Source organism: Rhododendron vialii, chromosome 8a (genome assembly GCF_030253575.1).
Source record: "Rhododendron vialii isolate Sample 1 chromosome 8a, ASM3025357v1".
NCBI lineage: Eukaryota > Viridiplantae > Streptophyta > Magnoliopsida > Ericales > Ericaceae > Rhododendron > Rhododendron vialii.
This window is the reverse complement of record NC_080564.1, coordinates 33,280,493-33,421,349: the sequence shown is the minus strand read 5'-3', so window position 1 is coordinate 33,421,349 and position 140,857 is coordinate 33,280,493. Positions and strand designations below refer to the sequence as shown.

The 140,857-nt window shown below is 38.4% G+C and overlaps 15 protein-coding genes, 2 non-coding genes and 2 pseudogenes across 17 annotated transcripts; 11 read left to right on the top strand and 8 right to left on the bottom strand.

Annotated features, from left to right (window-relative positions):
* The first annotated feature begins 10,751 nt into the window (after positions 1–10,751).
* LOC131299259 (GATA transcription factor 12-like) lies at positions 10,752–12,833 on the top strand. Its single transcript, XM_058324903.1, has 2 exons — positions 10,752–11,214; positions 11,837–12,833. The coding sequence occupies exons 1-2, from the start codon at positions 10,912–10,914 to the stop codon at positions 12,491–12,493; spliced, it is 960 nt and encodes a 319-aa protein (XP_058180886.1). The 5' UTR covers positions 10,752–10,911; the 3' UTR covers positions 12,494–12,833.
* Positions 12,834–25,010: 12,177 nt separating this feature from the next.
* Positions 25,011–29,205, top strand: LOC131299257 (nuclear pore complex protein NUP35). Its single transcript, XM_058324900.1, has 4 exons — positions 25,011–25,133; positions 25,241–25,856; positions 27,179–27,290; positions 28,594–29,205. Exons 2-4 carry the CDS (start codon positions 25,252–25,254, stop codon positions 28,897–28,899), a joined length of 1,023 nt encoding a protein of 340 aa, XP_058180883.1. The 5' UTR covers positions 25,011–25,133; positions 25,241–25,251; the 3' UTR covers positions 28,900–29,205.
* A 1,333-nt stretch (positions 29,206–30,538) lies between these two features.
* On the top strand, positions 30,539–31,862 carry LOC131299270 (early nodulin-like protein 7). The gene is made up of 2 exons (XM_058324915.1): positions 30,539–30,851; positions 31,368–31,862. The coding sequence occupies exons 1-2, from the start codon at positions 30,659–30,661 to the stop codon at positions 31,748–31,750; spliced, it is 576 nt and encodes a 191-aa protein (XP_058180898.1). The 5' UTR covers positions 30,539–30,658; the 3' UTR covers positions 31,751–31,862.
* Positions 31,863–34,911: 3,049 nt separating this feature from the next.
* Positions 34,912–35,921, bottom strand: LOC131299266 (dehydration-responsive element-binding protein 3-like). Its single transcript, XM_058324912.1, has one exon. It carries the CDS (start codon positions 35,740–35,742, stop codon positions 35,101–35,103), a length of 642 nt encoding a protein of 213 aa, XP_058180895.1. The 5' UTR covers positions 35,743–35,921; the 3' UTR covers positions 34,912–35,100.
* Positions 35,922–44,069: 8,148 nt separating this feature from the next.
* LOC131299268 (dehydration-responsive element-binding protein 3-like) lies at positions 44,070–44,732 on the top strand (annotated as a pseudogene).
* Positions 44,733–45,778: 1,046 nt separating this feature from the next.
* On the bottom strand, positions 45,779–46,192 carry LOC131298793 (uncharacterized). Its single transcript, XM_058324263.1, has one exon. The coding sequence runs from the start codon at positions 46,190–46,192 to the stop codon at positions 45,779–45,781; it is 414 nt and encodes a 137-aa protein (XP_058180246.1).
* Positions 46,193–48,510: 2,318 nt separating this feature from the next.
* LOC131299278 (non-specific lipid transfer protein GPI-anchored 5-like) lies at positions 48,511–59,080 on the bottom strand. The gene is made up of 5 exons (XM_058324922.1): positions 57,287–59,080; positions 56,637–57,177; positions 56,255–56,559; positions 49,818–49,930; positions 48,511–49,060 (listed from the first exon to the last, which is right to left on the bottom strand). Exons 3-5 carry the CDS (start codon positions 56,469–56,471, stop codon positions 48,962–48,964), a joined length of 429 nt encoding a protein of 142 aa, XP_058180905.1. The 5' UTR covers positions 56,472–56,559; positions 56,637–57,177; positions 57,287–59,080; the 3' UTR covers positions 48,511–48,961.
* Positions 59,081–65,405: 6,325 nt separating this feature from the next.
* LOC131299283 (hydroxyisourate hydrolase-like) lies at positions 65,406–69,845 on the top strand (annotated as a pseudogene).
* A 1,148-nt stretch (positions 69,846–70,993) lies between these two features.
* Positions 70,994–77,377, bottom strand: LOC131299233 (protein MODIFIED TRANSPORT TO THE VACUOLE 1). Its single transcript, XM_058324866.1, has 5 exons — positions 76,872–77,377; positions 74,936–75,685; positions 74,526–74,681; positions 72,315–73,286; positions 70,994–71,697 (listed from the first exon to the last, which is right to left on the bottom strand). The coding sequence occupies exons 1-5, from the start codon at positions 77,076–77,078 to the stop codon at positions 71,656–71,658; spliced, it is 2,127 nt and encodes a 708-aa protein (XP_058180849.1). The 5' UTR covers positions 77,079–77,377; the 3' UTR covers positions 70,994–71,655.
* Positions 77,378–78,513: 1,136 nt separating this feature from the next.
* LOC131299220 (tRNase Z TRZ3, mitochondrial) lies at positions 78,514–85,417 on the bottom strand. The gene is made up of 12 exons (XM_058324838.1): positions 84,975–85,417; positions 83,974–84,063; positions 83,456–83,500; positions 83,266–83,320; positions 83,094–83,137; positions 82,577–82,999; positions 82,239–82,507; positions 82,001–82,148; positions 81,855–81,905; positions 80,825–81,201; positions 79,966–80,611; positions 78,514–78,862 (listed from the first exon to the last, which is right to left on the bottom strand). Exons 1-12 carry the CDS (start codon positions 85,359–85,361, stop codon positions 78,542–78,544), a joined length of 2,856 nt encoding a protein of 951 aa, XP_058180821.1. The 5' UTR covers positions 85,362–85,417; the 3' UTR covers positions 78,514–78,541.
* Positions 85,418–86,765: 1,348 nt separating this feature from the next.
* TRNAN-GUU (transfer RNA asparagine (anticodon GUU)) lies at positions 86,766–86,839 on the top strand. Its single transcript has one exon. It is a non-coding gene; the product is annotated as a tRNA-Asn (tRNA).
* Positions 86,840–87,142: 303 nt separating this feature from the next.
* LOC131299219 (photosynthetic NDH subunit of subcomplex B 3, chloroplastic) lies at positions 87,143–88,808 on the top strand. The gene is made up of 6 exons (XM_058324836.1): positions 87,143–87,464; positions 87,558–87,668; positions 87,928–87,984; positions 88,193–88,255; positions 88,450–88,512; positions 88,607–88,808. Exons 1-6 carry the CDS (start codon positions 87,231–87,233, stop codon positions 88,682–88,684), a joined length of 606 nt encoding a protein of 201 aa, XP_058180819.1. The 5' UTR covers positions 87,143–87,230; the 3' UTR covers positions 88,685–88,808.
* A 1,114-nt stretch (positions 88,809–89,922) lies between these two features.
* LOC131299218 (aquaporin TIP2-1) lies at positions 89,923–91,903 on the bottom strand. The gene is made up of 3 exons (XM_058324835.1): positions 91,549–91,903; positions 90,671–90,921; positions 89,923–90,579 (listed from the first exon to the last, which is right to left on the bottom strand). Exons 1-3 carry the CDS (start codon positions 91,673–91,675, stop codon positions 90,211–90,213), a joined length of 747 nt encoding a protein of 248 aa, XP_058180818.1. The 5' UTR covers positions 91,676–91,903; the 3' UTR covers positions 89,923–90,210.
* A 4,110-nt stretch (positions 91,904–96,013) lies between these two features.
* On the bottom strand, positions 96,014–100,146 carry LOC131298954 (protein JINGUBANG-like). Its single transcript, XM_058324461.1, has 3 exons — positions 99,580–100,146; positions 97,823–98,166; positions 96,014–96,686 (listed from the first exon to the last, which is right to left on the bottom strand). Exons 1-3 carry the CDS (start codon positions 100,135–100,137, stop codon positions 96,305–96,307), a joined length of 1,284 nt encoding a protein of 427 aa, XP_058180444.1. The 5' UTR covers positions 100,138–100,146; the 3' UTR covers positions 96,014–96,304.
* Positions 100,147–101,808: 1,662 nt separating this feature from the next.
* On the top strand, positions 101,809–106,033 carry LOC131298953 (uncharacterized). The gene is made up of 4 exons (XM_058324460.1): positions 101,809–102,192; positions 104,037–104,481; positions 104,636–104,751; positions 105,332–106,033. Exons 1-4 carry the CDS (start codon positions 101,841–101,843, stop codon positions 105,751–105,753), a joined length of 1,335 nt encoding a protein of 444 aa, XP_058180443.1. The 5' UTR covers positions 101,809–101,840; the 3' UTR covers positions 105,754–106,033.
* A 1,059-nt stretch (positions 106,034–107,092) lies between these two features.
* On the bottom strand, positions 107,093–111,262 carry LOC131298952 (auxin-responsive protein IAA27-like). Its single transcript, XM_058324458.1, has 5 exons — positions 110,472–111,262; positions 109,089–109,312; positions 108,199–108,340; positions 107,540–107,601; positions 107,093–107,378 (listed from the first exon to the last, which is right to left on the bottom strand). The coding sequence occupies exons 1-5, from the start codon at positions 110,957–110,959 to the stop codon at positions 107,341–107,343; spliced, it is 954 nt and encodes a 317-aa protein (XP_058180441.1). The 5' UTR covers positions 110,960–111,262; the 3' UTR covers positions 107,093–107,340.
* Positions 111,263–123,089: 11,827 nt separating this feature from the next.
* Positions 123,090–123,171, top strand: TRNAS-CGA (transfer RNA serine (anticodon CGA)). Its single transcript has one exon. It is a non-coding gene; the product is annotated as a tRNA-Ser (tRNA).
* Positions 123,172–125,191: 2,020 nt separating this feature from the next.
* LOC131298951 (peroxisome biogenesis protein 2) lies at positions 125,192–131,183 on the top strand. Its single transcript, XM_058324457.1, has 8 exons — positions 125,192–125,476; positions 127,302–127,415; positions 127,513–127,666; positions 128,600–128,736; positions 128,831–128,931; positions 129,441–129,558; positions 129,990–130,156; positions 130,780–131,183. Exons 1-8 carry the CDS (start codon positions 125,345–125,347, stop codon positions 130,907–130,909), a joined length of 1,053 nt encoding a protein of 350 aa, XP_058180440.1. The 5' UTR covers positions 125,192–125,344; the 3' UTR covers positions 130,910–131,183.
* A 3,903-nt stretch (positions 131,184–135,086) lies between these two features.
* Positions 135,087–139,590, top strand: LOC131298950 (transcription factor bHLH68-like). The gene is made up of 8 exons (XM_058324456.1): positions 135,087–135,522; positions 135,730–136,114; positions 136,700–136,774; positions 137,176–137,241; positions 137,431–137,496; positions 138,075–138,131; positions 138,278–138,322; positions 139,116–139,590. Exons 1-8 carry the CDS (start codon positions 135,344–135,346, stop codon positions 139,245–139,247), a joined length of 1,005 nt encoding a protein of 334 aa, XP_058180439.1. The 5' UTR covers positions 135,087–135,343; the 3' UTR covers positions 139,248–139,590.
* Positions 139,591–140,857: the final 1,267 nt, after the last annotated feature.

Sequence of the window (140,857 nt, the reverse complement as noted above, 5' to 3'; positions counted from 1 at the left end):
ACGCTTGGGGTGTTTCAACCTTATTGGAAGGCGAGGTTCGAGGCTAAGCAGCTCGGCTCGCCAAAAATTTAGTTGGCTCGAGCTCAGCTCGAGCTCGTGACGAGCTGCAGAACTCGAGCTCGAGCTCGGCTCGTTCGGCTCGTTTATGAAACAAATATATATAAATAAATATAAATATGTAAAAAAAAAATATATATATATATATATATATATATATATTTAAATATAAATATATATAATATAATTGAGCTCGCGAGCCAATTCGAGCCGAGTTCCAACTAGCTCGAGCTCGGCTCGTTTACGAAACGAGCCTAGGACTCGAGCTCGAGCTCGTTCGTTTGTGTCTCGAACCGAGCCGAGTCGAGCCGTTGTCGAGCCGAGCTTTGAGCCGCTCGCGAGCGGCTCGGATCGTTTGCACCCCTACGTGTTACTAAGGTGTGAGAATAGTCTGGGTCGGCACGGCACGAACACTAAGATGGGTTGGACTGGACTATCGTTTTGGAGCCCACAAAACGGGCACCGTTAGACACGGGCACGACACGAAACACAGTACAGGCACGGGTAAGGGCACAACACAAATGTGATATTTTAAATTTTCTCAAGAATACAAATAGTGTAAGAAACATCCCAAAAGAATTTATGCCAATTTTATTTACTATACGCTTCACTATTTTACGACAATGGCAATGTCTTTGAATACAGTAAAAAAAGGGGCTTGATCTGCTCATTTTTTTGTTAGTTTTTTTCCCCCTACGCGGGCGCACATACAACTTCCATTTCAAATAACTTCCGGAGCCGCAGCTTCGATGGAAGGCCTTTTGGAGTTTCAGGGTGGTCATGAATGTGCACAGTTGTGTCGGTGAGTTAATATTTCATCTCCTTTATTTTCTTCCTTTACTTTGAGTAAAAATGCAGTGATCACATATGTACGCGCTGAATGCGGTTATTTTCCAGTTCCGACATTGCTTCGTAACTCGTAAGTCGACTCTGCGGCTGCCATGGATGCCGCGTACACAAGAATTTCGCACTCTTCCTTACTCTGCACGCTCATATCATCTTATTCGAGAAGGTTTGTTTTTACCTCGATTAAGTTATGACTTTTTCTTTTTCTTTGGTAAGTAAAGATTTATTTCACCAAAACAAGCACGAAACTTGCAACGAATCAACAGGGGCATCCCCCAGGTAACCAATACAACCAATACATCAAAGGTCCAAACAAAGACCAACACCCCAAAGCCAAAACTGAAAATGACCTATCGACAGTTGTTAATAGCAAAAATGCTAGAATCTAAAAGCCACTTATCGCACAACTTCCTGCTTTGAGCCAAAAGCTTAACAGAGGACCAAGAGCTAACCTTAGCTCGAACAGAATTGAAAATATCTAGAGCAACCGCACCTTCATTCCGATTAAGTTATGACTTATATATGCGAGCCATGAGCTAATTTCTGCCTTGTGTTGTCCTTGGAAGTTGCGGATTCTCAAACATTATCTATCTACGTTCTGATCTTTATCGAATTCATGGTATTCTTTGCTATGTGTTGTCTTTTGGGATATTGGTCACGAGGATGGCTCTGACTTGCATTTCTAATATCCTTCTTCTTCTTCTACTATTATGTTGCTGTTGAGAAACTGATCTATTGTTCTGTAGGTGGTAAGTTACTGAAGGAATTCTCTGGATCTGGATTTGTTATACGGTCAGCTGGTATAATTGCAACTTCTGCAAATAATTTGTTAAGACCTCTCCGAGGCAAGGAATACGAGGTGGTGGATTGTTGTAGAAATCTTGCTTGAGTTATCGATATACTGTAGAGTGTAGTCCCAAATATATTTCGCGAAGGCTCCTCAATTTTTTTCTAAATGTAAGAGCAGAGTTGGTGTATACATGGGTGGCCAGATTCTAGGTCCTAAGCTAGTCCATAACCTTCCGTGTACACTTTCTGAGCCAAATCGATGTTATCTTTTGCTGTGACGGCTGCTTTTGTGATCTAGTACAATATTTCAGCAATACTCCTGCATAAGCAGCTGTTGGAACCCGCCGAAAACTTTACGCAGGGGTTGATATATACTGTTACTGTGTGCTGTCGTACCTATTTTTAATTGCATGCCCCGGCCCTGACCTTGTGTATGAGGCCTTTGGTTTCCAAAATAGTGTAACAATAAAGGCTGAGTTAGATTATTTGATAGAGCTGGGGAAGCGAACATGTAAGGTATTCTCCCTGATTTATGGAGGGTTGTAGGTAGGTGATATGTTGTTTGATACGCTATTGACCTCTATCGATTCACAATATTCGGAGATACATACGTGAGTGAGGGACCTTTTCACCCCAAAAAATAAAAAGAAAATCAGTGAAACAAAAGCTCGATACCATCACGGGTTCAGTCAATGTACACGTACTAAAATGACTGTTGCTTAGAATGCCAATTGAGAACGAACTTCTTTGTTACCATGTTCGAGTGTCATCAATTTAAGATTCTTCTTGTTCTCTATGTGTTTTTATGAAGGCTTATGAGTCAGATTCATTTTGATATATTCATATACAGTTGATAACTTGATATATGTAGGCTTTTGATCCCTCTTGTCCTCCTATTTTTCTCATCTCTGTCTCCATGTTGGTCTTTCTTTATCTCTTTCTAAAATTTTGTTATCCCTTCTCCTCTCCGTTATCTTTTAGCTGTCTTAACTTATAATTCAATGGCAGTTAGAACAAGAACACAATTATTACTGTAACGTGGAAAGAAAGCTTTTGATGTCACCTGTTTTTGAAGCCGTGTCACTAAAGTGATTTCCGTTTCTGTCGTAATCAAGTTTTACATCAGATTTTACTGTAACGTGATTAACCTCTTAGGGTGAAATACAACGGTAGATGAAAACTGGAACAGACCGGCTGCAACAATTAAACAAGCGGGACAGACCGGCAGCAACAAATAAACAAGCGAGACTATTGACCGTAACCTAGGGAAGAAATCGATAATTTGCCGCATAAAAATGCCAAACTTAATACTGTCGAAAACAAGCATGTCATGGACTAATTATGACGATCATACAAACTAATACTGATTATTGAATAACTATATGCCAGGCATTGATCAAACTCCTCATCGTGATATTGGAACACTGTCATAATAATACCTCCAATGTAGATTAACCAAATGGTTTTGGATTGACTTATTGGTTTGTCTCTATTTAAATTTTTTTTACATTTGTTAATTTTGCGTCAAATTTTTATTGATTATTGATTCTTTTCGGCGAGAGAAATCGGAAAAGTAAAAAATTACGATCAAAATTTAAAATTTCTTTAAATAAAAACAAAAATAAGTCAAAAAGACTTTTTGACTTATTTTTATACGTGACTTTTTTTCTTTATTCAAAAAATTATGAGTTTCGATAATAATTTTTAACTTTTTTGATTTCTTTCGTCAAGACGAATCAATAAACCACAAAAAATTGATGCAAAACTAACAAATGCAAAAAAAAAATGTTGAATAAAGACAAAAGTCATTTTGACTTATTGGTCCAAAACCAAGAAAGAGAAGGAACAAAGAATAATAACTTATATTTGGGAAACTTTTTTTTTTATCGGCAAACGATGAAATTTTATTAAAAACGGAAATAGGGGAAAGAGAATCGAACTAAAAGTTGAAAATACATCTCAAGGGCATAGCCTAAACATCCAAGGATCTACAAGGGTTCACAAAAGATAAGACAATAAAACTTAACCCAACACCCAAAATAAACAAATAAAAGCCTTAACACCCAAACCAGGCCCAAACCTGGGCTGGCCACCCAAGCCAATCCTCTAAACATACCCTAACCACACCCGCAACCACCGCCGTACAACCACCGGAACCCAGTTCAATTATATTTGGGAAACTACCAGTTCAATTATCAATTCCTGCCCAAAAAAGATGATAAGATGATTGTTAACAGAGAGAGAACTCAATCGAACAAAAGGAGAGATCTTGGGTGTTTATTCAACTGTTCGTAGAGTTGCGGCCGCCGGCCACCGAGTCTGATTTGTTCACTCTCAATATTTAACCATTAATCCAAAATTCTTAAGTTTATTAATTTTTCAGTTTTAGAGAGAGAGAGAGAGAGAGAGAGAGAGAGAGAGAGAGAGAGAGAGAACACATGGAAAGGGGCTACCAAGTCTGATTTTGTTCACTCTCATTTAACCATTAGTCCAAAATTCTTAAGTTTATTAATTTTTTAGTTTTAGAGGACTGAGAATGGCTGCTTTAGAAATTTTTAACATGGTGTTAAAAAATTAGCCTAATTCTACAATCTCTATTACCGTTCATATACACACAAAATCTCATATACTAGAGTGTGAATAACGTGACCAAAAAAATACATAAGATATTGCAATTGTTCTAGGCAAATTTTCTTATTTTGAGCCAAGTAAGATTAAATCGGTGCATAAATATACTTGTACTTCTGTGTAGGAAATTGAGGGGTGAATAGGTTTGCACAGATCTTTTTGAACATATGCTCATGTTTTTAGAGAAAGAGAGTCCATTATCGTTCAGAGATAAGCTAGAGCATGATACGATTACCAACCCATTTGGACATTAATTTTTTCCCACAAGTTTAGCATTTGTTTGCATGTTTCTTTATGGATGTTGGTGGGCGTGAATCAAAATGTATAGTGATTTCACAAATATGTCGATTTATATATTTTATATGAATCAGTTGCAGGGCCACCCCTGAAAAAAATCCCACAAATTATATATTAAAAAAAAAAACTAGAGCCTCATTCATACAGAAGAAGAAAATTATACAGTTCAAATTACGTAAACTTGTAGATCGGTTATGTTCCGTTCCGCTAAAGTTCTTATTTTTTAATTAAGTACTTATTTTTTATTTTACCAGACAGATCATTCTCTCACAATACATTATCGTTAATTCAGAAAACAAATACATTTTCCTTAGCGTGATATTGGAACACTGTCATAATAATACCTCCAATGTAGATTAACCAATTGGCTTTGGATTGACTTATTGGTTTGTCTCTATTTAATTTTTTTTTTACATTTGTTAATTTTGGATCAAATTTTTATGGATTATTGATTCTTTTCGGCGAGAGAAATCAGAAAAGTAAAATATTACAATCAAAATTTGAAATTTATTTGAATATACGTGACTTTTGTCTTTATTCAAAAAATTATGAGTTTCAATAATAATTTTCTACTTTTCTGATTTCTCTCGTCGAGACGAATCAGTAAACCACAAAAAAATTGATGCAAAACTAACAAATGCAAAAAAACAAAATTGAATAAAGACAAAAATCATTTTGACTTTTGGTCCAAAACCAAGACAGGGAAGGAACAAAGAATAATAACTTATCTTTGGGAAACTACCAGTTCAATTATCAATTCCTGCCCAAAAAAGATGATAAGATGATTGTTAACAGAGAGAGAACTCAATCGAACAAAAGGAGAGATCTTGGGTGTTTATTCAACTGTTCGTAGAGTTGCGGCCGCCGGTCACCGAGTCTGATTTTGTTCACTCTCAATATTTAACCATTAATCCAAAATTCTTAAGTTTATTATAATTTTTTGGTTTTAGAGAGAGAGAACAAATGGAAAGTGGCCACCGAGTCTGATTTTGTTCACTCTCATTTAACGATTAGTCCAAAATTCTCAAGTTTATTAATTTTTTTAGAAATTTTTAACTTGGTGTTCAAAAACTAGCCTAACTCTACAATCTCTGTTAACCATTCATACACACACAAAATCTCATATACTAGAGTGTGAATAACGTGACCAAAAAAATACATAAGATATTGCAATTGTTCTCGGCAAATTTTCTTATTTTGAGCCAAGTAAGATTAAATCGGCGCATAAATACACTTGTACTTCTATGTAGAAAATTGAGAGGTGAATAGATTCGCACAGATCTTTTTGAACATATGCACATATTTTTAGAGAAATAGAGTCCATTATCGTTCAGAGAGAAGCTAGAGCATGATACGATTACCAACCCATTTGGACATTAATTTTTTTCCACAAGTTTAGCATTTGTTTGCATGTTTCTTTACGGATGTTGGTGGGCGTGAATCAAAATGTATAGTACGTGATTTCACAAACATATCAATTTATATATTTTGTATGAATCACTTGCAGGGCCACCCCGGTATCGGAATCCTAGTTCCGCCCCTGGGAAAAATCCCGCAAATTATATATTAAAAAAAAAAAACTAGAGCCTCATTCATGCAGAAGAAGAAAAATATATAGTTCAAATTACGTAAACTTGCAGATCGATTATGTTCCGTTCCGCTATATAAAATTTTTATTTTTTAAATACTTATTTTTTGCTTTACGAAACAGTTCATTCTTTGATAATACATCATTTTTAATTCAAAAAAGAAATATGTACTTTCCTTAGTGAAACGGAGCCTACTTGGATGAAGAATTCTGCGGACTCTGAGAGAGCAATCAATCATGGAAGGGGCTTTGGAGGAGATAGAAGTTGCATAGGGGAAATGGGTTTTGGGCCTCCTCCCCTCACTCTAAGCCACCCATCAAGGCAACATGCACGTGCAGTGTTCTCCCATCCACGGTAATGAAATCTCCTCCTACACGTGCGACCACGTTGGGCTTAGTAGACATGTAATGGTTGACGCACGTGTGGGAAGCATCAAGGAAAGGCGAGAGGGTGGTAGCGTAAGGAGACAGAGAGAGTGAGACTCAGGCGATTCCATTCTCCAGCTAATATCAGTTGAATGGGGAGAGCCTTTGACCACAGCCCTGAGGCTTAGTTCGGTTGGTTAATGGATTTGTTTCTCATAGTTCTATTGACCGGAATTTGATTCTTGGGTCAGAAGGTAAGAAAATAATCTCTTGTGAATTTTCTAATTTTGGTATAGATTGTCTCGTCTGGCTTAGGCCGAACGGCAGAGGAGATTGATGAAGGAGCGCGTAAGTTGACCCGGACACTCCTGACTGTCGAAAAAAAAAAAACTACTATATAAATATCTATATATGCACTGTGTATGATAAAGTGTAGGAGTATAAGAATAATGACTTGAAAATATGAATACCATAATTTAGGCTCACATGATGGCTGACAATACCCCCACACCTTTGTCACGTGCTGAGTTGGACCCCATATGAACTCTGTACATGAAGCATCCGACTACAAAAAGGAAAAAAAAGAAAAAAAAGAAAGAAAGAAAGTTGGAGTACTAAATGAAGAAAAATAATCATCCAACTTTCTCTTTTTCCCTATCTACCTTTTTCTCTTTTTTTGGTTATATATAGTTTCATCAAATAGAGAAAAATAACTAATTAAAACCAAAACTAAAGTGGAATTTGAACTAACGTAACTTTTTCTACTAACGTAACTTTTTCTTGAACAATCCCTCGTTATGTTGTTAGTAAACCCTTTTAAGCTTTGACCATAATATCGGATTTGTTTTTTCGTCGAGATGAATAAAAAAGTGAAAAAAAAGGTAAAAAAAAACAAAATAGTACCTAAAAATTGTGTATTTTAAATGAATTTTTCTTAGTCTTCAGTGTTGTTCTCGATGAATGTGTAACCTAAAAATCATTTCAAAACTAGGAAAATTTCTTGGACGAAAAAATTAAGAGAAAAGAAAAAAATTGGAAGATAGAGGTTTAAGTTATCAGTAAGAATATTGATGTTGCTTCATCAATTTAAACAATCTTTTAACGTCTAACTTTACCCATTCTTGAAGATATATAATTGGTATGGAAAATTGTCCAAGTGATCACTCGGGCTACGTGAAAGCAAACTTAAGAACAAATGTTACCTAATTTCTTTTGCTTTATGTATAATATATGAACCGCATATGCTTACTTTTGTTAAGGTTGACATGTAAAATAATACTGTAAACTACTACGGCTCCGTTTCTCTTAAGTTCTTATTTTTTAAATATTTATTTTTCATTTTACGAGACAGATCATTCTCCCACAATACATCACATTTAATCTACGTAAAATAGAAATAAAAAATCACATATAATTGAATTTTTCTTCAATATATTGTTTGTACTTGGCCATTTGGAGCCAATCTAAATAAAAGTCTGGTTAACTTCGTGAGTAGGGATAGCAAAGTGAACCGAACCGATGGGTACCCGAACCGTAACAGAAATTTTCCCCCGAACCATAACCGAAAAATTTCCTGTGGGTATGGGTATGGTTGAGGCCTTGGATAACCGAACGGGTATCGGTTCGGGTATGGTTTAGCAGATCCCCGAACCAATCCCCAAACCAAACCGAACCTATATATATATATATATATATAGGAGTCCAGTGGTCGAAGTGCATACGTACAAACATACGTACTCCTCTCTCTCTCTCTCTCTCTGTCTCTCTGTTACTCCCTCTTTCTTCTCTCATCGATCAGAACCCACCCAAAAAACTTGAAATCGTTCAAAATTTTCAGATTCGCCCATAGCAGTTGTCATTTGGTTCGGGTACCCGAATGGTTCGGGGATTACCCGAACCCCAAATGGTTCTGTTATGGTTTCGTGTTGCTCTCCCCGAACGGGTATCGGGGCGGATATGGGTAGGCGTTTGGTTTCGGGGATTGGGTACGGAATTCTTCATATCCACCCCGAATGCCCCGATTGCCATCCCTATTCGTGAGCAATATATTATATCATATAGCTCAACAAATTTAATAAATCCAACCCAATAAACTTTAAAACTTAAGGTATATAGCTAAATTATATACTCCCTCCATCCCAAATTAGATGACAATTTTTTATATTTGTGCTAATTTCAATTTTTTATATCTTTCAATATGAAACTCAAAAAATATGCAATATAGATTTTGTTTGATAGTTTTCGACTAGTTCTATTATACAAAATTTTCAAACTCGTGAAAAACATTATACGTTGAAAGATATAAGCAATGAAAAATAGAACAAATTTTAAAAATTATCATTTTTTTTGAGACGGAGAGAGTAGTTTACTAGAAATATCACCAACTTTGAGTATATATTATGTATAATGTTTTTATGTTATTACAACTCTATATGCTTTTGTCACCGTTAAACTTAAATTCTAGAGCCACCCGCCCCCGCCCCGCCCCAGCATCCAATCTTCAATTTGTTATCATATGCATTATAGCATAACAACACTTTAATAATTTGATTTAGTAAATTTCAACTTGATAACATATCATTATGATGAAACTCGCGCAACAAGACCGAAAAAAGAAAAAAGAAAAAGCAATTCCAATATTCTAAAAGGGTTGAAAGTGAAAATCTCTAAAGAGGACACGTGGGCAAGATCGGGACCGTTAGTTTGATAAGGTTTAGCTGTAACCATCGTGCTTAAACGTGGGTTAAGGAATATAATCAACAGTACGATAAGGTGGTGGAAAAGAACTAATCATTGCATTAAACTACGGGAAAACTGTCAGTAAGAAAAAATTCATATTCCAATAATAAAAAAATAATGTAAGCCCAAGTCCCGAGGGATAAAAAATAATCCGGGAGTGGGATAGAGATAGCACCGGAATCGGGATGTAATTAAACTTGGATAAACTAATTTAATTACCTGCTACTTTAATTACCTGAAAATTTAACCTGCTACTTCTATTTTTTATCGGTGGGATTTCATTATCTAATTGTAACATTTGGCATTGGGCCTGTTTGGTTCCCACTGATTGACATCATTTTAGTTTTCATGAATAAATAAGGAGTAATAAGTAAATTAGTTGTTACGAATTATTTATTTGTTTATTACTTGCTTATTTTTTACTAAAAGATTAAGAAACGATTAAACATTCGCTAAGTAAATATATATAGTCAACTTGTTGGTTTATTGGTTGTTACTATTACATCTTCCAAACCCCGCAAATTCTATCCTAGCTAATTAATTAGCTTGAGAAGTGTGAGTAAGTTAGCTCGATAAGAAATGAGTATTATAAATTTGTAGCGAGATTTTTAAACTCAGTTAAAATAACTTGACTAGCTTAAAGTGTGAATGTTATCGGCTTGATTCGATCTTTTAGGTCAATTTCAATCAAGGCTGCATTGAGATGATATCGAACATATATGAGCATAGCAAGTAAAAGGGTCAATCTATCAACACCCCGGTGGACTGTCAATGAGCTATAAAAAAGATAGAACAAACACGTACATCAATGCACTTTTTACACTTTTTAGTATACTTCCACACATTTTAATGTACTTTGCATGCAAGTGGGGCGCTAAAGCAATTAGCACGACTTTTTGCCCCCATGCATGAGGTGTAGGGTTCGAGTCCCACCTTCTTTCCTCCCTTCTCTTGATACTAACTTCTAACCTTTAGCCCCTACTGATTTATTACAATGTTGGAAAAAAAAAACACTTATCATAACTTTTAATACAATTTTTTGAATCTTAAAAGCAATTCATTGGGCGGTTTATAACATTTTTTTTTATAAAACTTTTAACATTCTCACCTGATCATTTTTCCCTATTTCCTAACAATTTTACAAAATCATTCAAAATCCATTTTAATTAGTGGACCAGAAGTTTTAGGTTAACTATTTACCACAAAATATAAAAATTACTCCCAAAACCGAACAAGGTAAAAAATAATCATGTGCTCCCCGTAATTTAACAACTTTATAAAACTTTCACATACCCCCTGCAACTATTACTAATTAACTAATTTATTTATCTTTCGTCAGGTAAATAAAAAAAGATGCTCCATATTTTCACATATTTCCATTTCTACCCCTCCTCTCACTCATAAAAAACCCAACCCCACACCCCCCACACCTTTCATCTCTGCCCGCCTGTCGCCTTCAAACACAATCCAACCCCCCACCCTTTTTCCTCTCTCTCTCTCTCTCTCTCTCTCTCTCTCTCCTCCTTTTTCTCTCTCTAAATTCCAAACCAAACCGTTACTCTTCCCGTGCCCCCAAACCAAACCAGAACCAACACGAGAGTATGGAAGTGCCCGAGTACTTCACCGACGCCTATTTCTCGGCGGGAAACTGCTACTACGACAAGAAACCGGCCGAGAATGTTGCCATCAACCACCACTTCACCGTCGACGACCTGCTCGATTTCTCGAAAGCCGACGAGGTCATGGCGACCGAGGGTGTGTTCGACAATGTGAAGGTGATCAATTCGGCTGAGTCTTCGGGTGTTACGGTCGTTGACAGCTGTAATTCGTCTGTTTCCGGAGGGGATGCTCAGTTTTCCGGTGGTTTTGCCGACGGCCATTTCTCCGGCGAGCTCTGCGTTCCGGTAATTTTATGTGCATTTAATTGTTAATTTGCTTGAAAGGTCGGTGGTAGTAAGTTAGGTATATAAGCTCATGACTATATTTGGCTTGATTATCGGGAATGAAGAACTTAATTACGGGTAATTTTCTACTTGATTATCTAATTTAGTTTCTTTATGTAAATAATTTGAGAGGAAAATTTACAACGAGTTGTGAATTTTGTTGTCCTTTCTGTTTATTTTGTTACTTTAATTTTGCATGGAATTTCGCAAAGACCAAACGTTTCAAACTTTAGAGTCACATAATAGCTATAGCTCGTTTAATTTGTTTCTTCAATTTTGCCTAAAATTTACTCTCGAGAGGTCCTGAGGTTAAATTTCAAAGAAATATTTCAAATTTCAGGGCACATGAATTTGGAAATGCTCATAAATTGACATGAACGCCTAATTATTCAAATACTTTTGCACGAACAATGTGACTTTTCGCGACGAAACCATTTCATGTTGATAAATGGTTTGTTTAATTCCATTTGCATCAATTTCTAGTCCAATTTGAAGTATTTTATCCAACCTGCATCGGACTTAAGAAATTTTGAAAAATGCACTGAGTTAGTAATTGACTTTTTTTGTTTAAATTTTTGAACAGTACGACGACTTGGCCGAGCTCGAATGGCTCTCGAACTTCGTGGAGGACTCCTTCTCAAGCGACGAATTCCAAAACCACCTCCACCTAATCTCCCCCGCAAACAACCCTCCCCACATCGCCACCTCATCCTCCCACATCCCCCCACGCGCCCACGCGCCGCCCATATTCCCCTCCGACGTCTCCGTCCCCGGCAAAGCCCGCAGCAAGCGCTCGCGCGCCGCCCCCTGCGACTGGTCCTCCCGCCTCCTCCTCCTCTCCTCCCCAGCCTCCCCGGAACTGATTAAAACGACGGCGCCGTCGAAGAAGAGGGACGTGAACGAGCCCGTGGGCCGGAAGTGCCTGCACTGCGGGTCGGAGAAGACGCCGCAGTGGAGGACCGGGCCCATGGGGCCGAAGACGCTGTGCAACGCGTGCGGCGTCAGGTTCAAGTCGGGCCGGTTGGTTGCCGAGTACCGGCCCGCCGCGAGCCCGACGTTCGTGTCGGCGAAGCACTCGAACTCGCACAGGAAGGTGCTGGAGCTGAGGAGGCAGAAGGAGTTCCAGATGCAGCAGCAGCAGCAGTTCGTGAGTCAAAGCTCGATTTTCAGCGCATCCAACGGCGGCGATCGTTACTTGATTCATCACCGCGGTGGTCCCGATTACGGGCACATGATTTAGTGCGTGCTGGAGTAGCGTAATAGGGTGGGGAACTCTTTTGACATCGATGATTCGAGATAGCGTGCTAATTTCCAGTTGTCATTTTTGGATAGCTTGATCGCTTTTTCCAGGGAAAAAAGAAATCAAGAATTTAGGAGGGAAAAAGAAAAGAAAAGTAAAAGGAGGGAGAAGATGGTCAATTCGTTGTAGACTCTAAAAAATGTTACACTATCTAGTTTTTTCCCTTTTTTTTTTTTTTTTTTTTCCTTCCTTGTTTTGGAATTTTGCCGAATTAGGCAAATTGAGAAGCAATTTCTGTTTCATGATCACATTTACATTTACATTTATTTCGTGTTACAAATTGAAGACTCATGTTGCTGGTACTCTCTTCCATTTAGAAGGTCATAAAATAGAAAATTCAAAAAAATATTTAGAATTTTCAAATTAACTTCATTGATAAATGGTACTACACCAAATTAACTACATATATATGTCCGGTAAAAATTTGAGTTCAACATGGCATGGTGCTCGAAGCCCGAGGCTTAAGAATTTTGCTTCTTAGTACGGTTTCAAGATCAAAACTTTTCAGGCGCTGTCAATTTTTTTGGAATTAGTCAATATGACATTTTTGCTCCAAATTTGATTGGATCCCACTAGTGAACGTGGAATTAATCCTTTAGAATCAGTTGAGGTATACTACGTAAATTAGACCGAACGTCTGACCCGAGTAACCAAAAAAAACACTACTATGGGAAATACATGGAGTTCTTATTACCCTTGCGAAAAAAGAAGCATTACGTACGCTACACATTTAGACTACATACGAATGGAGTAGCTAATTTTGCTTGGGAAGAGAGTAAAGGTGAGTAAATAACTGGTGGAAAAGTAGGTTGCAATTATGCATAGAGTGGGGTGCACCGCCACTTTGAGAAAATTTTCAGTGTCGAGTGAGTACCACGTCACCCGGTTGACGTAGTGTTCGAGCAGACACATTCAAGCCGTCCAAAAGTGTCTTGGACGGTTTAGATTGAAACACTCTCTCCTCTCACCCCCACACTCTCTACTCTCTCTCTCTCTCTCTCTTTTCTCTCCAAATCCGAGCCGTCCAAAATTGAAATCGACGGCCCGAATACCCCGAGCGGACACCACATGATACCCGCTGGGCAGTGAAAAATTTCTCCACCACTTTTTATCAAAACCAGTGGACCATATGGGAATGGAATTGAGTCTCCCCTGTTCCCTTGTTGTCCTTCAAAAATAAAAGGTTGACATTTGCACATGGAGAGCTCATGGGGCTCAGCACAAGTATCCATCCATGCTGTTTCCCTTCTGATTTTCTGGAGATATTTTTACCCTTTTCTTTTTTTTTTTTTCCGACCTGCATTAAATTATAGAATCAAATTGCCAACTTCCATGTCATTACCCCTAATTCAGTCAACTCTTATAAGAACCAAAACTTTTTATTTTTTATATTTTTTTGGGATAATAAGTATTTTTTTTCCGCACCGATTAAGAAGATATACATAGGTCTCATTTGGTGCATCTTATGCGATGATTATGGTGCAAAGAGTACTTAATTAATAGGTAATTTTGATTATACAAATGAGAGCAACACAATGTAAATTTGATTGACAAGAGTGATTGATAAGAAGTTGGTTCAACAACTTTTATTTTTTTTTCCTTGGGGCCAAGCTGGTGGGTTGATAAGTGAGATTACTATGTGTTAGTATTGAGCGTCTATTCTTTACGTAAACTCGAATCCCAAATTTTCTCCTTATTTTGAAATTAAGGTCTGTGAGTCAATGACTATGAGCTCAGGTAAAGCTCGTTCGAGGACTTGGAGTGAAGGATATGCCTCTTTTACTTTTTAGATGTGTTTAATCTGGTTTTAGCTTGCTAGAAGCTAGCTGCACAAATTCGCGCATAAATCTTATATAGCATAGATTTCTTTCCGACCTTCTACCAAAAATACCAATATTATGCTATTTTAAAGAACTCTGGAAAATGTTGGTGATATGATTTCAATGCAAAATTAGTAGAAAGATTTAAAAAAACAAAGAATAAGAATTTTGGCATGCAGATCATCGAACTTTGTATAATTTGGAAAATCACCGTGGCCAATAGATGATCACATTCAAGAATTTTTTTTGTTTTTATTTTACTTTTGTACTACTCCTTCTTTTGTTAAATATAGATTGCTTAAAGAAACCAATTAATAGTGACATACAAACACACTGCTTCTTTTCTTCTTCTTCTTTTTTTTAACCTTTACTTAAGTAAGCAATTTGGGTGGACTTTTAATTTGCAAATGCACTTTTCTTGGTATTGAAAAAGGACTTTAATTTGGAGTGATTCATACATATACCACCAATCAATTACTACTACTCCCGCAAATAAAAAATTGTCATCACACAATGTGAGTTAATTCTTCGATCTCTACCAATCATTCAACAAAGTGAATGATAATATTATTGTTATGTGATTTGTCACTACATAAATAAATGGTAAGGAGCGGGCAACTTCATGTGATTATTTGAGAATGCTGAATAATTATTCTATACGCCAATTATTTGCTACGCCCATTTAATCATTTCTTCTTCTTGAAAAATTATTCAATGCCCTTGAAGTATCGTCACATGGTACCCCAAGTCTCTTCTTAACCACACATTTTTGTGAGGCCTGAGACTAAGTATAAGAATCCCTCAACAATGTATGATAAGAAGAGGCTTAGGGCACCACGCGAAAGATATTTAGGATGCCGTCATGTAGTGCCGGAAGGGCAGTGAATAATGTCTCCTTCTTCCCAATAGGAAGGAGCAAGAAATGAAGGGATCGGGGTGGAAGAATTAAAGGGGATTGCCGGATTGATGAAACCGTGGAGTGTACGTAGAATCTGCATGAAAGTGCGGTTAAAATTATTAGTACTCCAAACGTGGGAAGAAATCGAGAAACCTAGAAAGAAAAAAAACCCAGTAGAAATTGAAGGATTTCTATCCAATGCATAGGTTGCTGAATTGTATTGGAATAAATAGTAATTAAGTTAGGCAAAATTAATACAGTACCGGGGCGACATGACTGTCCACCTGATCCTAGACATTTGCTCCCCCACTGGGCCCCTCCTCCACTATTCAAGAGGCTCCATTACAACAATAATTTTAACACCCATTTACATACTTACACTCACAATAAAGGTGAAGCCCGCACACACTAAATGAATGTGTAAGTGGGTGTGGTAGTAGAAGGACTCATAGGTACCTGTATGTAGATGGTTAATTTCTTTAGGGCTTGTTTGTTTGGGGGCTCAAAATTTATGTGCATGGTCTTTAATAATTTTTTTTCTATTTTTCTATTTATCTTTTTTCACTTATTACTTTTAGAAATCTCTTTCAAAACCCAAATCGAACAAGGCCTTAATTGCTTAACTGCCTTACATGTAAGTACGTTCATTATATATTGACAAAATAATTTTTTTTTCCACTAATTAAAAAGCACGCACCCAAAACATCGAGAGAAAACTTTGATCAGTACAAATTAAGGTTATTCATAACGCTTCTCTCATATGAGGTGAGATCTACACATACACTTGTCACATATCATATGAGACGACGTTACAAATAACCGTTACATGCATCCAAAAAAATTCCTAAAAATGTTATTCTAGTACCAGGATTAATGCAAAACGGCCATAATGCATTTTTTTAACAGAAAAAAAAGATTTTATTAATCTTTGTAGATACAAAGATTAAAAGGACTGATAGCACAAAGGCATCACAAGAACATAAATATTTTCAACTAAGTCTGCAATTTTAGTGACTCACGACTTACTGTGCACCGTTACACCTTCAAAAAAGTTGTTAATTTTTCGAGTATATTTTCCGTTCCACTTTTATCCTCTGAGCTTAAGCATTTGAGAATTCGAATAATGCTGAAAATTCTATTTATGTCCGTAATAAAATAAACAAATTAGAATCTGCGCGCTAGCTATCAAACAAATATGTTCTTAAATTCTTTCCAGTGCATGCAGCACTATATTGAGTTGAGAGTGTCATTGGTGCTAGCTAGCACAAATTATTCTGTACTCGTTTTACTCCAAAGGCATCCATACAAGGTGTGTTAATGCTTTTGTCACATCAATTCTTATCTTGATTGAACCAAAATAAAAAATGGTGCAATGGATAAATCATTACGATATTCATAGGGTCACACACCCAGGGGTTGCTTTAGTAATTCGGGCGGATGATCAATCTTTGGAAGTATTTCTCAAGGTATGGGCCGGATTCGATTCCCATAGGATGAGTACCTTGAAGTAAGTGGAAAGCCGTGACTCATTTGGCCGCGCTACCTCCTTCTGAGTTTAGAGTTGTGCAATCGGGTCTATTTAGTGGCCTGACTGTAGGGTTGTTCCTTCGTTACCCCCAAAAAAATCCATAGGGTGTTTGGGTGGGATAAAGAATCAATACAATCAGTTAATTATCCATCAAATTCATCAGTAATAGTAGTATTTTTATCAAAAATTAAAATATCGTAGTTTGTCTATATGACTATTTAAAAGAATTGTGAACTCAAAAAAACATCAGTTTGCGACTCTGTATTTAACATTTCCCAATTATTAATAGAAGAGAAAAAAATTGAAATCATAAATAAGTTGGAGAATTTTATATCTCAATATATATTCGGTATACTTAGAGCATCTACATCAGCCTTTTTAAATTTAGACCAAATTAAATCTTCAAAGCCATTTTCTACTTTATCTAGTTATTTTTTAAAATTTTCACTGCATTAGACTCTCTATTATAGCTCTATTATTTTGATTTTTTTTTTCTGTTAATGTTCTATTTAAGTATTTTTGGCTTTATTTTAAAAAAAAGTAATGGTTGTGAAATGAGGGAAAGTGAACATACAATTAATAATTAAATAAGATTAATGAAGGAATAATGCCTCTTCTCTTTCGAGGAGGTATTGTAACAAACAAAAATTGCTGAAACACTTTAGGAAGGCTTAGGAATGGCTGATTTTAGGATTTTACTCTGTAATTTGTTATAGGATGAGGCCGATCAAAAAAATTATATATAGGATGAGATTTGGAGAACGGGATGTGCATGTGAAAGCTACACAATATATGGACATAGTAATTACAAATAACCGTGAATTAGAAAAAATTTCCTTCTCAATCTACTTCTCGGAAATTTTCATTATAAGAATAAGTTTCAAATATGGTCCATCTAATTGCCAAGTTCATAAAATAGTCCAATACAACAAATGTTACAAATCTTTTTAATTCCGTTAGATGTATTCAGGGATAGCATCAGAGATATTAAGAATGTATAATCATACAGAATTCCAACTCGAATTTAATTTTTTGAACGTCCACTCACTCAAAAGTGAAACCTCTATCACACTTGTTTCCTTAACTGACCTAGAAAAATAGAAAAATAAAATAGTTCCAAGATTACATATAATCAAATAAGGAGTAGAGCTTAAAACTCTATTTACCTAAAAGGCTCCAATAAAATATCTACATCCTTCAATCCCAGACAGAGATCATGAAACTCCAAATCATCTAAACTAATAGTTCAAGTTGTATTGAACAACAATTTTATTCTCTTACCTATTAGTTAAAAAAAAAAGAATATGACGCGAAGAATTACTATTGGCCGCAAAAAATTACTCCTGCCGCGAAGAATTACTTTTGGCCGCGAAAAATTACTTTGGGCGCTACGAATTACTCTTGGCCGTTAATAATTGCACTTGGCCGCATCGAATTTGTGGCCAAGTGCAATTCGATGCGGCCAAGTGCAATTCGTAGCGGCTAAGTGCAATTCGTAACGGCCAAATGCAATTTGATGCGGCCAAGTGTAACTCGTAGCGGCCAAGTGCAATTTGATGCGGCCAAGTGCATGCAATTTAATGCGCCCAAGTGCAATTCGATGCGGCCAAAAGTATCTCGATGTGGCCAAGTGCAATTCGATACGGCCAAAAGTAATTCTTGACTAGTAGTAATTCTTCGCAGCCACGAGAAATTCAATGCAACTAAGAGTAATTCTTTGCAGTCAAGAATAATTCATCACGGCCAGGAGTAATTCTTTTGCTGCTAGGAGTAATTTTATGTGGCCAATAGTAATTCTTTGTTTTAATCTCAACCATTGGCTTCAATGGTTGAACTGGAGTGTCTTTTTTTGTATCTCCGGAATGCTCCCGATATATATATATATCGGACACCCAAAAAAACACCTAAAAAAATACCTCATAGTTTCCGATCAAATTTTAATGATCCGAGCCGCTCAATGTGATCAGAATGTGATTTTAAGGGTACTCGTGAAAAATCAGCAAAAAAATGACCGGGAAGGGCTTGATCTGAACAGTTTCGAACAGTTTTTTATTGAACGGTTCAAATAAAAACTGCTCAAATTTAGCCTTTCCCGGTCATTTTTTTGCTAATTTCTCGCGAGCACCCTTAAAATCACATTCTGCACACATTGAACGGTTCGGATCATAAAAATTTGATCGGAAACTATGAGATTGAAATTTGGGGTGTTTTTTTTAGGTGTTTTTTTAGGGTGTCCCTTGAACCATCCCGTATATACGGGTTCCGGTGAGGGATCCCGCATTTTTTTAAAATGCGGGACTCCCCTTCCCGATTGAATTTCGATGATCCGAGCCGCTCAAAGTGATCAGAACGTGATTTTAAGGGTCCTCGCGAGAAATCAGCAAAAAAAATGACCGGGAAGGGCTTCATCCAAGCAGTTTTCATCGAACGGTTCAAAAAAAACTGCTCGGATGAAGCCCTTCCCAGTCATTTTTTTCGCTGATTTCTCGCGAGGACCCTTAAAATCACGTTCTGCACACATTGAACGGTTCGGATTTTCAAAATTTGATCGGAAAATGAAAGTTCCGCATTTTAACAAAGTGAGGGATCCCTTACTTGATAATTTGTGTGTGTGTATATATATATATATTCTTCAAATTAGCATAGAAGAAGTTAGAAAGACCCATAACAACAACGAAGATAAAAAAAACATCCAACAAAAAGTTGAATGAAGCCCTGAAACTCTTCCACCAAAGCAAGAAGCAGCAAACACCCAAAACCATGAGACCTAATTATAACAGAAGCTTTCAAAAGCGGACACCAACACCACCTTAAACACAAGAGAAGTAGTACGAGTAAATTGGCCCGGACTTCCTTGACCGTCGACCAACATAGATATATGAACATATGTACACCTATACATACTCTAGTTACACAAGCAATTAAGCATGTATATCAGTACTTGGAAGTACAATGTATGTGTGCATATTAGACATGTGTACATGTGAGGTAAGGGGATTGGGGCCCCATGGCCCAAGGGGCTAAACGTAGAGACATGCATGTGGAGGAAAGATAGTAGCACATGCAGCACTACGTGGCCGGCATTGCCTGACTGTTAATTAAGTATCCATGCATGCACGTAGGAGCATGTGGTTTGATCAGGATAATATATCAAAAAAAACTCTGAGAATGGCTGGTTGTCCATTGTCTAAGGATCTCTCTCTCCATGTTAGTATTTGGCAATTAATAACAAGATTCAAATATTATTCTTGTCTCTCCTCCCCCTCTCATCAACATATCCAAACACCCCTCTTCCCGCACATCATGTTGGACACAAAGCTACACGATTTAGGTGACATTCATTTTTTAAGACCCGGAATCGATCGATTCCACCAATCACAACCTTTGATCGATATCGTATAAGCTAGAACATCGATCGTAAATTGGAACCCCCGGTACAGTTATCTCACACAAGTTTTTGCTTGAGAGGAGGGTGGACCAAATTATTTTGCGATCAGTGGAAGTCGGACTAGAACTTTGTCATTGTGTGGCGTACCAATCACAACCTTTTTGGTTTCGAGAAATTGTAGGATCGGATTTTGATAGTTTTAGCTTTTAAAAAGTTATTGTGAGTGTTTGTAAAAAACTTTTATCAACGTATTTTGGGAATTCTTAAAACTTGAAAAGGGGTCCAAATATGATTCTAAAGAAGCTGAGTTTGAGGTGCTTTTCGGATTAGATTTTAAGTTCTCAGTATTCTAAAAGTTTCAATTTTAGTTTTTGTGGTAAACAAAACCAGCTTTTAATTCCGCTTAATTTTAATTGTGGCAAAGAAGTTTATCAGGTTCTAGTATTCTACTATACAAAATAGAATATATATAATCTAAAGCTGAATTTGAAGGTAAAATCTAAAATCTTTTCCAAGAGCTATTACACGGAATCAGGAATCCTGTAGTGCAAAACTTTTCTATGGTATACCAAAATTTATACGTATATGGTGTTCTTAAAGTGAGTTGTGGTAAGTATATATTCTAGATATAGTAGTAAGTATTTCAGATATTAAATACTTACCACCTGCACTGGAATTTTTATGGAATATTTACCATTGTATTTGAAATACTTACCACTGTATATCACTTTTGGGATACCGTACACCAAAACATTTTGGCATACCATAGACGGATTCTGTAGTGCACCCCTCACTTCTGCCATTCTTATCACTTGACCTAATCTTTAGAATTATTGTACATTGTATATGCATTAATGGAGGGGAAAATATTCTTTGTCATCTCAGACATTTTCGAGGTAGGCCATTAATTCCATTGTTGGATATGCAGGTGGGTGGGTCTTAATCGGTTGGTGATCATCATGGTGGATAAAGTTAGCACTTGCTTGGCTAAATGGGAATTAAGTTGGGTACGTCGTGGTGGTACTTTCCTTTCTTGATGATAATCATATGGTTCCAACCATAAATACAAAATAAATAAGAAAATGCAACAGTGCCCTACGTTCTGAATTGAATGAAAATCCAAGGGGTTGCCTGGCGCTCAAGATTTGGGATTTTGGAATTCATTTCCCCTTAAAAGTGTTGGGTTCGAAACCTTTTAGGTTCATCAACCTTTATCAGGATAGTCCATCCATGGTTTTGACCTGACTTCAATGGACTCCAGGCCCGTTATATATCCAATTAGAGTAAATCTTGTTTTTAGCTAGGTTGCATTCTATGCTATTCCATGGTTAATCTTTTCAAAATTGAGAAAATAAGAAGAGAAACCGAGGATAGGTTCAGTTGGGTTAGTGGACGGGTAAGATTGAGTCTTTAGGGATTAGTCAATGTGCGCGTATATTGACATGAAATTAACCCTGAGTTATAAGGAAATGTTAGAAGTGAATGAACCACTTACTAGTTTTTCCTTCTTTTTTTTGTTGGAAATGTTTTCAACTCTACATGAGTGTGTCCCATGATACGAGCCTTCACAATGAAACTAAACCTAACGATGTTATACCTTTTTTTTTTTTTGAACGTATCGATGATTCGATATTATACCAAAAAATTAAAATTTATTCACTAGCTACTCGAGTATGAGATCAACACACATTATTGAGTGTGCTGGGTGTTTGGTCATGTACGCATCCATAAAATAAGTGCGCAGTGTGTATTTTAAATGATAACAAGTGATTGTAGAGAACCACCGCGTTGTGTTTTAGGGCTCTCTCTACTACGGAATGATGTGAGATCCGCTCCAAAATGTGTGATCCAATGTATAGTAAAAAAGAATTTTGAGACACTATGTGGCGGTGCTCCAAAAGAACTGAACAGTCACTCGTGTGGGTGGTGCATGTATGGCGTACGTGCCTCATCTTCTTTGATTCTCCACGATCACTTAATGATTTTTTTCACATGAATTAGAGTAGTATAAGTAATTACCACTTGCTAGTGGTTTATTTGTGGTGGCAAAAGGGATTAATTTATGAGATGTCAAAGAGTTCTTATCAAATCAAAAAATGTTAAAAGAGTTGCCCACTTGTTGATTATTAAACGATGGATACGTACGAGACAGGTGAGGAAAAAAGGAAGAAGGAACACACTAGCTATGCACACAGAAACATGTTTAATTACGTGCATTACCTTTTACCAGCTTTCCCATAATTAATCAAAATCAACTAAACACATTGACTAATTACACATCAGTCACAGCTAGCTAGTACTACTAACCAAAACAAATATTGTTTGAAACATTTTCCGAGAGAGAGAGAGAGAGAGACCAATATAAAATAAGTGCAAACAAACCCCCCACCTCCAAGACATTTGGTCAAGCAGGCACGAGAAAGCAACAAGTGTTTGTCTTCTATGGAATCGCATGTTCTCAAATTTTTTAAAGAGACTCGATATCCCGAAACTTGGGACTGTTGGAGGGTTTGTTTGTTCGTTAACTTTAGAGTCTCAGAAGTAGTCGAGGTGCGCACAAGCTGACCCAGATATCTAATTATAAAGAAAGCATAAAATTAAGAGTATAGTGCATATACAAGAGGTTATAACTGTTTCACACATTAGTTTGGGCACATGCCTACAGCTAGCCCGTTGGGGTTAATACGTTCGTAAGCTCCACTTCATCTCTTTGTTTAATCTTCTACAACAAATTTGGCTGTCGGGGCTTTCGATGTATTAAGAGCCTGTTCCAGAATACCTTCTTAAAAAATAAATACTTATTTTACATTTTTAATCTAAAAAATAATGTAAATGAAAAATAATTTTTTGATTTTTTTTGCCCCGTACTCCCTCCGTCCCTAAATAAGTGTCTGGCACGCAAAACTAGGCGTTAAAAATGAAGCATTTGTTTCGTTAAAAAAATCAATTTTTTTTCACAAATCAATAGATGGCAATGAGTTCTATTATATTGTGAAAAAAAATTAAAATTTTTAATAAAAAATATGCATGTTTTGTAAAGCCTAGTTTTGCGCGCCGGACACTTATTTAGGGACGGAGGGAGTATTAAAGATCTCAATGAGATCTTTCAAACAAGATCCATATTGCATATTTTTAAATTTCAATAAGCATCATTTTTGAGCTTGAAATTGCCTTCTTAAAAAATAAGTACTTATTTCACGTTCCGAAACGGGGCCTAAGATCGACAGGAGAATAACGCAATGGCGCAAGCTGAGCACGTACGTGTTATTCTACCAATGTAACGTGCTCGGATTCGAGCCAGGTGAACCCCCTTCCCCACCGCCAATATCTCTAAAAGAAGTTGACCTATGAAAAATGTTACTGATGGTGTATGTTATGGAGTAAAACGTACATATTTTTTTTTCGCTCTTTTGCTTTTGTAGTTTTTTTGGGTTCTAAAATGGAAAGGATTTTGTAGTAACACATACGGGGCCACAAAAGTAGAGTGGTAGGTCGGGTAAACATCTTGTACTCTCATGCATTTAACTGGGATTCAACCTTCACTAAATACAATCGGGACCGACATTAAGCTTAAGCTTAAGGTGCGATTGCTTTAAATCCCGAATATCTACGAATTTTAAGGTACCTCCTAAAATGGTATCCTATATAATATCCCAACAAAATAAGATTCCATTTTTAATCTTCGCTTGAGCTTCCCGAAAAATCAGGGCCGGCCTTGACACTACAACACTAATCACTTTTGTCGAGAAAAAAATATGTGGCGCCACAAAAGTAAAGGTCCATCTCACCAAACCTGATGACCAGTGGGCCTAAAACAAACAATACTACGTGTATAAGGTTTGGGCCTTTGTTCTGAATTCAATTCCATTCATATGGGTTAAAAGCGGCCCATAACTAACCTCTCTTGAATCTTCAGGTTTATGATGAAATATATTATTTTAACAAGGAAGATAAAAAAAATATTTGTGATGTGGCGCAAAATGATTCATTCGGCTGTGTCATGGTCAAAACCTCATGTGTGCTATCGGCTTTCGGAGGGACATTTCTTATGAGACTATGTTTTGATTGTAATTAGACACCCCCCAACCCAACTCAACTCGAGGATTGTGCAAAATTTACCTTTTTAAAAATTAGTTGAAGTGTAAGTAAATTGGTCTAAAAACTAGTTGAAGTGTAAGTAAATTGGTCTGATCGCCTGAGTTATAAAAAAAAAACACAAGATATGATCAAAATGTACTAAAGATTGAATCGGATGCTCTTTTGGATAATTAATCTCTTGTAGGATGGCGGAAATGCGAATCACCCTCTCCACATTCTGATTGATAAATGCAGGTACCTCATCAGCACACTTGAGCAAACTTCGACATACTACTAGGAAGCAAAAACAAGTGCTCAAAGATATTGACAAAAGACACAGAAGCAGACATTGCAGATCTTACATGATATGTTTCTATTTTTAGTTGTGTTTTATCTTTATTAGATAATATGGACTTGAATGGGGTGAAGTAACACAAGATGTAAAAACTATTACTTCCTCTACTTACGAAATGATGTGTAATTTTTAAAATTTCTTTGCACCACGTTAAAGAACTCATAAAGTACTTTAATTTAGTGTAAAGAAACTTTAAAAATGATCTTCAAAAGTATTTTATTTTTTTATCCAAAAATTGCCCGGATTTTTAAAGGGCGGACAATTTGGGATGGAAAGAGTAATTTTCATTTAAAATAGACTTCAATTACCAAAATAAAAGAAGAGAAGTTTCACGGACGTACGACGAAGGAGGTCAAATGAGTCATTTCTATTAACTTCAGTACAGTACAATAATGGTGCTCGATGTTAGTTTTAGGGTTTTCCAGTCGGTGCGATCTGCTGCTCAACTTTGGGGGGAAGTGAAAGTCATTCAAATCCTCCCAAATTCAAAATCCTCTTCAAAATCACGATACAGGTCTCTCTCTCTCTCTCTCCGGAGTTGAAATATCAGCTGCTTGAGCTGCGTATTCTTCACGCATGATCGTATATCTCTCTTCAATATCTTGAGTTATTTACTTGCAGCACATACGAATATGAGCACCACCGTACACAGAACCTCTAAATCCGGTAATAGGCAATCCCTGTTCTTCCACGATTTAGCTTCACCCGTTTCCAACCGCAGGGGAGTATCAGGAAGTGGCAAATTCACAACCCCCGGCCAGGCGGCCGCCGTCTCCGCCCTATGGCGCGAGAATTTCGCCACCTCAGACCTCCCCCCTCCTCCCGTATTCACCCTTGAGGACCGCTCAGACCTCTCCCCTGAATCCGGGATCCCCGACTACCCTATTATCTCTCCCGAACCCAGGTCCGACCCAAGGACCCCGTTCCAGAGTTCCTCGGGCCGGGGGTTTTCGACTCCGAGTAAAAGCAAGGGTGAGGCCAGCACTAGTTATAATAATAATCAGCAGAGTCCTGTGGGGGGTTTGAGTTGGTGGTTGTCGCCGGCAAAGAGTGGCGGTGGAGGTGGTGGGGAACAGCAGGGGGATGACAAGGGGAAGGGTTCGCCGGTAGAAGGTGTGGTGCAGCCGGGTGCTTTGATTACAGTTCCGCCACCGAGGGAGGTTGCGAGGCCAGAGATGCACAGGAATGCGGTGGCATTTGGAAACCTCGACGAGGAAGAATGGATCACTGTTTATGGGTATTGTTTAAACTTACTCCTTTGTTGCATTTTTGCATGTATTTGTGAACTGCTTTTGGTATATTGGACTTTAGTGTGTGTAGTTTGTGAAGTGATGCTTTGTTTTGGTGATGATCATGAGAAGTTGTTGCACAATTATAGTGCATGATGCTAGATTATGACGTTTATGCCAGGTGGCTTATGCAAAATATGACTGTTGGATACGGAATTAGGACATTGTTGTAGTTATAATCTGTAGAGGTTCTTTTGTTGTGGATAGCAAGCACTTATGTAATTTTTTTTGTGCAATTTCGTTTAGGATTTGAAAATCGTATTTTGCACCTTTTTTCATATTAGCAAAGTAACTATAGGCTTAGAAATGAAATGGTAATAATATGGAGGCGTTCATTCCCCTTAGGATACTTGAAAGTGTCATCTTTGTTTTTGCAACTCTGAGCGTTAAAATTTTGGTGCATTGGCATTTGCAAATGGTGCCCATGAAGTTTCTTTAGTGTTGGAAACTAGCTGTCTTATATCTCTTGGTGCTTTTGGGAGGAACATGAAGTTGGTTGGATATGGGACGGTTTCTGTTGTCAAACTTGGTGTTTGTTGCAAGTAGAGCTGTAGCTAAGTGGACGGCACATGTACTCCCATGCATTTGACAAGGTTTCAAACCTCAATAAGTACAACTAACAATGCTAACTTTCACCAAGCAAAAAAAAGCAAAAAAAAAAAAAAAACCCAAATGAACTCAGTGTTTGTTCTCCCAGGTTGTTGGTTTTATGGGTTCGAGTTGAGGAATTTTTGGCAGCTTTTATCCCTATATTGAACAACGAGGAACACAATTTTGTACTGCTTCTTGATTGATGGGAACACTTCTTTCGTGGACAATAAGGATAAGATAGTATCAGTGACTTTTATTCTGACAATTGTATTGTTAGTGTATGTGTTGCATCTGTCCTTTGCTTTTGTTAGTAGAGGAGAGAACCAAAAGAAAATATTTCTTCTAAAATTTGACACAGATGCGAGTGATTGAGTTTATGAAGGAAAATATGCAAAGTACTTGATGTGTTGTTCATATCAATTACTGAAGAGACTAGGCAATAACAGATGATATGATGACAATGTGCTGTTCTTTACTTTGTTTTCTTGGGCGAGTCAGGTGTCTTATGGATTTTTCGCACATTAGGAAGGGAACATAGAGTTTCTAGGATCTTTGCTGTGCATTCCACTTCAGGCATACATCCTTATTCTAGGTATCGTTAGGATTTGGATATGCATTTACTAGTATTATGCAGTTTTTTCATTCTATACCTTTGATATTCTTTATTCTGTTTGCCCAGATTTTCCCCAGGGGACACGAATTTAGTTTTGCGGGAGTTTGAGAAATGCGGTGTGGTCTTGAAACATGTTCCTGGGCCTCGAGAAGCTAATTGGATGCACATTCTGTATCAGGTTTAGCCCATTTCCCTTGATTTCAAATCTGAGCTGTGTACATTTTTTTTATGCTTTCTTTTTCCTTCAGCATTGATTTTTCAAAATTTTGTTATATAGTTGCGTTCTTTCTGGGCTTATGTCATTCTCATTTTCGAAAGAAAAAACCTTGCTACTCATGCAGCATATGTTATGACGGAACAAAGTCAAGAATCAATAAACAGATCAACACACTAGTCGGCAGTCGCGGACTGTGTCCGATAACTATTATAATTCTATAAACCCTAAATAACCTTTTATATAAATAAATGAACCCAACAGTATTGAACCAGGTGAATTAAATCCAATGTCAAAAAAAATGGGCCAGACATAGTCCCTCAGGTCAATGATGGGCAGTACTGTCCAAACACGAGTTCCGCGTTTTGTTGAGTAGTATAGAGTACAGTTTGTACGCAATAGCTGGTATACTAAGACGTCAAGGAAAACCAAAACTGGGCTTAATTAAGCATTGTTGGTAGTTGTGATCTTGACCATGTCATGTGGATGGACGGCCTAAGTTTCCCATGCGTGCCCACTGACCAGGCATATGCTTTCCCCTCAAGTAGTCATTATCAAGAACTTCATTTGAACTGGCTGCAGTTGGCAAAATTTTTGCCCCTTCCCTGCCAATAGAGGTTGTGGATTGCAGGTTTAGATGATCATTGATAACACATTCAGAGTGGATCTTTTGGGTTGATGGTGGGCACTAAGAGGAAGATCACCTGCCGATCAAAAAAGAAGAAGAAGAGAGAGATCACCTATGGTGGCACTAATAGGGGTTGATGGTGGGCACTAATAGGGGATGCGAATACAATTGTACTGTAGTGCAATATGTGATGAGATTGAAATTGTGGGAAAATATGCAGCTTTTCCAACAAATTATGGACAAAAAATGCTAGAGACACACATAAGGTTACCTAATTACATGGGACCAGTAGCTACAGGGAAATACGAACCAAGTGTAGGAAACACTGGGCATTTGGACCAGGCATATTAGCATATGTCAGGAGAGGAGGAGACCCAAAGATATCAAGCTCAGCTGCCCATCGGACTACAACAGCTAAGAGCAGGAACCATGATTAGCTTAATGCCTTTCTTAGACTTCTACTGGGTACTGGGAAAACTAGATTGATCAGCAGCCGTAGTTGCAGTGTAAAAGGCATTAGTTGGGATTGGTGTACTTAGTTTTTTGATAAGTGGTGTGCCCTTACATGAATTCAATTTGTTGTACATCACTGTTTAAGCAGTAAGTGCCTAAGTTTTTTTGCATGTTTTTTTGTTGCAGAATCGGTCTGATGCACAGAAAGCTCTAAGCAAGAATGGAATGCAGATAAATGGAGTTCTCATCGTTGGGGTGAAGCCAGTTGATCCATCACAACGCCAATTTCTGAATGAAAGGCTGAAAAATCAAGGCTTCATGCCTATGCCCCCTCCACTGGGTAAAACCTCAGAGCCAAACACCTTGAGAGCATCTCCTCATCCTTACTATTATCAAAATGGAAGTAATACTCCCCGGCAGTCAGCTGGTACCATTGCCACCCCTGCAAAATCTGTGGTGTCCAAAATTATGGACTTGATGTTTGGTGTCTAGTTCATCTTTTTCTCCTGTCAATTTCGTCCTGGGTGCTTTCCTTTTCATGTTGATCTTACTTCTGTAGCACTATACTTCTGTTCAAGGCTGTCCAATTTGCAACTCCTACCGGCAAAGCGACAACGAATGTTCAATACACTTGAGGTTTTCAGTGAATTGTTTCTTTTACGGATTCCCCTTGGAAAAAATTATTCACCTCTGACTGAGAAGTTTGATGTTGGGGTTGTGTCCTAAATTTTGTTAAGAGTTATTTAAATTTTGTGACAGTTATTTCTTTATAGAAAACATTCGAGCTGGTTTATTGCCTGTGGAAAAGCTTCAGTGTTTTTTTGTTGTCTTATTGGTCAATAGTGTACTTTTTCTTATTTTCATTCTTCTCATTTATCCTGTGTTATTTATCTTCTTTTGGAGGCTAATATACTTTCTTTTGCATCTCCAGCACATGGCTTCAAATTGGAGTTGCCAAATTTTTTTTGAAGGCTTCAAATTCTCTCTCCAACCTTTATGTCAAATTTTATTATTCTTTTATAACATCAGGTCACCTTTTTTGAACAATTTCAAATTTAGCATGAGGTGAGCTTGTCTTCAAATTTGGCATTAGGGAGCCTCCCTTCAAATCCCAACCCAGGGGTGTGTTGTGTAGTATGTTGTGCAATCTCATCCGTTCAAAAGTATTTTAGATGGTCCAGATGCAAATGAAATTTTTTTAGGGAAAAGTTAAACTCTTCTCCGGTAAGGTTTTATTTAAATCTAAATCATTAATTGTCAGAAATGAACGGTTTGGATGTTACACAACACATTATGCAGCTCACATTGCACAACATGCCCCGGGTCCTTCAAATCCACGTGGCTTTGAGATAGAGAAAGGCAGGAGGGTTGGGTCGCTTGTGTTGTCTATAAAAGAGCTGTTATTAGCTCCACGTCACTTTTAACATCTTCGGTTAGGTTAGAAATGGCGAAGTAAAAAAGTCTTTACAAGGAAATTGCTTGGTTCTGAGGCTTTATATTTTCTCGCTCTTTCAATGATTGTTGTGAAAATAAGAAAATTGCTTGGTTCACTACGCAAAATTCAGATGAAGGAAAAAATTTCATGCATGCTCATTTTTCCCTTCATCGAGATTATCTTTTTTTTTTTTAGAAGCACAAACATACTACATTTATAAGAAAAACAAAGTACAAAGGACACTATCTTTCCGAAAATACAAAGAAAACAACATAAAAACGAAACAAAATACAAAAGCCGCAAAAAACAGTTACAGTAGTTGGAAACCCATGAGTCTACCAAAAATTGGGTTTTAGAAGAACTAGATCTGCATAACAATACGACTTTTACGTAGTTTTCATTCATAACCTATCTAACTTTTACGTAATTTCATTCAATTATTATAGACTAAAGGAAAAATGGTGTGTTCATCAAATAGAAAGTGTGATTGCCGAGATGGACGGCACGGAGTGGGCCTTGCACTACGGGTACCCGGTTCCCCTATAAAATTTCGAAAAAATAACCACCACTTTCCTTTGATCACAGGCGGAGCGTAACTGCCTCGCACGTGAGAGTAACTGCCACATTCACCACGTTCGTTCATAAACGATAACCGTTTATTTCCCTCCAAAACCACAAATCCCCTGTTTTTAAACCTCTTTCCCATCACCATTCGAAGTCGCACAAATTATTGCCAGCAGTTTCCACAGCCGATTCCTCCTGCTACTGTACTGACCTTTGTATTTGAAGAGAAAAATACTACCGAAGAAGACAAAGATGGCTTCTGCCCCATCCCTCTTCTGCTGCATGTTTTTTATCGTATCCATAGCCGCCACGAACTCCCCTGTTGAAGCTTCCAAGGAATTCAAAGTCGGTGGCTCCGAGGGTTGGCGAACCCCCGATGCGAATGAATCCGCAATTTACGATCAGTGGGCCGCGAGGAAACGATTTCGAGTCGGTGATTCTCTCCGTGAGTCTCTTATTGCTCTCAAATCTTGTGTCCTTTCTTTTCTTTTAAATTTATGATGATTTTTTCAAGTGAAAAACTACTTGATAAATTCCGACGTACCCAAAAAAAAAAACTACTTGATGAAACTTCATAAGTGAACTCATGTTCTAGACCGTATTTCTAGTAGTAATTTTTTGTGAAAGCCACAAGGGTTTTTGGTTGTAAAAATATTTGTTGGGGATTACATGTTATTTGTGCAGCGACATTCGAAACTGCTTCGTACTCCGAAGTTTTTCTCCACATATTGTTCAGGCGTGCGTAGCCAAGGATTCATTAACAGTGGGGGTCAAGTTTCCAATTGGCCTACTAATCTTGAAACTGATCCCACCGTCCACTAGAGGAGACAAAGTCACGTATGAACTTGCATAACACAAGAACTGATAGCACGCGGTCGAGAGTAGTACTGTATTTACTAGCCATATCCCTAAATCCTTACATTAATACTCCATATTTTGCTTTCTTTCTTCTTCCACGCAGGTTTTGAATACAAGAACGATTCAGTTCTTGTGGTTGACAAATTTGGCTACTACCACTGCAACACAAGCAATCCAATCTCCACCTTCAACCATGGAAACACTACCGTTGTCAATCTCGACAAGCCGGGCCCCATCTACTTCATAAGCGGGGACCCAAACCACTGCAAAGACGGCCAGCGGCTCGTCATCGAAGTGATGAGTTTGCACCAAGTAGCCCACTCTCCTCCATCCATTGCCAATCCACCGGATTCAGCCATGTCGCCTTCGTCTCTTTCGGGTTCCGGTGTCTCTGATTCGGTCACTCTGGTTTCAGTCTCGGTGGCTGTTATTGCCACTTCTGTTACTTTGTTTTCCGCACCATTTCCATTTGTTGGCTATGTGTGATGAGTTCTTGGTATGGTTTTCTGTGTTTTTTGAGTTTTTGCATTTGAGTACTTAATTATTGATGACTATTTGTTGAAGATTCATTGTTATATTTTGTTGGGAGTTTATATAGTAGAACCATTATTCTGTTTTTTTTTTTTTTACCCTTTTTCTTTTTCGTGGGTGTCGCCAATCTTAAATGGATCGTTGAATCTTTAGCATCGTTGAAGCGCTTTTAAAGTGAAGATTGTTTCATTAGGCTGGTCCAATCACTTAGTATTTGCGTTGGTGTGACTGGTTCTGCGCTTTTCTCTAACTTAAATCATGTGAGTGGTTCTTACAGTGAAGTCCATCACTTTATGTGATTGAAATAAAACGCTTTCTCTAATTTAAATGTGATTGGGGTATATGGTAAGACCCGTTCTTTTGTGACGACGCTTATATGTAATTGCTCTCTGAACAAGCAAAATATTTTTCTTTCCAAAATTTAGAGGGATCACATAAATTAGTCTTGTATGGAGAATACAAGTTCAGACCTTGTCAAAGACTTGTTTCACCGCATGGCCTTGAAGCGTTCTCTCTTCCTAGCTAGTCGTTGTGCCCGGGCTGTGAGGGCTCTCAGAAGCGGGTTATCGCGAATTATATCATGCATGGTTTACCAAGTCTAGTAATAATTTTTTTTTTGTTTTAAAAATCAGAGTAAAAAACATTATCTCCAAAGTTATCTCTTTTCCAGTTTCCTTGAGTAACCCAACTAAAAAGTTAATCTCTTTTGCTTGAGTTACCCAACTGAACAAAAATCTTGGCCTAAGTTTTCACAAATGTCGTTTGTTGTCTGACAAGAAAGCCCTCTATCTCTCACCCAAGCAACCGTTTGAGACGTTCTGCTTAAGCCACATAGACAAGACAACTAACGACATATTAAAGCAATATTAATCACAAGGAATTAAGCAAAGAAAAGAACGAGGCCTTGTCCTTTTTTTTCAGTTAATGATTTTTACGTCTTACCAAACGATTTATCTCTGGTGACTCCGTCCGGTGTATTTATAGGTGTGCTAAATATGTTGGAACTTTGACGTGTAGGACGCCTTGATGTGCTCAATTGAATTTTTTTCACTGTGGTCTATATCAATTAGTTTTTAGAGTATGTTGATTAGATCATTTAGTAAAAAAAATTAAGTTGATCGGATATCATTAGTTCCTTGGTCGGACAACATCACTTCTACAAAAACGGTTTGTCATTATAATTATAAAAAATGTACTATGCAACAAATCTATCTCACTTATGAAGATACCAATGTCCAATAAACTTAATTTTAGTATACATGTGTTTTTCGCCACCTTTACAAAATGAACGCTTTGGATCATGATGACAAAATTTCAATTGAGTACACCGAGGCGCCCTACACCCCAATAATGCATTGCCGCACTACAGTATCCCCTGGTCCGACGCTCCTCTTTATTTAGCTGTGATGCATAAGGTTGAATTGAAGCACTATTGCAATTTGTACCTGTCATTCCCTTACGATTTCGATGGCTTGTTGTGAGTTATTTAACAATTTACCTCAAATAACTGATTGGGTCTTTTTTCCCTCCTTAAATAAATTGTTTCCCTCGGGAATAAAAATCCATTAATTTTTCGATAACCTAATATATTGTGAAAAAAGAGTAACTAGGCACATTAATTGGTTTAATCTTTGAAGGTGGATTTGGCCATGGCAAAAATCCTCGCAAATCCTTTTCACTATGTGAAAATAAACTCATACTTTGAAGCCTCTCAACGGCATTGTTTTCTACTTGTTTTTTTCTTTCTTTGTTTGCTATTGCATCATTAACGGCTATATCAAAGGGCGTACGTCCTTATTGCAGTTTTGATGCTTTGCCAAATTTGGTCAATTTCGTCACACAATCAATGCATTAATCAAGCTTTCAAACCACGTGAAGGTGTATCTCTCACATAATTGGACATGGTCAACAAAGGAGACGATGATTTTCGAGGAACATGAAGTAGCGAGCTTGATTTCTAAGGCTAGACACATAACGTGCGTACTCGTGCATGAGCGAGAGCGGGAGTGTGAAAGCTTCTTTCAAAAAACATCTCAAACTACTAAAATTCGCGAGAGAAGATTGATGGCGCCAGCACAAAACGAGAAATGAGATCGAGAACGGAGGCTTTTTTGAAAGATTATGTGACTAAGTTGTCTCCGAAAAATTCATTATCTTGATATACTGAATGCATAACGACAGATACCTAGTATCACATTCCGCAATATACCATCATATAAGCTTCTTTTTCTCTTTCTTTTTAATGGGTACCATCGTATAAGCCTATTGAATTCCCATAAGTAGATAGCGGGATTGAACCGCCAAGATTAATCGAGGGGCGTGAAAGCTGGTCCGAACACCTGAATTGTAAAATATAAAATATACAAGAATAATGAATACCTTCATAGAATAGAAGTTAATGAATGTTTTTGGATGGACTTCATTTGGCTTTATTTTATGAACTGTGATCATAGACTACCACCATTGCATCATTAGTAATTTAATTGGTAGGTAAGAAATTATTCAAACGATCATTATCGACTATACAGATATAAATTACGGATTGAACAGAACCGTTGTTTAATCAATATCCTCATATATCCCTGTCATTATAGTATTATTTGTAAATTTAGAGAGAGAGAGAGAGAGAGAGAGAGAGAGAGAGAGAGAGAGAGAGAGAGAGAGAGAGAGAGAGAGAGAGGGAGGGAATATAACTAAAGTGTTGATATAAAATTGAGGCATGCCTTGCATACCATTTTTTTTTTATAACCGAGCAACAGTCCTACAGCCGAGCTACAACTAGACCCGATTGTGTAACTCAAACCTCGGGTGAAACTAGTGCGGCCACACCAATCACGGCCCCCACTTACTATCAGGGTACCGCATATCATCTTTGTATAACTAACTACACAAAAGTACAATTGTGGAAACAAAACTTATGCATATAGATTTGGTTGGAGAAGCAATCAAGAGCAAGTCCAGTGGTCCGAAAATGAATTCGAGCAATTGCAAAAAAAAAAAAGCAACGAAATTTGCAAAAATAGTGCCCCAATGGCCTGCCATTTTTTGCTTTGGCCATTTATTTTGCCATTTTCTCCCGAGAATGGCTTTGCTATTTGTGCAGCATCATCAAATCCTATAACCAATTCCAAATGGCATTGCGCAAGCACACCATCGACGAAAATTTTCTTGAAAAGTGACACAAAGGAAATTTCACAACAAAAATGGCATTGCACGAGCAATTTCATTTCTAGGCAAAAGTCACTATTTATTTTCGAAAAAATGACACTAGCGCAAGTTATTTTGGGAAAACTATTGGACTTGATCTAAAGATCCCACGTTAAACTCTCAAAGCTCACTGGAATTGTACTTTCCGCCGCCGCCGCCGCTGCAGTCTGATTATTATAATACCCCCAAAACTCGAAATCATGCACCCTCCCCGGAGGATACAGCCGCCAATCGACAGAATCAGCCAGTGCTAACTCAGCCCTTGACTCGGCCGAGTCAAAACTCCCTTCCAAACTCGGCAACTCAATTATCTCACCCAGTTCATCAGACGCCGTCGCGATTTCTAACGACGAGGAATCGAGCGTGCTCAAATGCTCCATTGCAGCCGCCTTAGCTGCCGCAGCTTGTATGTCCGGCGGCGAGAGCGAAGCCGGACGGGGCAGCGACTTGCTGAGTTCAGGAAAATTGAGAACGGCCGAGTTACCCTTGATGCTCAGCTCGGCCACGTCGTGCGCTCGAGCGGCCATTTCTGGAGTGGGATAAGTACCGAGCCATATGCGTGATTTCTTTCGAGGCTGTCGAATTTCGGACACCCATTTGCCCCAACTGCGCTTACGCACTCCTCTGTAAACAGGGTGTTTGTAACTACTAGTAGTACTACTTCCTCTGGAGACCGAGTTTGATATGGAGTGAGTCGACCCAGTTGAAGATGAAGATGCTAAACTTGGTGATTCAGCCATTATAAGTAAACAAAAAGGACTCTTTTTTGTGTAATTGGAAGTTGAAACCCAACTAGTGATTTAGCTAATTGTATATTGGAGCAATGGTGCAAAACAGAGAGGGGTTGTGTTTGGCCAAAGAGAGGGGCGTGATTATGAAGCTTAAATGGGGAAAAGAAAAGCCAAGAAAGTGACAAAAAGAAGTACCCGTTGGAGAGAGAGAGAAATAAGGTAGAGAGAAGAAATAGCGACAACCTACCAAAAAGCTTTCACTAACCATATCACGAAATTTTGAGGTGAGAGAAGCACATTGCAACAATAACATGAGAATGCTAGAAACTTGTCTCGAATTAAAGTAATTCGTTAACCTTTTGCTAGAGTGTAATCATGGGTTCGGATTCTCTTCAGTTTCAAGTTTTGGAAAGAATTGAACAATTCAAATCTAGACCATAGTAATTGGCATAAATTATACTCTAATTAATGGTTCAGATTTTATCTATTTGTACCAGTAAGAATTTTAAGCAAATCCAAACTAAGAAGGCTGTCTTGTCCGGTTCAAATTAAGGACGAGAGAGGATCTAATTCTTGTGATCATTGCGTGATGAGTTGGTCTCTTTGATAGAGGTATGCTATTGTTTTTTTTTTTTTTTTAAGGGAAGTAGGCTGTTGTTGATTGGGTTTTTTTTGAGAAGAGTTGTCTAAGAGAAGCCTGGAACGGGGATGGTATTGTGTACTATATGAGCAGTCCGTTCGGCAACCTAACCGTCCAAATCTCATCTCTACCATATAGCATCCGAGTCATTAATTGCCATGATAAAATCTGGACCGTTGAATTGTTGAACGGACGATTCGGACTTAAAAAGAATAGTCAGTATTGTTTCTTCTTTGGTGGAAGGTTCATTGTCATCAACAGATGGCACCCGTATCGCAACTACTTTTCCAATGTGCCAAGGCGTGTTTCATGATGTGCCTCTTATTCATTGAACAAAGAACAAGTACTACTTCCAATGAGATGGTATGTCTCTATCTAGACTTATAAATTTTTTCACTTCAAAACAAGAAACTGAAATCAAAATGTGGAGCATGCTTGCTTTCTTGTCTGATACAAGAAAGCAATGCATTATATAATCGGACTGGTACGGCAAAACAATACTACTTAACTTTAAGTCTTTAATCTTCAAATGCAGCAGATTAGGGTCAGGTTACCGCAGAAAACACTATCCTAGGTGTTTACGCTAGTTATTAATTTATGCAGAATAATTTTTTGATTTTGTATTTATTCATTTTTATTTTTTGTATTTGTTGGTTTTACGTCAAACTTTTATGTAGTAAATGCAAAAAAAAAAAAAAATTGAATAAAGACTAAATAAAAAAATAGTGGTGCATAAGTTAATCACTAGTGTGAATGGAACCGAGAGTGGTGTAATTAATTGAAAACATTGAATTCAGTCCACTCCATTTCTTCACCTTTCACGTGCAAACTAGTTACTACTTACAATACTACTCCTGTGTCCAACCAAATTTAATACCTCTAGGAAGATCCGGAAAGATACTCATCAACATACACAGCGAAATTAAGTAGACGTCTTTCCTGTTCGGTTTAAGTTTTGAAGAAGATTTTTTAGAGTAATGAGTGGAGAGATAGAAATAGAGAAAATTTATTAGAAACTGTACCTAAGAGTTATGAGACCCCAAAACAAACAATGTCGGTTCTGGCTGGTTAGCTTTTGTTTGCTGGACCTTGTGCAATTTTAATTTCTTTGCTTACTTTTACTTACATGGCAGCATAGGCGTGCAGGGGCGGAAAAATTATCCGGTTGGTACTCTGTTTTATAAGAGATGAGAGCTAGTTTATTAATTTGACCTTCAAAATGTGACTCATCAGGTTTTCGCTCCAAAAAATGTCAAAACTCCCGGAATTCAATACCAATGCTCTGTTTGGAACATAGAGAAAATGTGGAAAAGAAAAGGAAAATTAAAATTTTCCATCTAGGTTGTTAATTTGGTTCCTGGTTTAGGGGGGAAAGGAAAAAAATACGGTGGAATTGTGAAAGTAAAAGTCTAGAAACGAGAAAAGTCAGGGAAGAAAATGGTTTGAGCTAGAAGCAATATTGGCTTCGATCGATCTTCTTATTTTCTTTGATTTTCGTCATACATTTTATTGTTGGTTCTAGAAGTCAAACATTTATTTATTTTGGAACCAAACAAGAGAAAGAAACACACTTTCTTCTTAGTTTCCCTCGTAGACATTTTCTTTTCTTTTCCTTTTCGTTCCTCAAGTAATTTCTTTTCTAGAATTTTGTGAAGAGTCTCGTGTTGGAGTGAAATCCTGAATCCATTGCCTCTCTAGAAAGATGATTCAATTCCTCTCATGCAAACAAACACCCGAGCGATCCTGAGAGGCTGAGGTAGCGCATAGCAGCAAATGCATCTACGCACTAGCAAATGCATCTATGCACCAGTAAAAGAAAAATGCTGAATGCAACACACATTGAGCAGTCAGTATATGGTTCAAAGTGTGTTGGCATCGGCAAAAAGCCAAAAATGCATAGGTATATGTGAAAGTGCATGGAGATGTATGAAATCTGGAACGGCTTTCAGAAAAGCCGAAGACAAACTAGGAAACATAACCAAGACAGTAACTAGTTGATCAAACTCTCACGACAGCATCCAAACCCATAAGTGTCAAGAGTTGAACAAACGAGAATGCCTTAACGGATGGCTATTCTAAGCTAAGGCAGTGTCGCAAGAAATCGAATTGACAGAAAATTCTCAAAATTCAAATGATTGGGGATTTCCCAGTGGAATACTAATGTAAAATACACAAACGAATCATATGATACAAAGATCTTTGGCCCCGCAAACATCCAATTTACTGGAAATAACACTCTTCTGGGAGCCAAAAAATAAAAACAAAATGGAATACTCCTATACTCTTTATTAGAGAGAGAGAGAGAGAGAGAGAGAGAGAGAGAGAGAGAGAGAGAGAGAGAGAACACTCGTCTGAGAAAAAAAATCAATCCCCACAACAATATCTTATGCACACAGCGGAAGAGATACATAGACTGCGTGGGCAGGGACAAATCCAACTGCAAAGTGGTATGCAATTTCAAGCACCAAGAAAATGAAAATAGAATGGGAAACCGTTGTTAATTGGTTCTTTTCCTCTTTTCAGGACACTGCAAATTCATTTACAAGAGACGGAAACTTCGGGGCGGTTTGATAAAACTAAAAATTGAAACTAAAAGTTGAAAAATTAAGTACTAAAAGCTGAATGTTGAATTTTTTTATGCTAAAAAACTGTTTGATAAATATATTAATTATTAAATACTGAATTAAAAAAGTGATGAATTAGTTTCAGTTCTGACTCTCTCTTAATTTTACTAATAAATGGTCACAATGTATTTGTGGTAATGGTGGGGTGGTAATTGTGGTGGTGGTGGAGTACTGGTGAGGGTGGGGATGGAGTGGGAATTATGGTGGTGGTGGTTGTGGTGTAATGGTTACGGTGGAGCGATGGTGGTGTAATGTGGCAGTAGAGTGATAGTGGTGCAATGTTGACATTGACCGGGGGGGGGGGGGGGGGGGGGGGTTGTGTGTGTGTTGGTTGAAGTGGTTTAATGCAAATAGACAAGAATTCAGCTAGGATTAAATAGCTTAAAAGAGTTTTTTTTTAATAACTTTTTAGCTTACATTTTAAGAAACATCAAATTTGTTAAGCAATGTAAAATGTGGTTATCAAACCTACTTAATCACTTATTATTTAATTGATTCAATTTTAGGTGCTGAATTTAGGTTATTAAACAATCCTTTCCTCTAAACTCTGAAGATTAGGAAAAAAAAAACCTTTCCTTGGTGCATGATTACAAATTCAAAAATTGACACAACAATATACTAACCAACTATTACTTTCCAATGCCTTTCAGTAAAGAAGGATGTATGTCGTAAAAAAAATTCACACTATCATTTACCACACGAGAACAATCCTGGAAGGATATTATCTTTCTGGATCTCTCTAAGTTCTCTAGTACTAGAATTATCTAGATAAGTATTTGTATAGAATTCTAGATTAGAATAGTTGAAAAGCTTCTAGAGAGTGTCTAGACTTATCCCTTGGTGTATAAAAGGGTGAGGGAAATGACAGGTCGGTCCCATTTTGGGTGTGGTTCCGTGCAAATTTTTTTATGTCAATATTATCCTATCAAGATCCTTTTTAATGATGCTTTTACTATTTTGTCCTTGTCACGTTTACACTTTCAGAATTCACACTCCTTTGCAAGAATTTACATCTCTTTACAGAATTCGCACCTCTTTGCATTTTCACACCCTCAAAATTCACTTCCTTGAAAAAAGACACATTCGCACCCAAATAAAGAATTCGCATGTTCAAAAAAGACACGATTCACACCCAAATAAAGAATTCACACCTTCAAAAAAGACAAAATTAGAATCCTATCTACAGTACATTTCACATTTCCAAATTAAGAATTCACCCATACAATTCATTGCCCTGAACTCACTGTAGGGAAAAAAAAATAAGAAGAAGAAGAAGAGGAACCTAAACAAATACAACAATTCACACCTGGAGGTAAGGGGAAAAAAAAAGGCACTATCATCATATTTTTTCCCCTTTTCCTTCCGGCTTTACAAAGAATACATATATACACATATAGATATACACAACCATTAACAGATCCACGCTGAACAAATCCACGTCGGACAAATCAGATCACTTATTTACGGTCGGACAAATCCACGCCGAACTTTGCCTTGAGGGCACTGCAGAGGGCGGTGGTGCGGAGGTCACAGGGCGGTGGTGCGGAGGTCACAGGTACAGAGGACTTGCCGGAGCCAATCTGACAGGTTTGAGTCTGACATCAGAAGTTGTTGGGCAGATCCAGAAGTTGTGCGGCTTTATGAGTTGGGTGAAGTCGACGATGAATGGGGGTATTTTGGCTGGCGACAGCCTCTGTGACTGAGAGATGCGAGGGAATGGGTTTCCATGCGGTGCTCCGGCAGGATGCAACGAGGACTTCGTAAGCGGTTTCTCGGAGCTCCGAGTGGGAGAAGGGGAGGACGAGCTGGGTGGTAAAGGGGTTGGGGAGGTGGTCGTCGTCGGAAGGTGGAGCAGAAATTGGGGATGAAGATAACCGAAGATCTAGCGTCTCGCTAGGACGCTGGGCATGCAGGGTATTTAGGGCAGATCACTTAAAACGGGGCTTGTGCGGAATGGACTTGACATGAGATAGGCTTGGACAAGCAGACATTGACAAAAGAGGGCCGGCCAGTAAGAACCCCAAAAAGGGTGAGGGTCTCATTTGCCCAAACAATTTGAAAGCTTTGTGTTGTTCACTTCACTATCCTACTCAAAAAATATTTCTTAACTCAATTCTTATGGGAAATGATATTGGCACTCCAAAAATTGATGCAGACACTCCAAAAAACAAAGTGGCTTTGAAATTACACTGATTTTGGAGTACCTCTTTTTTTCTGGAGAGAAGTGAGAAAATTGAAATCAGATAGGACTTAAAAGTGCGTAAGTTGAATAGTCCATGATTATCTCTAGCAATATATATTTTTCGTATATGCATTGAGGTGGCGGTATCTGGGTAAAACATGAGTGGCGTGTTCGAGTTTAAACTCTGAAACAATTATTTGTGCTCATTATTAATATTGGAGAGTGAATCGTCATTAGCACTCTTGTGTAGTCACTGTAGTGATTAGTTTAAAGCTTGTTAGGCTTGCATATATTTTTGTAAGGCATGAACACATATCTTGCATAGATTTCATTTCATGTGTGCATTGAGGTGGTGGTCTTTGCATAAATCCTCGGTGGATTTTAGAGTCTAAAATGCAAGATAGATTTTGTTCATTATTTTTGGAGTATAAAACTTTTAAAAAAAGGTTTTTACTTTATGCAGTAGCAATTTTATTTTATGGGATACACTTAGTATTGTGAACATCTCATGGGTGACACTTCTTTATATGGATTCAACGAAAATGCTAAGTGGTGTCGTGGCATAGCTGGCTAGCATTTAAAATCGTCATTTGTGTAAACCTATCACGTTTCTTCAGCCAAGTTTTAATCTAGTGCCAATTTGCTACTGAGATGTATTGTTGATAAATCGTGGATTCCCGAGACTCAGGATACCATAAGACTCAAGTATTTAGCTTTCTTATAGCATTAATGATGATTGCAATAGAGGAAAACAAATATACGATGCATTATTTTGAGTTATCTGCGTGTAAGATATTTATTCGATTTTTGTAGCACAAATCTAGTGAGACTTGCTGGGGATATCTTATCAGCACCCTATGTTGTTTTGAATTCGTTCACATGATAATCAGCATCGATTGTGGGGGCATTTGTTGTTGTCATTATTTGTGTGTTATTCAGATTGTTATCATTGATGTTATGCTGGTGAAGGGTTTTGATAGATACACATAGTACTCTAGAAAAAAGAAAGAAAAAAAAAAGAGAGGAGAAAAGCTACATAGCCCCATTGTCATGCTAAAGTGATTTGATTTGTCAATTGAGATGCTTAAAATCTTTTTTGAATGAATGCGTATATTTGTGGGGGCTAATATACACAAACATGCATGTTCTTTAATTTCTTATGTCTCACGATCATGAATAGATATGTGAAGGTTTTATTTCTGCAAAGATTAAGACGAGGTGTAAATTTGCACATGATATGTGAATGTTGTTGGAGACAAATTTAATTTAGGGCTGTGGGATACAACAGGTAAGTGACCCCTGTGGGATACAGCAGGCTGTTAATTTAGGGCTGTTAATTTAGGGCTGTGGGATACAACAGAGCCACACTTTGGGATACAGCACCTTGCCTCCCCTGTTTTACACCAACTCTCCCTCCAATGACCCCTTTACTTTCAGTTTCAGGCTGACCACCACGAGTCTTTGTGGGTGTGTAAATTTTGGGGGGAGAGACAAGGCTGGTAATGATCACAGCATGCCCTCCGGGTTTTTTTTCCATGTATTGACATATTAATCTCATCTTGATAAATGATGATAACTCAAATATGTACATTTGAACAGCCCTTCAACTAAGAATTGCTCTGCGCTGCTGCCTCTGTTTGTTATATTCCTGTTTCTTTGTTTTTTTTTCTGCTGTTTAAGTTCTGCGTTTGAAATGATGTTGCTCATGTAATATTCAATCCTCCTTAGTATTTGATATGATGTTGTAATTCTGTATTTGGTTCTATTTGCAGACCATGTAGGTTTGCTTTTAGCAAAAAGCACCAGTGCAGGATATCTTATGCGTGATGATGGGCTCATACTTACTTGTGGCCATTCTTCAACTCGTGGCCGACGCTTTTACATAGCTGGTGTACCTTAGCCTGAGCTTTATTGGCCGGGTTACTCTGTTGAAGCCTGCTTCAAAGGACAAAAGTTTGTGGAAGCTAAAGTGCTTGCTGTTGACCTTCGGCGCGATCTTGCCCTTTTGCAGATTCCCCAATCAGTGCTTGGCTCTGATGGCTCTCAAAACCATGTTGGAAAGAATTTAGAACGAGAGCTTATGATTGGGGAGCCGTTATACCTCATGGGGCATCCCCACGGCCTCCATGCACACATTTCGGGATTTTTTCTGGTTATCGTTCGCCCAAAGAGTTTTCTGATCCAATGCAGGCGGGGCTCTCTCTAGCGTCACCTCCGAACTTCCTAGATGATTTCAAATACCTGGAGATAGATATCGAAGCACCTGCTGGTTTTTCAGGAGGTCCAGTATGTACTTGTGATGGATATCTTGCAGGTATATTGGTTGCGGGCCTGGATAGCTCGAGCTGTGTTAACTGTGTAGGAGCTGTTTCTTGCTTAGTTGTACCTGCAACACATCTCCAGCAGATGCTGTTTTTGGAGGAGAAGTCCAAGACCGATAGTGCCATTATGCCGAGCTTTTATTAAAGTATAATCTGATTTTCCTATGCTACTCTCCTCTTAGTTGTGTAGTTGGTAAATTTAACTTATGAATTTGTAAGTCAGTTTCAATACTCATGTTGTTCAGCAGCATTGAGCCATGATTACACTCTAGCAGAAGGTTAACGAATTAATATAATTAAAGACAAGAATCTTGCATTCTCCTGTTATTGTTGCAATGTGCTGCTCCCACCTCAAAATTTTGTGATGTGGTTAATGAAACCTATTTGGTAGGTTATAGTGGTCTCTCTCTCTCGCCAACGGGTACTTCTTTTTTGTCACTTTCTTGGCTTTTCTTTCCCCATTTAAGCTTCATAATCACTCTTTGGCCAAGCACAACCCCTCTGTTTTGCACCATTGCTCCTATATACAATAAGCTAAATCACTAGTCATTTCTTTGTCATTACTGATAATGGCTGAATAGCCAAGTTTAGCATCTTCATCTTCAACTGGATCGACTCAGTCCATATCGAACTCGGTCTCAAGAGAAAGTAGTACTGCTAGTACATACAAACACCCTGTTCACAGAGGAGTGCGTAAGTGTAGTTAGGGCAAATGGGTGTCCGAAATTTGACAGCCTCGAAAGAAATCGCGCATCTGGCTCGGTACTTTTCCCACTCCGAAAATGGCCGCTCGAGCGCACGATGTGGCCGGGCTGAGCATCAAGGATAACTCGGCCCTTCTCAATTTTCCTGAACTTTGCGAGTCGCTGCCCCTGTCCGACTTCGCTCTCACCGCCGGACATACAGGCTGCGGCAGCTAAGGCGGCTGCAATGGAGCATTTGAGCACGCTCGATTCCTCGTCGTTAGAAGTCGCGATGGCGTCTGATGAACTGCGTGCGATACTTGAGTTGCCGAGTTTGGAAGGGAGTTTTGACTCGGCCGAGTCAAGGGCTGAGTTAGCACCGGCTGACTCTGGTGATTGGCGGCTGTATCCTCCGTGGAGGGTGCATGATTTCGAATTTTGGGGGTATTATACGAATCAGACTGCGGCGGCGGAAAGTACAATTCCGGTGAGCTTTGAGAGTTTAACATGGGATCTTTAGAGCAAGGATCCAATGGTTTTCCCAAAATGACTTGCGCGTTGTCATTTTCTCAAAAATATAAAGTAACATTTTGCTTAAAGATATTGCATGTGCAATGCCATTTTCTTGTAACTAATGAGATGTCGACGTGCTACGCACTTCGGTTCGACTTATTGCTCACTGTATTGATTAAGAAATTATAGTCATATTTGATAGCCAAGCAGACATAATATGTAGCATTACTCTCTTTTGTTCTAATCGGATCAACTCTATTAAAATGCATCACTTTCATTCCTTTCACATAGATCATTTGCCCGCATACGGATCCTCAAATCTTCCTTCACTTCTTTCTACAGACAAGAAGTTTCCCTTCCATTTTTTTTCTTTCCTGTTCATAACAACGGATGTATTGTTCAAATGCAAAACATTAAACTCATTGCAAATTACTCTTAAAGCTTAACCCTGCCATCTAATTAAACCTATTCTAAAGACCAAACACTTACGAGAGTTGTGCAGCTATCAAGTTATTAAATGTTGTGCACTCTTTACAATGCCCAACATGCTGGCATGTTTTGATGATACCATTAGTACCATGGGAAGATTTGTTCAATATTTTTTGGACCAAGTATGAGAACATGAATCTTTTTAGTGCACATACACATATCGAAAGTGAAGATGATGGCTCTGCCAACATCTTGAGAGTGAGCATTTAGAAAATCAAGCCAATATTGCCCTTTGAATCTTCCTTTATTGCAATTAATTGGTCATGTCCTTGTTCCAAAAGTGAGAAGGAGCTTGTTGACGCCGTATTCCACCAAATAGTTATTAAAATTGCATGGAAGGTACTGCAAACAAATGCAATGAGGTGTGAGGTTAATGGACAATAGGATGAGACAGTTGAGTTTCGTTATAGGAATTTTTAACTAACCATTTTGTAGAAGTCATATGACACCGATTGCTTACTAAATCGGAGGTGAGATTCAAGCTCCCTTAGCATTTTTGGGTTACTGGATGTTCAAATTTATGTACTTTCCAACCCTTGGTTGGATTTCCTCATCCCTTTTTTTTTTGGGTAAACTAGGTGCATTATATAAAATTAGGAAACATACAAGAGTCTTGGGTATGAAACCCCACAAGCGTCGCGTAGTTGCGAATTAATACAAGTTGGAGCAATATCTAAAATACGAAAATCTAAAATAGGATTACAAGCCATGTTAGCTAAAGCATCAACACATTTGTTTCCTTCTCGATATATATGATCAATCTTCTCCACTCCTAGCTTCCTCATCAAGAATCTGCAATCATGAACAATATTACTTAGGAAATGTCGGGGTTGATCAACTCCCATGATCAATTGGACAGCAGCAAGGGCATCCATTTCAACATAAATTGGAGTAATTTTCCTGTCCAATGCTAGTTGTAATCCATCACGAAGGGCCCATAACTCAGCCTCCATACTCTGCATTGGTCTCATTGTTCTGCGAAAACCTATGATCCAGTTTCCATGCATGTCCTTGATCAAACCCACCACCAGATGCTACGCTTACATATTTCTTGCATGAGCCATCAGTATTTAACTTAAAATAACTGGCAAGAGGAGGACACCATTTGATTAAAACTGTATCCTTTGAACGTGGAACCAAATCAGGGATAGCAATAAAATTCCATTCGGTAGCTTGGGATAGACTGGATTGGACAGTAGCAAGGATGGCATCACGGATAGGGGTTCCAGTAGGTTGGAAGAGAGTTTTGTTCCTAAGGTTCCAAATGTTCCAACAAACAAAAGGAAAAATGATGTTTCCTCATCCCTTTTCTCGTTAATGAAATGTTACTTTTGTTGATAAAAGAAATGTACCCTTAACATACATTGGTTATGATAGGGAAGGAAAAATATGGAACTGATAGAAAGTGTCAAAAAGATGTGATAACTTTCACAAGAAAATGGAGTTTTCCTATATTTTTAGCAATAAAGTGAAAGCTATGTAAGAAAATTCACTTTCTAACTTTGTACTATTTTTATGCCAATCAACCACTAAAAAAATGTCATGTTTTTTTTTCCATCTTTCTTGGATTTTAGATCATTTTCACTCTTATGGAAAAAATAGATCAATATTATATATAAAATGGAAAATCACATTTAGCTTAATTTTTCTATTCAATATCCTTTTAGTCGTAACTTTTAGTCGTAGTACGACTAAAAGGAATGATAACGTTTCCATTTTTGAAATCCCCATGCTAAGTAATTAAGTAAAAAAATTGAATTTGAAATCCGATTACTTTTTCCATAGCTCAAATTCTATGTAAACATGCATGTTCTCCATTAGATCACCACCATCCCAATCCAACAGAACTGTGCGCCCCCCAATATAAATCCTCAACCACGTAATTTTTATGTGAACATGCATGTTCTCCATTAGATCACCACCATTCAATCGATCGCTGGGCTACTGAGGAAGGCGAACAAGTTGGAGATAGAGCTTGAAAAAATCACTGCAAGAGAGAGGAAGATATAGATATGTCTTGCTTCAAGTTGGATTATTTTTGCAGGTGTTGTGTTTGGGAGCAAAATCTGCTCATTTTGAACAAAGACTAAGACTATGTTCATTTCGGATTGGCTAGGTGTAAGTGGTTGCGGTATGTGCAGGTGTGTGTGGTTGTGGTATGTGTCTGCTCTTTTCAGATTGATCCCCCAATATGGGATAAAATATAATGTGTCTATAATGTAGTAATGCAAATAGTGTAGTAGTTAATGGGAAATTATTGTTAAGTCCTGTTCAATATGTTTTCCATTCACCTGCCATTCATTTCCCATTCAAAGGAAGAAGAAATTGGGGTTGTCATGACCAAAATATGGTATGTACCAGGCATTTAACACAAAAAATGGCCACTCTCATGAGCCAGAAATTGCAATTACCAACTATTCAGGCACAGATTGTTGCACTGACATCCAAAACAAAAGGCCATTTGCAAACCAAATATAAGCTATTACTACCCTTAACAAGAAACCACTATCATTTGAATTCATTACAAATGCTCAATGCCTTACCAACTACCAAATGTTTTCAACCACAAGTCAACATCCAAAACAAATTTCAACTACCTAATACTACCATGAAGAACACAGATTACAACTTCAACATTAGGACCGCTTTAGCTTTTATAAAATACTGTGTCTTTACATGATATTTACCCAAAAACTGCCACATTTGTTATTCACTTCCCCTTTGTAGCATTGTTAGAAGAAGCAGCTCTCTTGAACTTGACAGATATATATTACTTCCCCTCCACATCATTGCATGCATCTTGTTGGTTGAGTTATTGACAGATACCTACACATGAAGCAATAAGTCTTAAAATCCCACTTTTATAAAGGGCAATTTAAAGTCACAAACTGATGGAAAGAGATGTGGTCAAACTTACACAATGTCTAACCTTTGGCTAGGTATCACCTGCCATGTTTGTTCTCACACTACCACCAAGTACCAACATGACCCTGAAATTTATGGCACAAAGGTGTTAAAAAGCAATCTACCAAAGTAACATACAACAACAAAGGTTTAATTAAACAATACTTACATTTAATGCACCTTGTGAACCATGGAAGCAATTGACACCTGAGATTCACTCAAACTCTTCTGAATGAGACTTGGGACGCATGAACCGGCTTTTTCAATTCAGTTCCTATTGAGGAAGATCTGCCATTGGTATCTGCTCAAGCAGTAGCAACACTGGTTAACACACATTGAAATTGCAAAATTAGGTGTTGAACATGTGAACTCAACTGTTGAATGTTAGACAGAACAAAAAAAAAAAATTAAAAATTACTGTTGGGACATTGAACGCATTTGTCGGTAAAATTGAATGGTGCACTCGCTGGACCACTTCTTGGGACATGTTCTGCAGCACTTGCTGGGACATTTTCTTTATCACTCTCGTTGAACCCTCCCCTCATTTGATCCCTTCTTACATCCTCTCTTGTTATGTCCTGTTTTCCCACAAAAGGAGCTGGTCATCGTGACTCATTTCCTGCTCAATTTAGTAGGTTCAGTTGTGCCCTCCTCCTCTGGCTCCCGTCTCATCACCTTCTTAGGTCTACCGGCTCAACTTAGCAGGTTCAGTTTAACCTAGCTCCTAATGTTATTCTTGTAATCACTTGAGGTATGTAATCAAACAAATTCTTTTCTCTTTGCAAAAGTATCAGTTAGTTCTCGTCATCACTTAAGCATCTGGGTAGTTGCCCAAATTTGTCCTAAATCAAATGCCAACGTGTCAGTTTGTTTCAACTCGAAGCACCTCTAGTATCCTCTAAGCTTACTGCTAAATGCTCGATAGCCACCAGTTTGTGGCCTTGGACGATGGGTGGACCACGGGGAGTGTCCTGGAAATCGTAATTTCATTAGTACTTATAAAAGAAACAAAGAGCCAAAAGACATGTTAAAAGAAATAGGAAAAATGAACTAAAACCATGGAGCTGTTGTTAGACATATCAGATCATTCGGATCCCAGTCTTAATTATTCACGTAAAAATAGCGAGGAGGAATACACCTTCAATTGATTTTTCATGAACAACTAAAAAACCATGGAACTGCTGCTATATTATCAAATGATTCGGACCCCAGTACTATTGATGTATTGATAGATTTTAAATATTCGGGGGTATACCCCTTCAGAAGTTTAGAGTGACATTTTGCCGATAAAAAAAAAAAGGTTTCGAGTGACATCGATAAGACTTGAATTTGGAGATTTGGAGACTTCCAAATTGACAGCAAACTTACCAAAGATGCACCAAAAATGGGTCAGCTTTCTCCTCACACCTAGGACTACTTCAATAACAATTAGACCAAACAACTGTCATGTCCCACCGAGTTTTTTCTTCTTTTATTATTATTTAGTTTTATTTTTCTATTTTTTGGGGAGGAAATTTCAAATTAGATTACCAAACAAAGAGAACAAGTTCAAAAAACCAATGGCATACCCTCCCACACCTCAACCTCATCAAGCTAGTATCCAACTGTCGCTTCACTGAACTTCTTCACTGAAATCTGTATTTGCAGTATCTAATCATAAGCGAATGATGGTTCAAATAGCCAGTGCAAGAACAATGCAGAATCAAACAGTAATTGGTGTTCAAATACCTCATTAACAATGTTTGCCCCCATTAGAACACAACAATTAATTCCAAGCTGTAGGGCCCAACTTAATATGCCGCCAAACATAAGGATTGAAGAGACATTCATTGCTCTCGAACCTGCAGCTATTACAGAATAGGAGAGGGTCGTCGTTAGCTCCATTGGAGATAAGAAAATGTGGTGGAGAAAATTGCGAGAGTACCCCAATAATTCTATAGTTGGAAGTCTCATTTAGAAGCAAACATGAAAAAAGAGCACTGATACATGACATCAAATCTTGTAAAAGAAAAGAAAACTCTACCAACAACTACTCTCCTAGTAAATGCAATGCATGCTATCATCTTTTAATTGGATTCCCCATTAGATATGAGTGAAAGTTCCATTGCAGTACAAATAGAATGACACTCCATGTAGTCAGCTACCTTCCATGAGGTTTCAACCCCATCAAGCCCACCCTTTTCTCCCTTTCAACTAATGTTTATACTTATACCACGTCTCAAATTATTTCATCGACACAAGGTTTCATCCATCCACTTATGTGTTTATGGAAAATAGGACAGCTCGAAATACTTCCTTTAGTGATTAATCCAAAAAAGCAAACGTCCATTACAGTATATCAACATAACCAAGTGCATTCCACCAGTCCAGGGTTCAGCATAATCTAGAATTTCTGAGTGGAAAACAATACAGGACAGCTCAAAGTAGTCTTAACACTTAAATGAAAACAAAGTAGTCTTAACACTTAAATCAAATTCCTTTCCTAGTTCTAGAAAGGACTCTTAACTGTGAATATAGAAGGAGCGAAAAAGAGCTGAGGCCAATAGCACCTGGGGTTTCGCGGAGACCACAATAATGCAACTGACAAAATCTTACATACTAAATTACTAATAAAACAAAAGTAATCCCAGGTTTGTTCAAATAACTTGTTTATGGTGTGACTTTTTCAGTAATCGCTAATCAACGAAAAACATACCATGCTTCCTTCCCTATCCTATGACTTCGTAGATGGATGTGGAGATCAAAAATGTTCTTAGAAAATAAGATCTCTACATTTTTAGAAAATTCCCAGACACTGGCCCCGAAAATCTTGTTTTCAACAAAAGATTCTCAACGGGCGTGATTTTGAAATGTTATCAATTTTCAAATAGAAATCATGTTTAAAACATTAATAAACAGAAATGCGGCTATATGTTTCTTTGGGTATCTACCTGTAATTTTTGGCCCTGCAGCATCTTAGCTTCAAAGGATTCCATACATTTAAGAATAGGCACGTCTCATTCGAAATCATGTTTCTTTGCACAATGATATTGTTTCAAAGGCTTTTCAGGTAAATCACTCTAATATATGAAGCTAACAGTGTAATTATTGTTGTTCTCAGTTAAAGCAATTGGCTACTCTTTGCCCGTGATTTTGTTGCTAATTTTGAATTACAAGTATTGGGTACGTGATGATTTGATTGGAAAGAAGCTTGAAAAAAACACTTTTGGATGAGAAACCTCTAACGTTAAATTAGAAACACAATTGTGTTGAATCAAAAGGTAGGACTGAACAAGTATGCTAACACAAAATTTATAACCCGACACCATATGAGAAGGCTACATCTAGAAACTCTTCCATCACAGGCATTGCACATGAATTCATAAGGTTCAAAGCCTAAAGTAACAAAAATTGCAATAATATGAGATAATTAAATACAGATCCACCCAATAGAATGATACTGGTCAAAGTCCTTGAAGTCATTGCGTCGATCGAAGAGTCTATTTAAGTTCCTAGGCGTCTTTTAAGTTCTGAAGAGTCTTTCTAATTTGTAGAAAGTCAAGTTATATATCTATTTGTTCCAAGTTATCTATTTCAAGAGTCAAGTCAAACACATAATTCAATCAGTCTATGGTCAAGCCTTTTTTAATTTGTGTCTTGAAAATGTAAGTGCATTTTCCTATTTTTGGAGGATTGTTCCAAGTAGTCTATAAATTCTATTGCTACGAATGAATGAGGAGTTTTTGAGGGTTGAATTAAAATAGCCTTTGGCTTGTCGGTAGTACATTACTTCTTGTTCCCCGTTTCTGTATCTCTTGGGTGGATTTTTTAGAGTGGTGAGTGGTCTTTACGCCCTGTATCCCTGCTAATCCTTAAGTGGTGTATCTCTTGGGTGGATTTTTTAGAGTGGTGAGTGGTCCTCACACCCTGTATCCCCGCTAATCCTTAAGTGGTGAAATCAGTATCCGTTCGGTTTTATCATTTACAAAATTCGGTGTCATAGAACTTTATAGCTTGTTTTTTTTTCCCTGTTTCAGTTTAAGTCACTTTCCTAATTTTTCAAACAGAACCAAAAAAAATTCATCTAAGAGAGGGGTTACCTTTTCCATTTTCTCCCTCAAATCAAAGGATCCTTACTCTTCTTGAGAAGCTCATCTCCTCACTCTTTCTCCCTAAAAACCAGGGAATTGATAGCTAAGTTCTTTGAAACATCTTTGCTAACCATCAATCGTAACATACTTTATGTACCTAGTGTCGCCTAACACTTGCAACAAGAAAGAAGTTTTAAAAACCCAATCTTATTTATCTACATTGGTTGAGCAATATTCCAAATCCTAGTGTGTGTGAATGAAAGGAAGCACGAAACTAACAACATTCTAAATAAGGTTTAAGGGGAAAACATGCAATTTTAGATAGAATGACACAAAAGTAAAAACAAAATGAACGAAACATGCCAAGGAAATAACACCAATACAAAAGTGACATTCAACGAATCTCATGGATAAAATAATTGATAAAAAATATGGCATTTTTGAGAAGTGCCAACGGAGAGCAGATCACAAACTTGTTCATTATATATTCCAATCATTTGAGCACTAACTTCATATGCAATTAAGCTTTCCTACTTTGAGCTACAAGGAGAAGATCATTCAAGTTCTTATACCCATAGATGACAAGCAGAATATTTAACAGCTGTCTTTTATATTCATGGATCCGCTAGACCTCTATGTCAAAGAGGCTATTTGGGTCAATGCTTACACCTGTCTTGTTGTATGTACTGAGCCAATCGCTCCTTGTTAGCCATCTTAGCTGATTTTCACTCAGCTCGCAAGTCTGCATCATCAGCAAACTGTTGGAGTAGAGAGGCAGATAAACAAATATAGTTCACACAAAACAGTCAACTAATGGATGTGACATTGATAAGCTCTAAAAATCTTCTCAGGCACATACTTGTCAAAGATCATTAAGTAGGTCAAGGTTAGTCACCCATTGATCAGCTTCAACCATTTGGTGATGGTATTACTGAGCTCAGGACTGCAAAATTGGAGCCATCTACAAGGAGTAATACGATTGGTTTCATTCTGGAATTTGGTAGGCCATACAGAGACAGTGTGCAAATAACTCGGCCTTTAAAATGTCACTGTGTAGCTGGGCAACACCATTGACCTGCAGATGTAATAAGAAGTCACTTTCTCATATCCAAATGGAACGATTAACAGCTGAAGAACAAAGACTTAACATGAGAGCAGAACAAAGGGCATGGGCCTAAATAGAAGGTAAAGGAACCAAGATATGACAGATCAAAATAATAGCAGTTCAAGAAGAGAACATGAATTCGTCTATACTTATTTCGGAATTGAAACTACAACAGACGTACGCTATTCTTCTTGCACAAGCAAGAAGTACACTATGAGGCAACCACTTGCAAGAACTAAAATTACCAAGACATCCCAGCCACAAACAAAGACCAAGCCAATCGGGAAGAAAACTCTCTCTTTGGAGTTACTTGGGTATATCATAGCTTTTTGGTCCGTTTCTTGTGTTTGCTGTCTCAAAAGAAAGCTGCCCTTGGTGGATTTTCGTCAATTGTTATATATGGTGAAACTTGTGGCGTTAGTCGGAAAAAACCCTCAGTAAATGAAGAATTAAGTCCTGTATTGAGTTGGGATAGCTTGAGCAGCAGATATTATGGTCCACATTCAGTATGTCTAGGGCCTAGGAATTCAATTTCGATAAACTGTATTTGGGTTCTAAATTTGTGAAAGATTTTTGGAAGGAAGAGAAAGGGAAGGGAGACGCAACTTGGATTTGTAGAGGGAAATCTACCTTATTTTCTTTTGCTCTCACATAATTCATGCACAAATCTAACATCCAAACACAGCTAACCTAGACTGAATCTATATCCCACGTGATCTCACACTTCTCACACTCCAGTTGGAGGAAATATGATGGGGTTTTGTGAATCAGATGAGCATTAGATAAGCATGTGCCAGTATGAGCACAAGGAAATGGGACATACCAAAAAACACAAGGATAAGCAAATCAGAATATTCCACATTCTGACAAATGCAAGAAAATGGCATAACCTGAGAAATAGTTGAACCACATTTCATTTCCAAAGCAAAACTAACGTCTCTACAGGGCCATGTCAAATTTTCAACACATTGGCTGGTTAGAAATAAGGACTACAGAATGCATAATCAACTATATTTCCCCTTTTTTCAGTGCTAAAACAAACTCCAAATGTACCTCCAAACCTGGTGCACAAAATGATGGAAACTGAGTCAACTATGCTCAAAGCGATAGAAAGACATGGATGAACAAGACGGGAGGAAGTTCACATGTAATTTATTTACAGACAAAAAGTTCCAGTTCTATTGAAAGATCTAAATGTATCCAAGCACATCCAGTACAATTAGTCATCAGGTCCAGAGAGAGAGAGAGAGAGGGGTCATCAAGTCTGTCTTCCTCAGTTAATTCATGCACGTGAGAAGTTAGGAAATAATATCCAGGAAAACATCAAGCATCTACATTAGATTCGTAAAAAAATTTGACTATACCTGTGGAAAGGGCTAAGACCCCAGCTTCCCACAATCAGCAAATCAGGCTGGACTCGGTTGAACTCATGGCAAATTACTTCCTTTGGATCACGTTTCTTGATCCATCCTTCCCAAGGAACCTGTTACATCTGCACGAGTAGACAAGTACTGCCCAAGTTTCACCCATAAACCTTCTAGCTCAATGATCGAACTGAGGACATGCTCAGCATTACGCTCGTGAAGTCTCTCCCAAAGAGCTGCTCTCTTAAATTTTCTCATAAACATCTCTCTTTGCTGTAAAGCCTTCAAGCTTTCACCCGAAACCAGACAACCAGATCAAGATAGAAAATGCTTTGAGGCATAGAAGCAAGTTGGTTTCCACACAACAGTAAGCATATTTATCATAGCATTTCAAGGTAGATAACAAAATTCAATGTGAAAACTTTCATTTGCCTTTTGAAGATGTCAACCATTCCCACCTCTGTGGCTTGCCCCAAAGAAAGGATCGATGTAGCTATTCATCTTAAGGCAACCATCAGTGGATATTGCTAAATGCATTAAAAAAAACACTTGCAGCAAGATTGTCGTCCATAGCTGTTCTAAATTGGTGGAATAAAGTGTACTGACTACAAATTTTGCTAAGCTCATGTTCTAGAGTGCTAATAATCACCATTTCCCATGTATAGAAGTGAATTATGCTACATAATTAGCAAATTATGAGGGATTAGTAAACATTGTTAGCCCAAAATAGAACTCGACACCAACTGCAACTTTAACGAGCCTCATCTCTCGATTGAAACCTATGACCGACTTAGAAATGGAAATTGAAAAGCACAGTACCACTTCCCACCTCATCTTACTGCAGGCCACATTAACCCTATACGAAGAACAACCTCATAGTGATTTTATTTTTCACCTCATAACATCGAAAGCTTAACAAGGTTTTCAATTTATCAGGTTTACCAGTGCTCCGGATTAAATATAGCCATTGGAAAACAATGTAAAGCGGCTAGCTATCCATGTTTGGGTCCAGCATTATTTTCCAAACCCCCAAAAGTTTAACTATCAGACCCAAAAAAATAGAGTTTTAAACATAGATAGATCTCACGATCAAGGTTTAACTTTTAGGCCATCTGAAAATATTGACTTAGAGTCCATTCCAACGGTCCAACGGGGCAGTGTTCAATGCTCTTGGAGCAGTGTTCAATGCTCTTGGGCTTATGAAATGTCTATAGTGGACCTATCAATAAATCCCCCATTATTCAATGCTCTTGGTGCAGTCTTCCACCTTCTAAATCTCACACACTCAGAGGTAGAGCCCACACCCTTAGTGTGAGAGGCAGGGCAATGCTCCTCAAGAACAAAATAAATATTCAAGTATTTGACCCATCAGTTATGCCTCATTTAATTAATAATGAACTATCCACATGAATTAAAGTTTTGATCTTTCATTATTATGTTTTTAGTTGCTGAAAAACATTCATAATGGTACACAACCAAGAAGAAACATCTCAATCCAAAATTTTTTGCAGCCTCAAATATCGAAAAATGTCACTGCCACATTATTTTCGCAAATTGTAAGGTTTCTTTAAGGAATTGATCTGTTTGTGCATCATTTTCAACAAAATCTTGGGAATGGATTCTTACCACTGCAACGGCTAATGGGAGGAGTCGCAACACTGCGAGCAGCATGAAGGGCCAGAGCCCGAGTTTGGTTGACATTGATCCCCATTGACGACCCACCACCGTTCAGCGTGGCGCACATGCACTGCAGCTGAGATTTCTCGACACTGGCAAGCTGCTGGTAACAACTCGAAGACGGTTCCGAAGAGTTTCCCATTATGTAGTTAAGGCACGGCGACATGCTAATCAACTCACTCGTATAAGAGGATGAGGACTGAGCCGCGGCTCCTCCCCACAGCACCACCGCCAAAATGGATAAGCCCCACAGCCTGCCATTCAAGGCTTCCTTTAGATAGTTCACAAAATAGAACTCCTGCTATGGTTTTTAAAGCATCAAAACAAGTACCTGAGATATAGCTATTCCTTTGAAGACATCAAAAAGTGAGTGTTGACTTCACATTTGTAGAGTTCAAAACAAGTTTTCGGTTCCACGTTTGCTCTTCTGACAAGTAATTGAGATCCATCATCATTACTCTCTCATCCCCTTCGAATTGTTTCATTTCAAGCATTTCTTGTTTAATACGAACTTTCTCTTGCTCCTAATCATATGTTTTCCCAAGCATCTCCAATATCTTGTCAATCAACTTGCTTTTGCATTCTTTTATCTTATCCAATACCCCGGAAATTTTGAGTCGAACCCCCAATCTCCGTTCTTAGCCTTTGCGGCTTTTTGGCCTGTTGGTCGCTCCAAGTCCACATAATTATCTGCTGCAACATTGTCGTCGCCTAGATTGACCGTATCTGGAGTAGAAGGACAAAATGGTAGCCCTTTTCTTGGCTTTTTCACTTTTCTTTTCTTCTTACACTCCAAGAAACATTTCAGTTGGTTCTTCAATAAAACCCAACAGTGATCGAACTTGAATTCTTGTTGTTGATTGTTGAGTTTCCTGTACATTTTTTTTTGTATTTCTACTCAAAAATACTTCAATCAATGCTACTTGGTATGTTACAAAGCAAATGATAAATGAAAAGTAAACAAATAAATATAATAAGTACCTTTTGTTCCTCGTTTATGCCACTTTGATTCAGTGCTTCAATTTTCCCATAACAGGTGCAAAACTTGTTCTTGCAAAGTTGAATCGTTGACCACCAATTCATTTAAGAGACCACAGTACGATTGGAATCAAATGGTTCATTCTCTTGAATGAATTCTTTCACTCGTTGCCAGAAAGTAGTTTCTTTCTGGTCATTACCTTGAATTGCATCCATGCTTATATTAAGCCACGCTGACACGAGGAGTTTATCCTCTTCTACGGTGAAATTGCCATTGCGTTGTTTCTTGAAAATTGACCCCATTGCAGTAGTAAATTGAGTTTCCTGGGTGGCGACTTGGACATTTGGATTAAAATATTGTGACTCCATCATAAATTGTTCTTCATTCGAACCGGATTGCATAAGATTGGTGAAGTACCCATTAGTTTGCGTATCCATCCCTACAATAGGAGTGGAAAGGGATGTTTAGATTTGCTAGGATTCTATTTCCTTTTTTTATCTTTAACAAGAGTTATTACTGGCAGTAAGGTTTTAACTCAAGTCTCAACCTAAGATATAAAGACAGATGGGACATGATAATGTTCCAGTAGCCTGCCTACGCACATGAATCACCATAATTCATTTAGGCAACCAAACACATAAAAGCCATTCAACCGAACACAAGAATCACAATAATACAACCATTTAAGAGTCATTTAGGCAGCATAGACTATACACATGAATAATCCCTTCAATAAATCACAATCATTTACGATTCATTTAGGAAACCAAACTCATGGTTCGCTGGCACAGTGGTTGTGCCATTCCTCTATTACCTCTGTGCTCTGGTTGTGAGTTCAAGTCATGATTGCATCAGTTCAAAACCTTTTTTCTTACAGGTTCGAAAAACTGTTGTGGTAAAAAAGTAAGGAGGCCAGGAATCGAACCCAAAAGCTCATGCTTAAAACTCGTGCCCCTTACCACCACGCCCCTTAAAACCCACTCGCTAAATTTACTGAATAGTTGGTGAGTGGTTTTCTCCAACAATTTGGTTCATCAATCAATATGACTCCCAACAAAAGCTCCAATCTTATCAAGGAAGAAAAATACCAGGCATGCACAACAATGAGTGAAAGTTCCATTGCAGTTAAAATAGAATGACCCCACCAAGCCCACCTTTTTCGCCCTTTCAATTAATGTTTATACTTTATACCATGTCTCAAATTATTTCATCGACACAAGAACTCTACCAACAATTACCCTCCTAGCAAATGTAATGCATGCTATCATCTTTTAATTGGATTCCCCCATTAGATATGCGTGAAAGTTCCATTGCAGTACAAATAGAACGACACTCCATGTAGTCAGCTACCTTCCATGAGGTTTCAAGCCCACCAAGCCCACCTTTTTCTCCCTTTCAACTAATATTTATACTTATACCATGTCTCAAATTATTTCATCGACACAAGGTTTCATCCATCCACTTATGTGTTTATGGAAAATAGGACAACTCAAAATACCTCCTTTAGTGATTAATCCAAAAAAGCAAATGTCCATTACAATATATCAACATAACCAAGTGCATTCCACCAGTCCAGGGTTCAGCACGGAACTGTCATCAGGCTATTCAAAAACCCTCTTGGGCTACGTGTACCGCAGCTCCACTGGCAGGATGGGTACGCCTAAGTGATTTACTCAGTACAATGCATCCTCGAACCATCAAGGAAGCGGTAAAATGCATGCCACCCTTATGCCAATCATATTCGTGCCGTCTCAGGGTTTATGTCGCCATATAATGTAAAAGTGTGATCCCCTCTCTATTGAAACATGGACATTTCCCATTCATTCTTGTGAGTAACTAATTGTCAACGATGCAAGTTTCCAACCCCGTTTCAATTCACGACATGAACAATACAAAACATAAATGGTCTCAATAAATCAATAATGCATCAAAATGTCATGTTATATCTTTAAATACAAGAATCAAGCTCAAGATTAAAACTCTACACACGTGAAAAGATTTTTCAGCAAAACATGCTATCAATTCTGGCCCCAAAATTGAAGCAAACGGTATCGAAACTTCAAGATATCTCACATATACGTAGCCAAGAATGGGAGGAAGATAAGTTGCAAACAAGATGTTGCCTAAAAAGGCTCAAAACAGGGGTATATTTGAGATACATCAGAACTTATACAAAACAGGACCAGTTGAAGAAAACGAGATTTTTGAGGTATGATTTAGATCGGTTATTTTTGTTCCCTATTTTTCGATAAAACAATAACAAAACTTCTCGCACAAGAATCAACTAAAACGGAGGTTTGTAGAGGCTAGGGAAGTTTTTGAAGTTCACAGTTCATCAGGAAAACTGGCAGTATACAATTTTGTGTTAATCTTCAAGCCTCTCAAAAGCATGAATAGCATAATAAGAAAAACTATATACAACTTCTATCACATATTTTTCATTTACAAGACCAGAGTCAAACGCAACAGACAAACTAATAATAAAAGAAGAAAAAATGAAAGGATAGCCCAAGCCACACAATCTCACCTAAAAACCTAAATAAATCATGCATTTTCTTAGTATGTATTGATACTTTTTTCTTATAATAGACGACTGGAATAAAGTTCGGTATTTTTTCATTTTTCGCAAATTTAGTGTACCATTGCACAGAACTGTTCTGGAAGTTCTAAAACTTGTTCACAAGATGGAGTTCCTTATTCTAGATTTTGGAAGTAATTAATCTAACTAACAAAATGGAAATCCTTTTCTAGATCCACCTATATTGTGTGGCATCAGCAAGATTGTTCAGGCCAAGAATTCAGGGCTCGTTTGTCTTGGAATTGAGACTGAAATGGGATTTGGAGATGTAATTCTGTCATTCCTAGACAACCTGTAGTTGGTGCCCCGAAAGTTGAGGTGGGATGAAACCCATATTCCCCTCTGCATGAGATTCCCATTTTTGTGGAATTCCAGATCCTCTCCCCTCCACATCAGTGTACAATTGTCTGTTATTCTATACTATGTGAAACTTGTGATTTACCTTAGGACGAAATGGAAAAGGCATGCCAAAAGCCCAGCCAAAATAACTAGAGTACCAAAAATTTTCTTTCACCATTCATAAGTTGAGCCATATCCCAAGAGATTCTATATCCATACGTATTCGGTAACTTTTATATCCTCCATTTATCTCCGAACAAAAAACAAGGACTTAGATTTCATTCTAATCGGATAAAGATCCCCACGAACAACATTAGAAGGAGAAACCAACAACAAATTGAATTCAGCAAGAAATGCGACCTAATTTCTATTGAATCACAAAACAGAACAGAAACACAAGAATAAACGCCCCCTATAGTAACTTGTAAAAAAATTACAGTTTCTCACTGATATTGTAATTGATATGTATATCGGGCCGGTTCCAAGAACATTTTAAAAAACCCTTAAAAAAACACTTCATAGTTCCCGATCGAATTTTGATGATCCGAACCGCTCAATGTGATCAGAACGTGATTTTAAGGGTGTTCGCGGGAAATCAGCAAAAAAAAAGATCGGGAAGGGCTTCATCCGAACAGTTTTTTATTGAACTTTATTGAACGGTCCAATAAAAAACTGTTCAAATCAAGCCCTTTCCGGTTAGTTTTTTTGCCAATTTCTTGCGGGCACCCTTAAAATCATGTTCTGAACACATTGAGCGGCTCGGATCATCAAAATTTGATCGGGAACTATGAGATTAAGATTTGGAAGGTTTTTTTAAGGGTTTTTATAAGTGTTCCCGGAACCGCCCCGTGTATATATATATATATATATAGAGAGAGAGAGAGAGAGAGAGAGAGAGAGAGAGAGAGAGAGAGAGAGTAGAGAAGATTGAGACCTGAATTAGGGCGATCTCGAGGGGAGGGAGGAGGTTGATCTGGGAGTGGAAGAGGGGGACGGATTCGGTGATTTCTATGACGTCGTTGTTGTAGGCGGAGAGGCGGCCGAGGAGGAGGCCGTTGACGGCGGAGGTCTTGTGGTTTAGGTCTTGGAGGACGAGCTTGATATAGGCGTTTTGCCCGATCTCGTAGCGCATGTCGCCGCCCATTGTTGTTCAGCGACTGAGGGTGGAGTTTACAGTTGTTCTTGAGAGAGAGAGAGAGATGCACAAACAAAGAAGAGAAGAGACCGAAGATAGACGTCACTCTGCAGAAACCGCATGAACCTGTCAGGTGAGAATATGAGAAGACTAAAATACCCCTCAACAAAATTTGAAATGCCAGACACTAAAAGATAAAATAGAATGACTTTTTTGGGGACACAAACGGAATATTAAGAAAGTCAGAAAATCCATATTAGTAATTTGGAAAATGGCAAAACAGTAGCGCGGACCCACCACAAAACACGCGACATGACGGAAATGCCCCTGTATGAACCAGGTATATGCCAAGAGTATTCCACAACAAAAGGGCTAACAAAAGGGCTAGATTGGCAAGTGGAATTTTCATTGCTTACACGTACGGAAGAATTCAACCCTCCTCTAGTGAGCCCAGGTCGATGACTGTTGCTGCAAAGATGAACGATTGATCAGAAGAACGAGCTAGCAACTCTAGAGACAGGCCTAAGAAAAGAATATGGGCCTGCCTATTTAGCATCAGATTCGACAAATATCACGATGGGAATTCACGTAGAGCCAAGTTTGCAGCCTGTCATCATTGATGGGGTTCAATTACAAGGTACCGTGAACACATTAGTGTGTTCTCATAAAACACCAAAAAGAAATTTCGAGGGGGGAAGAGAATGTATTCAATGCAGTGAAGAAAGAAAATATAACCGACTCACATCTCTAACCCAATCTTTAAACTCGTCCCAAATGTCAAAACAATTCAAGTTGACGTCTATTCAAAATCCACCTTGATTTAAGTCATAGGAGGAGGAGGGGTTGTAGCACCATCACATGAGAAAGCACAGTAGGCGCCGCAAGACATAATGCAATTAAGAAACCAACTGATAACGTTGCCTCCTTTGGTATTTACAAAAAGCAACTTACCCACGACCATGAAAAGATGGATGCACAACAGACCCAAATCTTGTCAAATCGTCATATTCAACCCCGGTAGGTCTCACAGTGGCAGGAGCAACTGAAGCACGATCAGTCCTGTCAATGTGACCAATGTTTGAGGAAGGATGGGAATGATGACCCCAACTTTGATAGTGGACATCAATGACTGGAAAACCATGGGCAGCAAAGATCTCATTTTGCCCAGATATGCCATTCCAGCAATGGTTGAAGTTGGGATGTTCGACACTCTCATTGGCGTTTGAGGAAACCAGGGGAATGATGGGTCCCAAGTATGCAACATATGAACGAGCCACAGATGATGTAGATGTATGTTCAGCAAATATGGCCCGGTGTCTGTAAATTATGATCTGCATAGAGAACATCTTTCTATTACATTTGGTTCAAGGGATCACCGCAAAGTTGATCCAGAATCAAAACAAATTCACTTACGTGTTGTCAATGCCGATTCCACTTCCCTGAAAACAATGCAAATGGTAACCTGTAAAAGACAGCAATGGAAGATGGCACTATGGGAGAGACTATCTTATGTGATTGAGCAAATCCAGTCTTGAAATGTGAAGATACGGAGCTTAAAGCAACACTGCTCGTTTGGATGAGTTACTGAGATTAGTCTATGTACTCTGTAATGTAGAGTCACTTGCTAGTTGCTAGTAAATTAATCAATGTGAAATTCAACTATACCAAGAACTTTCGAGAACATAAGCACTTCACCTGATGCATCACTGACCACCCAAGGAAAAAGGGAACTCAAAAATGAACAAGGAAAGTTTTCTTACTCAAAAGATGAGTGAACCTGAGCTAATCCACTGAATGGACACCAATGAACTCCGAGCGGCCGCAACAGTATATAACAAAAATGAAGTTTTTTTTCTCTCTCTTAAAAGGCGGTTTAAAACATAACCAGGACACTTCTCATGAACACATTTGCAATGGAGTATTCAATATCTGCAACTTGCTACTATGACACAACAAGCCGCAGTTTTGACATACAAGGTCGGAAATGGAAATATTGCATAGTGGTAAAAGCGAGACAATAACGAGGGAAAAGGACAGAAGTGCCTTCCTTCTCAAGCTCAACTACTGAACCCCAATAACTTTTCTGATGTTTGACATGAAACTAGAAAATCAAATCTCCATTGTTTATGGCTGAGCAAGGACAGAAGTATGTATGTTACTACTAATGTACATCACTCAGCGTGTACTAATGGTTTGAAATTTAAGTAGGGTTGCTCTAGTGACATCCCACCTTAAAAGAGCACACTTCCAAAGTTTTGAACATCAAGACACTTCTGAATTAATATAACTGAATAACAACAAAAATACTGCTCCTTGCAGACATTCATATACGGGTAGGGACCGTCTATTGAAAATGATCAGTCCCCAAATCAATTGGCTAAATTGCATGACTCAATTTGGAATTAATTGGTTTTCTCTTGCCACAGTCCTCCTTAATAGCTCTTTTAGAGGTTTCAATAAACCAGTCACATTTCTTGCCAAAATAGGAAACTAAGTACTCCTCCCAAGTCCCATCCCATATATAGCAACAAACATATTCAACAGTGAAAAATGTAAGGCCAAATCAAGAAATGCTGCAAAAATTTCAATTCAAACCCATTAATTGCATGTCCTCTTATGTTTAAATCCCTGTAAAGGACCACGAACCAGGAATATTGGACGGACTACAGAGTGAGGGATTTTCACCGGAACCTTAATTGCCAACTCAACCACCACCTCAGAGGTGGCTACTGTTAGAATAATATTGGGATAATATTATGTTACCATGTTTTCTATGCTATTATTCATGTTTCTCAGTTTGTTATTATTCATGTTTCCTAGTTAGTTTGGTTCAAGTTTAAAAGCTTAACTAACTTCAAAAATATGTTCTATTGTCGCTTGTTTATGAGATGAGTCGATCTAAAAGGAGCTTTAATTGAGCCGAACACAAGGCAATCTCGAGTACTTAAATTTTTCATAAATCACAAGCCAGACAAGCCGAGTAGTAGCTCATTTGAGCTTGGTTTGAACCTCTTATGAGCTTCAAAAAGGGAAGGCTTTTACTCTCCCTCTTTTCTTCTGTAATTTTTTGTTCAAATTAATTACGTATGTAGAAGGAAAAATGGAAGTTCACACAAAAAAGGGTAACTTCAAGGGATCAAGTCCAAACTGAAAGCAATCATTTCAATTCTAAGAACCTAAATCTCTAGCAAAAACCAGTGCTCGCAAAAGCTCGTACAGTAATGCACTAAGTACTTGACAATTGCCTCAATTTAAACATGCAATGGACCAAGAAATTACTTCTTGTCGCAGATTAATAGCTGTAAAGAGATCATCAAAAATTGAAAAAATGAAAGCTATACGAAAATCGAAATTAGCGGACCTGTTACAATGGAGTGAGAATCCAGAAGACCTTCTGTGCTGAACCACCACACTCTCTCTCTCTCTCTCTCTTCGTCGGGAAACGTCCCCTCGTCGGAGTGAATGTATTTGTATTATTTGCAAAAATGGGTTTCATACAGTGCGGCCAAGTCTATTTTTATAGAAACAACTTCACTCAAATGATCCCCGATCATGCATCGATCAGTGTTCGATTAATAGGATCTTCAACAATTTCTATCATCTCGACAAAATCTACAACATGAACCCTTCCGATCAAGGAGATAAATCGGAATGAGCTCACAATTTGACGAATTCTCATTGCGAGGTCTCAACAAAACCAGAGCGGCATCGTTTTTTCCGTCGGAGTGATTCATTCAGTGTGACCACGTCTATTTTGCAAAAGCAAATTCACTCTAAATTGTATACGATTATACATCAAAAAGTGTTAGATTAAAGTGATCTTAAACAGGATGTATCTTCTTTAAAATCTATAAAAGATAAACAGTATCGATTATAGATATAAATTCTGATGAGATCACAATTTGACTCAAATCATTGTTAACTTGGTTTTCAAAGGACTTCTCAGGTTGAACATGAGGAGTACTAATGAGTACACGCGCGACGTCGTTTCTGAGAGACCTCCTGCGTTGAATATGCGAGCTTCAGGCCGACGCCGCTATGATAAAACTCGCGCCTGTCATATGCGAGTTTGTAATCAGTGGAGGCAGGTAACCGAACTCCAGTAGTTGTCGTCGTCCCCATTTCTCCCAAGATCTCTCTCTCTCTCTCTCTCTCTCTCTCTCTGTATTCGTATTGTATTTCCTGATGAATGTTCGTTCACAAACGAGCGTCAATCCTCTACAAGCTGATTCTGGCCTCATGTCTTCAGGTATGTGAAAGCTCAATTTTTATCCGAATTGTATATGATTCAATCCGTCTCTTATTCTTTCCGCTAATTTTTTTTACAATCATGACATATTGTTTGCTTACTCTTCTTTCTGATATAAAACATCACAGATTGATTGACTTTCTTCACTTCTTCCCCCCTAAGTGAATCAAGCAAACGCAAATCAGATGTATCGAAATGTCAAATTCCCTTGGTTCTCTATACAGATTATAATGCCACAATCCATAGAAATATATGCTCAGAAAATCCCATTTAGCGGAGTTCTACACCAAAACCTAATAACTCAAACGACACCAGGCAGCTACTTTGCTGACGAATTAATCATCTTCTTCCAACACATAGTTGAACTTTACTGGAAGTGCATTGAGTTCTAACATCATACGTTTTAGCAGTTTGACATTTCGATAATCTTCTCTATAAGGTCGAAAAACACATTGAATACGACGTAGAAGAATCTTAATTCAAGCTCAGCTGAGCCCCTCTTTGTATCCCCCAATAATGACGTATGTTAAATGCCAGCCATTCAGCCAGACATTGTTTCTTTGGAAAATGCAGATTATAGAGCGAAAATTATAAACCTCGTTTAGGAGAATGTTTTTGGCGTAGAAAGTCTCATGTTCAGGATCTTTCGCTGTGCGAATTTCGTAGAAACGAAATTTGTTTGGTTTGGTAAGGGAACGATGAGCAAATATAAGCGGTTACTTATCAAAATACCTTCATTTCTCTTTTGTTACCCATGGAAAACAAACGTTTCTCAGTACGCTTCATTTCACTTTAACTAGCTTTCCTTTCGATGTAGCTGTATTGTGATTGAAAGCCGAAAGTTGCACCTTGTCTAGCGATCAAAATTGTATTGTCCTGTTATGGACTTCCTTCAGAATGGCTGAAGTTGTTGCGTTGTGAAAGGGACACGGCAATCATCCAAACCACCAAAAAAAGGCACATGAACCTTCTCACCCTTATTGTTATAAGAGAGTGATATTTGTGGGATGATGTAGAACCAACCTCTCTTGGGAAGGACAAAAATGTAATTTTTCTATTGATTCTTATGAACTGAATGACAGCCAAGACTCCCACCTTTTTCGATTATAAAGATATTAACCGACTGTTTTTTCAACTTCAATGTTGGTTTGGAACAGTTACTGTGATCAAGCGAGAGTTGTTTTCAGTAAATTTCGTTTTCTGCCAGAACCAAGATTTCAGTGGATTAGTAACTCAAATTCCTGTTGGTCAATGTTGTTGCTTTGTTTCTGATCTATCCAATTGGCAGTGGTTTTTGATCGCTAAATTACAGCATATTGGCTGGTGCTTGATTCTGCTCTTATGTAAATGATGAGGCTATATTACAGCATATTGGCTGGTGCTTGATTCTGCTCTTATGTAAATGATGAGGCTATATCACCCCTTTTAGCTTCATATAAATAAATGTTAGTATTTGTCAACATGCCACGGAGTAGACTCTTAAGCCCTGAATGGAGGCCAAGGAGAAGATAAGAGACAAAGAAACACATGGCCAACAAACCCTGTTCTGCATTCTTGTTTCTCCTGCTGAATTCAGTGCCGCTATTAGTGTTGAACGCCGAGACATTTAGCAGAAGTGAATTCCCACTCCCATCTGACTTTGTCTTCGGTTCAGGAACCTCTGCTTATCAGGTTACTAGTAACAAATAGTCTAGGAACAGAACTGTGTCCACAACCCCTTCGATGTATGTGGACCCACGTGCATTGGAATCCTCCAAATGCAGTTGTGTTTTGAAGTTTTATTCCTATCATTGCTCTACAAGTAATCACTTGTGTACATTGTGTCGTTCTTTTCCTTTTCGTAGTTGCAAAACGGAACAACCCATTAGTAGAATCTGATGAATGTTGGTGTCTCATATTATATCCATGTGCGTGTATGTATAATATAGTCTGAGGGCACGAAATTCAAGGATGGAAGGACTCCAAGCATTTGGGACACTTTTGCTCACTCTGGTCAGTTTCTTGTCTGTCCGTCCTTTCTTTTTTTTAACAAACTACGGACAAGTTTGTTCGATTTCTTTAGAATGTGATTTTTTTTTCCCCCGATTTCCTTTCAGTCTCTTTCTTTCTTCCTCACCTACCCTTCTTGGGCTTTAAAGTTCATAAGCGATTGAGTGCTTAAAACTGGGACAACAATAATTTTCTGGTTCAAAAACTGGTTCAGGATATACCAAAAAAAATTGTGGTTCAGTTATCAGTTGTTTCAGGTACTTATATTGGCACCAATACCTTACTGCGTGCATTGGGGGTTATTATATTTTCAACATAACTCACTTGCATCTATAATGTGATGATTTCTGTATCACTCCATCACCATTAAGTATTCTACAAGTGATGATAAATAGTTGGTGAGATAAAAACCATACCAAAAAGCTACCTCATGTTGCCAGAAATTGATTGTTATGTGGATCCAATTCAATCAGGGAATGCGCATGGAGCCACCCGGTACATAGCATGTGATGGGTACCATAAATACAAGGTATCCTCCTTTTGTTTTCTGTTATTCTCCATTCTTTCTTTCCACTGGCATATTAACAGTGTGGTCGATGATTTTCTCGATATAGCATCACTATAGAGCAGCTGTCTGAGGTAGATGGTTTATCATGAATAGCATCATACAACCGTTTCTGGAATATGGTCCATGTGTGATTGCAGCATTAAATCTCATGCAGGAAGATGTCCAACTCAAGGTGGAAACTGGCTTACAGATACTCCATCTCCTGGTCAAGACTTATCCCTGGTGCAATTGTATAACTGTCTCATGTTTTCTTCACAGCATAAAGCAAATTCTGTTTCTTTTTCTCATTGCTTGCTCCCTCTTTTTTGCAGATGGACGAGGACGTGTCAACCCAAAGGGCGTAGAATATTACACCACCTCATCAATGAACTTATCAAACATGGTTAAATTTCCATCATAAACAACACGAGTTCTGTTTAGCATTTTGGAATGTTTAATCATTTGAGAAAATACCGAGAAAATTGTTTCTTCATGCGAAAGCAAGAAAACGGACAATGACCATGTCAACCTAATGATATCTCCCCTTCTCTCTGCTATTGATATGGCTTTCTTAAGCAGGAATCCAAGCACATGTTACATTGATGCACATTGACTTCCCTCAGATTCTTGAAGATGAATACGGAGGATGGCTCAGTAGACAAATTGTGTATGATTCTCAACTTCCACCACCTTTAACTTCACTCACTTCTAGAGCTTAGAGTACCCTGATTGAAGTAGAAAATGTACGATGTATAAGTAATGAAGTTCACCAATTATGTAGCAATGCAGGAAAGACTTCACAGCATGTGCCGATGTGTGCTTTAGAGAATTTGGTGGTAGGGTGTTGCATTGGACTACCTTGATTGAGGCCAATGTATTTGGCATAAGTGGTTGATATAGGAGAAACACCACCTCAGCAATGCTCTTCCTCATTTGGGGTGTAGGCATTGTTCTAAGGGTGACTCCTCAACTGAGCCATACATTACTGGTCATCATCATATCTTGCTTGCGCATGCATCGGCTGCAAAACTGCATAGGAAAACATACCAGGTGTTTGCTGTGGGCTGCGGCTTTTTTGCCGCAGCTTATAACTTAAGCTAAAAGCTTTCTTTTACAAAAGAAAAGAAAAACTTTAGAAGGCGTTAAAAGCCCTTTTTTTTTTTTTGAGAAGCTACAGTTCGATGTTTTTAACTTCTGCTTTTGAATAGAGCTTTTAGCTTAAGTTCAGTTGCAAGAAGATTTCAGCTATCTTCAGTATCTTTGAGATTTCCGTAAGACTTCTGCTCCAATTCTTACTTTGCCACATGCCCACATCCATATGTTTCAAAGAAGTTTGAAAATTTCATGTCTACCTGTTTCATGCTTTCAATTAACTATGAAGATAATCAACGAAATCTCACAGGAAATCTTGATGTGTTAACAGGGGAAGCAACATGGATTCGTCGGAATTAAATGTCTTTTCTTATTGACTTTTCCCTTGTACAAATGCAACAGAAGATGTGATTGCAACCCATAGAGCCACTGATTATTTTTCTTCTTGCAGCCGGTGAGTCTCACGCGTTCATAAGGATGATGCATGGGAGTATAAACTAATCATTTCATTCTTTCAGACTGGAAGCATTTCGCTAATGTGTGCATGTTACAACCATCCTTGTGTTGCTATTTTATCAGTGATCAAGGTTTGATTCTTGAGGTCAGACCGCAAGAAAGTAATTTACTGCGAATTCCCTGGATTCGGTGTGGATGGCATGCCTTTGACCGGATCGGAAATGAGATTAATATAGATGCACGTAAACTAGCCCAGACAACCCAAACCGTCGACCAAAAAAAATGTTGATCAAACTCTCACAACAGCATCCAAATGCGAAAACTAAACTAATAGCAACCCAAAGCTGTCAAAAGTTGAACAAACGAGAATGGATAAACGGATGGCTATTCTAAGGCAGTGTTGGAAGAACTCAAATTGGCTTTCATTTTTCTTTTTGGGTTTTGTTAATGTGTGCCCCTAAGGCACATGATAAGGCACTTGATAATGTTCATTAAATGAGATCAATTAAACCATACTATTATAGAAAGTAGTGAAAGTAGTTGAAATATTGGATGAAGAATAAATTTTGTTTTGGAGACCAAAATACCCTTTAATCTTCCCTTCACTCCATTTCATTTGGGTTCCCTCTTTTTTTATTTTGCCCTTTTACCTTCTTGACTTTTACCCAAATATTTTCCAAAATATTCAAGATAAATTTCAAAACCCGTACTTTAACCGAATCCAGAAAAAATTAGCGCAAAATAATAAACCCAATTTTTTTTAAAAAATGACATCTAAACGTTCAAAAGTATAAAAAAAAAAAACCCAAGGAGAACAAGCACTGTATGTGCACCAACGTACAAACACGTTCTTTCAATTGATATTTGCTTTTTTACACTCATAGATTTGCTTCCCCATGATTCTTCAATGTCTCCGGTAATTTTGGGTTAAATTTGATGTAAAAATATTGAATTTGTTTATCCCAGTTAAATAAATAAAAAAGTATGGAACACAAACAAAATAGAGTGGAGGGAAAAATTAAGGGGTATTTTGGTTTCCAAAATAATTTTCTCTCTTCATCCAACATTTCAACTACTTTCACTACTTTCTATAATAGTGGAATTTAATTGTCCTCATTTAATGAACATTATCAAATGCATTATCATGTGCCTTAAGGACACACATTAACAAAACCCTTTCTTTTTTGAGGAACACAAACATTTATTCATGACCAAACACTACAAAGTACAAAAGGACCCCAAGGATCCGAACAAAATAAGAAAAACCTTTGGCCCCGCGAACATCCAATCTACTAGAAATAACACTCTTCGAGGAGCCAAAAAATTGAAACAAAATGAAATACTCATATACTCTTTATCGGCAAAAACATACGTAAAAGAGAGAAAAACATTGCTTGTCCGAGAGAGAGACTATTCCCACAGCTACATCTTATTCACACAGCTGAAGAGATACATACACTGCACGTGCCACAACAAATTCAAATGCAAAGGAGCATGAATGTAACTTCAAACCCCAAGAAACAGAAAACAAAATGGGAAACCCTACAAATTCGGTTCCTTGTTCTTTTCCATTTTTCTGGACACTGGAAATTCATTCAACGGGGAGCGAAACTTCGTCTGTCCATGATTCCAAAATCCAAAAATTGACGCAACTATATAACCCAAATACTTTCCAATGCCTTCAGTAAGGTGTGACGTCTGTAAAAAATTGACACTATCATTTACCGCACAAGAACAATCCTGGAAGGATGTCCCATAGAGCTTTTCCACTCATGTCCAATGCGGGGATAGTCCTCCAAGCTCATCAAGTCCAACACAAATTTGAAGGGAACTCCTTTCTTTGAGATCGGTGCTGGACATTATTGCAAAAGAATATGCAGGAAAGACCTGTATTGTATTCAAACATAAAAGACCTGCTACAAAGATAGTTAAGCCGGTACTGTACTCAAAAGGAGACCCTCTGCAGTCGAACATGAACACCTAGATTCAGATCACCCTTTTTGGATCACGAGCTGCTGCCAAATGATCCTGTAACACAAACAGAAGTATGATCAATCACAACATGATAAGGATCTATAAGGATCATCATTGGAAATCAATGAATCAACCCATTACTCAAAAAGGACAAAACTGAGAGAACAATTCATTTATCTCACAATTTAAGCATGATACAAACCCTGTCGAAGAATCATTCTGCAAAGGATATCATTTAAGAAAAACCTTGACTCAGCTTTTTCTGGGATTTTTATCATTAGACGTGGCTAGTCCACACAACTAATCACTATATAGGTGCAGTTACACGATGCTTATGGTTCGATACTTTCATAAGCTATCACCTTTTTTGCTGATGTGTCCCTAGATTCACAACAAGATGTAAAGAACTCTAGCTACGAATTCCGATACAGATTCTAGGGTAGATCTCTTGAAAGATTGAGAAGATAGCAAACAAGTAATTATATTGACTGCCAGCTTGCATGTGCAACAATCCAAATCCATACCATACATTGCGACTATTTGAACAACAAGAACAATTACTCAAAAGTAAAATGCTCAAGTAGGACTCCAGCGAACTCCGAAAACAATTACATAAGACTGGTAAGAGATGATACGAAACTCTGTAGTTAAAGTCTAGTCCTCAAACTTACCGAGATAAAATCAAATGCTTTGGTATCCTCTTTCTTGGAACCATTCATCATTGAACTAGGAGTTGGAGTTGGAATACTTGGATTGAAAATATCAGGAAGAGCTGAATCATATGCCCCTCCGTTAGTTCCAACAAGATGGCTGACACCAGCATTTTGCGATTGCAGGTTCCCAAACTGTTGGAAATTGGACATCGCAGCTAAGAACTGCTGCTGGGTAAACAAACTGCCCATGGCACCATAATTCACAGGCTGAGAAGGAAAAGCAGGATTGAACATTAACCCAGGTGGCATATTATATGCCATAGGACCCAAAGGAAACATAGGATTCGGATTAACTCCTGCTGCTTGAGGGCCAAGTATTCCGCTCAAAACATTGTTAGAAGCCAGTTGGCTGGGATTCATAGTGGAATTTGAGAAGACTGTTTCAGGGAGTGCTCCAAGGGAGGTTCCTTTCTGCTCCGTTGTTGAGGTATGTTCATTGATTGACAAACCAGCCATTAAATCGTGAGCATCTTTCTTATGATTTTCCTCCTGCTTTGGAATTTCAGAAATGGGCCCAAAGATATCAAATGGTTGTTCAAATGTATTACTATTTGCTGCAATATGGACCTCATTTGCTCCTGGTTTATCAACATTCATTCCAGAAAAAATATCAGCCACATTTTCTCTATTCTCATTGGCGTGAAACGAGACATCAGCAAATGGATCATCATCGGTTTTATGTTCACTGGCACTTGCACCAGAGCCTGTATTATCCCCAAACAAATCATCAAATATAGCGGGAACTGAAGTCTTTGGGTTCGGAATGTGTTGATCGTTCTGCATTTCTAGAAAATCTTCTGCACTAAGAGCGTCACCAGGACCACTGGTGTCGATTAAGTCAGGCATCTGAAAGGTAGTATCAGCCTTTATTGGCTTTTCTGGATGACTTATTGCGCTGCCTTTCTGTTCTACATTCAGAAGGCTTAACACCTGCAAATCAAAGACAACATTTTCATTAAAACTATGCACTTGCTCCACAAATAAGAGACTATTACTCCAACAAACAAAGTTACTACAGATCGCCTTGGACATCTCTACAGTAAGATTCCAAGTTCAAGCTTCGTTTGACAAGAAATTAAGTATTATACGGTTGACTACCATATATACTCCAATAATCTATCCAGCAAAAGGAAAATAAAACCACAAATCAACAAAACTAAGTCTTATCATCTATGTCCCGACTCCCAATCAACGTCGGCTACATGAATCCTTTCTCGACAATCCTCTCTGCCAGGGGCTATGTAGTCAATAAACTCTTAAAAATCATATTCTTTTTATAACATATTCTTTTTATAAAAGCCTCCTATGTGAACACACTTGCCAATGAAGTGTGAACTAAATCTATGAAACCTATGAATAGAATCCATAATCCTCCTCAAAGCAAAAGGCATTCTATGTCAAAACCAAAGGAAGGAGCTTCCAATCTATCACAACCTTGAGAACCAATGAATGAAATATCTTAAGAATTATTGATACAACTAAATTAATTTTCCTAAACTGCATTCAAAACTTATCCACCTTTAGCATAAGATCCTTTCAGAGAAGGCACTGCTGAACCCAAAGTAGCAGACCTCCATAATGGCTTGTTAAAATCGACTGCAGAGGTTGATTGCTCCCCACTGGAGGTTAATCATCTACAAGCTGATTAATATCAGTGCACTTATTATTCTTGTGCCATGAATAAAGGAGACTAAACAAGAAGTATACATTGGTTATTCTCAATGTGACTCTGCAAGCAAATCATCGAATTCCTGGATTTTAATGTCTCTGACTCTCTCATATAGAAGAAACATCTAAAGGTGGTCCAACGAAGGTATTGTTCACCTCCTTCAGGGCCTTCCTTATGAGTATTTATTGACGGATCTTGTTAAGCACTACCTGGTGGGGGTGGTTAACAAAAAGAGTCTAAATATTTAGCTTCCACATTTCACAAAGATTTTGAAATAAACGTATACACTGCCGCACAGTTTCATACACTTAAACCTATATCGAGGCTAACCACAACCCATTGGCTGTAGTTAGCATTAGCTATGGTTGGCATTTCCCATCATTCACAACCCATTGGCTATAGTTAGAATGCCCATATATTCCCCTTCATTTCTTCTTTCCAAATCGGAACGGAACACACACACACAGAGTCACAAACACATTAATAGGAAAGAATCTCACCTTGTTTGACTTCTCCCTTAAAGAAGCCTGTGGAGACTCTGAACAACTGATAAGAATATCTGTATTGTCACTAAAATAAGACACCACAATAGGAAAATTTTCGTCGTCTTTCTTCCTCAATATTGCCTCAAGAACACAGACGGCTTTCATACGGACCTGAAAATCATAATATCCATCAAAAAAAAAAAAAAAAAAGGTTAAGAATTACATTAAGGCACTTGATAACAAATAAATCCAGTTGATGTCATTTGCATCTATAAGGCCATATTAGCATGTGTCTGCCACTGCATATATGGCACGAGATAGTGTGTATGCTGTCATACAATTATGAGTAAGGAATAGGTAAGGTACTCTAATACAAAACGTGAATAGTATTTTGCTAAATAAGTGCATCAACATAAAGAGCATGCCTGCCACATTGGAGAGAGGAGTTTTGATTCAAGGGCATGACTTAATGCCAATGCATCCAACTTTGACGCCTCCACAAGGAAAACCTGCAGTGCATCTCTAGTGGGTTGCAGACGAACACCACCAGATGTTACAATCGTCTCCAACAACCTCATCTCGCGAGTCTTATCCTCGGCATGACTTGAATTTGCATCCCCATTAGTTGTTTCTGCCTGGTTAGACCTCAAATCCTGACCCCAAGGTCCACTGCTCTTTGACAGCTGCGACGCACTCTGTGCTTCACTGTGATGTTCAGCACGATCAAATCTATCAGGGTATTCAATTTCTGTAGTCAATGACCTCCGAAGATGAGGGCTCTTGTAACTTCCAGTGTCATTCTTCCTAGAAGATTGGGCTTGCGTTAATGTACTCAATCCCTGCTTTAGAGTAGCGCTTCCGATACCAACCACCTCACTTAGGAAAGATTTCTTATCTTCTGATGGTATTTCAAAATTTGTGTTCCCAAAACCTTGTATTCGTTTGTTAAGATCCTCTGTAGGTGCTGACTGGGCCTTATTGTCATCTGCAGAAAATATAGCAGATATAGCTTCATGGGCCATGTCCCGCACAGCCTTGTTAAGCGCATCTCCCTTCAGAGGATCCACCTGGCCCTTGTAGTGGAATAACTGGCGCACAGCTGCTGAGTTTCTTTGCATTTCCCTTCTGAACTCCACGCCAGACTTCCCTACTGCATACTTAATCAGCCTCAAAGCCTACAAAAAAATTCCCTATGAAAGTCGCGAAAACACATGTTTATATTGCTAAGCTGTATAAATATACCAATGTTTTTCCTACTTATCTGATTTTCTTTTCTACATGTCCAGGCTCCAGCACAACAAATCTACAAAGGTAATAAATCGAACTAATTGAATTACATGCCAAACCGAATGAGTAAATCAACCAAAATGGGTAGACATGAACTAGAAACATTGTTAAAGGTCCCTCATACAAAACCCTTCCACGTGGTTTTAAGAAATTTATTTTGTTGAGTGAGTTCTCCGCCCTCCGAAGTAACTTAAATAGAAGACGTCCAGTATAGTAACCAAAGGTACTGCATCGCAATTGATGATCATGTCACTTACCGGGGTTATTCTATTCCACCGTTAGAAAGAACACAACTTTACTCCAAATACCTAATGGCATGGTGATACAATTAAGTACCTTCATCATAATAGATCAAACATAGCCAGAAAGATTACACGACGCAAAATGTCGATACCTATTCCACCATGCAATAACAACAAACCAGTTTTTACCTTATATAGCTCATCAGGTCTAATCAATTAATCGGACCAAACGACAAAAGAAAACCACAAGAAACAAATATGAGCATCTCCAGCCCTAACCCTTATTTTCTCTTAACCTCAAAATTTTGAGTAAAAATACCTTAACACAAGCTCCACTCCTTGGCTCAAACTTATATCACAAAGAGTTTTAGGGTGCGTTTCCGCTGCTAAAATTTTACGTCTTCAGGCTACTGACAATGGGAAAGTTGTTAACGCTAAATGGTATTTCAGTTGATGGATGTGAGGAGAATGACCCGCCTAGAAATCTGAAAAAATATGGGCTTTTAGTCCAATTAGTTCAGCGGAAACGCACCCTTACTCAATTTTTTACTTGAATCAAAGGAGACCATAATCCTTACTCAAATTCTAGAAGGCTATTTTGTGCCTCTCAAATTTACAACTACGCCATTTAATGAAACATTTACTCAAATCTATGCTGAGATTTGAAATTGTCTATTGCAGTTTTATATCGAATTTCAGCTTTTACTCAAATTCGAGTAAAAGTACAAGTAATTGCAACAATTTCCGCTGATCGATCTGCTCAATTAGAAGTAGCAAAAAACAAATTGCAATCAGCTAATTAGATCCCAAAGAACCAAAAAAAGATACCTACCTTTTGTTTGACGATAGGGCTCTTATGGTCGAGCCGTTTCAACACAAATTCCGAGACTTCTTTAACGATACTGACATGCGAGGTCCGAAGGAGGTCGCAAATCTCCTCCAATTTGTACACGGGCGTGACTTTGTCCTCGTCCGACGTGGCGCCGTCGATCATCCTCGATCGCCAGTACGATTCGACGGCTCTCCTGCTCGAATCCATGACGCCCCCGCTTTAGCGCACGACGGAAACGAATCCGCCTGTGTACAGATTAGGTTTAAGGTATTCGAGAGATCAAAGCCCTAGAAAGGAATTGGATTGCTCCGTCGAGGAATTTCAACGCGCGATGGAACTGTTGAAGAATCAACTTGGGGTAACGAAATACGATGATTTCAGAAGCTTCGGTTGGGGTTCTTGAATAGTAGTATGATTTAAGATGGAGGCGAGGGGAGGACCGAGAGAGAGGAGAGAGAGGGGCCTTTGCTTTCGAGTACAGACAGTTTTGGTTACATCAAAAAAAAAAAAAAAAACTAAAAAACTAAAAACAAGTCAGACATGTGGTTCACGTCCAAGAAAAAAAACTCCGACGTTCAGGTCAAGTGCCATTCCAATTTTACAGTAAAAAAATTTTTCAATAAGAAGGTTTTTCAAGTTTAAATATAATAAAAATAAAAAATATTTTTAAAATATTTTTGCACCGTTTAAAAGATCTCGATGATGAGAACTATCAAATAAAATCCATATTAGTAAGAAAATTATTTACGTAAACATATGATTTTTGAGCTTGAAAAACCTTCATTTTCTAAAAGTTCCTTTTACTATTTAGTTGGAACACTCCCGTAATGCCTTTGGACATGCATGAATTGGAACGCGAATGTGAAAGCATGTTACCATAAAACAACGGATAACAATAGCGTGCATATTATCACGTTGGGGTGGGACCATTCCAGGGGTTCCACAGAAGTGATTGGAACTGTTAATTAGTTTTTATTTGATTTTTTGAGTGACGAGTGACCCTTGATAGAAACAACTCAATTGAATAACTATAGGTGTTTAATCCAATTTTTCAATTATTCAATCACTTATGTGGTACCCTAAAATGGGGCCCACATGATGATTTATGCACTTTTTGCAGCATCATGTCAAATTCAAGAGTACTGAAATTCGTGCGAGCTCAAAACGAAAATTAAGAGAGGGAGTGAAGGTTCGATGCTAACACATATTCTTCCTTTTTTCCCCTACTAAAAAACCATCAAAATAGATCTTCAAGTAACAAACTATAAGAATTTACATTAGTTATTTAGGCCAAAATAGAAGTAGAAGCTTCTGCAAAAGGAGCAAAGGACCTCACAACGAATCAAAGCATCCAAACAAGGTTGACACCTGCCATTCAATAAACAAAACGAGGTTGGCCAACGACCAGACGACAATCATACACCCGGTTAGTCCAGAAATTTTGTCCTTTACATATTAGCCTTTGAGAATATTTCATAGGATACTAAACATGAAATAGTTATGTGCCATGCAATTCTCTATTGACTAGCTTTCCACCGCCAATCTTGCGTTGTGAGTGTGTCCACAATTGACCTAGTAGCAGTCTTCCACTTCAACATCGTACACTATAGTGGCAATTATGAACTCAATGGGATAACATAACTGAACCATAAAGAAGAAAAATATTTATTTTAATTAGCTGCACTCACAGAAGCATCTACAACATCATCAGATTCATCGACAATCATCTCATTTCTAAAAAGAATTCTGAGGTAGGGTAGAATTCTTGGAAGCACTGGCAAATCTGCCAAGTTCACGCTCATTAAATCGAAAGCGATGCAAGTTTTATGCATGTGGGTTTCGTCGAAAACTGGGATTTTGGGGTATCTTTGGCTGAAGTGGGTAAGAATGATGCGGTAAACCCCAGCAGAATCCCCAACTTCAATGGCTTCTTTCGTTGTGCTGTGGTTTCTTGCTATAGCCTCATCCACCATTCCATCCTCAAATGTTGCCTGAAAAAGGGAAAAAAAAAATTGTAACTGTAGTCCTTTCTTCTGTTTACAGTACTACTACTAACACAAGCAGAAATCCAGATGACAAGAATGGCTTATAATCAGAATGAGAATATTACTGAGAATCTGACAAATAAAGATCAATTGCTTCAAAACGGAGCCGTAGGAGGGTTCCTTATGAAGACAATACTACATGCACAGTTCTATGGCCCCTTTTGAAGAGCAATGCTACGTCCATAGACTTATATCCACAGATCTGGACATAGATGTGTATGCAGCCGTCCGGTACACATGAACCCCAAAAAACGACGAGGGCCCTATGTCCGGATTTTGCACATACGTCCTTACACACAAGTTCTCCAATTTATGATTTTGCTAGGACATGACCGTCTGTCTTATAGGCAGTTTCTCAACAAATATAAGTGTGTGCCTCATCCAATTTGAAAGAAGATTCGAGCAAAAAGGTCTGTGGATGCATGGAGAAAAACTCAATCACCTACTTTCTTATTTTTGGCAAAGAAAGAGAACTCCATTGTCTATAAAAGAAGTGCTAAGAACACGAGTAATGTGTACAAACTGACATTTCTAGAGAAATAGTAAAAGACAGAAGAATCGAATATGTAGGGTGACAAAAGATATAAGGTGACAACAAAGAAACCAACAGGGCCAGCACAGTACACAATAAGACAACGAGAATACCATCAAGACCAGTCGATCAACGATCAACACAAGTCAGAGCTCTGATTTCCATTTCATTCCCTTTTTTCTAAGTGCTACGGATTCAATACGAGTCACACTAGAGTATCCGGACCAGATATGTGGGTAGTTGACTTACATTAGAACTTTTACCATGGAACAGAACCACTCGACAAAAAAAGCTTCCTCTTAACAGCCCTAGAGTCATTTTACTTCTTTCTTTTCAATTTTTGGGAATGAGGAATTCAGGCCTACTGGATAATACAGCACTAATTTAATGTTATTCTATTGGCATCTTGATTCAATTGAACAATTGGCCGTATGTGCGCCAGTCAAGGTGAACTAAAATATGCACAATACACAGGAGAAAGCAAAAAAAATGCACATTGCAATGTGGGAAAACTTACCTCGTGTATGAGAACTGTTGCTCCATAAGATGCCTTAACTAGTTCCGGACAGGGCCTACTATCACCAGAGTACACAATCTTCCAACCTGGAACCACTTTCCCAGCAGTATTGAGCCGATCTGCTGCTTTCAAGGCAACACCAAATGCTTGTGGACAGTGCACCACAGGAAAACTAATCAAAGCCTCTAAACCTGCTTCTTTGAGCGCTTCCTTCAAGTTTCTTAGGATTGAAATCACCACGCTGTTGTTAACAGGACTGTCTGGTCTATTCCAATGACTCTGCATAGGTACTCCTTTAGCAAACAAGGTAGAATTAACGACTTGATTCTTGAGTCCAACTCCATTTGCATTATTCTCAATACAAATCTCACTTGTATCTGATTCAAAAGCCTCCAATGAAGATTCAGTGGTGTGCCGACAATCAAGGAACTGAAAATCTAGATCTTCAAGTAGTTGGTATGCATCTAGATATCTCTTAAGTCGCCTAGGGGCAATAACAAGCAACGGTCGATGTGGTACTCCTTTCAACAAATCGCGTCGCAAAGCAAGTATTCTTGCTAGACCTGTATGGTGATCTGCATGAATATGAGATATCCAAATACACCTTAAACCTCTCACAGCATCATCAGCACCGTCAACCCCAAATCTGTTATCAGAAAACATGCAAATTCCAAGTGCTAAGAGATGTGGAAATGCGATGAAAATATAATGTACAAACTTTGAACCCAACATAAACACTTAAGCTATTAGGTAGCGAGGTCCCGCACATATATTATGTGATCACCCCATTCAACATGCAAGCAATGTGGAATTAAGTTTTCTGACGCATAACAATGTTGAAAAGCATCAGAAAATTTACCTTCTTTTTAGCTGACCTAGGGTTCCTTCACCACAGTCGAAAAGTAGGCTTCCTTTTGAGAAAAGGTTGATAAGGATAGAACTAACATTCCTGTACTTTGAAGGTTGGGACGAACCCGTCCCAAGAAGAACAATTTCCATGTCTTTTCTTGAAATATCTTCCAAACAACTAGGAAGGGTATTTTCACTCAACCATGGCTCTTCGATAACATTGTTATTTAGCATAGGAGTCGTATGACAGCACTGGTTAACTTGTTGGGCAGCGTCTACAATCTCTGGAATCTCTGAAAGTAACTCCTCAATGATTTCTGAGGAAGAATTATTAGTCGGAACACCAGATCTGTCTAACCCAAGCTGAGCATAAGGACGCAAATGGAACTGTTTCAACCATAACAGGCATTTAATTACTTGCACAATTCATTTATTTAATAAACAGAGTTAATTTAGATAAGAAACTTTATAACTCTAAGACAATTTTTGTAAGTAAAGTACTATCACAGGAGTGCGGAAAGGGACTGCACCCTATGCAATCAGTAACAGAAACTCTGAAACCTAAGCATCAAAGACAATTATAGCTCATCATATATCTCAAACTGGTTAAGTATGACCTAAGAAACTGTACAGATGTCAGAGAAGAACTCTACCAGCACATGTATGTCAGTTGAAGGGCATCTAGATGCTACATGTCCTTAATAGAATGTAAAAATTATACACAGGCCGCAGCAATACTGCCTATTTTAGATGGAGTGATGGATTGCAGGAATACAGAAGCATGAGCATGGTTGGACATAGAAGTTGAGCATAACAATAATAACAAAAAAATTGACTTATTTCCAATAGGAGGATTAGGAGTGCAATCTGAATTCAATGACTCAGTTGAATCATGACCTGATCATAGAGCACATTAAAAAGTTCCACAAAAGAAAAAAAAAATGTAAAAGAAAATAGCCCTCAAACATAAAAGAATAGTAACTATTTACAAAGCCTTTTGAGCGATGCCAAACTTAAGCAAGACAATAACCTTTTAGTACCTTTAGGAGATTTTCAGCTGGGATGCTTTCACAAAGCTTTGAAACCGGAACCTGGGAGCAAGAAACCAAGTCAACTGCTCAATAACCAGAAAACATGCCAAAATTTAAGTGTCACTTAAAGCCATGCAAAGATAGACCAATTAAACCTCACTCAATGCCCTGTAACCTGGCGCTGAACCATTCAGGTGCTGAAGAGACCAAAAGCCAGGAGCTGGAAAGAACATAGGACACAGGTAATTAAGCCGTGCTGCAATCCTTGCACTACCTTTCAAAATAGGAATCTCTACATTCTTGCTGCACAAATGACGAAATAACTGCATGATTACTTGAGAAGGAATGACAATCAATGCAGGAGAGTGAGCATTTGGAAAAGAAGAAACTAACATTTCATGTCCAGCCATGATATGTTGGGCCCCAGTAAATTTTGTCATCCACTTCTGATAATCCTTTGTGTTAGTGACAGCTGCAGGACTAAGGTGAATGATACAATTCACAGCTTTGGAAGTCTCTGGTGGGTTGCCCGACATATCTCCATAATAACTGCTAAGAGAATGCAAAGACAACAACTCTGGCAAATGAGATGACGTTGGGCAGTCAACAATGAGCACTATAGGGCCTGGAACAGATGGACCCAATACGTCGCTTGGATGAACCTACAAAATTAACTCATTAAGACACAGTATTCTAGAACCATATATTAAAGCAATAACTTTTGAACCCACCATGATATTTTGACCATCTGACTTAACAGAATTCCCTAACTGCAGTTCACGATATTTTGGCCCAGGTTTCAATCCAAGAGCAACAGCCTTTTTGGGATCGAATTTTCCCATTATTTCAGGCAATTCACAAACATATACCACTGATATATCACCAGGCTTTACAACAAGTTCTGAAAATTGACTTCTTCCCTCTTCTGCATCAAATTTTGATAAGCTTGGTCGCAGAAGAATAGCTGATATTTTGACAACTTCATCATCAATGAGAACAATAGGGTCACTAAACTTCCTTGAACCAGAAATATCACCCTCGTCAGAACCAGCTGATGGTCCAAAGCTACGCGTGTGAACCATGCAAGCCTTTGGGATGAAGGATCCCATTGCATCAACAAAATACTTGAGATCTGAGGGTCCCCAGACGTTGACCTTCAAAAATTAGCAATCATGTATGACAATCACGTTCGAAAGCATATATCAGTATGATCCTATTTCACAAAATGAGCAAGCTATTGATACTCACAGCCATTCCTTCATCTCCTATTGCAGCCAATGTCAAGAAAAGACCTGGAATATGGAGTAGAAATTTAGAAATTGCATTAATAATTTAATAAACTAATGCCTCCAACATTATTTTGCAAGATGTTATCCAGAAGCATCCATTAAAACTTCAAATCTGGATTTGAGACACAAACCTGGAAGACCCCCTGCTGTTTCCGAACACACACGAGAGAGAAATATGTGATCAATCTGCAGAATGATGCATTATCAGCATGTTCAACCCAAAGTCCAAAGGAACAATATCATAGTCAAACATTAATGATCTTGAAATATTTATCTACAACAGGAGAAAAAGAAAATAGAATATAAGCGGATATATCACACCTTTGACAACTTAATCTTGTGTTCTATGCAGAAGCGCTGCAACCCCTGGAACACGAATTACACTTTGAGAGTTATGATTGTTGTTAAACTCCACAATGTTCTCTTGGAAAAAAGAAATCCAAAAAAATGTAGTATTATTATTGAAACCTTCATAACGGCACTCAACAGTCCTCTAAGGTATCCTAAAGTAAAATACAGTGATGCTTCGTATCCATTAAACTTGCACATAAGGGATCAGCGATATGACCAAGCTAACATGGTTCAAGGGAACAAGGCAAAGTTCTCATAGAAAGAAAAAACAGGTTCCTCTTTCGACAACCTGTGGTCAAGCTTACACGGTTCAAGGGAACAAGGCAAAGTTCTCATGCCAAAATTCAACCAAACCTGTAGCAGGTCTGTGGATCAATTCAAAACCCAACGATTGAGAACAAATAGAGGAAACAGCATAACCATAACCCATGGTAAGCATGGCATGAATGACAACAACAAATATTGCTTTTCTAAAAGGCAATACTCACTTCTCCGGCGTTAAATATAAATCTTTGCTTGTCAAAGAAAAGCAAGACCGATGGAGATGTATCCTGAGTATCCATTCCAGTCCCCATAATCTGCAACAGATGGGTTAATTAAAAAAAAAAAAACTGTAAAAAATAAGCAAAACCACTAAACCAATATTGGCATTAAATCGTACTGTAAGTTATTACACAGAATCTGCAATGCAAGTAAAGGCACTGTACCATAAAATCCGAAGTAAAAACACCATCAGGGGTGACATGAATATTCAAACTCAATTCACCCGCCACATTCTCGAAGTGGTTGACAAAGCAATAAACTACATCAATGTATATTGTATGAATGTTTACACACACACATAAATAATTATATATTACACGCGTTCTCTTGACAAAGCCAGTTTCGACATGTTCATTCATATAGTAAACACTTAAAACCCAGATGTACCAGAAAATTTGCAGTCTTCATCAAAGTCCACTCAAATCTTAACTCAAGATTAAGAGTAGAAAAACAAAATCATCTCCTCTTGTACACTAAACCATGTAGAAATTGGGTTTTTTACTCATTTTTCACCGGAAATTTTTAAAGTTTTATGGCCTTCAAAAATGGTAATTGATGAAGTTTTTTCTCAAATTAAGCTCAAATATGAGTTTGCCCATGATCCCATCAGTGTGCTTCATATACCATGAATTATTAACCCCCTCTTCTTTTTTTTGCTTTTGTTGCTCCAATTAAGTGGAATTTTAAGCATAGTGCTGAATAGATGGTCTAAGACGAAAATTATGTGACAAAACCCATATGAACAGAATCCCTGCTAAACAACCAAAACAAGTTAACCAATGACACAGGAACCTCATGCAATTGCCCAAAACATTCGATAGTCCAAGCAAAGAGGAGAACTTGAAATCAAACCCAACAAAATAACAATCACAAAATCACTAGTACAAATCAATACATACATGACGACATATACGTATTCACTTTCAGATATAAAGATATAAAATACCTGAACGTAGCATATTGTATTGGCAGGATTGAGTTTACGGTCCTTCAAAGGAAGGATCTTTTTCGGCCTATCACTCTTATCGTTTCCCTCAGCCCGTCTCTTGTTAAACCCAACAGACCCAATCTCTTCCATTGGCGGCGCCGCTTTCTCTCTCCTCCCAGTCTCTCTCAAGGAACTGTGGTTCCTCTGGGTCAGAGAGCGGGAGAGATGGGTTCTGTTTTTCTTGGAAAGGGAGGAGAAAGGGATGAAGAGAGAGATGGTTCTGAGAGTTTTGGTGGGTGTGAAGAGGAGAGAGAAAGAGGCGGAGGTGGGTTTTCTGAGGAGGAGGAGAGAGGCGGGGTTGTGGGCGGAGGAGAGTAGCAGGCGAAGCTTTGTCATTTGGGGCATTGTGTTGTTTGGTTTTATTGACGGTTTTTTCAACTAGGGGAGAGGCCGGTGGGTTGAGGCCCTTGAGGGTTTAAGATTTCAGAGTCGGGTCTTCTTGCTGTTTCTCGGGTAACCCGGGTTAGGGACTTCGGGGTGAGTCGGACCACTCACCGCTGGGCCCATTGGCTACGGCAATTGCCCCTGATCATTCTCTCTTTGTCCAGAATATTATCCCTAATTGGTAATTTTCTGTTCAATAATGCTACAGACACGGACCACTCCTCTCTCATATATGTGTGGGGCTGACACATACGCGAGAGAGGAGTGATCGGTAGTATTGTTAATTTTTTTGCAACTTTATGATCCCGTCTTTGTTACTATTATTTTTATTAATTTTCAATGTGAGTTCAATTTTTACTGCTTAAGCTAAATCATTTTGTCTTGATGACAAGAATTAGAAAAATAGAAAATATAGACGAAAACAATCATATAACACGATGAACGAGACTCCCTTTTTTTATCTTTTTTGTTGTCTTGAAGGAATTTTTTTTAAATAGTGATAAGTGACCCAAAGAAAACCAGAACCTAAAATGAGAGAAACCCAAAAATCTCAACCTACACAAGGCCGAGTTTATCGGTCGGCCGGTTTTAAGCAACCTTCGCATTTTCTGCTGAGATCCCAAGTCTCCAAGTGGGCCCTCTTGGATACCCATGACCTTGGCATTTTAGAGAATCAGCTCGACAGGAGCCATCATAAATTCTCTACCCTCCGAAGATCCAACTAGAGAAAGTAATAAGAGCGTCTGTCAGAATAGACAGATCTATGTTTTATACTTTTTCAACTTCTCTTATCGAGCCAAATGATGTAGTGTAGAAATTTAACCAAAAATACCGCACCAAAAAATTGTAAAAATAATAGGGCAAAGATTTGTGTTCTTAATAACCAAACCACTAAACCATTGAACCAAACCAAATAGACCGTTGGAATCGGTTTGGGCGGTTTACCAGTTTTTTCGGTTTCCTTGGACACTCCTAACTATTAATTATGCAGTGATTGAATTTTGTGATGGCGGTTTCGGAGCTAAATAGAGAAGTTGCCCGCGTTCGGAGCAAAATGGAGAAGTTGCCTAGTGTAGCACGTGGGTTGTTAGATCTTGGGAGGTGAATTACAACCATTAACCAGACAGTACCAGATAATAAGAGATTGAAAGTGATCCAAGCTCGGTTATTGAACCCAATCAAGGAAAAAAAAAGTCACTCTTTTCACCACAAAAAGAAAGAGAATCACTCTATTGCTATGATACAGTTTCAAGCTTGCAAATTGATTGCTTCTAAAAATTCCAAGTTAAACAACTCAAGTACCTGTTAAGTTCCAATTAAGCTGTTTAATTTATTGTTTTTCTTGAAATGCACGTTTACAAGCGAGCTGGAGTAGCTCAGTTGGTTAGAGCGTGTGGCTGTTAACCACAAGGTCGAAGGTTCAAGCCCTTCCTCTAGCGATTTTCGTCAATCATTTACTTTTGCCATCTCTGTGTTGTGTTATTTTAGAGGAAACTTATTCGCGCCTTCACCGTGAACAAGTTCTTTACAACAACAATTTTCTTCTGAAAAAGTTTTATTAAAATTCGGACCGTCTAGAACACTTTTGAACAGTCGCGATTGATTCCGTAAACAATTATTCACAGTTTTACCGTTAAAAAGATTATCTCGTTATTTTATAGTTCTGTGTCGACATACAGAACAGATCCAGCCACCTCAATATCTCATCAGATAAGGTAAATGAGAACCACTCACATCCATCACAGAAAAACCATACTACTAATATCCAAATTCAACCATTAATAGACTCCCATTTATTCAAATACCAAAAAAATAATAGTAAACAGAGTAATGGGTACACTTCAGTTACTCAATCCTCATTGTTTGGCCTCTCACAAAGTACTCCTCTCTCACAACTTCAGCACAAGTACTGGAAAATTGATCAGACCCCCCAAAAGCATCATCAGCTTCTCTAGAAGAGGAAGAAGAAGAAGAATCAGAGCTGTCGCTACGATTCCGGAGGGTGAATCGGAAACCGCGGAAGAGCCCGAAGAACCCCCTGCAGTCAATTTTGCATTTGTTCACGTAAGTTCAGATGTTGATGTTAGTCAATTCAGTTGCTAATGCTATACTTGTGTGAATCGTTTTGCTAATGGGTTTTGTGTGTTTTGGTTTCAGTCTGTGTTACTTCCTGATGGAACACCAGATGTGCATTTTCGTACAGCATGTGGTGGGCAGAAACTCAGAGACATTATGTTGGATTCTAATATGGAACTGTATGGACCATATGTAAGGCCCCTCCCTCTCTCTCTCTCTCTCTCTCTATGTTCACATTCTGCAGAGCCGATCCTGACTTTCCGAAGGCCTAAAGCGAAAATTAAAGATGAGACCTTTTTTGTGGAACTATTATAAGGGGTACTAAAGTAAAAGGGGTCCGAAAAGTTCGAAAAAATTCGGGGGCTATAGCAGCCGACTCTGACATTCAATTTAGATGAGTTAATCGATTTGTTCTATTCAATTGCTGAGTCAATGTATTTTGAATTTTCAGGCTAGACCTCTGTGTAACTGTTCGGGAGGAGGAACTTGTGGCACATGCATTGTTGAAGTGAGTCATTCTTTTTTTTCTTTTTCTTTTTCTTTTTTTCTTTTCTTCGGAATATTTATCTGTAGAATGCTATTACTTTTTATTTTACCAGGCAATAATGGGATTTGTTCTAATTTATGACCCCGTGTTGACATTATAACACGTCACTTACATAGTTTTCGCTCAAAATTCGGTGAAATGATTGTTTTATTTTTCTTTGTATTGTTAGGTTGTTGAAGGGAAGGAGCTGCTAACCCCACGAACGGATAAAGAAAAGGAGAAACTCAAGCGGGTACTCATATTTATACTTTGGCAATGCTAAATTTCAAATAAAAGAAAATATAATCCCCAGTAAAATATCTCCACAAATGCGAAGAAGTACTCAACGAAAAAAATACCCTTTCTATCTTATTAGTAAAGCGCGATAACTGTAAATATTGTCACTGGTGGTTGAAGACTAATGTTTGAGCGAAAACGAAATTGCAGAATCCAAAGAACTGGAGGCTTGCTTGTCAGGTTACAGTTGGGAAACCAGATTCTAGAGGCCTGGTTTGTGGCAATGTGACATCTATCTAAGATTTTATTAGCCTAGTCTAGTACGAGCCGAACTTTCTTACTCAATTGTATGCTTGATTTGCCGCAGGTTGTCATCCAACAACTGCCTGAATGGAAAGGGCATCAATGGGAATACAACAAAGAACCTCCTCCGGAAGAACCCTGATTACGACTTTCTTCTGTTCAGCTAGGCGTCCATTGAAAAGTGTAAATCTGTATTCTTAAGAAATTAAGTTACAGTGGATATTGGATATTCTGGACAAAGAGAGAATGATCGGATATTAGATTCTCGTACTGTGTTAGTACAACTCTAGAAGTAACGTGGAGTTCACCGTCATGTTTTTTGATTGATGATACTAAAGGAAGCTGAAACCATGGAAAGAGTGAATAATACCAATTGCGGTGAATCCTTCACCAATGTGGTGGGGAAGTCCCTCAAGTATTCCTCCAATCGTACTGAAAATATAGTTCTTTCTATTAAAGACGTGCGCATGCTCACACACAACAGATCTTGGTGGATGAATTCCCTAATTTCAGTCCCATCCGAACCGTATCACTACCATTTACGATTACACCAGGATCCGGGGCATGCCAAACCACAAGGCAAAGCCTAGCCACCAAGATGTTGAATGAGATGTTCCAAATTAGGTACATTTGCCTATCAAGAGCAGTACCTTTGAAACATTCTTCAAGAGTTTATTCTAGCTCTTAATAGCATTCTATTGCTACCCCCAAATATTTGTCAACATGCATGCTCTTATTTCAGAATCATTAAGCCACCTTTTCAAGCTTATTAAGGTCCCGTTCCACTAAGATTCTTATTTTCTAAGTACTTATTTTCCGTTTTACGAAAAAAGGGCTTGGTGCCCCGCCACGTAATGCCCCAACACACTTTTCCGCCACACATTAATGTGGAGATCATACACATAGTACTGTACCCCACATGAGTGTGTGATGAATAAGTGCATTGGGCCCAAGACCACCAAATAATTTTGCCTTTCCTTGCAATAGCCCTTGGATGGAGAGTTGTTCAAGAAAATATCAGCAATAGCTCGACAGCATTCGTTCTTCCAAACAAAATTGATTGCAAAGATGTATACGGACAACTACTTGAAAACATCAGCAATACTTCCCGATTTCTCCAATGTCTTATAAATGCAAGATATTAGTGAAGTCGGGAAGTACTGGCAACATTCTACCACCACAAGACATTGTAAAAAGTCTTTGTAAAGTACTATACCGATTTATACGTACTGTTATAAGTACAAATGTATCCGAAATCGTTTGATAAATACGACTTGGACCCATCTGTAACCAATTTGTGCAAATAAATGTGTGTACATGGGATGCTCAAAACTTAAAAAAAGATAAGTTAAAGTTCATAGAAAATAATAGACATACCCGTGACCCAATAACAAGAAGAATCCCATAAAATTAGTACAAGAATGACAAAAAAGTGGTTGAATTCCACCAACTTCGTGCATCTCTCTTTTAGGAAAAAAACAGCATTGAACCACAAGATCCACAACATGAAATAAACCATGAAACCCAAACCTTTTTTTTTTTTTTTGAACTGACCATGAAACCCAAACTGAAAGAAAGAGAAAAAGAAGGAAAAAAAAAAAGGAAAATAAATAAGAATCTCTTCTTTTATTACAAATGGATTTAACAGCACAAGAATTTCCTCCCAATTTAGAAGTCACTGGACAGGGGAACATGTTGATGTTGCATGAACACATTTGCATAGACCAATCCAGCCACGCCCCCGCCGACAAGAGGCCCAACCCAATAGATCCAGTTATCGTGGAAGTCGCCGCTCACCACTGCAGGCCCGAAAGAGCGCGCCGGGTTCATTGACCCGCCGGAGAATGGGCCTGCAGCCAAGATGTTGGCTCCAACAATGAAACCAATGGCAATGGGGGCAATTGTGCCCAATGGGCCCTTTTTGGGGTCAGCTGCTGTTGCATAGACTGTGTATACCAAAGCAAATGTGATAATGATCTCCATAACCACTCCTTCAACTGCTCCAACGCCGGCGGCCACGCTGTGGATTGGGATTGCCTGGAAAAAAAAGGTCAGAAAAAATAGAAATTAGGGCGACTTCTTTTTTTTTTTATAACTCAAGTGTCCGGGCTTAAGATTTATGACTTACCAAGCCTCCGGTGACATATTTGAGCAGGTAACATGCGACAATGGAGCCAACAAGTTGTGCAATCCAGTAAAAGATGCCGGTGAGGACGGTGATCTGGCCCCCCAGAGCCAACCCGAAGGTGACAGCGGGGTTTACGTGGCCGCCGGAAATGTTAGCCGCGATGGAGACTGCCACAAAGAGAGCAAATGCATGGCATATAGCAATGGCTACTAGCCCCGCCGGATCTAGGGCAGCATCTGATGTCACCTTGTCTACAAAGGGTCAAAAAAAATTGAACGAAATAGTAGCAATTAGGAAGATAACAGACACGTGATGAACAATTTTTTTAATTTTTTTTGGGTCAATGTGATGAACAAAATATGCCTATTACTCGGTGATGATTTTGACTACGTCACTGCTACGTCACCCTGACCGATGTTGTTGTTTGTCCGATGAAATGAATTTTAAACACCTAGAGAAGCCAATTTTAACAGGTAACAAGCCAAGAACATACACCTAAGCAAACATAAGAGAGACAACTAGAAAAACCATAACTAGGACTCCAAGCATGGGTAACATGCCCACCCGAAAGTGAAACGTACGCCGAGAAACTAATCAGAAAATCATCATGCTAAATGATGATCTACACCGAATAATCGTCACGGATCCCCGAGAAAATCCCAAAGTTTCAGTTAACGATCGTGCCAGCGAGAGTGCATTAAGGCTAGTCATGGAGGATCTCGTGCTTATGTGGTGAGAGACACAACTTGAATTTTACATTTTGATAAGCTTAGCGATTAGCATATGAGTAATGAGTGGGGGATGCATGGGAAGTAATTAAAGTGGTCATTCAACGTGTTAATGGAGCCATATTAAAAGAGATTGGAACAGTATTAAACCATAAGCTATAGCGGATCCAACTCCGGCAAACACAAAGAGCAGTGTCGAAATGAACTCAGCTAGGTAAGCCTTGATAGATCCCCAGCCAAAGGAATCATCAAACCTCCCAAAGGCAATGCCCGGCATCTTAATTAATTTGGAACAGAGAGAGAGAGAGAGAGAGAGAGAGATTCAGATGGTGCAAAGACCCTTTCAAGGATAGATGTATATATATATACAGGGGAATATGAGGATATAATATTGGGTTCAATAAATTATTAAATGAGTTGCTAATCAGACTTTATTCTACAGTACTGTTTTTTTAACTACTCCGTTTTTCCCCTGCATTTGTTTTTTTGTTAGGAGAGATAAAAAGGAATAATGTACATATTCCATGCATGTCCAATTAGGTTAGTCCGCGACCAGCTTAGCTGTCACAAGGCCTCCTTTATTGGAAGTGTCGCGAAGCTCATCAATGATTCATCCATGTGCACCGTCCCAATAGGAGAGAGTGAGAGAATGGTAGCCCACAAAGGGAGTCTGATTGGTTGGTGAGTTTGGTCCTCGCGCAATTGAGCAAGATTCGGTTCTTACGGTTAGGCGGTAAGATAGTAATTTCTCGTGAGCTCCCTAGTCCTGGCGAGATGCCTTTGGCTGGATTGGAAAGGAAATTAGTTAATGTGCGCATAAATTGACCCAAACACCCCTGACCGTCGGTAAAAGGAGAATGGTAAAGAAAGAGATGTGATAGGGACATGGATATGTTTGGGCCACAAACTGCACCGACCATGTCGAAATACGACGACCTAGTTTGGCGGATTTGTTAGGAACGTGAGGATAAAGATCTAAGATTAATAGAACAGCTTATATATATAATAATAATGTTGGTTAAGGATTTTGTTTTTTTAAAATATATAGTTTGAATTATTGTTAGTATTTAACGAGGAGTAATAGCCGGGTGGATAGGGATGGATACTGGATAGATTTATAAAGAGGAATCTGGAGAGTTATCTTTGGTTTTTCACTTTTTTGGATGTCTGTTTTTGGAGATTTACGATAAAAAAAGGAGATGCATGGGGTTCTGTTTTTGTGTTTCTGAATTTAATGCCCTTTTCATAGAATTTTCTTTCGTCAAAGATTAGGTGCGCGCAGGCTGATTCGATCATCTGGATATAAAAAAAAATGCACGAGACTCGTGTTTATGAGGGTTGGAAAAGAATAATTGACGGATACGACGTTTCATGTCCCACATTTTGTTAAAGAAATTTGCTCCATGCTCGAACTCGTGTATCAATATTGAAGCAAATACCAATTGTCTTGTTTCCGGTCAGGCCTTCAACATCATATATACTTGAGTACTAATCATGAAAAATAATGAGCATAGTTATGCCCATGGCACGTGGTTAGTTAGAGCTATTATTTCTGCATTTGAAATGTCACCACTAACCAAAGGGCCGGTAACTCTGCGGTTATCTCTTGGTTCTCTCACAAGTCACAAGAGAGGCTAAGGTTCGAGTCTCATTAGAGGCTCTAGAGTTCAGGGCTATGGACAGCTTCTGAATTCTCTGTGAACTAACTAACTAATTTCTCCGCTAAACCTCCCCACTAATGTATATAATGTGTTTTTTTGAAACAGCCGCTGATGTATAAAATATTAGCAAAAGAAAAAAAGAAATGTCACCACTGGCCCCCTTAAAGCACTCACATTTTTTGCAAATATCACACGCTGAGATCATTTGTGTTCTAAGGCTGATGCAGGACCTAAGTTAATCCGTGTCTGCAAGCATGAGCGTGAAAGCATCATTAACACATTCCAACCTACTCAAATGCACAAGAGAGAGGATTGAGAGAGCGAGTGCGAGACATTTTGAAAGATTATGACTAAAAGCAGGACCCATAAGGGGAACCCGGCGTGTTGAAGACTTCACATATAGTATGGTTGATTAGTGTGACTGAGCTTCAGAATTCAAGAAGCAATTTTACTTCATAGAATAAAGTAAGCATAAAGTTAGGTAAAAATCTTTCTGAATTTATCTCCATAGCCTGAAAAGGGTTTTGATTTTGTGGCTCTTTCATAAAGTTATTACAACAGGTTTAATAACCCAAAAGAATCTAGACACCTTGCTAATTTAGGATATGGTTTGCCATCGAATTTGAGGCTCCAAGTCATTTGCGTTGATTAATTAAAGGCATCCTTTTGATAATCATCATTTATTGGCAGTGGTGGTGAAACAAAAAAATTTTAAATCGAAAGATTGGATCCTGGTCAGGCGGATGCGCCGGGGCACACTCTACTTGCCCCAGCCTGAGGCGCATTACATTAGTAAAGAATGCATAGATGCGCTCGGAAAGCAATAGGATTGTGCATATGCTGCGCCCAGGGCGCACTCGAATGGTGCATTGCATTAGTGAATAAAATATAGATGCACTTGGGGCATACAAGAATTGCGCCTGAGGCGCATTGCGTTAGTGAAGAAAATATAAATGCGTCCGGGGTGCACTCGAATTGCACATGAGGCACATTACGTTAGTAAAGAATACATTGATGCGCCAGGAAATAGGATTGCGCCTGAGTCGCATATGATGCGCCTGGGGTGCACTCGAATTGAGTCTAAGTTGTATATGATGAGCCCGGGACGCACTCGTATTGCGCTTGAGTCGCATATGAAGTACCCAGGGGGCACTCGAATTGCGCATTGCGTTAGTGAAGAATACATTGATGCGCCCGGGAAGCAATAGAATTGCACCTGAGTCGCATATGATGAGCCCGGGCCGCACTCAAATTGCGCCTAAGGCGCATTGCATTAGTAAAGAATACATTTAATGTGCCCGGAGAGCAATAAGATTGCGCTTATTATGCGCCCGAGGCGCAACCGAATGGCGCCTGAGGCACACTTGGTTAGTAGACGTTTCGATGCCCCGGGGCATCTCCGTTTTCAAAGCACCATAATTAGATTAATGTCAAAACAGGGCCCGGTCCATTCTCCCTCTCTTGCAACTAGAAATGATTTTGTTCTTTCAAAAGTGCTATTTAAAGTAAAGCTTTATCGAAAACTTCAAATGGGTTAGTCAAGAAAGTGGCCCTAGTAGCACATGGGCAGATGTAATGGCCTATCTTATGAGTCATTCCAAACCCACAATACAGTGGCCTGCTTGTTTGAACAGCCATGATGACTCTTAACTCTGATAGCTCAATTAGCCTTTTTAATATTGGAATCCCCAACTACTATGGTATGGTTTAATGGCCAATTGAACTCACAAAATTTGACATGGACAATTTGACTATTTTTTACTACCTAGACAGTTGACCGAATGGATGAACATGCAGAGAGTTTCTGGTTCGAGTTGATTGAACAACCTTAACATCTATAGTAATTTAACTCACTGCATTCATTATAGCGGAGATGATTCAAAATCCGGAGAAAATAAGGTGAAAAATTTGGCGGATGATTTAATTTTCTGTTCAAACATTAGTGCTAATCAAATTCCATACTAGACAAAAAAAAAAAGGGACAAAATAGTAGTGCCAACAGTTGAAGGCAAGAATACCTCTAACCCAAACAAGGAAAGAAACCTTTTCTACCATCTGAACAAGGAAAGAATCCAGGCAGCAAAATCCATGATTCTCTTCTCCTGTTCTTCTACCCTTCCTCGTCAACACACAACCTTCCATCATGCTCTCAAGCCATGGTGTGCCTAGGAATTCTGTTCGGCTGCAGAAACTCTTCTGTCCTGTCTTACGTCCTATCGGCTTTGGCGATCATTGGCATTGTTCTCGGCTTGCGCATAATCTGTTACACCCTGTATCGGTTGCTGAACAGGCGCGACCATCACGGCGAACCGAGGTCTGAGTTTGGGGTTGAGATGCAGCCTCCAGAGCAGAGGCGCGACCATCACGGCGAACCAAGTTATGAGTATGGGGTTGAGATGCAGCCTCGGGAGCGGGAGCAGGTGCAGCACTGTCGCATCTCGTTGGCGGAAGGCAAGGTTGTGATATTAGCAGGAGAGAACCATGCTTCTTGCCATTTCAGGCACCGCTGAGTGCCGATTCATGACAGGATTTATAGTCCAGCTTGTTACGATTTGTTTCATTAGGTTTGTTTGGAAGTGATGAATTTGCAAGATCAATCACATGATGTAGATTTGGGAAAAATAACTTTACCCTGTATATGTTTCAATACCAATATGCGTCAAGTTAACTAACAAGCTTCAAAATCTTTATTTCTGTTCACCAGATGTAATACTAGAACATCAAATTTCTATACCCGAAGTCACTTGACAATCACGAGCTTCAAAAAGTCTTTGATCTGGAGTTCGACACTCACCCGCGTGCTATCAATTTTTTTTTGTTGGGCCAATCTATACGAGACTCTGCGACTCTCGTTGAACTTTGATTATGGCAGATGGAATTTTTCTCTAGATTAGTCGGTCGTTACGTCGTATGCCATTAAAAAAAGCACATCAATAGCAAGGAGAGAAGTCAAGTGAGATGAAATCAAGGGCAACTTGTATGTACATGATCCGAAGTCCGAACCACTAGGGAGGCAAATTAACCAACTACTAGAGTTACTACTAGACATCTAAGTTCTAGCCTAAGTCACATAACTCGCATGGTCATGCGCGAACGAGAGCGCGAGCATTGAAGCGTCTTAAAAGAACATTCCAAATTATTCAGATTCGCGAAAGCGAGGATCGAGACCGGAAGCGAAGGGAACTACTTCTAACAGCCCATGACACTAGAATGTACACTTGCATCTCAAAACCATGACCAAACCTTTAATCCAGATCAAAGTACGCACAAGTCTTCTGAACCAAACATCGCCCGACATTATTCACCACCCGCCACACCTTCAGCACCCCATCGAGACTCCCAGTGCAAACCGTGCAACCATCCTCCGCCTCCTCCCCCGCCGCCGAAACCCACCCAGGAAACGCCGCGACGCACCTGATCGGCCCCCTATGACCCTGAAGCACCGCAACGCAACAATGCTGCCCGTCTTGCTCCCTTACCCAAACCCGACCCGTCGAATCTGCCGACCCGCTCACCACAAAACTCCCCACAGTGGCCAAACACATCACCGCGTGGGTGTGCCCCGGGAGCGACCCGCCGTACTGCGGTTGAGCCGAGAACCAGCCCTTGAGCCAGTAATGGATGTACCTGTTGAAACATTTTAATGAGATTTAAATAAAATACTTATTGTACTAGAATTACACTCTCATTATTACAGTTCAAAAATTAGTGTATATTTAACATTGGCCGTAACAAAAATTCTAAAAGAGAATTATCCCTATCATCACGAACAAATAATGAATAAGACTTTAATCCATTTATACCTTTATATATTGAGCTTTTGTGCAAGGGTGAAACCGTGAAAGGAGTGGAGAAAAGGTGAAGAGGGTGAGAGATACGGGTAGAGATTATACACGAATAGTGAGTTCGGCTTTTCTCCAATTAATGGAGAGAACATTTTCTTCAATCCTGGTTCGGAAATTTTTTTTTTAATCACACTTCAACGATTGGGGAGAACACTCTCTCCGTTCCTAAATGATAATTCACCATGAAAAGATTGTGCAAATTTTAAATTAGAAATTGAAGCATTTTCGTTTATGATTGTTTAAATTTCTTGATACTAAATTAATTATCTGTCAAGAAATTTACAAATCCATACACAAAAGTATTTTTTATTTTAAAAATTAAATTTCTTTTCATAGTAGACCATCATTTAAGAAATGAAAGAGTGCTACTTTCTATGGTGTTGAGCAACTCAGCTCGAGACCCTGTTTAACAGTGATGGATGCAGAATTTGTGTCTAGTAGGGACCCGAATAACGTGTATATAAGTATATTTTCATAATGATAAAGTGTATTTTCATAATGATAATAAAAAATATATTTTATAAGTATATATTGCTACTCGCAAGATCCGAACGAAAGAAAGATGATATTATGTGTATGTGCACATCCACCGTTCAATTTTATACATACAACCTAAACAATGAACGATAATTTAAAGTTTTTGGAGATTTTTACCTCACAAATGGAGTAGAAATTTTAAGAAATTTGTTTCGCTCAAAAAACTTGCAGGGACTAATCCAATAAAAAAAATCTAATTAATCTGAAAATTAGTACTATAATAGGCGAGACGGTAGGACAGCCTTCGGTATTAGTAGTACTAGAGGCCGGGTCAAGTCAGATTTTGTAAAAATTTGCACAATATTAGTATGTGTTTTGACATTCTTAAGAATTGATTTAGAATGTCGAACAAAAAAGAATAAAATTAATCTCTAACGGTACCCGTCGGTGCAGCCGCCGTAGAGGACCCCACCGTCGGCGGTTAGGGCTAGGGTTCTGACGGGCGATGATTTGGCGGGGAGGGTTATGGTGAGGGAGTGGGGCCGGTTGGAGGTGCAGAAGTTGCGCCGCCACACGCGGACGGTGGCGTCGTCGGAGGCGGTGTAGAGGACTCCGTCGTCGGATAATGCGATGGCGTTGATTGGTTCGGAGTGGGCTTGGATGGTCTCGATGCATTTGTAATCGGAGATTCGCCATACTTTGACTGTTTTGTCGAGGGATGCGGAGTAGAGGATGTCGTCCGATGCGTTCAGTGCTAGTGAGGATATGGGCCCCATATGCTTCATCTGAAAAATTAATCAAACATATGCAATTGAGCAAAACTATTACCAACACACAAAAAAGACAACTCCGATGACAACTGCTATCAAAGTCGTTCGACCCCCGTGGATCCCTATATATATTAAACGATTCTAGACTCGACTTTGACGAACGTGGGTTCATATATATTAGACGATTCTGGACACAGCTGTATCCTGAGATATGTTTTAAAGTTGCGTAAGTAAACTTTCTGTATCTAATTAGTGTGATCTCATTAAAAATGGGCATAATTAATTTTATGATTTACTCCTAGCATCCCAATTTTTTTTTGTCTTTTTTGGGAGATCGTGTCACTTTTCAAATGATTATAATCTTATACTAGTTTACAATGTTTTAGGTGATTTTGAAAGTTTTGTTTAGTAAAATTAATTGATAACTATAAAACAAAATCTATATTACATATAGAAAGTATTACCAGAATATCATTAATTCTCTATCCGATTAGAATAGAATGAAGAACTAAAACATGGGGACGGAGGATGTATAATTTGATTCATTATGCCATAAAACCCACGTGTCTCGTCCCTTCTAAATTTAGGGCAGTAAACAAGTCGAGTTGTTTGCGCAGCTCGAGGCTTGACTCAACTCGTTTAGTATTCGAACCAAGCTCAACATTCTAAAATTTGGTTCGATTCGTTGGTATAGGCCCGACTCGTTTATAAAGGATCGTTTTCTACATGAACCGGGCTCGGCTCATTACAGCCTCGAAACATTTACAAACGAGTTGAACCCGAATTACAATTTTAAGCTCGTTTAGTAAACGAGTTGAACTCGAATACTACAAAGTTCGACTCGGCTAGGAAGGCTCGTTTACACCATCCTTATGATACACAATATCACCAATCCATTAATTACTAGATAGGATATTGGCCCAATATGCTCGCTACATCTGATAGATTTAAAAACCAGGTGCACGTGTGTTTTAGCCTAAGTTGGCCCCGTATCTCATATATATAATATACATGTAGTATTTAAGACAAAAACTAGTAATGCAGCCCTGAAAGGGACGGTTGGTGTGTGCCACTTTAATAACACTTCCTAATTCATGCCCTAGCATTAATTAAGTTTGATTCTGCGGTCTGCATTCCACGTATATATAGAGAATAACTTATTTACGGAGCTCACTCAATCTCAATCGAGATTGAGCGTTTATATATGTAAATAACTTATTCACGATATATATTCCATTATGCAGAATGCATGGTACACATTGCAGGACGTGGCCGTTTGATCAATTCAATACTGCTTCATAAAATTGAACAAACGTCAAAAAATACTAAAATATTTATCTTCCTCAATAGCCAATTCACCAACCATACATGATTACTGGATAAAAGTCATAAAACTGATATCAAAGCCATATGGGAGCAATTAATTACCATCTTATCCTTGCCGGCGATATAATTCCGAACATAACTTCCGGCCCTCGGAATAGTCCCCACCCGCACATGCCTCGTAACACCTTCCCAGCTCCGCCGCCAAACCCGTATCTTGCAATCCGCGTACGCAACGTAAACCTTGTCGTTGGACACCTCGATCGCAACCACCACGCCGGCCTTGGTCTTGAGCAGGCCGCACTCGGTGAACTCGGGCAGTTTCCACACCCGAACCACGTTGGACTCGGACCCGGTGTACACGAGCCCGTTCGAGGCCGCGACGGACAATATCTGTCCGTCTTTTTTTAGGACGGAGGAGACGCACCGCGACAATGCGGCAGCGTCGGGGTTGTTGTTGTCGAGGGGTTTGGAGGAGGGTGGGAAGGGGAGGCGGGCGGGGCTGGAAGGTTGAGAGGCGAGGCGAGGCGGTGGGGAGGGGAAGTGGGAGAAAGAGGGCTCTTTGGTGGAAATGCTGCGGAGGAATGGGTTGGTTTTTTGTTGGGGTACTCTGAGTGTGAAGGATGGACTTGTTGGAGAATTGGAAGAGTCTAATGTTGCCATACTCTCTCTCTCTCTGTGTGTGTGTGTGTGTGTGTGTGTGTGTTGGGGTAATGCTTAAATACAGACCCAGTTATATTGGTAGATCAAAACCGGACCCATATATAAGCTTCTTTTCCATTCAGTTTTGAGGTTTTAACTGACTAGTACGTTGGGCGTTGGAAGTAAATAACCTTTCAGGCAAATTACCAAACAGAAGTGCTCAGACAAAACGTATCACCAAACTTAATTTCCATACTTCAACGATAGGTAGGATCATGTATTGTTGTGCAGAATATAAGTTCATTTACTTATATTTATGAGATGAGATGGTGGGTGAGGCTGTATGGCTCGTATTTATACCGATAATGCTAGGGACACAGTACCGATCACACCCGGCTTAAGTAGCACTACATAATTAGTAATGGGGAAATAAACACTTTGAAACTATTTTGCAATCACCAATCATGCAGTGCCACGTAGGCGGGTGTGATCGGTGTTGTAATAGAACGTTGTGTCCCTGACATTATTTGGTAAGCAAGGGTACGTGTATGTGAAATTGAAGAGGGGCGCGCGCCCTCTCTCTGTAATACTAATAAAGATACTCCAGTTGGAGTTAAGTGATCAGCTGTCCATTTGGTAAGAGCTCTTAATTGTAGCTCTCTCGCCCATATCAGACATTATGATGAGTAGGTGTGACATTCTGCAAAAATAATTGTAGAATCAGCAGACTATATTCATGGTCGGTCATTTCGAAATTCGATAGTTTTTTTGGATTAAAAATTTTGGAAAAATGACGGTCAATAACGTATTTTGGTAATTAATATCAAAACACATTCTGGACCATTATTTTCCCAAAAATTTTACGTGGTAGTAGTATGAAAGTATAGAACCATGAAATTGTTATTTATGGCATTCTATATATATTTCATACTTGTTTAACTAAGGATACTTCATGGAAAATTTTGGGGGGTAAAATGTTAGCCAATAGCCGCTATGAGTCCTACAAGGCAAATAATCATTATACAACCACAAACACTTACACAAATTCATTCACATTTACATTGAGACTCACACACATTACACGTCCAGTGTATGGGACCAACTAAAAGACATGAGTATGTGTGTAAAGTGTTTGTGGTTATATAATAGTTGCAAGGAAAATGAGATTTTTCTCAAGGCCATCGGTAAGAAAAAAACTAAATTAACCTTTGCTAAATAATAACCACACAAACACCACTATTTTCATGGTATCCAAGTTTTCCTGACTAAAATTGCTACATACGCGACAATCCAAACACAACACTAAACACATGTATGTATGTGAGGGGTTGTATTTAATATTGTGTACCTAGACGTTTTGCTTTCCTAACTACCTTGTGAGTTTACGTCCATTCCTGATCAGATACAGTTTCCTTTCATTTTCTGCCTAGTAACTGTTGCCTGAATACTCAAGTCGCCTTTCATTGCACCTATGTTTGGGCCGAAGTCGAATAGTCTCACCACATGTAGATGGTGTTAGGATTTCGTGTGGAGGGACTACTAGAACTCAAGCATGGGCCTTGTCCAATGCATTTGTGTGCGTATGAACGTGGCCTGTAAGATAAATGAGGCCCAATTTCAACCCAGATGGGCCCAGCCCATAAACATTTCAACCCAGATAGGCCCAGCCCATAAAACAACATAAAGAAGAAGTGTATTGACCACCACACTGATCAGAGAGGGAAATGGCCGGAAAAATGCTGGAGAGAGTGCACTCTCTTCGCAGGCCGGCGCAGTTCAGCGGCGGCGGCGAAGACGACGCCGAAGACGCCGGCGATGAATCGAAGACGAGGAAGCACATGTCGGTGGTAATGAGGGCCACCAATTACTTGACCCGAACGCTACCCGGTGGTGGTTGCCTCTGCCCGTTATTCCTCGTCCTCTCCTTTCTGCTCCTCCTCTTTGTATCTTCTCTCGTCATTAGGTCTCGTTGTTCGGTTTGCGTCGGCTCGTCAGCGTACGATCCCGTCTCTCGTATGCGCTTCTTCGGTTATGAGGACCCCGATTCTGATTTTGGATCCCTCGGCGTGCCCTGGTGTAAGCTCTCTCTCTCTCTCCGCGATTTGTTGATTCTGTTGTAATAGGGTATAGTTAGATCTGGACAATCTACTGTCGAATTTTCGTGGGAGTTGTAAAAAGCGTATTTCGATAGAGTATTGGCTTCATTTGAGTAGTTAACTTTCTCTATGGTCGATGAGTAAGCTGAGCGAATTTTGTATAATGGAGTGTGAAAATATGTTGTTTGTAATTGAAGAAAATCTTCAAGTGCCAACCCTCTTTTTGGCTAAAATCATTTAACAACATGAAGAATGTTTTTCGGTAAATGGTGTCGAAGCAAACAGAGCGCTAATGGGTCCAGTGTAGATGATTGCTATTTGGGCGTGTAAATATTTTCTTTTAATCTACATTTAGAGTTGAAGCAGCGATGAAACTACTACTTTTGTCTTTTTTTCAGCTAACTTGAGTATTAGTTGGTAATTGTTAGGCGACACACTAAACATAAACACGCACACGCGCTAGCACGAATAAGGATCCGCCACAATACAAGAAAGCATGATATGCGGTTATACTTGCCCATGGCCACGCTCAAACTAGTTACCTTATACTACGGAATGAAGAAGAAAAGTACCAAACTGGGTACAAGGTTAGGCAGAGCAATGTATATATGCTAGGATTTGGGAACGCATGGTGACTGGTGAGTGGTGAGGTGTCTAGTACTAGTCGCTAGTCAGGCTCTACAAACCCACTTTAGTGCTGTGTGGTTGCTATGGTCGACATTCCATTCCCCTTAGTCGTAGGTGCTCGTTCTACTGAATTAAAGTGCCCTACTATTCATTCAGTCTCCATAGTTGGGAGTGGGAAAGGAATGGGAAATGTTAAGCAACATTATTAACGGTTGAGCAATGTGAAAGGTCTTAATCCATGGGCCTGAAAGTTAGTCTTGTTAGATCATCCAATTCAAACCAATTGTCACTGAATAGCTTATGCTGAATAGTAGATGAGGAGGTGATAGTTAGCAGATGTGGGACAAGCTCTTGACACTCCCCTATACTTGCATCCCAGCTCGCACTTGTAGAGGTCAACAAGAATCCACTCCACAAAGATCACAATTAAATGAGGTTCACTTTTTGCACAAACAAGGTAGATTCAATTGGTAATGGAATAGAGAGTCTTGCCTAAATCTTCTAAAGTTTGGCATCCAATTCAAAATAAGTTGTATGCATTTGAATAATTATGCCTTTCTCATGGGTAGATTATTATTGGGATATTTTGGTCTGAACTCAACTCTGTAACTCTGTTGTTACTTCTATTCTTAAGTGTTAATCTTTTGATGTGGATCCTTATTTCTCTGCTATGGGATATCCCATGAGTCTTGTTGTGTTTACTCACAACAAATGTGCAGCCTCTGCCCCTTTCCTTCATTCTCAAATTAGAAAAAAGAAGAAGAAGAAGAAGAAGAAGAAAAGAAGAAAAGTCATTGGTTCGGAAGCACTTTTAAAAGAGTATTTAAGCAACTCTGACATTGTGTTGCAGACGAACCACTGATTCTTTTGAATGCCTGCTGGAATCTCATATGCAAACCTTGTTATACTCCCAAGCTATGGCTCCTGATATATCTTTCAGTTTATAAGTGTGGTTTTGTATGTACTTATCGTATTTGATTTTATTAGGTTTTATCATTCGTCTTCTTCTTCTTCTTCAATTACTTTGCTGGTTGTTTCATTGCTGGACATTGGATTCCGTAGTTCTAAGAGATGTGAATTATTAAATTTCATACTTTATTCTGGTAGCTGATTCATCACTGCCAACTTTTATTTTTAGCATTACGTAATGAATGTCTTACGGTTTGTGCCCATTTAATTGTTATCCCTGGCAAAAAGGCAGATCGAAACATGGGAAAACTGTTGAGTGGACATCCAAAGATTTGCTAAAGGGCCTGGAAGAGTTTGTACCGATATATGAAACAAGGCCAATAAAAATTAACATGTATGGGATGGGTTTTGACCATAGCTTTGGGCTCTGGTTCTTTGCGCGGTGGCTCAAGCCTGATTTGATGATTGAGAGTGGTGCTTTCAAGGGGCATTCAACTTGGGTTTTGCGGCAAGCAATGCCAGACAAGCCCATTGTGTCACTGTCACCCCGCCATCCTGAGAAGTATCTTAAAAAGGGACCAGCTTATGTAGATGGCAACTGCACATACTTGGCCGGAAAGGAGTTTGTGGATTTTGGGAGTCTTAACTGGGGAAGTGTGATGAAGAAACATGGAATTACTGATCTCAGTCAGGTTCTTGTCTTCTTTGATGATCATCAGAATGAATTGAAACGGTAAGCGGATGTTGGATTAATCAGAATCTTCTCTCCATTTGCTACTTCCATCTCCACTAGTAAACTTACAATTCTAGTAGGTATTCAACTTTTTTTTACCTGTTGCATGGCAACTTGCTACTATAGCTGATGAGTCACGTCACATATCCTGTAGGCTCAAACAAGCACTGAAAGCTGGCTTCAGGCATCTTGTTTTTGAGGACAACTATGATACTGGAACTGGAGACCACTATTCATTGAGACAGATATGTGATCAATTCTATGTAAGAGGTACAGATTGACTATTTCCCTTTTGTCAATGAATACATGGAGTGTAGATGGTTTTATAGAGTATGTGCATCACTTGACTGAAATGAATATATCTCTTAGCAAGATAAGAGTTTTTAACGTTGAACTTTTGGCCTTCTGGGGAAGTCCATGAGTTTTATGAAGATATTGATCCCAACCCACAAAACAAGCTTATTCCAGTACTTCATTGAGTTTTACATGGCAACGGAATATCTGTGACATGGTCAAGCGGTAGGTGACACACTAGTTTGGGAACTTTCTTAGAATAGGTTTGATGTAGAATGGTCATAGTACTGAAATAATTCCTGCATTGAGTTTGATGTTAGTGTTGAATTCAGGTCTGAGTGATTATGAATCTTGCATGATGAGCTGTGTCCGTATTCATGTCTGTACACATGACACATTATCTTTTGATTGGTTCATCTTCTATGAATGCATGTTATGAAGTTATTCCACACTAGATAAGTTGCTAAATTTGATGGCAACACCAAAGGCAATTTGACTGCGGATATTGATTGGTTATGGGATTTTCTGGGCTTGTGTTACTATTCTATGGCTGTAGGTGGTGGCCATAGTTGCTTTAAAGATAGCGATGAAGCTAGGATAAGATCAAGACGGAAGAATTTCTGGGAAAAAGCTGTTGATATAAAAGAGTTATGTGGGCCTGGTGAAGCATGGTGGGGTGTTAGGGGGCATATGCGAGATGACTTTAACCACAGTAACAAGGCAATCACCTATGCGGAACACTTCCAGAACAGCAGGTTTGTGGAGTCAGTCCTAGATGTTTATTGGGAGCTCCCACCGGTGGCTGGCCCTTCACTTACTCATCAAAACAGATACGATCCTGCCCGTGCACCCACTCCCATTGTTGAAGATGGCAGGTTTGGCTTGTTCCAGAGGCTTGGCTTGACCAGACTTGAGAATTCTGTGTTCAATGGATACACTCAAATGGTGTATCTTCAAATATCTGCCCAAAAATCTTGAAGCCATCTAAAGTAGGGGTGAAATCTAGGGATCTGTTAATATGATGCATGCCTTACATACGCCCTTTTCTTTTCTTTTCTTTTTTCTTTTTTTCCAAATGCCATGTTTACTAGTTTTTCCCTTTAAAGAGCTCACATTCGAGAGTTATTTCAGACATCTATGAAGATCAGTTGGCCGTAGCGCAGTTTATTCTTTGTTGCTGCAAATTTTTACTTGTTTAGAATCGTTTGTTTCTTTGTACTTGTAATCCTTCTCTGGAAAACAAAGACAAAATTGCTGATGGTCGTTGTGTGTCTCGACTTTGGATACTATTTGTTTGATGAGCATATGCATGGTTCTGTCTTGAAATGGTTTCCATGCGCATAGTCCAATGCTTCCCAAATGGCTTCAGCCATTCCAAAAAAATTCCCAAAAATGGCCAAAATTGAAAAAAAAAAAAAAAAACTAGCCCGGTGGTGTGTTATTTTACCCAAATATGGTAGCAAAATGGCCAGCCATTTTTGCCACGTCACCAAAGTCAACCACCAAATCTTCCCCTCTTGTTCCTGTAAAAATTTGTGTGTCAGAGAGGATAAATTTTTAGGTGCCGGGTAGCACCATGAGGCTGTGCCCACGTAGTGCCCAAGTAGCGCATCGGAGCGGTCCAAAAGTGTGTTAGACGGCCCAGATTGAAACTCTCTCTCTCCTCTCACCCCTCCATTGTCTCTCCTCTTTCTCTCTTCAAATCCAAGCCGTTCAAAACCGAAATGGACGGCCCGGATGCGCTACTCGTGGTGCCCTCGGCACCCAAAAATTCCTCATTGGGAAGAGTGCACAAATACCTATTGTCGGAGTCGAATCTAGTCACTTTTGTTGTTGCCAAAAAAGGCCTCTTTGTTGAGAGAGAGAGAGAGAGAGAGCCTCTTTATTTATGCAGATGACTAGAGAATGCTAGATTTGAACTAACACTACCATTGAGTTAGTTCCTCCGCCTGTTTACGTATAACCGGGTTAGAATTAATGAGTTGCAGTTGATATTCAGAAATGAATATGAGAATTGCATGAAAATTAGTGAAGGTTTCGACCAGCTTCATAGATTGCTTTGCTTATGTCTTACTGCTCTCGATTCTAGCCGTGCTGTTAATTCATAAAGAGTCCATACCCACAAGCAGTGAGTGAGCGCGCTACGAATACCGGTGAATTAGAAAGGTCTACCATGAATCATGAATGGTTCTTTTTGCCGATCAAAAAAAATGAATCATGAATGGTAGATTGTATTGGATGGAGCACTAGACCCAAACTGCAACAAAGAAAGAGAAAAGAGTGCTTCATACCACATCACCTGGAAGAGACGGAACAATATCTGGTAATAGCAAGCACTCCATTTACACAGCATTGTTTTTTAAGTACAGAAATGTAGCTTGAGAGAGATACAGAAGGGTAACCAAACATCTCTGGACTGTCGCCAGTTATATTTCTTCCTGTTACGACAGATACTCAGTCCAAGGCATACTACAAGCCCTAAAACAGAAAAGCATGTGGAAAAACCGGAACTCAGTGCCAACCTATAAAACCCCACTGGTGTTCCAGCCCCAGTCCTAATCGTATTCAGTTACGGTTCTTGCACTTCTCCATGGCCCTTGGAGCTGCAAGCAATGTATTCAATGCGTTATTTCAAGCCCATAGGAAAATTGAAATACAAGGGATCATATCTACCGCAAAAGCTCGACAATGTTAGAAATTGAACAGGAGTGAATAGCACGTGTTGGCATGGTGGGAAGTTTATAGATTAAAAGAGACATCATACCTAGCCCAATTGCCTCGGAGCCTTTCATGATCCTCAACCGCTTACAAGAATTGGTAAACATTCTGTGGAAACAAACAAGACCAAACTTAGCTGGAAAGGTATTTACCTATAGCAACAACTGCTAGCAACTAGCAAGTGACCGTATCATGTTCCAGTTCAACATGGCCAGAACCCAGATATTCAAATTTCAGGTTAGGTCATTCTATGAAGCTTGCAATAAGTATCGACCATAGCAACTATTACAGCTTCCATAGTATCCAGTACAAATCAACTCCAATGTCTTTATTCATGTAGCATGTATTCAACACTTAAAATATGACATTGCAATAAGATTTGAAGTTGAAGTATCCAATATATTTGTATTCCAATTTACAATAGAAAATTTTATGGGAAAAGAAAAAGAAGAAATGGCTTGTCTGAGGTGCACAGTGCACAATTGGACCGGAGAGAGCAGTCCAAGTGATAGCAACCGTCCAAAAGTGTTTTTAAAGATCCAAATTTGTCTGGACAATTGATGGTCCAGATTTCGACAACCATTATTAACATTGACAAATCTGGACCATTTGTTGTCCAAATGAATGGCCGAGATTCAACGGAACTGCAGAGATGCCGGATCTAACAGAAAATCATGAGTATGGGTAATGGAAATAAGTACTTACTCCCATGGAACATCACCAACAAGCATCCAATCGCTGTCTTTGTCTTCATATGTAAGCACATACTCAGAGCCATGGAGAAGATCCATTATGTGACTTTCACTAAGCCCATCTCGCGATGGAAGTCCCTGGGAACTGCACTGCCCTGAATCATAGTCAAGCATAAACAAAATTAGCACCCAGCAAAATATATCCCAAATTTAATCACATCTTCACAGCAGCAGTTCCACATGCAGTTCTGCCTTAGTGCATGGTATTTCTTCATCCATAAGAGTGATACATACATAATGATTGTATTTCTTCATCCATACGTGTCTTGAATATGAAAGAGAAACTTTGAAGTATCTCTTTATTTGTGTACTTGGGGAAAAAAATCATGAGACCCTTTTGCACTTTATCCTGTTTCCAACATAGAAGGAAGAAGCTACTTTATCCTGTTTCCAAGATAGAGCTCCCAAAATAAGAAGAAAAACAACTCATGAAAGAAAACAAAAGTTGATTTCAAACATATGGTAGTAGGAAAACATAGAAGTGTTGTTTTATCAAAAGAGCATACCATATCGAGTTAATATTTCCTCAACAAGTCTTTTTGACAAGTGTATTTCTCAAACATCAAGAGAAGGAGCTTTGTTCGAGTAGCGAAGTCAACTACTTAACATGAAACCTCAGGAAACAATAGTATAACTGTATGGTTGCTAAAATGTGTCTTGGAAGAAGAATATTACATATCCATAACAACTGGTATCCTTTTTTTTTTAAAGCCGTGGGGTGTCATCTGTGTTTTACATGATTGAAATTGATTGTTTCATCAGATCGAATCAACAATAGTTGCCTATCATTCAAATAAACAACCACTTTCATAGAGAGAGGGAGAGGGAGAAAGAGAGGGTTACCAATTGTAAAGCAGCTGAACATCTTTTCAAGAGCTGACGAAAGTTCGGCATAGTTTGAGTAGGTCTGCAGATCCACCTTCCTCAGGTATGGAGCACCATCCATACTAACCTTAACGTAGAGGCAACCTGATCCTGACTTCCCATCATCAAGATTCTTTGTGGAATTAGTGGCCATCGTATTCTTCCGGAACGATCGAATTGGTGGCCATCCTACTACCTGTGCCCTGAGAAAAAACAAAACTTGGGGTTAGAGCAATAGATCTACAATATGACACAGAAACTACCCCTTCCGTTGGGAGAAAACCAAGGCTGGAAACTCATCGTGAAGCGACTCGTGTACGCAAGACATAAATTACAAGCAAATAATCCTCTATTGCTTCTGCTCCTATCAGTTCACGAATAATTTCAATTGAAAGGATACACGTAGCCAACCTCAACCGATTGCGACACCAGGCTTGTTTGGTTTGGTTTCGGGAAGCAAATTACAAGTAGATTTACGGTATGTGCATGTTTGTGAGTATGCATATAGCCAGACGTCACTGCAAACTCCAGGAACCTTACCCTGGGAGGATACCTCCAAGAAAAGTACTAAAGGCAACACCTAAAAATGGGGACATGCTATGGGTCTTATGGCAGGACAGGACGCATAGTTATTCGTGTCGGGGTAAACCATACACAAATCTGCAGATCTTGGTTCAGCTGATGAAGGGGTACGGTTCTTCTAGGGTGTGTCTAATAAGCCTGTAACGTTCAAATTTTACCAAGGAAAACTGAAAGAAGATATATGAAATTTAAAAGAACAGTAGCTGACAGGAAACCACATTTTAATTAGACTTTGGTAGCTAAAAAAGGAGGAAAATCCAAAGGTAAGTTGAGTGAAAGGATAGATATTCTAAGGGTCTAAGGAAAAATTAAAGAACGTACAAACCGAAATAAGTGAAAGGAAAACATTTACGAATTTTGATTCGGATGCCAAGAGAAAGGCAGCAAAAGCAAAGCAAATGAAGCTTAGAGTTCGTGACTTTGTGTTTTTCTTGTTTTGGCTTAAACATAATGAGAAATTCAGAGCAACTTATTAGTCAAAACTCAAAGTAGCAGAATAAGGCAAAGTTGAGTGAAGGAAATGATTCAAAGGATTTAAAATTTTCAAATTTCCAGGACTCAAAACCCAATCTTATCCAATAATCAGCAACCAAAACCCAACATGACAAAAAAAAAATTTTTTGGATAAGTCGCTACATGACAATCAAGAGAAGTGGAAGAGGGAGTACCCTAAACCCGCCCAAGCATACTGACAAATCCGGAAAAGCCCAACAAATTCATAGTTCCCATGAAAAGAGAAAAGAAAATAACAGCAGAGTATTAAGAGTAAAGAAAACTCACTTGGCAGCAGGAGCATTAGCATGCTGATTTGAAGGAGAAACTTGAGTCTTCTTCTCTAGAGCAGGCTTTACAGGAGAAGGAGGAATAACTTCTTTCATACTAGACCCATTCTCTGTATTCTTATTCTCCAAACCCTTTTTAACCAAATCAGCCTCAGATCCACCGCTCAAGGAGAAAACCCATTTCCCAGAACCATCAATGGTATCAGAAAAACCCCTCTTAGCCCCAGAGACAAAGTTCTTCACAGGGCTGAGGGAATACCCATTAGTCTTGTTTTCCTCCATAAAAAGAGAAACCCCAACTCCCCCTTTCCTCTCAGGAGACTGAGACCCAGGCAAACCAAGCCTCAGCTCAGTCTCCTTAAAGTTTATAGCACCATTCTTCTCATCCCCAGAGGAGGAAGATGAAGAGGAGATCTTGTCAGAGCTTCTTTCCACTGAAGAAGCCTCTGACAAGCCTATGTAGTCATGTATTAATGGTATAGACATCAAACTTCAAACCCCAGCCAGGCAGCTACACAAAATGAAAATCTTGAGAAGTTCTTGAAATGAAAAGGAAGAAGAAGATAATAGGCTTTAATTGATTGAGTGCACAAAGGATGGAAGAGAGGAGGGTAGGCTAACTATGGGTAGTTGGGTGCACCCTTTAAAAAATGCTGGTTTTTGTTGATGCAGAAAGAAAGAAGCTTCTTTGGCCTTTCTGTGGCCTTTGCTTATAATAATGCAACTAGTGTGTAAATAATTAGACAACCGGAAATATAAAATGAAGGAATATTACTCTAGTTACTTTCATTAATAATAAAACACAAGCATTGTCTGCTCAAATAAAGAAAAAGCAGTAACAAGAATACAGCAATGATTTTTTTTTTTTTTTTTACTTTTCTTTTAGGAGGAAAAGACATGACTATGGTTAATGGAACTACATACTTGACCATACCACAACTTGGGTCTCAATAACAATCAGTAATAAACAAGCTCAAAGTAAAGTATGCTCAAATTCACAATTGAAACCAAGGCTGCAAACTAACTGAGTTGTTTGCGATCAGCTCATAGTTCGACTCTCAAAAGCTCGGCTCATTTATATAGGCTTGACTTGTTTAAAGTTGATTATTAAGTAAATTAATCAGGCTCAGCTCGTTAAGGGGTCAACAAGTTTAAAAAACAAACTCGTTTAAACTTGCCAAGCTGGGGCTTGAGCTTTAGGCTCGTTGCAGAGCTGGAAGCCTGGAACACAACGAAACTCGGCTCGGCGCATTTGCACCCCTACAAAATTTTACTCCATAACCTCAAATGGGTTTAATCTTTCGGATCATTCATTTAAAAAGGATAACAACATATTGCGCCGAGTAACCTTGTTTGAATTCTTGAAACATAACAAAGTATTCTCCATATTACCGATCAAATAAAGTATCTCCATATTATGCCGAGTAAGATTCTGCTCTCCATTTCTAAAATGTATAGCATTTGCGATAAGTTGATTAGATGATGAGATTCGAATTATGTTGTACATAAGCAGGCTCCGTCTACAAAGGCTAAAACCACTGATCAGTCATTGTCAGACTCTGCTCTCCATTTCTAAAATGTACAGCATTTACGATAGATTGATTAGATGATGAGATCCGAATTATGTTGTACATAAACAGGCTCCGTTGTGGGTGGGTAAAACAAATGATCAGTCATTGTCAAATACAAAATTGTGTTAACTAAAAATCGACGAAACCCAAATTTAAATATTTTTTAATCAAATTAGATTCCACATTTCCACCTAATCAAAATATATGAGGGCATATTACTTACCTTTATTATCAAACCCCAATCCCACCGACAGGTCACTGAGAATCCCCGGCAAGATAATGTAACCAATTATTCTACTTTAATCAACCACACTAACGTGCGCTGTACCTCCGCTAAAGTGCGCCGGTGCACACAGCGCAGGAAGAGGGGAGAGAGAGAGAGAGAGAGAGAGAGAGCAATCATCGCACGGAATGAAGACGAAAGGAGGGAGAAAAGCGCGAGAGGGAGAAAAGCGAACTTCGAAGAAGAAAGTGATTGGACGAAGCAGAACACAACACTAGGACAAAAATTCATTGCGTACCTGCCATTGTCGATAGCTATATTTGCTTCTGAGAAATTTTTGGAAATCATATCAAAGAACGTGATGATTCACACAGAGAAATCGAAATCAGAAGATCCGCGGCTGTATTCAAGCGGACAGCATATGAACAAAAAAAAAAACACTAGAAATTCGTGCAATCGATGGAAAGCTGACACGGGAAAAAGCTCAAACGTAGAACGATAGCAACAGAGAACCATTAGAAGAACGGCAGTTTTGCATCAATTCGTTTTCTTTCTGGCAGGACTGCTGTCGATTCATTGATCAGTTGTTCTCGAAACTCGGCTCGTTACGGTCTCATCAGCCTCGGCTACTTAGAAAACAAGTTGAGTTCAAGCTCGAGCGTTGAGCTCTTTTTTAGACGAGTCGAACTCGAGTTAGTCGTAACGCAGCTCGATTATAAATATTCGTTGATACCCAACTCGTTTGTTAAGACTCGTGTAGTGTATAAACCATCCTCGATTACTTGATAATAAATGAGCCGAGCTCGATCTCAAACTCAAACTAAACGAATTTTGAACGAGCTAGGCTCGAACTCGATTATTTGAGCTCACTGAAGCTCGAGCTAGACAAGTTTTGAACGGCTGGTTTGCGGCCCTAGTTTCTGGGCGTGGGTTCTGTTTGGTTACCGAGAAAGCGGAGGGAAAACAGAAGAAATGGAAAAAACCGTGGCGTTAAAAGATACCGTTATTATTGTTTCTTTTTTACTGTAGCTTTTTTAACCACGCGGGTATCTACCGTAATTATGTTACGGATCCAGAAAGTTGGACGAGCGTGCGGAGGAATCGGACGATCGCACGTGAAGTACGGGTCCTGGGCGGGTGAGATTCTTCCACGTCATTATATGCGGTGGTTAGGGAACATTACGGCGTCTCGTGATTACGAGTATTTTAAGAACTTGTGGACCCAACGACCAGATTGACAGGCGTTTACCGGTGTGCCTGTCAACCGTAACCGGCTACAATTTGGAATAGGAATTAGGACCAAAGTTGTCAATCCCGTATCGGCTAACGTATCATTTTCATTACTTGAATGATACGTACCAATATCGATTTGTATCTTGGTACTATTCCGAATTTACCGTAATTAATATTTTAAATATATAATCGATACATGTCTACCTAGTTGCAAAATTTTTCCCAAGTTGGAATCCAATTGTTATGATTTTTAATCATTTGGGGTGGGGCAAAATAAGAAAAAAATCACATATAAGCCCACTACTTATGGCATGGAAAAAATAAAACAAAGTGTCATTTTGTATACCGGAATATGTCCGAAATAACCCGATATTCTCCGATGCAGCCAGTATCGTCTGGAATAACCGTGCATTCCAAGCGGTACGAATCACCTGGCTTTGTGCTCTGTTTAAGCTTTGGTACGGTTGGAATTAACAACTTTGATTGGGAGAGATTATCCAATTCCCGTAGCGGTGTCCCAGACCCTTTTTCACCCCAAGTTGTAGTGAAGGGACTCTCTACACATTAATTTTAGATTCTACACTTAAATGTGTGGTGGAAAAAGTGTCAGGGCCTCCACAACGTAGGCGGTGCTCAAATATATTTCTTCGTAATGAAGTCACGAAAAAAATAATTAATACCGGTCAGGATCACCTGTCCAAGTCTAAATACTTGAAGATGGAGCCGGTCTCGATAGCAATATATACAAGTCGGCATGCTTTTTAATTATTTGAGAATTTCTCTTTTAATATTATTGCGTATTTTTGCCCCGCTCCAGCTAGCTTTTCATTTGGCAGATTGGGCACGCTCGTGTTTTGTAGTAGCTTCCACTTGAACATTATTGCAGGTAAGTTTTTATTCAAAATCTGTAATAATTTTGTGGTTGAACTTTAGAGTACTGGGTTCTAGTCCAGGAATAAATCATTGAATTTTGGCTAGTACCACTTACTAGAACGATCCTAGCTTGTTTTCTTCACGTGTGGGACTATACGTTTATATTGCTAAAATTGCAACCAACCATTTCTAGCTAGAACAGTACTTACTTTTTCACACGTAATTGCAACCAACCACTATAAGGTTATCAGGTTAGCACCTAACGTTGCCTCGGAACCGGGAATTCTGTAGTGGAGAGGTGCCCTATAGGGATGTAATACACGATTCGAATAGTTCGAAAGTGGTGTTATAGTTTTTATTATAGGTCCCTGTGTCCACCTCAAAATTAGTCTTAGCAATGGGTTAAATGAACCGGTTGCGTGTGTTAAGAAAATGCTTTGAAATTTGATAGGGAATTAATAGTATAGTTTACAAAGTAGTAAATTAGAACAAACCCAATGAATATTTGACCCTAATAGATCCCCAGTCCGTACCATATATCTTTATTCGATATAGACTTTTTGTTAAACTCAAAGGTTTTAGATAAATAATTTAGCTTATAATGCCAAACTAGGCCTTCAGTTGTTATTGAGAAGAATTTGTTTAATGGTATCAAAACTGAAGCTAAAAATTCGTCGTCGACAATCACAGAAGTTTTTTTTTATGGGTATATATGTTGTTTTATAAAACAATGGTATCGATCTGTGCATTTAGTCAACTTTTACTCTTCATTTCAAAAGGATTAGTTTATGATTTTCAATTTGTTGGATATAGACAGATACGTAAATTCTGCATAATGGTATTATTTTTTCATGCCTTTTTGGCGCTTGTAAAGCTTGTTTTGGTTTGAATCGCGTTTTGTTGACTATTCAGAAGCTAAAGGCTTGTTCAGCTTTCGTTGGTCTTCAAGCTCAAAAGACAGGAGGAAGTTCACATGACATATTGATTGGATGGAGGTATCGGCAAGGAAGTGTAGAGGATTAGAGCTTCAAATGTGAGATTGTGGAGGCTTGTGAAGTCTGATTCAGTTTTGTTCACGCTTCGCTGGTTATTCGACAGAGCCCCGAAACCCTAAGCAAAGGTATTATGATAACTAGTGACGTAAATCTAAGATTATACATACTTGTATATGTACGTAAGTAACAAGTAACAACAAAAGTAACTATGTACGTACGCTCTTCAATCCGTGCATATATACATAGTCCATTAATTTTATCAAATTCTTTGTGACGCGTTGCGTGTTTGTCGGTTCGGTCAATTTCTCAACAGAGTCCGCTGCTGCATGCTCTACCAAAAAAAAAAAACCCATCACAAAACCACCCTGATTGCCTGGAGGCTTCCGTGTGCTGTTAGGCATTATGATCCCTCATGATTCAATTCAGGCAACAAAATAGTGAATCAAAGTTCTCCAGTGGAAGTGTTGAGTACTTCTTCAATTAAGTGCACACCACCAGTCCATTCAAACTCGATCGGCTTGGACAGTCGGACTTGACTTTGACTCCGCGTTGAGTTGACCCTGACACTTTCATTTTTGTGTCCTTTTCTTGTTAGTACTGCGCTTGAAAACCATGAACCTTTAATTTTTTTCAGATTATTGTTGGAGGAATATAATTCTATATATATCGTCATTCGATCGTAATGCATGATTATATAAGTAAAGGAATAGTTAATCTGACACGATATGATGTAGAACACGTGGAGGCCCAATTCCATGATCAGCTGGACCGAGCCAAGACCCGAAAGTCCAAACGGTGTTTAATTTCAGATTACCCAAATTGGCTAAATTCGGACGAGCTCGGAATAGGCCCAAACTTGGTGGGCTGACTTAATTTCGCGCTCCGGTCAATACTCATAACCCTAAGTTGATGATCGATGGTGCTTTTCGGCCTAATTCCTTCGTTTAGGCCTTCAATTGCGTTATTTTGCCGTTTTAGGAAAGATTTGTTTCGTTAATAACTCTTAGACCGTAATTCCTTTTAAGTTGATTCTTTTTGGGAAAGTCTTGTTTTTCTTTCCCGTTTTCAATTTTAGGAAAAGCCCCAAATTATGGCACTTTTTATTTTCCAAGTTTATTTTTAGGGTTTCTAGAGTTTCAGCCTATTTAAGGGTTTGTAACCTAGAGTTTATGTAGCTTTTTGATTAATAATATTGCAGAGATTTTCTCTTTCTTTCTTGTGCGCAAGATTTGCTCGTTGCGACGAGTTGTTTATCTCCTTTGAATTAGTACGCTAACTAATCTCTCGTGAATTCCGCTGCGTCACGATATCTCTCATTTATCTTATAGGGGTCAGATTAATAATGTCACAGCCATCATGGTATTGCATATCTTCACTTTAAGAAGAAAAAAAATTGTATACCGGTGACTATTATTTAGTTAAACCAAACACGCAGATTATGTTCTATATATACGCTCGGATTGTTCAATAATACTATATATTAGAATCTGATGAAACGGGTCGGACTGGCTTACTTACTCATGGGATGTCCTTACAGATTACAAATTTTTGCTTTGGTTACAAATTTTTGCTTTAGACAATAATCCAATCAGTGGAGTTAGTGTTAACATAATAACCATATTTTCTAGGTTTCAATATTATATATTTCATGTTTAGGCTAGGTTAATATTTATGTTTCCTTGTTGGTTGGTTTCTTATTACCAAGTCCTGTAACCTATATAAAGGCATGTTAGGGTTATGGTTTATACACAATCAATAATACACCTTTTTGCTGTCCTTCACATGGTATCAGAGTTAGGTCTTGGGTGGCCCTCTCGTGGTCAAGTCTATGTCACCCGAAGCAAATATCCTGGTCAGCTCAATTTGCACATTCACTGCATCCAGGTTGCACGTGAGGGAGAGTGTTAAATTTTGTCCCACATTGTTTATCTAAGCCACCCAAACTTGATTAATATATTATAAAAGCTACTCCACCTATAACCAATTGATTTTAGGTTGAAACTCTCCAAAAAATCTAACAGTTAGTTTGTTTGAATATGGGAGATGCTATGGTATCCCCATCTTATCTGGGGTATACCGTATCCTCCTATAAAATAACTACTCGAAGGCATAAAATTAACTATTGGAATGCATCACAAATAAACCACAAAAAGGCACAACAATTTAAACAATGGCGTAGCATTTCAAACCATAGATCGGCATAACATTTACCAGTCGAATGCATAATATTTTTCAAAAATGGCATAACATTTATAATATTTTCAAGGATGATGCTACGGTATCCCCGGTCATGTTGGGGACACCGTAACTTTTGACATAACTGACCATTAAAAGTATAACAAAAACCAGTGATGTGCATAACCAAAACCTTACAGAGGCATAACCCTCAAAATCCCCATAAATTTTGGAGATTTTAGGGATTATGCCTATGTAAGATTTTGGTTATACACATCACTGATTTTTGTTATGCTTTTAATGGCTAGTTATGCCAAAAGTTATGATGTCCCCAAATGGCAGGTGTACACCGTAGCATTTCCCTATTGAATTTTCAAATTCATTTTTTTGCGGTGTTCCCCCTCATAATATTAACCACTCAATAGTACTATAACATTTACCCACTTAATAGTATAACATGTTACGATTTGCAGACATCATAAGAGGTGTACATATTGCATAGTTCATTGACTCTAGAAGCTAACTGTGAATGACACTGTACTTATCGTCTTGGTAGTATGCAATATAGAATAAACCAAACGTACTGAATGGGCCAAACTCAGTTCAAACTTGTTTGAAATCGACTCAATCAAACAAAATCAGATCTAAGTTCCAAAGCACATTTCACAGCTCGGCTCGATTAATTTGCACCCTTATTCATGTACAGCCACCTCGTGACATATGGATCCAAACCAAAACACGTCTCATTCATAACTCTCATTCATGGATGATGCTATGATGTCCCCAGTCATTTTGGGAATACTGTAATTTTTGGCATAACTTTACCATTATGAGCATAACTAAAACCCATTACAAGCATAACAGAACCCAAACAAGGCATATCCAAGGAATATCCAAAAAACCAACCAAGGCATAACAAAATTCAACCAAGGCATAACAAACAATTTATGCCTTGCTATGGTTCTATTATGCTCATAATGGATTTTGGTCATACTCATAATGATTTTGTTATGCCAAAAGTTACGGTGTCCCCAAAATAACCGGGGACACCAAAGTCAAACAGAACCATAGCAGCCTTGGTTGATTTTTTAGATACTCCTTAGTTATGCCTTGTTTAGGTTCGTTATGCTTATAATGAGTTTTAGTTATGCTTATAATGATAAAGTTATGCCAAAAATTACGGTGTCCCCAAAATAACTGGGGACACCATAGCATCATCCCTTCATTTATTGGCACATAGGCTTGCATATATACTTTCCAGTGTAGCATGTCGTATTTGACTGGTAAGTTCCTTTGATTGAACTTTTTGTCCCTTTGGTTAGAGCATGTCCCCTCGGCTGCACTAAATGTCGCACGGGCAAATACTTCAATTTTGTAGCAAGGACACTAACAAGCTGGTCCCCGGCCGGTGGGCACCAGGAGGTACAGCTTGATCTCAGCTGAGCCTTACGGATATTTTCAATCTTGTACTCTCAATCGACTCTCGATTTTTACTGAAGGAGAGAAAAATAATATGTAAACAGTTCCGATTGTTGATATAAGTCCGATATACAGACCCGAAAAAGACTTGAGTTGGATCATTTGGATCGGAGAGATTTCAATTCCCTGAAAAAGCTAGAGTTTTTTTTTTGGGTTTGGTATTAGCAATATTAGCTACTAAATATACTCCTATGTGAGTATTGGATGGAACATAAATGTGGGGAATTATGTAGGGTCCCTATTAATTACCAAATCTGCCCACCATTACTACAGTGAAACACAAGTTGATAACCAGATAAGCTTGCCGCTGGGCCCTAGTAAAAAGTTGATTCGACTTGTTCCTCTGAACACAATAATTAATTCATTCCATTCGAAAATCCTGTATGTTATTATTCCTTGGCACTGCATTATCACCTTTTCGGTTGGTTGATAATTCAGGAGTCCGGACCCTGGGTTTACACGTATTTCGATTAATTATGAGGGATCATTCTCACCGTTCACTTGCGGAGGTTGCAATTAAAGTTAGAGCAAAGTTCTGTATAAACTGGCCTTAAAAGAGTTGATAGCAACTGAAAAATTTTGAACTTAAGATCGATTTTTAAGAGAAAACAAACTCTTAAGTTGCGGGTCGTAATAACTAGGCTGATCTCTTGGGGTTGTCATGGCGTATCCAGTTGATGCTGCTCAACCGTAAGATGACACGTACCATTCCTAAATTGATCGACCTCCATCTATCTATCTATGCTATACTATAAACATGCAAATGTAGTTGAGGCTAAAAAGCCTCCAAACTCTCAATCCTAAATTTTTAGAATTTTGACTGTTTTGATAAATGAATAAAAAATTGAGAGATAAATGTGGGGGGTGAGGGAGAGAATAGGTGAAAATTTTGAGTGAGGGATTTTTGGGAGGTAGGGGATGGAGTTTTATTATATATATTTATATATTATATAAATAAAGAAGTAAATTAAAATTACACTTTTTAGTTTTTGTTGTGCCTGTGCATTAATAGGAAAGAATATTTGATTTTTTTTATTGTTCTCATGCGTCGAATGGATACAAAGCTAGTATATACTACATGAATGTACATGCTCTGATACTGAATTACATAAATGAGTCACGTGACCCCATAACACAGGTATGTACGGGTCTATTACGCGGTATGTTCAATTGGTAGTTACTTGAATTTTCTTGCTGAATTCTTGAATTCAAGTCTGATCATTAGTTACGCTGTGAGAACTAAACCAATTTTTTAGCACTCTATAGCACATAACGAGAGCTGAGTTTCAGCTCCAATGTATTATTAATTAGTGCAGTGAAGTTTCTTTCAAATCGGTATAAACTTGAGTGCCAAAATCAATGCTCCTTGACGGAGCTTATCTGTATATTACTCTAATTTTCATAAAATACGGTGTATAGGTTCTCATATCATTCCCTTTTTGGTTGCTCTATTTAGGATGAGGTTCTTGTACAATTTTTTCCAAAAGTGATGCCACCCACACAAAAAAAACAAAAAAAAAACATCATTAACAATTATATACATCATTATAAACTACAAATTAAATTTCATTTAGATTAATCTCCCCACTGATAAATTGATAATGATTCCAAGACACGCACTGTTTTCACCATCACTCTGTTGTTTTTTTCTTGGAAGAGATAACAAAACGTCTTGTTCACTTATCTCTGGTTTCCAAATCATAATTCTCTCTCTCTCTCTCTCTCTCTCTCTCTCTCTCTCTCTCTCTCTCTCTCTCTCTAACACAAACTCCACTACATACATGCCATACGTACAATCGAATTGCTAGCACTCCATGCATGAAATCCAGGATCCTTAGGTAGAAATGAAAAATAAAAGCAATTGAAAAATGTAAAAACGGTTTTACTATTTCTGTGCACTTTTTACACTCTTTAATACACATTCACACACTCACTATTGTCTGCCCATTGGGCTGATTTTAAAATTTTCCATGTAAAAAAGAAAAACCGGTCCCTCCACATGCAAGTTTCTCGATGAATACTTTCCAAAAAAAAAAAGTTTCTCAATGAATTCAGGAATCCAAGCACACCCATTTTTTTTTAATCGGGGATCCAAACAGAGCGTTAGATTTCTCCAAGTGTGAAACCTTCACCGAGAGTATAGTGGGGCATCCATCATCAATCCAAGTATAAGGAGAGAGAATAAATAAGTGATGGAGGGCCAAACCGTGTGTGGCACCCAATAACACTATAAACAAAGACAGCAAGTCCCAAGAGCTAGCTGTCCCTGATCATCTGCCTTCAACAAGGACGGACACTAGTAGGCCCCTGGAGGTAGACTATCACATGGATATGCTTAGATTCAATTACTGCAATGATCATTTACAACGTATGTAACGAACAGGTATTATTCGATGGTCTTGGAGCGACATGGGTACCGTGGTGTCTCGATACCTTTTTCTGCCACACAATCTTGTGAGGTTTAGGAAACCGTATATCGACCTAATGGCTATTTGTGTTGTATTGGAAAATGCCACGGGTCGATCTTATCTAAGAGTAGTGTCTGTTTTGACCCAACTTACTAGTCAGTCTCACAGTTTCGCCGTGTTAATTGGGTCCTAAGGCCAGAAAACGCCTCAAAAAATGGAAGTTTTACGCGCCATCTTATGCTAACATTCCACCTCGACACAGAGAGACAACGTACATTAATTCTCTACTGTGTAAGACGGGCAATCCAACTCTACCTGAAATTATTCTGAGCTAATTTGGTAAAACTGCTCTCCAATCTCCCAGTCTACGTACTCGCTCTATGCGCAACGCATGTGCGTACGAAGCCTCTGTAATGACAGTGTCATACACCGTTTTACAAGTCCATCCTGGAAAGCGTCTGCTTAAGACGTGGAATGTATAATTTTTTTTAGGGCAAAATCCACTTTGACCCTCTGTGGTTATCGTTATGTGCGGATACTCCCCTCATGGTTTAAAATTGAGCACATAACCTATCTGCGGTTTTCAAAATGTGCGGATAGACCCCCTGCCGTCATGTTTTCCATCCATATTAATGGACACAATATTAGAAGACCGATATACCCTCATCATGTCCCTTGATTCTTCTTCTTTTTTAAATTTAACCACACCATCCCCTATACCAAAAATTGAATCCAAACCGTTGATATTGTAAATTTTGACGAGTACTATATCTATGCCAAAATTCAAGTCAATCAAAAAATGAAAAGCTCATGGTTGAATCGATTTTGTTATGAAATTAAAATTTTAAATTTGAATTTACTAAAAATTAGATCACTGGGTTATTGATGCCTGATCGAGATAATCTTTTATATATAAAAAATACTACTCCGTATATTCTTTATTTAATACATTACGAACGACTCAGATTATATTTCAGAGGTGTGTGAGATACACCTCCGTTAATATAGATGGAAAACATGACGGCAGGAGGTCTATTCGCATATTTTCAAAACCACAGATAGGTTATGTGCTCAGTTTTGAACCATCAGGGGATATCCGCATATGACGATAAACACAAAGGGTGAAAGTGGACTTTGCCCCTTTTTTTTATCCCGAAAAAATCCTAATACTATCTTTGGGAAAATGAGAGTCGAGGATGGGCCGGGTTAATTAATTGACCCTTACCAAATGAAGTGTCCTTCACCTTCCCTACCAACTGGACACGAGGCAACTTCGGCATGTATCAATTGAAGCAATATGCATGCCTCCTGACTAGAATATGTCACAATACTCTCAGTCGGATATGTTGCATTCGAGATCTTTTTAACATGGTTGAAAAGATCACAAAGTTCATGAACGTTGTCTTACCTTTCGTAACACGATTGGTTAAAACATATGCAATCATACAATGTTAGAAATTAAGTAAACTTGATCATGAGTTTGAAGATGCTGGTCGGTTTTCAGCAATAATCATCAAAGTCCCTGCAGAAATTGATAGGGATTAAGGACTTCGTTTTTCATTTGTGCTTTACGTATGGGACTCAAATTGATCTCAGGCCATCATGAATGAGCTGGATTCTGGGTACAAATAAAATATTTTTGAGAAATACTTTGGATCCGTCGATATGTCCGAGTGGTTAAGGAGGTAGACTCGAAATCTACTGGGCTCTGCCCGCGCAGGTTCAAATCCTGCTGTCGACGATCCCCTTTTCTCTTTTTTCCTCATCTATTTTCTCCAACGATCCTTTTGCTTCTTTTCGTTTTGCAGGGTTGAAGAAAATATAATTCACCATTGAGGCCCTAGTTTAGTGGGTTTCCACTAAACTAAATTCAACATATTTTTCTAGTACAACTTTTAATTTAGTAAAAACAACTTGACTAAAAATAGCTACTAGAAGTTGTTCACAACTTCTACATTACCAGCCAGAAACGCCACCTCGGTAATGCTGCATAGGTGCGCACCTGTGGATTTCAGGTCTTCTTTGGGAGTCCTCGTCGCAAGTCTGAAATCTCTATTGTCACACTTAGTGGCAGGTTTGGAATCTCTATGATCACATCCAACGAAGAGTTGATACTCCTGGTTGCCCCCTCCTCCACCTATTTATTTATTGAGAAAAAAGAAGTAATACTCCATATCAAAAATTGATTCCCGATTTTAAAGAAAAATGTTGATTCAGTAAGTTTTAAATGTAGTGATTTTATTTTATGTTGCACCTATTTTTTTCAGCCCAAATAAATTTGTTATCTTATATTCTTTGAAAATATATATTTATAGGGTTAACCAAAAATCCTTGGCTCTTTGCTTCAAATCCTAGACACAGAGTGGACTGGACTGGACAAGCCCAAGTCCTATAGCAAACTGTGGCCAACTTCCTCAGCTAGAGCCCAAAACGAGATTTTTTATTTTTTATTTTTTTCTGGTACAACAAAACTTTGATTACGTAGAAATAAGGGAGTATTGATCTAATTAGCATCACATAATTTTCGAAAAGGGATCCGACCGCACTTACATCGGAGCCGAAACTAGAGATTTTCACGGAGTACTGCTGCAGAGACTTGAACTTAAGAATTGAACGACAAATTCTAAGTACTTACCCATTGAACTAACCACTTGACAATACGAAAACATATCAAAATTTGTTAGTTGACTTCACGAATTGAGATTTGTACACGACTTTTATTTGGGACATAGCTGTACCTTTTCAAATGTTAGGGGAATCAATATTAAGCAAAACCTCGGGTTGGTTAGTGTTCTTCACCCAAAAATAATATATTCAATTTTCCACTCTCCTTTTATTTGAACACACTTTTCATTTTTTCTCATTCAAAATTTATACCTATTATGTGTATAAAAATGTTGTTAATATTTTTTTTCATAATTTCACATGAATAAAAATAAATAGAGCATATTTAAATAAAAATGGTGCCAAAATCAATTCCAAAACTTTCTCAAAACCTTGCTACTCCAGTAGTTTTTTCTTTTCGACGGTTAGTGGTGTCGAGACCAATTTACACGGATCTCGACTACTCTTCCTCTCCAGTCTAGTTGGCTATCCCCGCCGAGACTATGTGATTCACAAAGAAGTTTTTTTTTTTTGTTTCTTGATCAATTGCCAAATTTCAAACATAAAAATGTTCGAGTTTACGGCCCATTCCGTTATTGAGAGCTCCCTCGGGGTTTTTGCTGGTCCAGTAGTTGCTAGTACTGGACCAATCCGTTGTCGAGACCAACTTACATGGATTTCGACTACTCTTCCTCTCAAGTCTAGTTGGCTATTCCCGCCGAGACTATGTGATTCACAAAGAAGTTCCTTTTTTTTGTTTCTTGATCAATTGCCAAATTTCAAACATAAAAATGTTCGAGTTTACAGCCCATTCCGTTGTTGAGAGTCCCTCGGGGTTTTTGCTGGTCCAGTAGTTGCTAGTACTCCCCGTACCTATTTAATTGTCTACTACAGTTTTGTGTTCGTTTTCAACAGCTTATATTTTTCGACGTATATTATGTTTTATGTTTTCGAAATCGTTGTCTTATACAAAAAATTAAGATATATCAAACAAGATTCATATTGCATATTTTTAACAATATACGTTGAGAAATATAAACTTTTGAAAATACATGCAAAATCGTAATGGGTAATTAAATAAAATCGTACTGCACAATTAAACAGTGACGCTGAGTACAGTGAGTATTAACTTGCTACCCCAGGTCCCCAAGCCACATAAATGAGAGTTTACTGTGCAACGCTTCGTTGCCATTTTTGGAAGGCACACAAAGAGAGGGAAGCAGAGAGAGAGAGAGAGAGAGAGAGAGAGAGAGAGCAAAGCAACGAAGAGAATCGTCATCATCATCTTTGCAACGGACTGAGAAAGAAAGATGCAGAGAGAAACCCTAGCTTCATCTTCAACTTCATCGAGCAGTTACAATAATCCACCGCCCCAAGATGCTTGGGTGGATACCTACCTCAGACTACTCCCCCACTGGCAATCGCTCACTCCCTCCAATCAGGTGCCTTCTCTCTCCTCCTCTTTCTTCGTTCGCTACCTCCTATGCTTTCAAATTTTTCTCTGGTCAAACTTTTCGTGAGTTAATCTAGTTTTTTCGTGGAAACTTTTGCCTTTTTATTTGTGACTTAGGGTTTACTTCTATATGTGACTTAGGGTTACCTTCCATTTCCATAGCTTCACTGTAAAATCACGCTGTAGTTTACAAAATGATGCTAGAAAATCTTGTAATGACAAACGTCAGCGGACTTGCTAGCCCTTGGCTTAACCACGTGGCTCAAAAGGTTACCCTTGTTATTCAGTAGCTGCTTGCACTCGTTAATATAATACAACAAATTCTCCCTGCCCACCGATGTGGGACTTGGGGCTTCACAAATCTCGGGATTTTTTTGCGCACTAGCTGTTTACCTGAAGCCTGGGGCTTTCCCTGAGATTTTAGGTTTGGGCCATGTACGGTAGCACGATAAGTTTGGCGCCATTTGGGAGGGAAAGGAATGGACTTGAATAGGATTACATTCAGTTATTTGTTCGTCGTATCCCTCTTGTGGTGCCCGTAGGTGGTTTTGAATTTAATCCAACCCTCGTATCTTGCTAGGAAATATTGGATGAGGAGAACTGTTTGGGAAATAGTGCAATCCAGAGATATGGTCCGACTATCATACATGGCCAATTTATATATCTGGACTGTGTAGCTCAGAGAGGTTGAGGTAGTGGAATGTTCTATAAATTGCTAGGCGCTAGTCAAGCGCATAGTTGTCAAATCGTGAATCGAATCGAGTATCGAAATGGTCATTTTTTCGAATTGTGAATCGCTCCAATTCGGTCATAACTTCTATAATGCATAGAAACCTATGCTTATTGTTCAGGGTAACAACAATATATACTAAAAATGAAAGATTTAGGCCTAAATCAATAAAAATCTTCTTCTAAATGATGAGTTTATAAAACGTGGAGGATTAGGTAAGTTGCTTCTATTGCAACTACCTAGAGATGATGATTCATCAATCCTACTTATGATTTTTTTTTTTGTACAAAAGAGTTACAAATACAAAACAAACCCTTAGAAGGTCTATAGGGTTATATTCCCTTTATCTTCCACATTTTAGATTCACTCTCCTAATAAATCTTCTTTTCTTATTATCTATCTATATAACATAGACAAAAAATGACATATAACAATAATAAAGACCTTAAAAAAATATTTGAACCATTTTCAAACAACAAAAGAAGCAAAACGAAAGTAAAAAAATGAATTTCAGAAATTTTAAGTGAATTGAACGATTCACCAATTCGGATCACCGATTCACTTACGATTCACAGCTGTTTCCGATTCAGCAGCCTAATCGTTTCGATTACCCACCGAATCGTATTAAATCGTACGATTCTGACAACTATGGTCAAGCGGAAAAGGGGTGCCTAGCGCCTCGGCGGCGCCTTGCACCTAGGCAGGGACTAGGCGCCAACTAGTTGGCTGCCAACTGCCTAATCTTGGCGTTAGACCACCGCCTAGCTCCTAGGCAACCGACTTTTAGAACACTGACTACAGCTGGTACAAATCATTTGTTTTGGTAACGTCATTGCCATTGGAGATTAGGAACCTAGCTTTTGAGACCTTTGAGTGGTGGCATACTTCCCAGAATTTTGGCTTAGCTGTCTAACGAAGGGTTACCTATTTCTGTCTCCTATTCTCTCATTCATAAGGTGAATAACAAAATGAAAGTGAAGAAAAGAAGAAGAAACACTGAATGAGGGAAGATAATGTCTGATGCAAATATTGTAGCGCTTCTTCATTTTTGTAATTTAACATTTCTTGTGGCTCTTGTGCGCAGCCCATCATCCCCATTTCTATATCTAGAGTTAATCAGGTTGATGCACACAGACTCGACATTGAAATGTCTGCCATGCTGAAAGAACAGTTGGTTAATGTCTTTAGTCTGATGAAGGTATGTATCATGTGGCTTATTTGGTTTTTCATTTGAAGAGGTTACTGGTATAGCTATAAGGAATTCAACTTGTTTCTCTTCTTTTCCTTGGGATTAGCCAGGATTTTTATTCCAATATGAACCAGAACTTGATGCTTTCCTTGAGTTTCTCATATGGAGGTTCTCCATTTGGGTTGATAAGCCTACTCCAGGGAATGCTCTTATGAATTTGAGGTACAGAGATGAACGAGCAATCGGTCTGGGAGGAAAAGGTAAGAAGCTAGTGCATTGTCTTGATTTTAGTTTTTGTTGACTGATAATTCCTTCTTTGTTTACCGTTATGCCCTTTGTTAAATGTAAGATGAGTCACCCCTCTACCTTTTAAATAAGATATTTCATTTTATTGGCATCACAAGAGTTTGCTCACTTTGTTTTTTTTAAACCTACTGGATAGTATGGTAGGTCAATGGAATTGGTCCATTTAACTTGAGTTCGTCAGAGGAAAACCAATTACCTCCGCATGTTTAATAACTTTTTTCTCCAGAAGTTCATTTGATCAGCTGTTTAATGTCTAATATTTTCTGTTATTTACTGGCTAGTTAGATCATTAAGAGTTTAGTGGTATCCACTTGGATGTAAGAGTGTAGGTTGTTTGTGTATGAAAATATAGGCCTGTCAGATCCCGATTAACTTACATAAGATAAGAGATAGCTTATCAGTCCACTCCTGATTGATCTTGAACTGTGAATTTGTGATGGTATCGTCTTGCTTAGTTGTGAAACTTGATCGTATGAAAAGAGGAAAGGGTGAGCAGATAACTGGGTTTAAACTATGTTCTTGGAGAGGTCAGGGATTCGTGTTGCTTGGTGATTTGCTGGATACAAGTTTCTTCCTGTTATGTTGATTTAACGTTTCATATACGACCCACTATTTAAATGTTCTTACCCAAGGAATAGGAAAATAGATAAAATGTGCGACTTTAGGTTATTCCACAGAGTAGTTTACACACAAAACTAATTTGTCAGGTTTCGTTGAAAGTCTCGGAAAATTTCACAATCCATAATATAAAAGCATTCCCAAAGTGTGTGTGATGTACAATTAGATCCTTTGTATTGTTGCATCAAATGTCAATGTTCGTTTTGCTCATCAGCCTCCAACTATGGATTTCTTCCATTGAGTATGTTTTTTTCTCTGATGTACTTCAGTCAGAACGGGTTTGGAGGGACCTGGACTTACTGTTGGTCAGAAACTGTGGTACTGTGTTGCCACTGTTGGTGGTCAATACATCTGGGCTCGTTTACAATCATTTTCTGCCTTCCGAAGATGGGGTGATTCTGAGCAGGTACTTCTTTCCAGCTCTGGTATCATAGTTTGACCTCTCCATCTCTCTCTACTCCTTACACAATCTCAACGATGATATCTTCCTGTATTTTCAGAGATCAGTGGCACGCCGAGCATGGACTTTAATACAGCGTATAGAAGGAATATATAAAGCTGCCTCATTTGGCAACCTGCTTATATTTCTTTACACGGGAAGGTATGTCATAGTGCTCAGTCATTCCTTAGGTGATATCTTCAAATGATGGGGTTACACTGAAAAGGGCTCCATAATGGGGATGTGGATACTGGATACACTTTAAAGGAGAACTTGCGAATAGTGTAGTTCGTGAATATTGTGTGGGAAAGTGGACGGGCTGTGAGATTGAATAAATGCAAAAAAGAAAAAGAAAAAACCTCTTATGATGATGTGGAATTTTTGTAACCTGTGTTACTAAATGATAATTTTGATTCGAAGTGTTTTTGACAATGTTGTGGTAGTGTGGTAACTGGTGACCTCCTGTCTTGATACTGGGCAGTAGTAGTGCTGCATCTCTGCGTTCTATTTAGAGTATGAATATTAGTTTTACTAGTCTACACTTAACGTTAACTTCATAACCTCGAATATGTAATGGCTTCTACAGGAGAATTCTGTCAGAATAGTTTTATTAAAACTTTGATTACATTGTACCTTACCATTCTTCAGTTGTGCATGTGATGCTATTGTAGGTACCGGAATCTTATTGAGAGAGCACTAAAGGCAAGGCTCGTCTATGGAAGTCCTCATATGAATCGAAGTGTTAGCTTTGAGTACATGAACCGCCAGTTAGTGTGGAATGAATTCTCGGTAATTTGTTGGTTACTATCAAATTCAGCAAATGATTTATGATGGTTTAATGGGTTTGGGTTGCAAACGGTCCTCTTATAGTCTTTTTAGTAATCTTTGGGACTGGTGAGAAATTGTTAGCCAAACTGAAAGCTTAAAGTCTTCTATTCAGACATGATGCCCTGCTGAGTGGAGTGTTCTTTCAAGCACAATTTTGGTCTATCTTATTTTGATTCTGTGAATTTTCTTGAAGTTCAGTGTACTCAATATTGTATTATGCGAAGAAACAGTGTAACAGTAATCGAAACGTTTTTCACTTTGATGATATCTTTTACCATTTTTTTCCTAAAAAACATTCATGCATCCTAAAATAAAGCCCATTGCTATGCAAAAAGTGCATATTGCTTAGTGTCTATGATGATAACATTCTTAAAACTTGATTATTTGGGCAGGAAATGTTGTTGTTGCTTCTTCCTCTGCTCAACTCATCGTCCGTTAAGAATTTTCTTCGTCCATTCTCAAAGGATAAATCTTCAAGTTCAGGGGGGGATGAGACCCAGTGCCCCGTCTGCTTAGTCACTCCAACCGTTCCATTTTTAGCTCTCCCCTGTCAGCACAGGTAGACACCATAATCTTACTTCTCTCCAGTGATCGTTGTTGGTTCTGCTTTATACGGGCTTATTGCTTGTAGATCTAAAGTACAATTTTAAGGTATTGAAATGTTTGTATTCCCACTATAGGTTAACCCAGTAACACATTGCTTCCGGGGGCAGTCAGTTGTATTACCATTCTCCGTAGTTAGGGATTCCTTTGGCACAAAAATATGGCATAACCACTCAAATTTTATAAAAGAATACACTTAGTAATAACTGTGGTAAGATTTCCCTAAATGTTTGAAGTAATGGCTTGGAGGGGATCTAGGTTAAGAGGAAATAGGGTTTGCTGTTCTGCAACCTGGACCTGTACCGAGCAAATATGCCTGTATTTGTTCAAAGACAAGCAATGAATTAACAATTTAAGAATATCTTGCAGCCTATATACGTTTATCATCTTTCTCTTGTATTTCACTCACTATATTATGGCCTACTATTAATGCTGATATGTTGCCCTCCTGCTTGTATGTTTTGGGTTGACGGAATTATTTATGGAAATGTAATAGAACACCTTCATTTACAATTGTTCGTTGAGAATTTACAAGTCAACTTGGGTTGATAACAATTTAAGTTTTTGCTTTTCTGGCAGCTATTGTTATTACTGCCTTCGAACACGATGTTCTGCAGCTCAGTCTTTCAGGTGCACCCGATGCAACGAGCCAGTTATTGCCATGCAACGGCATGGTGCTTCGATCAACAATAGTACTCAGAAACAATAGATACCACATGATTGGAAATGAAAAGAAATAGGTCTTACCCTGTTGTATAAAATGATGCCAAAGTTGGCATGACTATTTAGTTAAGAAACTAGAGATTCTTTTAAAAAAAAAACCATCTATTCTTTTCTGTAGAGTAGCTCTCATTCTTTGGCTACTTTTATGTATTTCGTTCAAGGTGGCAACTTTCTGAGTGTGTTTCTTTTAACTCTTGTTGCTTTCCTTCTTTCATGTCAGAGATGACCTTGGCTCCTCTGAAAGTTAACTTTGACCTCTTTTTTTTGACCCCAATGACTGGAGTGGTCCCTCTTTGCTGGGTGAGAAAAGTAAAATGGGTACCTAGTCCTCTTTCTTTGGAAGTTACTGCTGCTGTTGCTTTGATATACAAACTGTTTACTAGATATGGTCCTGATATGGATTTACCTTTGGTTTGACTTGTAATGAGCAGGATTTTTATACTCTGTGTTAGCCATTAAGATGGTCGGGTGCACGTGTAAACATGATTTGAGTAGTTTTTGGCTTTAATCAGATGTTTTATTGTTCTATATTTACAGCAAAGATATGTCTGTAGCCTGGTAATAGTGCAAGGATTTTATTAGTGTCAAGTACCCCATTCTCCAATGATTGTTTGATTAATCCTGTGCATCGTGGCCGTGGTACTGTATCTACTGTATGATTTTTGAATGATTGAGGCATTGACACTTGCTAATCTTTGTAGTGATTATTTGTAAAATTATCTTAAACTAAACTTGCTTTTACACTTGAGCCGTGGCTGTGAAGGATATATACGGTAGGATTTTATGGCCACCGGATGGAGTTCTTCAGATTTATGTAGGGCTCGGCTCTGCTTCTCTATAGTCCATCCAGGTGCAGACGAGCCCGTCAATGATCTCACGTTGATGATCGTTGACGATCCGGGACCGGATCTAGGATCCTCCTGGTGGAGCAGTGGGAAAATTGAAAATAATTTATGAATTCTGGTTTCGAAACAATTGAAATCAGACACAATCCATCGATACTGTTTTGAGAATCCAATGGGGCTCAATTTAGGGCCCAACGTAAAAAAATATATATGAAAAAGCATGGTCGGGACGACTAATGATGGAAAATTAGTTAGATTGTACTATCATTAATTAATTCATTATTCTTTTGTCATTCCAAGCATGCAATAAGGACTGGCTTATCTACAAATATATAAACGACACTCACCATACAACTAGGGACTGGAGTACCTTATTTAAAAAAATGGTGGATTTTCCATCATAGCCGTTGTGAGTCTTACAAAATTAACAGTTCGAATCATCAATAAATGCACAGTAAGGCCCACAATGGCAATGGTGGAAAACCCAAGAGGTCACGAAGATAAGTGGAAAACACGAGTGACACAACAATTTTTTCCTTGGTTAAAACGGGTTGAAGAGGTGACCAACGTAAGACAATCAATGTCCAAGGTAAAGATGGGGGCGGGCCGACCCGGTTCTCGAAAAATAAGTAAAATTAATCGACTAATGGTATCTCTCCTTTTTTTCGATCTTTCGTCTTATCTCCCTTCTTATTTCTTCACTATACCTTAAAGTCTTAAATTACCGAGACACAAAAGCCTTAAAAATTCAGGACAAAAATCAAGTTGAAAGAAAGCCGAGTTTCTTTTTGATAGATTGGTAATTAAGTATTATTTTGTTACATGTTGATAAATGAATAACTGGAACACGTGAATCACTTTGTATATACATTATGGATGATTGACATAAAAACACATGTTGTTGAAATATAATGTTTCACTATGAGGGCTTGATTTATCCAATTTTTCCCACCTCGAAACTTGAAATCCTGGCTCCATTTCTATTCATGACAATCCTCTTTGGACGTGAGTAGAGGTGCCAGACAGGGGTGGAGCTATGTTGGGGCCGGGGGGGGGGTCCGAGTTTTAAAATTTTTTATTTTGTACATTCCTGATTTTGAATATTATTGATAATTATTCGTATATAACTACTTATAATCTTAATAATTTTGGTTCGATTTGATAAAAAATCAGTTATTTTATATTCTTATTTCTTAATTTCTTACATAAATAAAATATAAGCACGTGACAATTGAATTAACCTAAAGAATCATTTAATGTACAAATGTAGTGAATCGAAAAGCAAAAATTTATAATATAATAAGTATATGTTCCGGTAAAAGATATGTCTTTTAAGCCGACCCCCTCAAAGTCAAAATTCTGGCTCCGTTACTGATACTGTCGGATAGCGGACAACAGGAACCTAACCGGGCCTGAAAAACTAGACAGACCGCACACGATCAAGAGATTCTCAAGACTGGCTTGAGTCCATCTCCACCTACTAGTATAAAGTGGCCAGATGTCAGTGAGTTAGGATTAATAGGTCACAGTCTCTCCTAACATCACCTTAGATTGTCACACCCAAAAAAAAGAAAAGAATCATCACCTAAGAGACTTGAACTCATGTTTTCCTGGTCGCTAGCTAATCACTTTGAAGCGAGGTTTTAAATAGCTGTAGCGGGTATCGAATGCATAGTGGAAATCGAGTATAGCAATTGTGAATTTTTTAAAGTTATTTTTGCACCTGAAGCAGCCGTAACAGTCACATAGCAGTTGTAGCGGCCATAAGTGAGCAACAAATTACTCCATACATTCATAATTGTTGGTCCATTATTCCATTATTATACTTCATCCGTCCCGATTTGTTTGTCCCTTTTTTGACTTGTTGAGAGTGTTTGACCTTTAAAAAATTGTCTATAATTTTCAATTCATAATGTTTTTAATATGAAATATGAATCTTGTTTGGTAGATCTTAATTAGTTTTATTATACAAAATCTTCAAAATCATAAAAAATATTATAAAATGTAAAATATAAGTATATTTTTGAAAGACACGAATTTCGACAATTGGACAAACAAATTGGGACGGAGGAAGTAACATGTTTCTAATATATTGGTCACTTGCGAAAGTCAAAAACCCAAAATCGGTTTGGTTTCTAAAATTACCCTCATAAACATCAATTATAGTATTACAAATGAATTGAAACAGCGGGTAATATTGGAAAATTACACATTGAGGTTTGATGTTTTGTAATCATTATATGTACTTTTACAGGATTGGAAACCCCAAGATGGACCAATAATTAGGAACCAAGGGTGTAGATGTCAGGTGCTACGTACGTAATAGGAATCGGGCTAATACGGGTGTGAATTTTTTTGTAACACTGGTATAGCTTGGTGTAAAGGGTATTGGAGGACCGAAAAACCATCGATGCGATTTTTAAATCCATGCTATGAAGTACTAAGCAACTTAGCTAGGTGGTGTTATATGTATCTAATAAGAGCACAACCATAATTAGTTCTTAGTTTTGCTTCCTAAGTCCAATTATTGAGAGGGGGAAACTTGATGATATGTATGAAACAAAAGCTAACCCTGTATAGCTAGCTCTAAAACCAAACCAAACCAAACGCATGCATGGTTAATTATCACTCCAATTTAATCAAGTATATATACAAAATAGACATAATACATTATACATATACACTGTATAAAAGTTCCACAAAACATTTGTTTTTGCCGTGAAAACACTCCCCACCAGCTTTCCTGCCTCACTTTTCCATAAAGCTAAAGAAAGAATAAAATCAATAATAAACAAATGAGAGAGAGAAAGAGAGAGAGAGAGAGAGAGAGAGAGAGAGGTTCCTAACCCCACAAAAAAACTACTACTACTTTGTTGACACAGACATGGTGTTTCTTCAACCTCATCTGAAGAAAGCAAACACGTCTCTGAAAGCGTCAAACATAGGCCCCGTTTGGGTGCATAAACTAGGAAAGAAGACAAAGTCCAGAGCACAAAAAAGCAAATGATCAGAGAGAAAAGAGAAATTTTGAAAGAGTTATGTTTAGTTTGGTGGTGATGGATCATTATAAGTCTTAATTCGCACCACGGGTATAATATTAATCAATCTGCCACCTAAATCGGCACTGATTAATTATCGTACGAGAATTTGTGGAACCCTGATACGCGATTCAAGCGATTCGAATGCAGAAAATAAGAATGTAACTGAATATGTCCTGTAAGAATTATAGAATGATTTAAAGTTAGACTATCGTTGCGTTATATTGCTAAGGTTACCTAGTCGTCTTTATAAAAGATTAAAGTTGGACTCGTGAGGCACTTTAACTTAATGCACAGTACTATCAAGCTCCGCACTCCACGATAAGTACATCAATATTTAACATATGCTTCACGACTTATATATAGTTGTTCCGCATACGAAGTTACACACGTACATCAGATGACATTTAAATGTGATTCTCAAGTATTATTTTTCCGGCATATGCTTTTTTTGTTTTTGCTCTTCTAGGAAGCTGTAGGCAATAGTAGTCGGAGTAGTTTGGGAGGAGAGGTGATCATCATCATCAGTTTTCACAAATGATGGCAGGAAACCCTAGCTGGTGGAGCTTGAGTGAGAAAGCTCAGCAAACTTCTGCTTTTTTACCACCATGCCCCTCTCTCTTCCCCCAATTTGCACCTGGTTCTTCTTCACTACTCCCTCTGAACTCTTCCGCTGATCATCAAGACTTTCCACAGTCATGGAGCCAACTCCTCATGTCTCTCTCTCTCTCTCTCTCTCTCTCTACTTACTTTTTTCACATGACTTCACCATGATTTTGATCTAAAAACTTACCCTTTATGCTTGGAGTATTTCTGTAAACCTAATTTTCCCCCAAACATAAGTTTTTTCTTGCTTACCAGTAAATGGGTTTTTGAGGTTTGTGATGAAGTCTTAGTGGATTTTAATGATATTTTTTTTCTAGGGGTGGATTGGCTAGTGAAGAAGAAGCTCATGAAAATAAGTTTGGTGGTGGGAGTCACTTTCAGCTCAAGAGGTTGGAAAACTGGCAAGACCAACAACAGCAGCAGCAGCAAATCTTGATTAATCCGTCTTTATTACGGGTTCCTGTTTTCGATATAAAGCAAGAGGATGCGCACAGTAGTCAAGTGTACAGAACTCACAGAAACGTGGCTGACGAGTTTCAAACATCAAGTAGACCTAATTCTTGGTCTCAAGTAGTCATGGGAGTTTCTTCTTCTCCTAGGTCTTCTGTTACAACTACTACTTCAAGCAGCTCCAACATCTTGGACTTTTCTAGTAATAACAAAGAAGATGGAAGGATTCAATTCCCTGATCATTCACCTGAGGTAAGAGAGAGAGAGAGAGTATAGAAAAATACTTTGTTTTGTTGAAATTTTCAAATTCAGTTTTGCAGAAGCCTATCAAAAAAAAAAAAAAAATTTCAGTTTTGCAGAATATTTTTCCTAAACTTACTTGGTTGATAGATTTATGAGAATTGTCCAGCTCTCAGAAAATTCTAGAAAACACCCATGTTCCTTTTATAAAACAACATAAGGATATTTTGAAAATCTTGAAATATTTTTTTCTCAAATAAAATTATGTCAGAAACCAAAGAGTGTGCTTATTTTCAAAAGGAAGTAATGGAAATTATTTTCTAACTCCATTGTTGGAAGATTAATTTCATGATTCTGAGTACTGTTTATTAACCAATTTAACGTAGGCCATTTTTTACTTGTTAAGACTTTTTTTTTTTTTTTTTTTTCGGCTAAGGCCGGAAAATTTCAACAAAACTGCAGCTTAATTATCTCATTAGTGATAATGAGAAATTGCTATATTAATTTTTTGGTGGAAATTATATGCATGTTGAATTTATCTTTCTTCATCCAAACTCTTACTTCTTCTTTTTTTGTTTGCTATTTTTTTTTCCCTAGTGTAATAGCACAGCAGCCGGTGGGGCGTCCAAGAAAGCTAGGGTTCACTCAACTCCAACACTACCTCCATTGAAGGTAACATAATTAACGGCACAGCCGCATAAGTAATAGCTAGAGCTTATATCGATTATCAAACAGTATCAGTAGATGCATTTGTAAAGAACATCATCGGAAATCCAAAATTCAGTTACACTCTGTTACAGCTTATATTTAGAACATTGCATAAATCTCTCTCTCTCTCTCTCTCTCTCTCTCTCTCTCTCTCTCTCTCTCTCTCTCTCTCTCACACACACACACACACACACACACTCTCTCATGTGGCTGCTTTCTTGATTGTCTATTCTTTTTTTCCCATAGAGCTGATTCTTCAGCTATCCCTAGAGTCAGAGACATGAAATGGATGTAAAGTAGTAAAATTAGATGCAGAATTAATAAACAAGTGATCAGATTACATATAATTATGGACTCTGAACCAGGTGAGAAAAGAGAAGCTAGGGGATAGAATAACAGCCCTTCACCAACTGGTTTCCCCATTTGGAAAGGTAAATTCCAGACTCTCCCCTCCACTCCTTCTCTGATCATGACCACAACAGGATATTTTTACATTAATTTTTTTTTATCAAAACCCATAAAAAAAATTCCTTATTCATAGTTAAAATAGGAAATTAACATGAAAAAAAGAAGATAACTTTTGGGGTGGCATGTTTGTGGTGGTTTTGCTCTTTTTGCAGACTGACACAGCTTCAGTGTTGTTAGAAGCTATTGGGTATATAGGATTCCTTCAGGGTCAAATTGAGGTGATGCTTCTTCCCACATCTACCTATGTCTTTGAGCTCTGTCAATATTAGGGCATGCTTTTAAAGTTCCATTTGTTCATTCTTTTGAAACATATATATACTTTAGATAGTTATTGGGATATAGCCATTAAATAAAAGGAGCTTAATTTATTTAAAACTTACAAATTCTCAAAAAAAAATTCTTGCTTGGCAAAAGAGAGAAAGATTTATTAACCTCGACAAGGGTTCATCCAGAAAAGGGAGAACATGAACATGCCACTAAGAATTTGCTCCCGGAGACGGAGCGAAATTCAGACGGAGCAAAATTCTGAGCGACTATGAGAAAAACAGAACTAGATTCTGATCGACTATAAATTCTGAATTTTACAAGTTTTAAAACTTTTATGGATAATTATTGGGGTTTTGAAACTATGAATGCAACGATTATATTCCACATCTACATTGTTATTTTCGAACAATCCCCTCACAAGTTTGAAGACTTGTAAATTTCAACAGAAATTATACATTATATCCAAATCTTTTTCTTAATTTTCATGATTAGCTTTTTTACATATATATTTATTTTTCCTTGAATGCAGGCACTTAGCTCCCCATACTTGGGTAATGCTTCAGCAAACATGAGGCACCAACAGTCTGTAAGCAGACCCATATACCCATTTTCCAATGCCACACATATATCCTCTCTCTCTCTGTCTCTCCAAAGCATATATTCTGCATGTGTGATTAATGGAGTATGAGATTAGTTGTTTAATTAACGAGGAGATGATGGACTTCTTTTTAGGTTGAAGGAGAAAGAAATTGTACATTTCAAGAGGACTATGGTCAGGTATGGTAGCTAGCTTTATTGGATCCATCACTTACTCAAAAGCAAGCTATTAAAGCATCTTTGCTGTATTATTCTATGCATAAAGTCGGACATATTGAATTTTGAGGTCCAGCTTTAGTATACTTTCAATAATTTTTTTTTTTTTTGCTAAAAGATTATATACAGTACTTCGGAGTTTAAAAAAATAATAATAATAAATCCTTTTAAAGGGGGGAAAAAAGAAAAAAGAATGCTTAGACTTCAACTGGTACTTGTCCTTTTCATAGCTTATTATTCAATCTGAGTGGAAATAGATTTCGAAAAAAAAAAATTCTTTTGATTCTCACCAACAAATTGAAAACCATATTTCGTGATCCATACATTCATGTGTTATTCTGAAAGTTAAATACAAAAAATAAGAAAATAAGAACTAATCCGGCCGACAGCATGCAGGGTCTTAGTTTTATCTTTTTCAAAAATTCATTTGTCTATTTGGTGGACGATAATCGCCCCCAAAAGGAGAGGAGCTTCTGAATAATCAAAAACTACATACGAAATGCCTCCACACTTACACAAGTATTCCGGCTGTGTAGGTATCACACGCATGCACTACCACCAGTGGGTTTGAGCCCCACACTCATGTGTGCGTGTTTGGAGTTAGTGTGTGTACATTCTGTGTGTGATTGTAGCATTGTTGCGAAACTTTTCCCTCGACATATTATTATTGGAGTAATGATAGTGCTATATATTAGTGCTTATTAATTAATTAAATTTATTTACTTATTAAACTGGTTCATGTTTTTGATAATTTTAGGGCAGGGAATTTGATGAGCCAAGAGACTTGAGGAGTAGAGGGTTGTGTTTGGTTCCTATATCCTGCACTCAACATGTTGGAAGTGAAAATGGAGCCGATTACTGGGCTCCATCTCTTGGGGGAGGATTTTGAACAACCATTAGGCATTGTTTGGCTGCAGCATCTGCAGCATATAATGCTTAATTGCTTCAAGTTTTAACTACTAGCTAGAATGATATAACATCATAAGCAGTCACTCTGCTAAATCTAAGGCTGACTGCTCCTGATGGTATGCATTCATAATTCTAGCTAAAATCCTCCTTTACTACTGTGCATGCTTTCTAAGATGATAGTAGGCTATCACGAAATTCGTTTTCGGTATTGTTAGGTAGTGTTTGGTTTGTAGAATGATCATTTCTTTGTTATCTATGCTCCGTCAATTTTTAAGTGACCAGACGCTAGAATGAGAATTGATTTGAGAGATTGTCAACTATTCCATTTCAGTTCCGTTAATTCGAGTACACCAAACGCTGCCTTAGTCTTTGGAAATAGTTATTGGGGATCAATTATTAACTATCATTATGTGGTTGAAGGAGAGGCTTAGACATTATTAATTAACTTAGGACCTTTAAGCATGGGAATGATTTTTAAGGAAGAATAACTTGAGTAAACATGGTCCTACTACAGTAATTTTAGACAAACATTAATCATAAAGATTATCTTGAAAATCAACCATAGTATATAAGTTAATCACTGCGATTTCAAATTTATTGTTTATCTGTATGTTTTAAATGTAATGTTAGAGTTAATTAATCACGTCAACGCCATATATAACACTACCCTCTCTAGCCTAATTATCCGTTGAAAAAATATTTTCTTCCACATGCATGACATAAATTGAATTCCCCTTGATCATTTTAACTAAACGAGCCTAAAGCTCGAGCTTGAAGGCAGTCGGCTGGTTCGTAAACGAGCCGAGCCCAGTTCATTTACTAAACAAACTCATATAAATGAGCCAACCTTATACAAATGATCAAGCGGAACTTTGGAGTATTGAGCTCGGCTCGTTTACTACACAAGTCTAAAACTTGGAACTTGAACTCGTATCTGATTCTAATATTGAAGGAGTCGAGCCTAATTTTAATGAGCTGAGACTCGAGCTGCTCGCGAGTAATTCGGTTCGTTTGTAGCCCGAAGCTTGTGTAAATAGTTGGGTATATATGTGCTTGCGGTTTCATAAAATTTTTCATGTATGATGTCTTTGCCAGAAAATGATTTATGTACCCCATTAATGGACCCCATGTTTTCTGAGCTGAGGACTGGGACATGGATAATTGTGTAGACAGCTTTATGGATTGTACTCGAAAGTAATATGGACCCAATACAGTTTAGCTACTCATACGCTCCTCCCACTTTTTCTCCCAAGGTTTTGCTATCGCAATCGTGACGCTGTCATTGCATCATATATATGCATGTTGTTTTTTTTGACTATTTATTATTATTTTCCTGCATAGTGTTGAAATGATGCACCAAAAAAAAAAAAAAAAAAGGGAAGAAAATTCAAAAGTGTTAATTCAGGATGCTCGGTCCATGAAAGTGTCCAAAAACAAAAATGGATGGTCCAGATTCTATTCCGGACACTTTTAAGAACCGAGTGTCCTGAACCGTACCATGCCTCAAGAAAATTTGAGACAGCAATTAATCCATGGCTATCCAGTTTTGGAAAGCACAATTGCTCCACATTAGTGAATAATACTCCAGTT

Bases quoted from the DNA above. Each gene is read 5' to 3' on its own strand.
- LOC131299259 (XM_058324903.1), top strand. From the start codon at position 10,912: ATGGAAGTGCCCGAGTACTTCACCGACGCCTATTTCTCGGCGGGAAAC. The intron at 11,215-11,836 runs GTAATTTTATGT...ATTTTTGAACAG, and splicing joins CCGGCGAGCTCTGCGTTCCG to TACGACGACTTGGCCGAGCT.
- LOC131299257 (XM_058324900.1), top strand. From the start codon at position 25,252: ATGAGCACCACCGTACACAGAACCTCTAAATCCGGTAATAGGCAATCC. The intron at 25,857-27,178 runs GTATTGTTTAAA...CTGTTTGCCCAG, and splicing joins GAATGGATCACTGTTTATGG to ATTTTCCCCAGGGGACACGA. The intron at 27,291-28,593 runs GTTTAGCCCATT...TTTTTGTTGCAG, and splicing joins GGATGCACATTCTGTATCAG to AATCGGTCTGATGCACAGAA.
- LOC131299270 (XM_058324915.1), top strand. From the start codon at position 30,659: ATGGCTTCTGCCCCATCCCTCTTCTGCTGCATGTTTTTTATCGTATCC. The intron at 30,852-31,367 runs GTGAGTCTCTTA...TCTTCCACGCAG, and splicing joins TCGAGTCGGTGATTCTCTCC to GTTTTGAATACAAGAACGAT.
- LOC131299266 (XM_058324912.1), bottom strand. From the start codon at position 35,742: ATGGCTGAATCACCAAGTTTAGCATCTTCATCTTCAACTGGGTCGACT.
- LOC131298793 (XM_058324263.1), bottom strand. From the start codon at position 46,192: ATGCATGGAAACTGGATCATAGGTTTTCGCAGAACAATGAGACCAATG.
- LOC131299278 (XM_058324922.1), bottom strand. From the start codon at position 56,471: ATGTCGCCGTGCCTTAACTACATAATGGGAAACTCTTCGGAACCGTCT. The intron at 49,931-56,254 runs GTAAGAATCCAT...TAATAGCTGCAG, and splicing joins TCCCATTAGCCGTTGCAGTG to GTTCGAGAGCAATGAATGTC. The intron at 49,061-49,817 runs GTATTTGAACAC...TACGATTTCCAG, and splicing joins GGGCAAACATTGTTAATGAG to GACACTCCCCGTGGTCCACC.
- LOC131299233 (XM_058324866.1), bottom strand. From the start codon at position 77,078: ATGGATTCGAGCAGGAGAGCCGTCGAATCGTACTGGCGATCGAGGATG. The intron at 74,682-74,935 runs GCATGCTCTTTA...TATGATTTTCAG, and splicing joins TCCTCTCTCCAATGTGGCAG to GTCCGTATGAAAGCCGTCTG. The intron at 73,287-74,525 runs GTGAGATTCTTT...TTTGATTTGCAG, and splicing joins TAAGGGAGAAGTCAAACAAG to GTGTTAAGCCTTCTGAATGT.
- LOC131299220 (XM_058324838.1), bottom strand. From the start codon at position 85,361: ATGCCCCAAATGACAAAGCTTCGCCTGCTACTCTCCTCCGCCCACAAC. The intron at 83,000-83,093 runs GTGAGTATCAAT...TAATTTTTGAAG, and splicing joins TAGGAGATGAAGGAATGGCT to GTCAACGTCTGGGGACCCTC. The intron at 78,863-79,965 runs GTAAGTTTTCCC...TCCCTTTTTCAG, and splicing joins CAACAGTTCTCATACACGAG to GCAACATTTGAGGATGGAAT.
- LOC131299219 (XM_058324836.1), top strand. From the start codon at position 87,231: ATGGGTACACTTCAGTTACTCAATCCTCATTGTTTGGCCTCTCACAAA. The intron at 88,256-88,449 runs GTACTCATATTT...ACGAAATTGCAG, and splicing joins AAAAGGAGAAACTCAAGCGG to AATCCAAAGAACTGGAGGCT. The intron at 88,513-88,606 runs GTTTGTGGCAAT...GATTTGCCGCAG, and splicing joins AACCAGATTCTAGAGGCCTG to GTTGTCATCCAACAACTGCC.
- LOC131299218 (XM_058324835.1), bottom strand. From the start codon at position 91,675: ATGCCGGGCATTGCCTTTGGGAGGTTTGATGATTCCTTTGGCTGGGGA. The intron at 90,922-91,548 runs GTTTAATACTGT...GACCCTTTGTAG, and splicing joins TGGATCCGCTATAGCTTATG to ACAAGGTGACATCAGATGCT. The intron at 90,580-90,670 runs GTAAGTCATAAA...TTTTTTTTCCAG, and splicing joins AATATGTCACCGGAGGCTTG to GCAATCCCAATCCACAGCGT.
- LOC131298954 (XM_058324461.1), bottom strand. From the start codon at position 100,137: ATGGCAACATTAGACTCTTCCAATTCTCCAACAAGTCCATCCTTCACA. The intron at 98,167-99,579 runs GTAATTAATTGC...TTAATTTTTCAG, and splicing joins TCGCCGGCAAGGATAAGATG to ATGAAGCATATGGGGCCCAT. The intron at 96,687-97,822 runs GTACCGTTAGAG...ATGTTTCAACAG, and splicing joins TACGGCGGCTGCACCGACGG to GTACATCCATTACTGGCTCA.
- LOC131298953 (XM_058324460.1), top strand. From the start codon at position 101,841: ATGGCCGGAAAAATGCTGGAGAGAGTGCACTCTCTTCGCAGGCCGGCG. The intron at 102,193-104,036 runs GTAAGCTCTCTC...CCTGGCAAAAAG, and splicing joins ATCCCTCGGCGTGCCCTGGT to GCAGATCGAAACATGGGAAA. The intron at 104,482-104,635 runs GTAAGCGGATGT...CATATCCTGTAG, and splicing joins CATCAGAATGAATTGAAACG to GCTCAAACAAGCACTGAAAG.
- LOC131298952 (XM_058324458.1), bottom strand. From the start codon at position 110,959: ATGTCTATACCATTAATACATGACTACATAGGCTTGTCAGAGGCTTCT. The intron at 108,341-109,088 runs GTAACCCTCTCT...ACTATGATTCAG, and splicing joins GTTCAGCTGCTTTACAATTG to GGCAGTGCAGTTCCCAGGGA. The intron at 107,602-108,198 runs GTAAGTACTTAT...TTGTTTCCACAG, and splicing joins GTTGGTGATGTTCCATGGGA to AATGTTTACCAATTCTTGTA.
- LOC131298951 (XM_058324457.1), top strand. From the start codon at position 125,345: ATGCAGAGAGAAACCCTAGCTTCATCTTCAACTTCATCGAGCAGTTAC. The intron at 125,477-127,301 runs GTGCCTTCTCTC...TCTTGTGCGCAG, and splicing joins CGCTCACTCCCTCCAATCAG to CCCATCATCCCCATTTCTAT. The intron at 127,416-127,512 runs GTATGTATCATG...CCTTGGGATTAG, and splicing joins ATGTCTTTAGTCTGATGAAG to CCAGGATTTTTATTCCAATA.
- LOC131298950 (XM_058324456.1), top strand. From the start codon at position 135,344: ATGATGGCAGGAAACCCTAGCTGGTGGAGCTTGAGTGAGAAAGCTCAG. The intron at 136,775-137,175 runs GTAACATAATTA...ACTCTGAACCAG, and splicing joins CAACACTACCTCCATTGAAG to GTGAGAAAAGAGAAGCTAGG. The intron at 137,497-138,074 runs GTGATGCTTCTT...CCTTGAATGCAG, and splicing joins TCCTTCAGGGTCAAATTGAG to GCACTTAGCTCCCCATACTT.